General features: G+C 40.6%; 6 protein-coding genes and 2 long non-coding RNA genes across 14 annotated transcripts; 5 read left to right on the forward strand and 3 right to left on the reverse strand.

The window, feature by feature from the left end:
- Positions 1-2,462: 2,462 nt before the first annotated feature.
- On the reverse strand, positions 2,463-10,049 carry LOC105353765. Of its 3 annotated transcripts, none has more exons than XR_002875264.1 (3): positions 9,505-10,049; positions 3,389-3,443; positions 2,463-2,726 (listed from the first exon to the last, which is right to left on the reverse strand). It is a non-coding gene; the product is annotated as an uncharacterized LOC105353765 (long non-coding RNA). The 3 variants fall into 3 exon arrangements; XR_002875265.1 differs by lacking the exon at positions 9,505-10,049 and adding an exon at positions 4,098-4,150; XR_002875263.1 differs by lacking the exon at positions 9,505-10,049 and adding an exon at positions 4,037-4,144.
- A 7,034-nt stretch (positions 10,050-17,083) lies between these two features.
- LOC105358671 lies at positions 17,084-19,742 on the forward strand. Its single transcript, XM_011494329.2, has 6 exons — positions 17,084-17,409; positions 17,497-17,589; positions 17,678-17,713; positions 18,209-18,311; positions 18,384-18,434; positions 18,957-19,742. Exons 1-6 carry the CDS (start codon positions 17,094-17,096, stop codon positions 19,132-19,134), a joined length of 777 nt encoding a protein of 258 aa, XP_011492631.1. The 5' UTR covers positions 17,084-17,093; the 3' UTR covers positions 19,135-19,742.
- A 4,518-nt stretch (positions 19,743-24,260) lies between these two features.
- On the reverse strand, positions 24,261-80,703 carry LOC111949253 (myelin-oligodendrocyte glycoprotein-like). 3 transcript variants are annotated; one of them, XM_023965988.1, is made up of 4 exons: positions 80,601-80,703; positions 70,722-71,057; positions 28,484-28,671; positions 24,261-24,368 (listed from the first exon to the last, which is right to left on the reverse strand). In XM_023965988.1, the coding sequence occupies exons 1-4, from the start codon at positions 80,689-80,691 to the stop codon at positions 24,345-24,347; spliced, it is 639 nt and encodes a 212-aa protein (XP_023821756.1). In that variant the 5' UTR covers positions 80,692-80,703; the 3' UTR covers positions 24,261-24,344. The 3 variants fall into 3 exon arrangements, 2 of the variants coding, with proteins under 2 accessions (XP_023821756.1, XP_023821757.1); XM_023965989.1 differs by lacking the exon at positions 24,261-24,368 and adding an exon at positions 26,668-27,392; XR_002875261.1 differs by lacking the exons at positions 70,722-71,057; positions 80,601-80,703 and adding an exon at positions 28,758-28,889 and having other exon boundaries at positions 24,262-24,368.
- LOC101160533 (myelin-oligodendrocyte glycoprotein-like) lies at positions 30,909-36,771 on the forward strand. The gene is made up of 4 exons (XM_004085577.4): positions 30,909-31,060; positions 35,731-36,045; positions 36,132-36,319; positions 36,398-36,771. Exons 1-4 carry the CDS (start codon positions 31,006-31,008, stop codon positions 36,476-36,478), a joined length of 639 nt encoding a protein of 212 aa, XP_004085625.2. The 5' UTR covers positions 30,909-31,005; the 3' UTR covers positions 36,479-36,771.
- Positions 63,744-69,914, forward strand: LOC111949251 (myelin-oligodendrocyte glycoprotein-like). Of its 2 annotated transcripts, none has more exons than XM_023965984.1 (4): positions 63,744-63,916; positions 68,590-68,904; positions 68,991-69,178; positions 69,257-69,914. In XM_023965984.1, the coding sequence occupies exons 1-4, from the start codon at positions 63,811-63,813 to the stop codon at positions 69,290-69,292; spliced, it is 645 nt and encodes a 214-aa protein (XP_023821752.1). In that variant the 5' UTR covers positions 63,744-63,810; the 3' UTR covers positions 69,293-69,914. The 2 variants fall into 2 exon arrangements, with proteins under 2 accessions (XP_023821752.1, XP_023821753.1); XM_023965985.1 differs by lacking the exon at positions 63,744-63,916 and adding an exon at positions 64,125-64,321.
- Positions 80,704-89,944: 9,241 nt separating the features above from the next.
- LOC111949252 (myelin-oligodendrocyte glycoprotein-like) lies at positions 89,945-94,246 on the forward strand. Its single transcript, XM_023965986.1, has 4 exons — positions 89,945-90,054; positions 91,759-92,094; positions 92,181-92,368; positions 92,447-94,246. Exons 1-4 carry the CDS (start codon positions 89,964-89,966, stop codon positions 92,468-92,470), a joined length of 639 nt encoding a protein of 212 aa, XP_023821754.1. The 5' UTR covers positions 89,945-89,963; the 3' UTR covers positions 92,471-94,246.
- LOC111949258 lies at positions 93,044-96,144 on the reverse strand. 2 transcript variants are annotated; one of them, XR_002875267.1, is made up of 3 exons: positions 96,092-96,144; positions 95,381-95,435; positions 93,044-95,101 (listed from the first exon to the last, which is right to left on the reverse strand). It is a non-coding gene; the product is annotated as an uncharacterized LOC111949258 (long non-coding RNA). The 2 variants fall into 2 exon arrangements; XR_002875266.1 differs by lacking the exon at positions 96,092-96,144 and having other exon boundaries at positions 95,381-95,989.
- Positions 96,145-96,904: 760 nt separating this feature from the next.
- Positions 96,905-97,737, forward strand: LOC111946339 (the record flags this gene model as incomplete). Its single annotated transcript, XM_023948980.1, is given in 2 exon segments — positions 96,905-97,475; positions 97,478-97,737. Coding segments are annotated over 2 exon segments (831 nt in total), but the record flags the coding sequence as incomplete, so codon positions are not given.
- Positions 97,738-102,143: the final 4,406 nt, after the last annotated feature.

Below are 102,143 nucleotides of genomic sequence, written 5' to 3' on the forward strand. Positions count from 1 at the left end.
CCATGTCCTTTGGTCTGATATCTATGTGGACAGAAATACTTTGGATCTTTTAGAAGCAGAAATCAAACATTGAGAAGACATTTTCACTTGGAGGTAAAGACTCAGATTTAGAAAAGTTTCTTCCTGTTTTCTTTGTTTCCAGGTGAACCAATCATTGCTGCTCCTGGTGATGATGTCATCTCTTTGTTTCAGAGTCAAACGGAGTCAGAGCTCCAACCATGGAAACATCCCAGGTTGACATCATCTCCACTCCAGATCCAGGAGGAGACCGGATCTGGATCAGTCGCTCCAGACCGGCTCTCTGGATCCTTCTTGGACTTTTTCCCTCAGTGATCCTCTCTGCTGTTTGTGTTTGTGTCTGTCAGAGGAAACAACCAGAAGTGAGTCCTGAATTCTCTGATTTCTGCAGGAATCTTCAGTTTCTAACATCCTTTGTTTTCTTCATGTAGGGTCAGAAACCTCCTCTGGTCTGAAGACATCCCATCTCTCCAAAGCTGCTTTGCTCGTCTTCAAGGATTGAAGAGACTTTCTGAAGCTGCAGCCACATGGAGACGCTACACGCCCGTCACCGCTGTGTTACCGTGGATGGAAACTGGTCCATGAAGACGTGACGATGCTCTGGTTCTGACCCGTTTCTGCCTGATGGTTGGAACTCCTTCATTTATCTGGAGAACCTTCTGGAGCTGTTTCTGCGGTTCTCAACTCCTGAACTCTGAAGGTGTGCTGGATCACCGTAAAGTCTGAAGGTCTGAGGTTTTGGACGATGTTTGTGGATCTCAGTGGTTTGAAGTGTTGATCCAGGTTGATCTGAAGTGTTGAGAGTTTGGTTCATGTTCTCCTTCAGGAACCGACCCACAGCAGGTCTGTTCAGGTTCCTGTGGTTCTTGGTGTTCTTCTAGACAACATCAAAGGTGTCTGTGAGCTAAAATGTTGGAAGTTCTACCAGAACAAAGTGAAATGAACACAGACAGACAGTTGAAACCTGAGAGTCTCAGGGTTTTTTCAAACTGAAAGTGACCTCAAGAGGTCGTGTCATAAAGGGGAGATATTGTGTTGTCTGAAAGAATAACCCGTTCCTGGTATTTATTATAATAGGAAGGATTTTGCTCACTTAGCTGTGATTTTTTTGGTGATATTTTCCTGAAGCTGCTCTGATATCTAGACTCTTATTACCTCTGCAACAAATAAATGCAAACCGCACAGTTCAAAACTTTCACATTTATGTATTTAATCAATGAGTTGTGGGCCATCAGGGCCTTCAAAACCTTCTCTGAAGGCCTAACAAATAACTGAATCATGTTGTCAGTGTTCTGACTTTTCCCTAACAAAGAGAAGAACCACACAGGAGATGAGAATTTTTGCTAGACTTTGCAGAAGGAGGAGTTTGTCTGTCACAGAGGAGTTCTGGCTTCCCACGTCATTGTTTTCTTACTCAAAGATAGAATTGAGACCATAATATTACTGTGATTAGCGTGTAAGAAAACGATAATTACGTAACCCTAACACATGTAGTAATAATATTTTGTCCATGCATACTCATTCAATCATCCCAAATGGTCCGTCCATTCCCTTTTATTGTGTTTATGATGGTTATGCTGCTTCCAGACAGACGTATTTTCACATTGGACTATTTAACCAATCGCATTTCAGCTGTACTTTTTTGCCAGGCAGGGTAAGGGCCTTCACTCTCTGTTCTGAAGGTCCTGTGATGCGAAATCAATGTCGGTCATTCATTCTTTCAACCAATCAGATTTTGAGATGGTGTCAGCAGGGCCTTCTAGCAGGCCAAGGCAATGTCCCACTTTTCAAACCTTCTGATTGGACAGAAGTTTCAGGAAGTCACATGCAGCCTCGTCCAGTTTGACACAGATCCACAGAGAACTTCTGGATCGGTTAAACAGACTGACTGTGATGTACTCCATGGAGGATTTAGTTAGGTTTAAGGTGAAAACCCAAGTGAAGACATTTATTATGATAAATACCATAATAAATAATATTCATAATGTATGTGATTGTTTTCAATGTGTTTGTGCTGGCTGTAGTTGCATGGTGAGATTTCTTTACAGTTTTGTTTATACAGTTTATTTAGAGAAATAAAGATGGTTCATGAGGGGTTAAATGATTCAGACGTAGGTTTACTGAAGGCCCAGGTGTGTAATGTACGATCCACCACTGGATTTAAGAAAGAAATGAAACAGCAGAAAAACAACTGTGAAGGTAAAACTGTGAAATCAATAAAAAGATGAACCCTCATGTTTTAATGGTCTGGATCTTTTTTCCTGAGAAGATGCTGCTCTATTTGGTTTACATTTCCTCTGGATGGAGGAGCAGCTGACAGACGTTTCCATGGAAACCACTTCCATCTTCCTGCTTTGATCTTCTGTCAGAAATCCTGTCAGGAAGATGTTGGAGCTTTGATTGGGTCTTCTGGTGTTCCAAAAGAGAACGATGTCACACTGGACACCAGAAAAGTGTCTCCACTTCCATCATTCCAGAGTCCGTCCAGGAAAAACCTTCAGCTTTCATTTCCAGTTGGTTTTCTGGAACCAGCAGCAGGACCTCTGCTGGGATTTGAGCAGAACAGAAACAAAGCTCCTGAAATCCAGGAGACGACTGCAGCAAAGTCAGACGGATCCCAACCGTCAACTTCAACCTGCTGTTTGGAGGAAACTGAGGAGCTGAACATCCAGTGGGCAGATGAAGGAGCTCTCAGGCATGAAGTCCACCTGAAACCCACAAACTTCTGTCCAGAAAAACATGAAGATGTCTGATGATGTCATTTCTGATGGTTCTAGCGTGGAGCTCCATCCCTGTAGGACTCAGTCTGAGAAGATTCTTCCAGCAGCAGCAGCAGGACCTTCAGGAGAAAGGAGGTCAGAAGCTGCAGCTTCAACCTTCAACCTTCAGTCAGAGCTGAGGAAACACCTTCTAAGGTTGGACCAGAACCAGAGGGACGCTTCATTTAAGGAGGAACTCATTCACAGTCCAGAACCACGGAGAAGAAGACCAGGAAGGAGTCCATCCATCAGAGGAACAGATCATGGAGATGTTGGAGATCAATGCAGGGAAGCAGATGGAGACGCTGAGAGGAGGAAGAGTGATGATGCTGCTGAAAGGAGGAAGAGGTTGGAGACACCAGGAAAGAGGAGGAAGACCAAAGAGGAGGTGGATGATGGAGAGAAGGAGGACATGAGGGTGGAGGATGCAGAGGAGAAGGTGGGATGGAGGGGAGATGATGTCACTAAAACCTTGGATTAAATGGAGTCAAAATTCTGGTTTTTCAACAGTCTGACCCTGTTCTGGTCCTCTTTCACAATAAAAGTCCAGATTTATTTTCCTAATGCAGTCTTTAATCAGCTGAGAGTTCTTTATTCAGGTTTCTACTCACAGGTTGTCACAGTAGCAGGTCTCTAGCGCCCCCATGTGGCTGCTTGAACCTTCACCTGTAGAGACGGAGCAGCAGCTCTGATGAGTCAGCATATTTTAATGCTTTCATTAAATGAAAATAAAAACATTCATCTGAACCGGTTTAATGTCAGACAATATTTTCACGGACCGGCCTGTGCCAGGATGAAGTTGGCGTCTGATTTTTGTAGCTTCCAGTTTAACTTTGGAGGCTAAAGTTCATCTTCATCCTCTGTCAAATATCTGCAGATGATTTAAACTTCATTTGTTTTTTATGTTTCATGCAGGAAACATTCAAATGTCATTCAGATTTTTCCTTAAACCCAAAACTGTCAAAGTGGAAGAGAAACAAATCAGACGCCAACTTCAGCCTCGTCCAACTTTAAGAAAGTAGTGGATGGATTTTCAACACAGAACCTCCACAAGCATCAAGAATGACCGGATGTGGAGGAGAGAATCCAGTAGTTTTTCAAAATAAAACTTCCTTCAGAATTTGACTAGAAATACAACAGAAAAAGGAAAGTCTTGTTTTTTTCTCTGCAGATCGATACCAGAACCGGTTTGCTGTCCGGGTTTGGGGACCACTGCATTCCAGCAGGAGAAACTAAATTTTAGTGAATCTGTGACTTACGTTTTCTTTACGTCTCTCATTTTAACGACACAAACAGCAGAGAGGATCAATGAGGTCCAACCTCCAAGAAGGATCCAGAGAGCCGGTCTGGAGCGACTGATCCAGATCTGGTCTCGACTTTGTGTAACCCTTGTGCTAACCTAGGCACTTTACCATTGGGAGTTGGGTCATCTAGACCCACTAGTCAGTGCTCTGAACCTTTTTTCTTCAATGATTTGTGATCTTCACTGGTGTCCATGGATTAAATGAAATCTTTCCACCTTTATCCACCTTTGTCATGGTAGGAGAACATATCAATCTCAGATAGCACAAGGGTTAATCCATAAAAGTCATGAAAAGAGCTTGAAACCCCGCTAGCATTGAGCTAGCAAGCATGGCTAACAAAGGAGAACATTGTTTATAATGAATGGTGATAGTTTTTCATGCAGCGTCTTACTTTCTAACATCTTTTTTCACTAGCAGCTACTGGTGGAGCTCCTCATCTGACTGTGCTGGCGTCCTCTGGTTACATAAAGTACACGTTTGATAGTTTATTATAGTAAAAGATTTGAAAAACATGAATGACTCACCATTTGATACTGGTATTTTGACGTAAGACTTGTAGTGTTACCTGCAGACTGACGAGGGACGTATCAAGGGGGGAGAGATGGCTTCCAAGCATTTTTCATAGTGAAGAAAAACGTTATCTACGAACGTGCAAAATTCAACAAGAGAAAGCAAGAAGAAAATGAGACTGTGGATGCATCTGTTACTGCACTGTATGCATTAGCAGAACACTGTGGCTATGGGACACTTCATGATGAGCTCATACGTGATCGACTGGTGGTCGGTTTGTCAGATAAACGCCTGTCTGAACGCATGCAGCTAGACCCGGATCTTACGCTGGATAAAGCGATTAACATGGCACGACAGAGCGAGGAAGTGAAAAGGCAGCAATCTTCACTGCAAGGTGACACCAGGACACAGCCAGGAGATGCTAAATGTGTTGACAGGGTGCACAAAAGCAGCAGAAAGTTTAAAACCAAATCACATCCAGACGTCAAACAGAGCAAATCGTGGAGGCCTCAACACAGTAGACCAAATGCACAGTGTCATAAGTGCAGCAGTTCATCACCACATCCAAAACGTGAGTGTCCAGCTAATGAAACAGTATGTCATGTATGTGGAAAAAAGGGACATTACATGAGAGTGTGTAAAATAGACACAGGAGCTGATGTCACAGTTTTGCCACTTCAGGTGTTCAAATAGATCTTCAGAGACAGTTGCCCACCCACTCTTCAAAAACCAACCAAGCCTCTGTTTAAGCCGTTGGAAGTCCTCGGTTCACAGAGATGAGACTAAGGAAAGGAGCTAAAGAAGCAAGAGAGGATGTGTACATCCTGAAACACCTGCACACAGCATTGCTGGGAAGACCTGCTATCCACAGGTTGGAGTTAGTTACTGGAATAGACACGCTCAGCATCGAAACACTAAAAGTCAGCTACCCAAAACTGTGCAGCGGTCTTGGTGAAGTGAAGCAGCCATACAACATCAAGTTAAGGCCAGATGCTCAGCCTTTCTCATTAAAGACACCTCGGAGAGTTCCATTGCCGCTCATGGACAAAGTGAAGCAGGAACTGTCCCACATGGAAGACTTAGGTGTGATAAGCAAAATAGAGGAGCCAACAGAATGGTGTTCTGGCATGGTGGTGGTACCCAAAAAGAAAACAGACAAGGTGCGTATTTGTGTTGATCTCACACACCTCAGCCTTTCTGTGTGTCGAGAAAAATACATCCTGCCATCAGTGGAAGAGACATTAGGCAAATTGGCTGGAGCCAGAATTTTCAGCAAATTGGATGCTAATATGGGATTTTGGCAAATTCCCCTTACAGAAGGGTCAGCCAAGTACAACACCTTTATTACACCTTTTGGCCGTTACTATTTTAGGCGGCTACCTTTTGGCATTGCTTCTGCTCCTGCACATTTCCAGAACAGAATGTCAGAAGTCATAAACAGTCTGGAAGGTGTGGTTTGTCACATGGACGATGTGTTGGTTTGGGGCAGAACACAGGAAGAACATGACACTCGCCTACATGTTGTGCTTAAAAGGCTGCAGGAGGCAGGCATTTCACTGAATGTGGAAAAATGTGAGCTGTCAAAGCAGGAAGTGATCTTCTTAGGACATGTCATCTCAACCAATGGCATCAGTCCTGATGAGAAAATGAGAGAACGAACAAATGTTTCTGAACTGAGGAGTTTTCTAGGAACAGTTAATCAGCTTGGAAAGTTCATCCCTCAGCTGGCAGAAAGAGACAAACCTCTGAGAGATCTTCTTTCTAAAAAGAACCACTGGGTGTGGGGGATTGACCAGGCTCAAGCATTTCAAGATTTAAAAGACTCTTTGGCCTCACCTCCAGTGTTGGCCGTGTATGATCCAAATCGGGACAGTAAAGTCTCAGCAGATGCATCGTCGTATGGACTAGGGAGCGTCCTACTCCAAAAATGGGGCAGCGATTGGCGTCCTGTGGCTTATATCTCACGCTCTCTCACGCCAACAGAGCAGAGATACGCACAGATAGAAAAAGAAGCCTCAGCACTCACTTGGGCTTGTGAAAGGTTCAGAAACATCCTGATAGGCAAGCACTTCCAGATGGAGACTGACCACAAACCTCTCCTGAGTTTGTTAGGGTCCAGCAACTGGATGCCCTTCCTCCACGCATTCAACGGTTTAAAATGCGCCTTATGCGTTATTCCTACTCAATATCGCATGTGCCAGGAAAAAGCTTGTGGACGGCAGACATGCTATCACGTGCTCCCCTGTTGAATAATGAAACACCCGATGACAAGGAGTTGCTGGAGGACACAAATATATATGTGGACAGGATAATGGAGAACCTACCAGCAAGCACCTTCTATTTGGATCACCTGAAACAAGAGCTGCAACAGGACAGTGTGTGTGCACATGTGATGCAACTCTGTGAGCAAGGATGGCCGACTCACTACAACGGTGAACCAGCAATCAGACCCTACTGGGCGGAACGAGCATCACTCTCAGTACATGATGGACTGCTGCTCAAGGGAGACAGGCTTGTTATCCCTTCTTCACTGAGATATGGGGTGCTCACAACACTGCATTAAGGTCACCAAGGAGTCGTGAAACGTGCACGGCAGTCGGTGTGGTGGCCTGGATTAAGCCAGCAGATAAATGAGTTAGTTCTCTACTGCCGGATCTGCAGTAAAGAGAGGCATAATCCTGCAGAGCCGTTGTTGCCAACCCAGTATCCAGGAAGACCGTGGCAAAAACTGGGAGCAGATTTGTTCATGCTGGGAGCTAAATCTTACCTGCTAGTAGTGGATTATGCATCCAGATTTGTGGAAATCGCTTTGCTTTCAACCACAAAGTCTGCAAATGTGATTCACCACTTAAAATCTATCTTTGCACGCCACGGCATTCCAGAGCAGCTGGTGACAGACAACGGGCCTCAATTCTCTGGAGCTGTTTTTGCAGAGTTTGCACAATCGTATGGATTCCATTACATCACCAGCAGTCCCAAACATCCTCAGAGTAATGGTGAGGCTGAGAGAGCAGTCAAGACCATAAAAGAACTCCTGAAGAAAGCTGCTGATCCCTATCTTGCACTGCTGGCATACAGAGCTACTCCACTGAACGGATGCAGCCCTGCTCAGCTTCTCATGGGGAGGAGGCTTCGCACCACAGTGCCGACATTTCCAGCTCTTCTACAACCTGCTCTTCCCGACATGGAGGCTGTTTCACATAAGGAGAACAAGAAGAGGATGAAAGATGCACAGCTGTTTAATCAGCGCCATCGAGCACGGAACCTTCACCAACTTGTTCCAGGACGAGAAGTGTGGATACCAGATCTAGGATCAGGTGGAGCTGTGGTGAGCAGACACACAACCCCTCACTCATACATGGTTGAAGGACCTCATGGGACAGTAAGGAGAAATCAACGTCACCTTGTTGCCATGAAGACTTTACCCGAACAGAGCCAGAGCGACACAGAGCAACTGGTTTCAGTTGTGCTCCAGAACAACAACCACCAGAGTCGCTGATCCAGAACTCATCTGATTTGACATCTACCCCCAGAACCAGGTCTGGGGGAGCTGTTATAAAACCAACCAGACTGGATTTATAGATTGTTTAAATAATGAAACATTTTCAGCGATGTTGGACAAAAAGAATGTTTTGTATTATGTTGTTTTTTTTTATAATAGAAAGACTCTCCAACCTCAATGAAGAGTTCTTTGTAAGGGTTGTTAAACAATGACAGTTTAATAATTGTTTGTTCTATTTCAAAAAGGGGAGATGTGGTGTTATGCCATTGTTTAATTGGAAATCTGTTAATTATCCCTTGTGCTATCCTAGGCACTTTACCATTAAGAGGTGGGTCATCTAGACCCACTAGACAGTGCTCTGAACCTTTTTTCTTCAATGATTTGTGATCTTCACTGGTGTCCACGGATTACATGAAATCTTTCCACCTGTATCCACCTTTGTCATGGTAGGGAGAACACGTCAATGGAAGGGGGGGGGGGGGTCATCTAAGATAGCACAAGGGTTACAGAACTACAGGGTCGCATTGTTATGACGTCACGGCTGTGTGAGGGCAGCGGGAAGCGTGGCTAGACCGAGAGACACATGTTGAAGGCTGTCTTAGGAATGTTTGAATAAAGCGCCCTAACAAGCAAACAGTTGGACCCTTATTTGTTTCCCTAAATTTAAATAACACGACAGGGCCATCGCCCGTATTGCCCGTGGCGAAAACCGCTACTGCCTAGAATGCATCATGCTCTCCATCATCTTCCATCTCTAAAGAAGGTACTGAAAAGATGGGAAACATATTTTCTACCATGTTTCCTAACATGAGCATGAACGTTTAGTCTGCCACAGACCTGGGGGACTAGAAGAAGGTTTAAAACAGGAACTGAAGAACTCTGAGTCTGAGCCTCTTTCTTCTTCAGGTACTGCTGGAGCAGGAACATTCTGCTGCCTGAAACCTACTGTTTACTGAGGATACATGATGCATTTCCATCTTCTCTTTTCTCCCAGACATCCCTCCAGGTCTTCTTAGAAACCAGACCAAATCCAACCAGCTGGTTGTTCTCACTACCAAGGTGTCTCCACTGATCTTTCAGCTAAATAGTTTCTCAGATCTCTAATTTTGCATATTCCTGCAATACAAAAAAACCTGCATATATATATAATCCATTAAATGCATAATGAAATACTGTAACCCCTGTTATGCATATTAAAAATAGCATATAAAATGTAATGTTCATCTCCACATTCCCTTTGGTAAAATGAAAAAGGTTTTGAAAACACACACACACTTCTCAACGTTTCTAGTTTGAAGACGTTCTTCTCATCCAGCTGTTATCCTCACTGCTGGAGTTTCATGTTCAACAATGACGGGAAGAGAAATGTCTTCAGATTAGAAACTTTGTCCTGTTATTATTTTTTACTTACATCATACTTTAACTTGTTGTGCTCTTGTGTTTTAACAGCGATCAGATGAACTCTGGCCGCAAGATTGTTGTTGTTTCTCTTCCTGTAAATTCCTCACTACTAAGACGGTGTGGAAAAAAACCTTGCTAGTGGTGAAAGACTGTATTACATCTGAAACTACCATAGAGAATGAAGGGGAAGGGTTAGGTGCTAGGATACTGTAATTTCGCGATTGCGTAAATCTGCGTTGTGATTGGCTACCTGTGTTGCAGCAGAATTGTCATTGGCTGTTACGTGTTACAATCTGCATATCTCTCCTATCAACGGCCACAGCCCCTACCTCCGATGCGATCCTTGCTGATAGGCTGTTTTAACGGAAAGAGACGGCATTTTTCTAACTTTTTCTAACTTTAATTTATAGCAGCAGCTTCGTCTTCCTCCCTAAGTCATGGTTTGGTCACGATGTCTGCAGCAGAGTTCTGTTGTGTTTCTGCTTCTTCTTGTCTGTGGATTTCTACATGTGTGTGGTTCTGGTTCTGTTCACATGTTGAAGGTAAGTTCATGAATGTTCTGTTCTTTAGTTCAAGTTTCTGTTTGATGTTTAGAAACTTCCACCTTTTATGGTGGTGGTTCTTTCTACAGACTATTCAATGAACTAACGTCTGAATTTGGAGAAAGTTTGTTTAGACACAAAATGATGACAATCTGGAAGATTTGACACACAGTTTCTCTGTATGTGGAACTCTAGATTTAATTTAAAAGTAAAAGTCTGCTAAATTTGTACCAAAACTTCTGCTGTGAATCTTTCCAAACCATGTTTTAGTTTGTTTTCCTCAAATGTTCCTCAGAAACTGAGTATTCAGTCAGTGATCAAAGACTTTAAAGTAGAAACTGTTTTGGTAGAAATGAGGTGAAAGACTGAAAACATTTGACTAAATGAATAATCATCAGGAATCATTGATTGAAATGTGTCTTTAGATAGAATTAGAAGAAAAAGTAGAAAAGTTTCTTCCTGTTTTCTTTGTTTCCAGGTGAACCAATCATTGCTGCTCCTGGTGATGATGTCATCCTGCCGTGCCGCCTGGACTCTCAGGAGGATCTGCAGGATCACATCGTGGAGTGGATCAAACGAAACATGAAGCATTTTGCTCCACATTCCATCAGCCCCTGAAGGAGCCAGTTTGCACTTTGATCCGTTCTTGATTTCTGAATCATGAAGATCTTCTATCTGCTGTCTTTCATTCCTTTGGTGGTGGAAGGACTTTCAGGTAAACTTTAAACTTTTTATTTAAACTCATCCTGATTCCTGCAGCAACTGAACTCTGTCATTCTGTGAGTTCCTGCTAATTCTGTGATCATTAGGCTGTTAGAGAATAGTTTTTATCAATGTTAACCTTATATGTTAGACGTTTACTGCTTTATTTTTTGCTGAGAGAAAGGCAGAGCATGGGGGGGGGGGAGTCCTCAGATGCCCAACGAGTCCTTTAAGGACATTTTTGTCCCATTCTGGTGTGTGAAACCTGTCTGTGATACAAATTATTCAATATCATCTAAAGATGAATAATACTTGAGCCAAATAAAATGATGAATTGGAAGATAAAGATCAATCCTCATCTCACGGACAGCCATGTGTTTCTAAGAGTGTAGAGCATTTAGGAGGGGAGGAGTTCGTCCTTTTTACTACAGGGAGACACTGACAGGGCATCATTCCACATCTATTTGATCATTAGCCTTTGGTATAAACAAAATGACAACATGTCATATTACTGTCCAATCCAGTAGAGTTTTGAGTAAAAAGTGGTGTGACTAATCATGGGGGGGTCCTTCTCTGTAAGCTGTGCTACAATAGAGACGTTTTTATAAAAAGCTAAGATAAAGATCTTTTTAACACGATTTTTAAACACAGTTTCTTTGTACTTTTATACATTTATTCATACAATATGTTTATTGTATATATATATATATATATGTTTAATATGTACAATATGTTTCAGGTGTGTGTGTGTGTGTGTGTGTGCATGTGTGTGTGTGTGTGTGGGTGTGTGTGTGTGTGTGTGTGTGTGTGTGTGTGTGTGTGTGTAGATGGTGAATGTTTTTGACTTTACAATCGACTCACCGTCACAGGAAATACACCTTAAAGCTTTCATGGAAGGAGACTTTGGGAGCTTCTTTTAGGGAGATTCCTAACTAAGAACAGCCAAGTTTCAGAAAAACAGTGAGGAAGAGGAGAAATGGATTCAGGAATCAGGTCTGAGGGACACTTCAGGGTCCAATGAGGGATCAGTTGGAGCAGTACTTGTCTGCAGACTGGTCCTACAGCCATTATTGATCTCTTAATATATTTGTTCCTTTTTTAAACAGATATACAATTTACACCTCTGTTTTAAACCTGATCATCACTGCCTCCTCAGTAGTAAAGATGATGAGCCTTTCAGAAATTCATAAATACAACTATTTGGATATATTTTGTTGTTCCATAAAATGTTTCCAAATTTGCTGTTGGTTTGTTACTTCATGTTTCTTGTGTTGTCAAATTCAAACACAAAACAATTGAGGATTATCTGAAGTTTTTATTAGACACAGTGATCCTTTACAGCACATGTCAAACTCAAGGCCCGGGGGCCAAATGTGGCCCTCCATGTCATTTTATGTGGCAGATATTTTCTTAAAATAAATGAAAAATTGGTGTGTATTTATTCATATCTAGGGGGAATCTGACTTAAAATATCGGATTGGACTACTATATATTACATGTATAAGTTCTATACATGTAATATATAGTTGAGGACAGACACTATGCTGATGTGGCCCTCAGTGAAAATGAGTTTGACCCCCCTGCTCTAAAGCAACAAACCAACATCTGGTTGGGGGGATGAGGGGGTCAATTTTACAACTGATATCATATTAGTATCACCCAAAAATCAGGTGAAATATTTTTTTCTCACTCTGAGGCCGTGATTCCAGTGATTTGTAATCAGTCGTCAGAAAGGAATCCCTTCAAGCTGACACCATCAGTGATTAGAATTCTGCACCCACAGTACAGTCATGTGCATTCAGGGGCGTGTCCAGCGGGTCACGTGTTCAGACGTGCCACCCCAGGTGCCCCCCCCCCCCCATGCTGATGCACCAAATCTGGTTTTTCAGCACATGTTAAAGCAGGAGTGGCACACTTTTTTAGTGTGAGCTACTTTTGAAGGGACAAGATCCAAAAGATCTACAGATAGATAGATAGATAGATAGATAGATAGATAGATAGATAGATAGATAGATAGATAGATAGATAGATAGATAGATAGATAGATAGATAGATAGATAGATAGATAGATAGATAGATAGATAGATAGATAGATAGATGTAAAAATAGAGAAGAAGTAAAAGAAAGTGCGCTCAGTTTGGTAAAACACTTATGTATGTCTCAGAGGATGTTTAGTTGGCCATTCTGCATGTCAATCAAGTGACGTATTTCACACTGAGGATGATTCACTGATGGAGTTTTTGTTTGGTTTATTTGTCTGTGATGGCCTGCGATCTACCGTCACATCCATAGAATTAATGAGCACACAAAGATGTATTATTACTGAAACTCATATGTCTGAGCGTGCTTGAACACACCGCTGAGTGCCTCTATCACCTGACCCCCCACCCCCACCCCCACCACCACCATCTGCACCACACACTAGAAAAGGCTGCAAAGACGCTTTGACAGTAGAAACACGTGGATCAAGTCATTAAAATATAATGAAACAAGTCAACTATAAAAACCAATCTGAACCAACAACCAGCATGACAGGCTCTATGAACTCATGGAGCAACTTTAGTTGCTGCTTTGGTTGCAGGGAAAAGTCTCCTTTCACATGTTGGGTATTTCTGTATTCAATGGGTTACTATTGGAGTGAATAGATTTAACTGTAATCAGAAACCGTCGTTAAAGCAGGAAACATCTCAACCCTGAAAGATGGGAGCCTCTGAAGACTAGAATGGATTGGAGGAAGTATTATTTACTGTAAGTAGTGTGTAAATAGTGTGTAAATAGTGTGTAAATAGTGTGTAAGTAGTGTGTAAGTAGTGTGTAAGTAGTGTGTAAATAGTGTGTAAGTAGTGTGTAAATAGTGTGTAAATAGTGTGTAAATAGTGTGTAAATAGTGTGTAAATAGTGTGTAAGTAGTGTGTAAATAGTGTGTAAATAGTGTGTAAATAGTGTGTAAATAGTGTGTAAATAGTGTGTAAGTAGTGTGTAAATAGTGTGTAAGTAGTGTGTAAGTAGTGTGTAAATAGTGTGTAATTAGTGTGTAAATAGTGTGTAAATAGTGTGTAAGTAGTGTGTAAATAGTGTGTAAATAGTGTGTAAATAGTGTGTAAGTAGTGTGTAAATAGTGTGTAAATAGTGTGTAAGTAGTGTGTAAATAGTGTGTAAGTAGTGTGTAAATAGTGTGTAATAGTGTGTAAGTAGTGTGTAAATAGTGTGTAAATAGTGTGTAAATAGTGTGTAAATAGTGTGTAAATAGTGTGTAAGTAGTGTGTAAATAGTGTGTAAATAGTGTGTAAATAGTGTGTAAATAGTGTGTAAATAGTGTGTAAGTAGTGTGTAAATAGTGTGTAAGTAGTGTGTAAGTAGTGTGTAAATAGTGTGTAATTAGTGTGTAAATAGTGTGTAAATAGTGTGTAAGTAGTGTGTAAATAGTGTGTAAATAGTGTGTAAGTAGTGTGTAAATAGTGTGTAAGTAGTGTGTAAGTAGTGTGTAAATAGTGTGTAATTAGTGTGTAAATAGTGTGTAAATAGTGTGTAAGTAGTGTGTAAGTAGTGTGTAAGTAGTGTGTAAATAGTGTGTAAATAGTGTGTAAATAGTGTGTAAATAGTGTGTAAATAGTGTGTAAATAGTGTGTAAATAGTGTGTAAATAGTGTGTAAGTAGTGTGTAAATAGTGTGTAAGTAGTGTGTAAATAGTGTGTAATTAGTGTGTAAATAGTGTGTAAATAGTGTGTAAGTAGTGTGTAAATAGTGTGTAAATAGTGTGTAGGTAGTGTGTAAATAGTGTGTAAGTAGTGTGTAAATAGTGTGTAAATAGTGTGTAAGTAGTGTGTAAATAGTGTGTAAATAGTGTGTAAGTAGTGTGTAAATAGTGTGTAAGTAGTGTGTAAATAGTGTGTAAATAGTGTGTAAATAGTGTGTAAATAGTGTGTAAATAGTGTGTAAGTAGTGTGTAAATAGTGTGTAAATAGTGTGTAAATAGTGTGTAAATAGTGTGTAAATAGTGTGTAAATAGTGTGTAAATAGTGTGTAAATAGTGTGTAAATAGTGTGTAAGTAGTGTGTAAATAGTGTGTAAGTAGTGTGTAAGTAGTGTGTAAGTAGTGTGTAAATAGTGTGTAATTAGTGTGTAAATAGTGTGTAAATAGTGTGTAAATAGTGTGTAAGTAGTGTGTAAATAGTGTGTAAATAGTGTGTAAGTAGTGTGTAAATAGTGTGTAAGTAGTGTGTAAATAGTGTGTAAATAGTGTGTAAGTAGTGTGTAAATAGTGTGTAAATAGTGTGTAAATAGTGTGTAAGTAGTGTGTAAATAGTGTGTAAATAGTGTGTAAATAGTGTGTAAGTAGTGTGTAAGTAGTGTGTAAATAGTGTGTAAGTAGTGTGTAAATAGTGTGTAAGTAGTGTGTAAATAGTGTGTAAGTAGTGTGTAAGTAGTGTGTAAATAGTGTGTAATTAGTGTGTAAATAGTGTGTAAATAGTGTGTAAATAGTGTGTAATAGTGTGTAAGTAGTGTGTAAATAGTGTGTAAATAGTGTGTAAGTAGTGTGTAAATAGTGTGTAAGTAGTGTGTAAATAGTGTGTAAGTAGTGTGTAAATAGTGTGTAAGTAGTGTGTAAATAGTGTGTAAATAGTGTGTAAATAGTGTGTAAGTAGTGTGTAAATAGTGTGTAAATAGTGTGTAAATAGTGTGTAAGTAGTGTGTAAGTAGTGTGTAAATAGTGTGTAAGTAGTGTGTAAATAGTGTGTAAGTAGTGTGTAAATAGTGTGTAAATAGTGTGTAAATAGTGTGTAAATAGTGTGTAAATAGTGTGTAAGTAGTGTGTAAATAGTATGTAAGTAGTGTGTAAGTAGTGTGTAAGTAGTGTGTAAGTAGTGTGTAAATAGTATGTAAATAGTGTGTAAATAGTGTGTAAATAGTGTGTAAATAGTGTGTAAATAGTGTGTAAGTAGTGTGTAAATAGTGTGTAAATAGTGTGTAAATAGTGTGTAAATAGTGTGTAAGTAGTGTGTAAATAGTGTGTAAGTAGTGTGTAAATAGTGTGTAGTATGTCACATAATGTCAATATTGATCAAAGCTAAATAAAGTCTGAATGTGAATCTCAAGCTGTGATTGAAGAGAACTTTGTGGTTCCTTCAATGGCCATGGAGAAAGTTTCAACTCTGCCCTGTCGTGGTTGAACCCTCATCACAGTTGGGGGGGGGGGGGGGGGGGGGGGGAGTTTGGAAAACTCTGTACTTTTTGTGGAAAACAAAAGGATGAGGAGGGTTTGCTGTAACATTTAGATTTTCCTTTGGCTGTTGAAACCACTTAGGTGATGAGAACCACTAACTGTTAGGATTTCGATTAGTTTGGGGTCTTCTACATGTGCCCCCACCCATATAAAAAAGCAAAGTAGCTGCAGCTGTGTGCTTCAGGTGAGCAGATAGAGGATATGTTCAGGTTTCTGCTCCTCCATAGTTAGATGTGTCTCAGACTTTTCATGCAATAATTATTGAGCTGAGGAGAATGAAGTTAAAGAATCTCTAAGCAGCAAAGAGAAGACCAGCATGGAGCAGTTATTTCAGTTTATTCATTACATTTTATTTGAATTCATGTTGTCCAGAGTTAATATAAATATACATTTTCCCCTTTTTTGTCCTTGTCCAGCTACAAGCAACCATGTTTCTGCAACTTTAGAGAACAACAAAGGTATGCAGGTTCTCCAGCTGCAGTCCGGGTCTTTCCTCTGAACACGTCAGACATTTTGGGTTAAACTAGTTTCTCTGCTGAACGTTTTCATGACATCACAGCAGCAGAGGCTGAAGCTGAAGCTGAACCAGTCCCTGACAGCTGCCTCCCTTTTTCAGAGCCACAGATTCATGGAGCTGCTTCAGCTGCTCCTCCATGAGGAGCTTTAAAGAAAACACTTTCCTGCTTTGACAAACGAAAAGATAAGATGAAAAGGCAACCAGACGCCTCCAAGAATATGGGAATTCACCGCAGACAGAGGCACGGTTCCAGGTTGAAATGTTTCTTTAGAGGAGAAACAACAACACACACCACAGAGGGAGCATAAAACCACTGAGGAATAAAGTTCACCTACAAACAGGAAGCTGGTTCCTCAGTAAAAAACATCAACCGGACCTACCAAAAGAACACCTCACTGATGAGTACAGAACTACAGACCATGCAAAATAAAGGAGGAACCTCTACCAGAGGCTCATTGCTGCAGGGAGACTCTGACACAAAAAATAATAAAGATATATGACCAGAAACACAAAGACTCTTTTTTTTTTTGCATGTGCAGACATCTGTGGTTGTTTTCTTTAAACATATAAAATGTTCCACTAAACTTAAACTTTTTTCTTCAGGTTCATCTGAAATGGTTTGCTCTCTATTGTTGGTCCGAGCTCAGTCAAGTCTGAACATGGTTCAGTCATGTGGAGTAAAACCTCCCTTTAACGTGTCGGCTGTCACCTTGGAATGTAAACATGGCTCAAAAAATCTGCACATTCGTCGGAGTCAGGGGGACAACCCTGACGATCAAGACCTGATGTTCAAAGGCCAGACCTCTCTGATCCCCCAGGGGAATAGAACCTTTACCGTCACACTGACCAACGTCACCAAGCAGGATGAAGGGAACTACAGCTGCTGTCTTCCTGAGTATGGAATATGTTCTAACGTCATCCCGATGAAGAGTAAGCTGCTGGTTTAGAGCAGAATGAACTAAACAGTTTTTCTAACCTGAAACCAGCTAAATATGATCTAACACGACTTCTGATCAGTTCCACAGATGAACAAGGAGGATGAAGGAAACTACAACAACTCTCCACATGAGCAGAAGCTGGTCAAAGCTTCAACTGTCACCCCGACAGAGAGTAAGCTGCTGGTTTAGACCAGAATGAAAAAAACACTTTTTTCTAACCCGTAATCAGCTAAATATGATCTAACACGACTTCTGATCAGTTCTACAGACGAACAATGAGACAGACAACCAAACAGGTGAGGAAAACACCTTTTAGTGACACTTCCTGTTTCTCCTTTGAGACTGAGGTTTGTAGAATAATAACAATAATAACACTTTACCTTTCTGGACACCCATGGTCACCTTACACACTGTAAAAAAAACTGTAAAAAAAACGTTGAACTTAAAAACTTTGAATTTACATGGTTTTAATGTGTGCATGTGTACACCAACACAGTTTCTACTTTTTTCAATGGAAGTTTTTTTTTGGTAAAACCAAATCATTTTAATCATGTCTGACACTTTTAAAGATTTGTGTGTGTGGGTGTGTGTGTGCATGTATGTGTGTGTCCGATTAATCATTTTCTGATATGGTGTACTCCTTTCCGTTTTTTTTTTTAGATTTAATATAAATTTTTATAATAGCGAATTATATATTTCATTTTGTGTTTAGGGACATAAAATATGAACTTTAATTTTATTATACTTTCTATTCTTCAGTTCTTTTCATTTTCATCATCTCTGTCCTGTAGGATCTGCTCTGAGCTCTGGTGACATCACTGCCATAGTTCTTGGAGGTGTTCTTCTTGGTGTTGTTGTTGTTGGGGGGATCCTGGCTTTTAGATATTGCAGGAGGTCAGTCATAAATAAATTACCTTTTAATGTTTTTACTGAACAGAACTGTTAACTTCTAATCTCTTTGTTCAGAAACAGAAACAGAACTGATCTCCAACCAGATTCTTCTTCCATCGCTCTGAGGTGAGAAACATGTTCATGTCATTCATTCATTTGTTCAGACAAAATTAAAAAACATAGTTTTCTTTCTTATTTTATCCTCATTTTTAATCAAGTGATGATATTTTGGACTAAATTTATCTTCTAAACTAAACTGTACTGAGATCAAGATTCTGTAGAAAGAGACTGACTGAAAACTTTGGTTCTGCTTTGCTGTCAGAGTTAGTTTAGGTTTTAGATAATTAATTAAAACTAACATCTAGAAAATCAAGAAGAAAACCAGAAAAAAAAGCAAAGTTCATCAGAAAGTCTTGATGCTGTTTTTGTGAAAGCTGCTGTAACAAAAGAAAAACAAACCACTGATGGTTACAAATCTGACTGATCGATACTTTACACCACATTAAGTGGCTCCTTTGTATCACAACTGCTGCTTAATATGTAACTTATATGAAATTATCCATCCATCCATCCATCATTTATCCATGCATCTATCCATCCATCCATCTATCATCCATCCATGTTCTCTACCTGCTTGTTTCTGTTCAGGATCATGGAGGAGGGGGAGTCTTCCCAGCCAGCGTTGGATGGAGGGGGGGCTGACCCTGAACAGGTCTCCAGGCCTTTCATAGATGATCATCTGAATCAAAGTCATGATGGAGATGTTCCAGATCACTACAGTGAAGGAGGAGCAGAAGCAGCAGCTGGAAAAAGAAATGACCTCTGACCTTTTGTATAAGATTCTGCACTGATTTGTACCATAATAACTTATTGAATTGAAACATTTGACATGAATTAGAAGAAATGTTTTTGAACGTTATGGATTCTCAGTTCAGAAATGAATAAATAAATATTGGCTTTATTTTCAACAATGAACAAAGCTTCTGATCTTTTGTTATAGAAACAGCGTTTAATGCGACTGATACATTTCTATAGAATATGGTGTTATTGTGCCACTTCTTCTGAACAGAAACACAAACAGATGTGAGCTGAGCCTGAGATCAGGCCAACACCACCAGCATAGCAGCTGAAACACTGGACTGATATTTTTAGTTCATTTTCTTCTAGTTTCTCTGTTGAAATGATTTTTATTTATTTGTTTGTTTATTTCCAAGTGTTAAACTAAAAACAATAAATGACAGTAAATAACTCAGTGAGGCTTCAATGGGATTGTTGCTGTCATGGTTCAGAACTGAAAACATTAAGAAAATCATCCAAAAATGTTTTTTCTTCTAAAAACTACAAATCCCAGTTTTTTTCTGGTTGAAGCTGCAGCCACTGAAGGTTAAAAACTCCTGTTTGGTGAGATCAATAAAGTTTGATTGTGGTTGATGATCTTTGTGTTTATGTCTTCTGTTTATGGCAGAAGAATTTCAATGGAGTTGAAGTTCCAGAGAACCTTTGAGCAAACCTGTATGGATGGTTCCCCTCCCGGACAGCAGGTGGCAGACGTGAGCAGGACGCTCAAACCCACATTTCTCTTTTTTATATTTATGTACAAACATTTGAAATACGCAGACAACGATAACTATAATGAAAAATAGGTAAATAAATCATAAATATGAATAATTCTGATGAACAATTTTCCTCCTTGAACACGAACAAAAACAGAAATATGATAAACCATGAAAGGACGTTTGCTTTGATGTGTAGAAAAGAGAAACTAAAGAATTGAAGCTGTAAGAAACTGATCCTTCCTGCAGAAAGATGAGATCCTGAGAGAATTCAGGACTCACTTTTTGTTGTCTCCTCTGAAAGACACAGTTGGAAAAACCTTCCAGAAGGATCCAGAACAGAGACCCAATACATCCATTGATTGATTGATTTGGTTTAGTTCTAGACAATACAAGAAAAAACACACAGATTTATCAAACTCCTTACAGAAATAATCAAATGCTTTGATTAGAAACAAACAAAGACTCACTTCAGTCACATTAGATTGATGACATAGAGATGATTCACTAAAGTCAAGATGTTGATTTCTTGCTGGAAAAGGAGAGAAAGAAGAGAATTTCTAGAATCCACCCCTACTGAGTTCATTCATTTGAAAGTTCTGCAGAGTTTCCAGAATCCAGTTCTGATCAGATCAATGCAGATCAGTTTTAGGAACCAAATGGAGATCTTCTTGATGATTGATCATCTTCAGAAAACATTCCTTGATGGTTTCAGGAAACAGTGACATGAATCACACACCATGGAACAGATCCTGGAGGAAATCCTCATGGATGATCCAGAATCATCTGACTTCAGCTGCAATCCAAGTGTGGCTAGATAACAGGACATCCAACAGAAATCAACCACAACATCCAGATGTGTATTTGGTCAATGGCTGTCAGCCAATCGTCATCCTCACCGTCAAACACTTGGGCCGATGGAACATCCTGTGACATCACTGCACACGCGTGTTCCCACTGAACTGAGCGCCACACTCCGCTAGCATCAGAAAGATGTGAGCGTTCAGCGTTAGAGTCCTAGCTAGGTCTGCAGCGGATCCCAGACTCACTGATGGGATGGAGTCACGCTTTCAGAGTCACGCTTCAGATCAGTTTAAGGTCAGGAAGAAGGAAAAAACAGGACAAAACTACCAGATTAAAGCTCACAGAGGATTTATTTCATGTTTCAAACACATAGTTCATACAAAAATACATCAAGTATTTACAAACACACACAGACCAGAAATCACTGCAATCATTTTCTCACTGAGGACGATTTCTAAAAACACTAAAGACATTTCTGAACTCAAGATATTCTTAGAAAAATACCAAGACGTCCAGATAAACAAAAGTGCATTCTGGTGCATTTTATTCTGAAAAACACAAACAGATGATTACTAGATGATGAACGCCACTGGGTGGGGTTCTCCAGTTCACGTGTGCTGAACCGTGGCTTCTGATGGATCCCGGTTCATCTGTCAACCGTTGCCCCCTTACTGCTAACCGTGGGGGCAGATGCTAATGTGACTTATTGTTTTCCTGGATGGACCGAGGTCGGTGACTTTAAGTTCTCCAGGTGAGTAATCAGGAGATGTCCCATCAGTGCCCTACCCGCCAATTTTAACTGCACCCCCCTTAGTACACACACCCTTGCCCCCTCAAAATATACACTCCAACATAAAACACATGCGCACACACACACCCTCACAAACACACATACACGCACACACATTTTGCAAGGAAGGTGGGACCTAGGACCATCTGTCCCCTACCCCTTCCCTGGTGGGGGGTACGGGTCCCTTGGCAACGGCTGCCGTGTCCCCTGGGTGCCGGTCTCCTGGGCCCGGCGGTGCTCTTTCCGCTCGGGGGGGGGGGGGGGGGGTCACATTACACCTGAGCCGGGGGGTGTCCGTGTCCCTGTGGGTGGGTTCTGGTCCTTGCCCCTGGGCGCTGGGCCCCGCCAAACTTCCAACAGTGGCCGAGCCCGGTCGGGCCATGTTTACAACACCCCTTGTGGGCCCCCCTTTTTCCCCGGGGTGCTCCCCTCCGGGGTGGGGGTGGCTGGCCCCTGCCTTGCTCCTCCTTGGACCAACCGTGGGTCGGGTGGGTGGCTGCCTGGAGTGCGGAGTGGGTTTCCCTTGGGGGGTCCTGGCTCGTATCTGGGGTTGGGGCGGGGGGATGCCTGGAACTCCTGGGTGGTGATGGGGTGCTCGTCTGGGGCTGTGGGTGCCCTTCTCGGGTGGGACCCTGCGTTGGGCTCTTCCGGCGCGGCGGGGTGGGCTGCTCTCCTGGTCGGGCTGGGGCGCCGCTCTCTTTACCCTGTGCTTCCCTGCTCTCTGGCTCTGGGGGCCTCGCAGCGGTCCTGCTGGTCCTGGCCTGGGTGGCGGGTTTGTCGCCCGGGGGGCGGTTGTCCCCTGCCTGCTGCCGTGTGGCGTTGGGGGCTTCCGGCTGCCGCTGCTGCTGCGGCGGGGGTCTGGGTGTGGGGGTGGCTGGGCGCTCCTCCTCCTTTTCACATTCCAACATCCATTTTAGAAGAACATAAACACTCACCTGAGCACAGGTGTTAGCTCACCTTTGCACTAATAGTTTGCATGATTGAATGAATATAAGATTTCACACTAGTTGGTTTAAAGGCATAGGTATGCGTTCGTGAACACTATCTGTTTTGTGTACATGTTGACAGGTGGACATTTTTGCAGCTAGCAGGTGTGTTGATAACATTTCAGTGTGTGTGTGGACAGGCCCCTCCCTTTTTGTACTACATTTGAACCTTACCGTAATGATAAACAACCAGTAAACCTGTCTGCTCTATGCTGCTTTATGGTCCTACCCCCCCCCCCCCCCCCCCTCTCTAAATCCCTCTCTCTTCTTCCCTTCTTTCCTTTTCCGTCCGGTCCAACACCAAAGATTTTCAAACATGATTGAAATTAATAAAGTTTGGCCTCAATTCCAAAAGGGGTTTATTCAGACATACCTCTGGTTTGTCTGAAGATTAATAACCCCTCTTGTTAAAATAAAATATGTCCAACAAAAGAGGCCATCAGTTCTCATCTGTCTGCCCAGCTGTTGGACAGGTCAAGTTAGAAAAAAAAAAAAAAAGTTCTCCAGGTAGAACTTTAGAATAGAATAGAATAGAATAGAAAAGGTCTTTAATAATCCCTGGGGAAATTTAATAATGGCCATCTGCTCACACTCATAAAACACATACACATATTAAAAACAATAAAAATGGTAAAAATAGCAAAAGACTAAAAAGATTAACAGATAAAAAGATTAATAATTTAAAAAACAGTGGGTAAGAAAATGAAATTAAATAAATAAATAAAAACAAGAATTACAAGAAATTGCTTCTAAGATGTCCTGCCAGAGGATTGTATTGCCCGATGGCACGAGGAACAAACAATTTCTTCAGTCTTTCTGTGGAGCAGCGCTGGGACAGCAGTCTGTTGCTGAATGTATTCCTCCTGCTGGTGAAGGCCTCATGTAGGGGATGTGAGGGATTCCTCATGATGGCCCTGAACCTGCTCAGACTTTTCTGTTCTGCCACCTCCTCCACAAGATCCAGCTTCAGTCCCACCACAGAGCTTTCCCTCTTGATGATCTTGTTGAGCCTGGAGATGTTCTTCTTGCTGGTATTGCACCAGTACACAGCAGCATAGAGGAGAGCACTTTCCCCCACTGACTGATAAAACATGTGGAGCAGTTTAGTGCAGATGTTAAAGAAGCGCAGCCTCCAGAGAAAGTACAGCCTGGACTGGGTCTTCTTGTAGAGCTGGTCCGTGTTGGTAGTCCAGTCCAGCTTGTGGTCCAACACAACCCCCAGGTACTTGTAAGTCTGTACCATCTCCACACTTACTCCCTTTATCTCTATCTGCACGGGCTGAGGAGTTCAGGCTTTCCTTCTGAAATCCAGAACCATCTCCTTGGTCTTCTGGATGTTCAGCTGCAGCTTATTCTCCCCACACCAGGCCACAAAGTCCTCCACCAGCCGCCTGTACTCCCCCTCCTCTTCTCCTTTAATGTAAGCCACTTTAGCTGTATCGTCTTAGAACTTCTGCATGTGGCAGGTTGAGGTGTTATAGCGGAAGTCGGACGTATACAGCGAGAAAAGAAGAGGAGACAGCACTGTCCCCTGTGGGGCCCCTACACTGCAGCTGAGGGTACTGGAGACAGACCCCCCCATGCGGACATACTGCTCCCTGTTGGTCAAAAAGTCCATGATCCAGGACACCAAGAATGGTTGCACAGTCATCCTGGTGAGCTTCTGCTGCAGCAGGTGAGGATGGATGGTGTTAAAGGCACAGGAGAAGTCAAAGAAAAGCATTCTCACAGCGTCACCTCCTTCATCCAGGTGAGAATAGGTGCAGTGTAGCAAGTAGAGGATTGTGTCCTCCACCCCTACTCTCTCCCTGTATGCGAACTGCAGTGGATCCTGATCTTTATTCTGAAAAGTCTCTTCAATCCTTGAAGACGAGCAAAGCAGAATTGGAGAGATGGGATGTCTTCAGACCAGAGGAGGTTTCTGACCCTACATGAAGAAAACAAAGGATGTTAGAAACTGAACAGAACCAGAACCACAAACATGCAGAAATCCACAGAAAAGAAGCAGAAACACAACAGAACTCTGCTGCAGACATCATGAACCGAGACTGAGACAGGAGAGTAGAAGTCTGTTCTGCTGCTGTTACTCCTTTAGGTGACATTCCCCACAGATTTGCTGTAACCTGATCAGTCATTGTAGTGTCATGATCGTCCACTAGGGGTCCCACGGAGCAGGAACTTTTCCCCCCATAACATCCACAGGACTGGATCTCTGAAAGACTCAGAGTCAATGACCAAAATCAGACATGAACAGCAGCTTTTCTGACGTGAATAAGGCAGTTATTGGTGCACCATAGGTGTGACCATGTTAATCACTTCAATGAAACTTGATTTTCACTTTGCCATCATAGGAAGAGTTCAACACTTATGGGTTTTTTCCAAAATAAGAGACAACTTTTTAAACCTGGACTTTTATTGTGAAAGAGGACCAGAACAGGGTCAGACTGTTGAAAAAACAGAATTTTGACTCCATTTAATCCAACGTTTTAGTGACATCATCTCACCTCCATCCCACCTTCTCCTCTGCATCCTCCACCCTCATGTCCTCCTTCTCTCCATCATCCACCTCCTCTTTGGTCTTCCTCCTCTTTCCTGGTGTCTCCAACCTCTTCCTCCTTTCAGCAGCATCATCACTCTTCCTCCTCTCAGCGTCTCCATCTGCTTCCCTGCATTGATCTCCAACATCTCCATGATCTGTTCCTCTGATGGATGGACTCCTTCCTGGTCTTCTTCTCCCTGGTTCTGGACTGTGAATGACTTCCTCCTTAAATGAAGCGTCCCTCTGGTTCTGGTCCAACCTTAGAAGGTGTTTCCTCAGCTCTGACTGAAGGTTGAAGGTTGAAGCTGCAGCTTCTGACCTCCTTTCTCCTGAAGGTCCTGCTGCTGCTGCTGGAAGAATCTTCTCAGACTGAGTCCTACAGGGATGGAGCTCCACGCTAGAACCATCAGAAATGACATCAGACATCTTCATGTTTTTCTGGACAGAAGTTTGTTGGTTTCAGGTGGACTTCATGCCTGAGAGCTCCTTCATCTGCCCACTGGATGTTCAGCTCCTCAGGTTGAAGTTGACGGTTGGGATCCGTCTGACTTTGCTGCAGTCGTCTCCTGGATTTCAGGAGCTTTGTTTCTGTTCTGCTCAAATCCCAGCAGAGGTCCTGCTGCTGGTTCCAGAAAACCAACTGGAAATGAAAGCTGAAGGTTTTTCCTGGACGGACTCTGGAATGATGGAAGTGGAGACACTTTTCTGGTGTCTAGTGTGACATCGTCCTCTTTTGGAACACCAGAAGACCCAATCAAAGCTCCAACATCTTCCTGACTATTTCTGACAGAAGATCAAAGCAGAAAGAGGGAAGTGGTTTCCATGGAAACGTCTGTCAGCTGCTCCTCCATCCAGAGGAAATGTAAACCAAATAGAGCAGCATCTTCTCAGGAAAAAAGATCCAGACCATAAACATTCGACAAAATATGGACCCTTTTTTTACTTCACAGCATTACTTTATCATAAAAACATATATAAAAATACTAAAAAATAATAAAACAAATGATTAATCAATTATTGAAAATGATTAAATTGATTGACTCTTAATGATATTACTTCACTTGCTCCAAAAAATTGATAAATTGATTCATGATTTTTCCTAATGTAGCATATTTTTGCATATATTATTAACTTTTAAAACTTGATCAAATTTTGCTAATAAAATTCCTGAAACAGTGTTTTGTCTACTTTACTGATATAGTATTATTTTTTTTAATCATACCAATGACTTTTATAAGTAACATAATCTTTATATATTTGGATACTTCATTGTCATGTTGATTTCTAAAAGTTAATTTATACAAAATAATTTAAGTAATTCATATTTGTCATGTGCTTTATTGATACTTCAAGATTCTTAATTCTGTCTGATAAAAGCTAGGAACCGGATATTGATAAATCATGTAATAAAATGGTTACAGTGATTATATAAATTTGCTTCCTTCCACTCCCTTTAAAGCAATATTTATTAATATGTCTAATTATCCTAAGTTTGATTAGTTAGTATTGTTTTTGTGTATTATTCCTATTTGATTGCTTGAAATAAACCATTTCAAATCAAATAAAAATATGAGGGTTCGTCTTTTTATTGATTTGATAGTTTTAACTTCACAGTTGTTTTTCTGCTGTGAAATTTCTCTTTCTTAAATAAAAAAAAATTAATACATAAATAAATGTAAAGTATAGAAATTGTGCAGTTTGCATTTATTTGTTGCAGAAAATAACATTCTGAATATCAGAGCAGCTTCTTAGGAAATCACAGCAAAGCAAGTCATCAAAATCCTTCCTACTATAATAAATATCAGGGACGGGTTCTCTCCCCTTTATGTCACGACCTCTTGAGGTCACTTTCAGTTTGAAAAAACCCTGAGACTCTCAGGTTTCAACTGTCTGTCTGTGTTCATTTCACTTTGTTCTGGTAGAACTTCCAACATTTTAGCTCACAGACACCTTTGATGTTGTCTAGAAGAACACCAAGAACCACAGGAACCTGAACAGACCTGCTGTGGGTCGGTTCCTGAAGGAGAACATGAAACAAACTCTCAACACTTCAGATCAACCTGGATCAACACTTCAAACCACTGAGATCCACAAACATCGTCCTAAACCTCAGACCTTCAGACTTTACGGTGATCCAGCACACCTTCAGAGTTCAGGAGTTGAGAACCGCAGAAACAGCTCCAGAAGGTTCTCCAGATAAATGAAGGAGTTCCAACCATCAGGCAGAAACGGGTCAGAACCAGAGCATCATCACGTCTTCATGGACCAGTTTCCATCCACGGTAACACAGCGGTGACGGGCGTGTAGCGTCTCCATGTGGCTGCAGCTTCAGAAAGTCTCTTCCATCCTTGAAGACGATCAAAGCAGCTTTGGAGAGATGGGATGTCTTCAGACCAGAGGAGGATTCTGACCCTACATCAGTGCTTCTCAATTATTTTTTGCCAGGCCCCCCCTAGGAAAAGAAAATGTTTCGCGCCCCCCCTGACCCCCCCCCCCCATAACCCCCCCCCCCACACACACACACACACACACACAGACACACTCGCGCGGTGACAATACATCAGGTCAGTATCTATAAAATTTGTATACCTAAAATTGTATCTTTTAACACTAACAAAAGAAAAAAGCAAAATAAATCCACTTTCAACAAATATTAACTTTATTTAGCCACAGAAACCCTGTTCTAGTCTAAAACAGAAAAGAAGCTGAAAGTACCTGAAATAAAAAAAATCTGTCATTCCTTATTTAAACTAGAAACATTTTGACCAACTGAACCATTTGATGCTGAAAAAAATAATTCAATCAATAAATAATATTAAATCTAAATTGATCTGAAACATTAACACAGCAGCACCAATATATTTAACGTTTTTAGTCTGAAGAAATAGGTAAAAACGTGCTGATTTTTTTTTCTAAATGACGGATTGTTTATTTCTGATCTCATAAAAGTGCAGCTGTTTTCCTGCATTACCTGCTGTCTTTATGTCTGTCTGACACCAACTAAACCACAGGCAGACAAAGAAAACATGGATGGAAAATAAAGACACGTCATCAAAATGTCTACAATAGTTCATAAAGAATGACATTGTTAGCGTGAGCTTAGGAATCTAAGGGCAGCGGTGATCTTGGGCAACAGGCAGCGGTAGCAGTGGTCCGCGTGCCCCGATTCCCCTGGCAGACAGGGCCCACACCACCCCTCCCCTTTCGTTCTCACTCGCGCAGCCGCGGACAGACAGAACAGACAATAGGAACCGAATAGTGGACCAGATTATTTTCCAAGCACTGAGCCGCTGTCACCGCTGCCCCCACGTTAAATTTGCGCACCGGACAAACCTGTGCCTAAAACCGCCACCACCGCGCGCCCCCCCTGGCATCGCTTCGTGCCCCCCCCTGGGGGCGCGCCCCACTATTTGAGAAGCACTGCCCTACATGAAGAAAACAAAGGATGTTAGAAACTGAAGATTCCTGCAGAAAGATGAGAGATCAGAGAATTCAGGACTCACTTCTGGTTGTTTCCTCTGACAGACACAAACACAAACAGCAGAGAGGATCACTGAGGGAAAAAGTCCAAGAAGGATCCAGAGAGCCGGTCTGGAGCGACTGATCCAGATCCGGTCTCCTCCTGGATCTGGAGTGGAGATGATGTCAACCTGGGATGTTTCCATGGTTGGAGCTCTGACTCCGTTTGGCTCTGAAACAAAGAGATGACATCATTTCCTGCCTGCTGTTCAGGACAAATGTTCTTCATGTGAGGGAGAACCTGCAGAGCAAACTCACCAACAACCAGCTGAACCGTCTCCCTGAAGTTCTTCCCAGGAATGAAGCAGCTGTACCTACCCTCAAAGAACCGCCACCATAAAAGGTGGAAGTTTCTAAACATCAAACAGAAACTTGAACTAAAGAACAGAACATTCATGAACGTACCTTCAACATGTGAACAGAACCAGAACCACACACAGAATGCAGAAATCCACACACAAGAAGAAACAGAAACACAAAAACGAGAGTGAAACAGGAGGACGAAGCTGCAGCTGTGTGAACATTACAGTGAGGCTGCTCACTAACCAGAACCACAGACAAATAGAAGCACAGACAAGAACCAGAATCACAAAAGAACTCTGCTGGAAACATGACTGAAACGAGAATAAAACAGGATGTTCGAGCTGCAGCTGTGTAAACATTACAGTGAGGTTGCTCACTAACCAGGCCACATATCTGACTGAATCATCCTCATCTGTCATCCTAGTGAGAGCCACTGACAGCAACTAAACCGGTTCTGCTGCTTCAAGAGATCCACTGCAATGAAAACATTGCATTTTTCTCAAACACCAAAAAGCCACAGTGGAGGAATCATGGAGCAGAGAGTTGTTGACCTCTGAACTAAAGATATTTACAACAGAAAGTGTAAAGGGGGGGGGGGGCAGACAAGGGTTTTTCTTCTATCTACTCCTTTTATAGCACTTTGTTTTATTTGTCCATTTTTAACTTTTGTGTTTTTCATTTGTGTTTGAATTAAAATAAAAAACAAAAACAAAATATTTTCCAGAAAAAAGGGGAAAGTTTAGACCAAAAATAATTTTCCTCCTTCTAAAATCTCATGTTGGTTCTGCAGAACCTCCCAGCAGTAGATTCTAGTTCAGAGACCGGATGGATCAGACTGATGTGTCCAACGCTCTGAAAAAGGCTGATAACATGGCGATGAGTGGTGAAATCCATATTTACTTCCAAGTGTGAGAAAGTGGAGCTGCAGCTGCAAAGCAAAATGTAAATAAAGCACCTTTGCCACATTAAAGCATCTCCTTCATCCTGTCATACTAACTCATCATCACACTTTATTTATTATCACACCTGACCATTTTCTCCACCCATTCCAACCTGCCTGCACTCTCTTCTTTACTTGTTTTTCACTCTCTCCATTCCTCTGGACTGTCAACACTAGATCCTTCAAATCCTCCTCCTTCTTCATCTCTTCTCCCTGTAACCTCACTCTTCCTCTTGGGTTCCTCTCATTCACACACATGTTCTCCGTCTTACTGCAGCAAACCTTCATTCCTCTCCTTTCCAGGACAAACCTCCACCTCTCTAGCTTCTCCTCCACCTGTTCTCTGCTCTCACTACAAATCACAATATCGTCTGCAAACATCAGAATCCATGCTGATTCCTGTCTAACCTCATCTGTCAGTCTGTCCATCAACATTAAAACAGGAAGGGGCTCAGAGCTGATCCCAGATGTAATCCCACCTCCACCTTGACCTCCTCTGTTCACCCCTACAGCCCTCCTCACCACTGTCTTACAGTCCTCATCCATGTCCTGCACTGCTCTAACATACTTCTGTCACTCCAGACTTCCTCATCCCAAACCACAGTTCCTCTCTGTTCCTCTCTGTCCTAAACCTTCTCCAGATCTACAGAGACAGTCTCTCTCTGACCTTCTCTGTACGTCTCTATCAACATTCTCAAAGTAAAGACTGCATGTAGTGTTCTTCTAAGATTACATCTCAATGTTAAAGAAATGTGTTTTATCTAAATAATGTTTGCTTGGAAAAAGCATTGAATGGACTCATTTGTAACCCACTGACTAGAGGGTCTTCTGGTTTTTCTTTCATTTGTTAAATTGTACTAAAGAAACCAAAACATGGAAATAATGGAACAGAACAGAGGATCAAGAAAAATGGAGAAATATTTTCCATTTTTCTTCCCCCTCCCTTTCTGTCCCTTTTTTGACTTTCTTGTTTATTATTTTTGAGTTCTTCTGTTCTTCCTCCTGGACAATAGTTTTCTTTGGTTTTCTTTTCCCTTTTTTCCCCCCACCACCGATATAATTAGGCTTCATAGTCTGTTGTGCAACAAGCTGCTTGTCAGGGACTCTACCTGTTCTGACCCCACCCAACTTTGACGCATAGTTTCAGACTCTGCCTCTCCCACTGTGACATTGCTACTAGCTGACAACCGTTCAGGAGCTCCACATTCCATCAGTCCCTGAAGGAACCAGTTTGCTGTTTGGTCTGTTCTTGATTTCTGAATCATGAAGATCTTCTTTCTGCTGGCTCTAATTCCTTTGGAGGGGAAAGGAATTTCAGGTAAACTTTAAACTTTTTATTTAGACACATCCTGATTCATGCAGCAAACTGAACTCTGTCATTCTATGAGTTCCTGCTAATTCTGTGATCATTAGGCTGTTAGAGAATGTTTTTATCAATGTTAACCTTATATGTTAGACGTTTACTGCTTTAGTGATTGTTGAGAAAGAGACAGAGCATGGGGGGGGGATCCTCAGATGCCCAAATAGTCCTTTAAAGCCATTTTTGTGTGTGAAATCTGTCTGTGATAGAAAAAAAATAATCAATATAATCTAAAAATTAATAATATTTGAGCTAAATAAAATGATCAATTGGAAGTTAATGATAAATCCTCATCTCACGGACAGCAATGAGTTTCTAAGAGTGTAGTGTATTTAGGAGTGGAGGAGTTTGACTGCACAGCAGCTGGAAAGTTGCTGTACTTGTTCAGCTTGTTAGCCTCACTACAGCTAGTCAGCAGCAGGAAACATTTCATGGTTATTTGCCTTTTGTATAAACAAAAGTACGACAAGTTATATTACTGTCTGGCAGAGTTTGGAGTTGAAAGTAGTGTGACCAATCATTTCTCTGTAAGCTGTGCTACAATAGAGACGTTTTTATATAAAGGAAAGACAAAGATCTTTTTTAACACATTTTTTAAACACAGTTTATGAACTTTTATATATTTATTCATACAGCAAAACCGTTCATTTTCATTTGTTGCCTCAAGGTAAAACTCTGCAGTTAGTACCTGTGTTTCAGGTAACACCATGTGTGTGTGTGTGTGTGGGTGTGTGTGTGCGTGTGTGTGTGTGTGTGTGTGGGTGTGTGTGTGTGTGTGTCTGTGTGTGTGTGTAGATGTGTGGGTGGGTGTGTGTGTGTGTGTGTGTGTGTGTGTGTGTGTGTGTGTGTGTGTAGATGGTGAATGTTTTTGACTTCACAATCGACTCACCGTCACAGGAAATAGACCTTAAAGCTTTCATGGAAGGAGACTTTGGGAGCTTCATATAGGGAGATTCCTAACTAAGAACAGCCAAGTTTCAGAAAAAACAGTGAGGAAGAGGAGAAATGGATTCAGGAATCAGGTCTGAGGGACACTTCAGGGTCCAATGAGGGATCAGTTGGAGCAGTACTTGTCTGCAGACTGGTCCTACAGCCATTATTGATCTCTTAATATATTTGTTCCTTTTTTAAACAGAAATACAATTTACACCTCTGTTGTAACCCTTGTGTTATCCTAGGCACTTTAACATTGGGAGTTGGGTCATCTAGACCCACTAGACCAGGGGTGTCAAACTCATTTTGGTCCGGGGGCCACATTTAACCCGTCTGATCTCAAGTGGGCCGGACCAGTAACATAAAAGCAAAATAACAGCTTTGTTTTAGTTTTTTACTCAGTTGGAAAAATGCCTCAATCAACATAGTAGCCTAATCACTTAGGGACAATGGGTCTCAAATAAAAGTAATTTCAATTAAAGAAAAGTTTGTCTATTCATAATTAATAAAGACTAAATATTTTACATCTGACACTGAAGCAATCCAGAAACTTTTCTTTATGGTAAGGCTCTTAGTGGTGCTGAATGTTATATTCTTTGAGCACTGCGATGTTGATGAGATACAAAGCATTTGGTTGCATTCAGCTTCGTGAAAGAAAGAAAAAACTCTGTCCATTTCTTCACTCCACTTCACGTTTGACAACATTTTGGTCAATAGGGTGTCGCTAATGATCATCCTTATAGCAAGATAACAGCGGTGAGGCTCATAGGGAACCAAGGTGCATCCTACCCAGACGGACTCAGAGCTGTTATGTTTCGCTTTTGGCACATGCACATATGCTGTTTCAACTGTTTTTCCTTTCCTTTGCTCCTACTAGTGGTGGAATTGCGCATTTCGGTTATTTCTTTAAAAAATCATAACTCGCCACAGGAATGGACTATAAACTTACTTTCTTTTTTAATCATCCTTATGACTTTTACTCTTCATGAGTGGGCCGGAGTAAACCACCTGGCGGGCCGGATAAGGCCCGCGGGCCGTATGTTTGACACCCCTGCACTAGACAGTGCTCTGAACCTTTTTTCTTCAATGATTTGTGATCTTCACTGGTGTCCATGGATTACATGAAATCTTTCCACCTTTATCCACCTTTGTCATGGTAGGGAGAACACCTCAATGGAAGGGGGGGGTCATCTAAGATAACATAGGGATAAACCTAATCATCACTGCCTCCCCAAGTTCCACAGAGTAAAGATGATGAACCTTTCAGATAATCATAAATACAACTATTTGGATATATTTTGTTGTTTTGATGTTCCATGAAATGTTTCCATATCTGCTGTTTGTTTGTTACTTCATGTCTCTTGTGTTGTAAAATTCAAACACAAAACAATTGAGGATTATCTGATGTTTTGTGTTGGCTCTCTTCAATTCAACTCTTCAGTGCTCTTCAATCAATGTGATTGAAGAGCACTTTTTGGTTCCTTCAATGGCCATGGAGAAAGGTTCGACTCTGCCCTGTCGTGGTTGAACCCTCATCACAGTGGGGGTGTTGGAAAACTCTGGGCTTTTTTGTGGAAATCAAAAGGATGAGGAGGGTTTGCTGTAACATTTAGATTTTCCTTTAGCTGTTGAAACCACTTATCAGATGAGAACCACTAACTGTTAGGATTTCATTAGTTTGGGGTCTTCTAAATGTGCCCCCCCCCCCTAATAAAATCAGAGTAGCTGCAGCTGAGTGCTTCAGGTGAGCAGATAGAGGATCTGTTCAGGTTTCTGCTCCTCCATACTTAGATGTCTCAGACTTTACATGTAATAATTATTGAGCTGAGGAGTCAAAAGAATCTCTAAGCAGCAAAGAGAAGACCAGCATGGATCAGTTATTTCAGTTTATTCATTACATACATTGAATACATGTTGTGCAGTTAATATAATTCAGTATTTTTCCTTTTCTAACTTGCCCTGTCAACAGCTGAGCAGACATGAGAGCTGAAGGCCTCTACTGTTGGACAGACTTTACTGTTACAAAGAGGGAAATGAATCTTCTGACACACTAGGAGTATTGGGAAATGGTAAATGGTAAACAGCGTATACTATTAAAGCACTTTTCTACCTTCCTTTGAAGGCCCAAAGCTTTACAGTCACAGTCCCATTCACCCATACACACTCACATTCACACAATATAAACCCCTTTTGGATTTGAGGCTGAATTTATTTATATGAATTATGTTTGTGTGCTTTTTCTGTTGGACCAGAGTGAGGAATGTTAGAGACGCCTGACAGTAATCATCATAACTGTCAGTCAGACTAAAGGGCGGGGCCTGTCCACACTCAAATGTTTCAAATATACCTGCCGGCTCTAAATACCTACACACACACACACACCTTCTCATTCATTGTGTGTCCAAACTTTTGGTCTGTACTGAACCTACTCTATGTAAACAGTCACAGAGAGAGCTCAGCTGACTCCTGTCCTCAGGTGAGGGTTTGTGTTCTACTGTGGTTGATGGAATGTCAACAGAGGAGGAGTGACCTGATGGAATGACCTGATGGAATGACCTGATGGAATGACCTGATCTTTTCTCATTTGTTCTTTTGTCTTTAACTTTTGTTTTGTGTGTCTGGTTAATTTGAGTCAGTTTCCAGTTTAGGTTGACTTGTTCCTGTTTAGTTTTTTTCCCCAACTTTTATTTTCTTCTTTCAGTTAAATAAAACATTTGACTTACATCTAGTTTAGGTTTTAGTTCAGCCGTGGTGATGTAACAGACAAAGAGGTGGTATATGTCTGATGATGTCATCAGTTTGTCTCAGGGGACTGAAGCGTGCCTTTGCTTTGCTAGTCTGTCTTCCTTTCTTTTTGTGATTGTGACTCTCTGATTGTGCAGATTCTGTTTTATTTTGAGACAGTAGCCGTCAAACTTCATAAGGTTGATGGTTCTTTACACAACCTCTGAACATTAAAGTGTCATCAAGGATTGCTGAGTAAAACAGATTTAAGCTAAAAGTTCTTTGTTCTCAGATGGAAAGGAGAAATGAAGCAACCATGTTTCTGCAACCTTGGAGAAGTACTACACATAGGTGGCGGTTCTTTCTAAAGACTATTCAATGAACTAACGTCTGAATTTGTAGAAAGTTTGTTTCAATGAATTCAGACACAAAATGAAGACAATGTGGAAGATTTGACACAGTTACTCTGTACTAGGACTTTTAATTTAATTTGAATTTAAAATTGATTATATGTTAATTTGTACCAAAACGTCTGCTGTGAATGTTTCAAACCATGTTTTAGTTTGTTTTCCTCAAATGTTCCTCAGAAACTGAGTATTCAGTCAGTGATCAAAGACTTTAAAGTAGAAACTGTTTTGGTAGAAATGAGGTGAAAGACTGAAAACATTTGACTAAATGAATAATCATCAGGAATCATTGATTGAAATGTGTCTTTAGATAGAATTAGAAAAGACTATTGCTTTAATCCTCTTTACTCATTTCTGGATTGGATTCTAGTTTGGATTGGACTTTTATTTTGAAAGGATTTGTCTTTGGTCCAATCAAAGTCACATGTCCTTTGGTCTGATATCTATGTGGACAGAAATACTTTGGATCTTTTAGAAGCAGAAATCAAAGATTGAGAAGACATTTTCACTTGGAGGTAAAGACTCAGATTTAGAAAAGTTTCTTCCTGTTTTCTTTGTTTCCAGGTGAACCAATCATTGCTGCTCCTGGTGATGATGTCATCCTGCCGTGCCGCCTGGACTCTCAGGAGGATCTGCAGGATCACAGCGTGGAGTGGACCAAACTGGACATGAAGCGTTTTGTGTTTCTGTACTGGAATGGACAGATCATAACTGAACACATGAGCGAGTCGTTGATCCCGAGAGTGTCTCTGGACCAAGACGGACTAAAACGAGAAGACGGGACGTTAAAGATCAGGAACGTGTGGCTCCAGGATGAGGGGAAGTACAGCTGCTTCATTCCTGGGAAGAACTTCAGGGAGACGGTTCAGCTGGTTGTTGGTGAGTTTGCTCTGCAGGTTCTCCCTCACATGAAGAACATTTGTCCTGAACAGCAGGCAGGAAATGATGTCATCTCTTTGTTTCAGAGCCAAACGGAGTCAGAGCTCCAACCATGGAAACATCCCAGGTTGACATCATCTCCACTCCAGATCCAGGAGGAGACCGGATCTGGATCAGTCGCTCCAGACCGGCTCTCTGGATCCTTCTTGGACTTTTTCCCTCAGTGATCCTCTCTGCTGTTTGTGTTTGTGTCTGTCAGAGGAAACAACCAGAAGTGAGTCCTGAATTCTCTGATCTCTCATCTTTCTGCAGGAATCTTCAGTTTCTAACATCCTTTGTTTTCTTCATGTAGGGTCAGAATCCTCTGTACGCCTTTAACAAACCCTCTCTGGTGGCTGGAAGTGTTCATCAGTGGATCCATCAGTGTGAATGAGACTGAGACTGGAAAACACTGGAGGACAAAGTAAAACAGGAAATGGATTTACTTGGACAACACTTTTACTTCAATGGATCAAAGGGTTTTCCAGTACTGTGTTTGTTTGAAACAAATGCAGTCCTTTAGTTCCAAACAGCTGCAATGCAATTTCTACTTTGCACAATATTTTGATGAAATCACTTTTTTGAGTTGAAGCTAAAATCTTTGTGACCTGCTGTTTGTGAATGAAATCAGATTAGATCAATCTTGTAAATGAAAATGTAAATAAACAGATAAATGAGAACTCTTCATCAGGAGAAATCTGTCATTTTTCTGTAACTTTAGTTCCAAACTGAGTTTCTAGTAAATTACACGTCTCTTTAAATTGAAATGATTCTGTATGGCTCTTCATTTAGGATTTCTTGGAGGCTTTTATTTGACCATAACATTGCAAAAATGTATCTTCAGTGTGTTAAAAAGCCTTTCATGTGTTCCATTTTGTGCATTTATTGTTACAAAAACATTCTTTTAACATTTTGATCAAACATTTTTGTTTTCAGTTGCTTCATCTTGGATGGAACAGATCCGGTTCTTCCCTCTTCTTCATCTGGGATGGACTGATCCGGTTCTTCCCTCTTCTTCATCTTGGATGGACTGATCCGGTTCTTCCCTCTTCTTCATCTTGGATGGAACAGATCCGGTTCTTCCCTCTTCTTCATCTTGGATGGACTGATCCAGTTCTTCCCTCTTCTTCATCTTGGATGGACTGATCCGGTTCTTCCCTCTTCTTCATCTTGGATGGAACAGATCCGGTTCTTCCCTCTTCTTCATCTTGGATGGACTGATCCAGTTCTTCCCTCTTCTTCATCTTGGATGGACTGATCCGGTTCTTCCCTCTTCTTCATCTTGGATGGACTGATCCGGTTCTTCCCTCTTCTTCATCTCAGATGGACTGATCCGGTTCTTCCCTCTTCTTCATCTTGGATGGACTGATCCGGTTCTTCCCTCTTCTTCATCTCAGATGGACTGATCCGGTTCTTCCCTCTTCTTCATCTGGGATGGACTGATCCGGTTCTTCCCTCTTCTTCATCTTGGATGGACTGATCCGGTTCTTCCCTCTTCTTCATCTTGGATGGACTGATTTGGTTCTTCCATCTTCTTCATCTCGGATGGGCTGATCCGGCTCAATTCAACCAAAACAGTTTCTACTTTAAAGTCTTTGATCACTGACTGAATACTCAGTTTCTGAGGAACATTTGAGGAAAACAAACTAAAACATGGTTTGGAAAGATTCACAGCAGAAGTTTTGGTAGAAATGAAACAGACTTTTACTTTAAAGTTCTTACTCCCTTACTGTGTCGTCACCTAGATTTATTCAAACCTATTCCTTTTAGTACAACTCTGTAATATCAATATTAATACTAATATTGATCACTTATGGGATTTATTTATTTAATCCTCCTCTTTTTTTCTTCTTAGGGCTTCATACTGAACACACTAAAGTGACAGACAAATCTGAACTTATTGAATATTAACATCATTAAAAGCAAAATTTGAATCCAGAGTAAATCAAGTTAAACCTTAAATAATGTATAATATTTTACTCTGCATAAAAATATAATCTGTTAAAATTATACAGATATGAAGATGCTGCAGAACAATACAAAAAAAGCCTGGAAATATTAAATTGAAACATCAATTCATTCCGTTTTCTTTGCTCTTTTATCATTTTTTAGAGCTGGACTCCTGCATCATTTTTAGCAATAAGTTTCTTTCTAGTGTGTGACGTCCTGTGTGTCTTTGTGAAAAGGATCAGAGCGATTGGAGTTTTTTACAAACTGCTGCGATGCTGACTGAACCGTGACTGAAAAGGGAGGCGGACGCACTGATAGTAAACCATGTCAGTGAATTCCTAAACAGGACTCTGAATGTGACTCATCTCCAGACACAGCAGACATCCACTGTAGAAGACGCCCCAACCCCAGTACAGCTCAACATGGGCAGAGCCAGGCAGGTCCACCACAAAAGCTGGTATTCAAAAATACAAAGTCTTATCTTTGTGAGGCTTATCTTGATCTCTCAGTTCTCAGATGCAGGTTGGCTGATAATCTGGTTCTGGGTGGAATTGTTTTCTAGCAGACTATAGTGACTTGCAGAAAGTGAAACAGTTTCAGATTTTGCTTCTACTTCCAGTGTCTCCCATTTCTGTTTGTTTTTGAGATGATGGTGCCTCTTCTAGTCTTTATTTGCACCTGCAGCTCTGTTCTAGTCATGAGCTGCAGCTTTGGTTCCACTTCCCCCTCAGCACAAATTAGTGACCAATAATGAACAGCTTGAAGATCAAAGTAAGAAAGAGTGAAGGACGGTTAAAAAAACAGTTTCCACAGTTGTCTCTTGTTGTTTGCTTTTAAATAGCAAAGCGATTCAGTCATCACTTCAGTTCATCTACAATCTAGTTTAGTTCTGATTTTTCTGCAGTTGTGATCGTCTCCAGAGTTTATTTCATTTCTATTTCATTCTAACATGAACGAGATCCTGATTATTGACCTGCTGTTTCTGTGAACTCACTGAGGAAGAGGAGGGTGGTGTGTTCGTCCGCTGAGCAGAAGCAGGAAATACAGAGACAGGAAAAAGTGAATTAGTCTAGTCTAAAGCAAAACATGAGAAACATTTATGAGATAAGAGGTGTTTTCTTCACGACCGACACATCAGTTTAGTTCAGTCTGACTTTGTTCCACAGCTATAAATAAAAGGAGTTTTTTCTAAAAATAAAAACAACTCTTAAGCAGGAGTGTATATAAAATTAAAAGAATGAATATTTTCCTGAATTATAAAAAGTGAACGTGGTGAGCCTTCATTTATACATCTGAGCATAAACTGCAGAATCTGGTAGATTTGGAAACTTAATAAAAGCAAAGAAAAATACGGCGATTGCAGTGAGGAAGAAGAACCAACGTGAAGTCAGGGGGAACTGATCATGGCAGAGATGAAGAACTGTGAAGAAAGGTTTCGGTTTGAGTCAGACAACCCTGTTCTTCATCCCCTCAGTTTGCTATACAGACAGCTTTTTATATTTTTATTATTACTTTTCTATATTTCAATAACATAGGTTTTTGTCGAATTTCAACACTTTTACATTAAAAATAAAGAAATAAAAAGTCCCACAAACAAAGAAAGTGTTTGACAAATCTTCCACATTTTAATCATTAATGTCCGTCTGAACACACAGAAACAAACTTTCAATAATTCTGCAGAGAAGAAGCAGAAACAGACCAGAATTCTGCTGCAATCATGACAGACGGACTTAATTAAAGCAGGTCAGACAGAAATGATCTGTTTAAAGTCAGAGCGAATCTTTTTGTGTGATGTTTTCAGACCAGGAAGTCCCCTGAAAGAAAATCAGTTAGAACACCACTGAGGCGTAGCCAAGCAACCCAGAGGAGCCACAGGTTTGTTCACGTCTCAGTGAGTCCTCAAACCTCAGAGGTGAGAACAGGTCTGGTGAGGACTTATCCACGCCTCAATGTCCTCCCCCATTAGAGAGGAAGTCAGAGTCCCAGCACCACTGAGGCCAACTAGAACCTGTTCTCACATGTTTCTTCCTCAATAATCTCCTCCTCCTGCTGCAGCAGACTGACTGCAATGAAACATGAAAACAAGTCAAATCTATTTTTCTGACTTTATTCATCATTTCTCTGCTTCTACTGTTGAATAGAAACATAACATTGGAGTAGAATCCTTTTGGATAAATCTATTCATGGAAATGTCATTCTGTCCTTCATTACCTGAAACTAATGAACCAAAATTCTAATTGTTTGCATTTTTCTAAGAACACCAAAGAGTCAGAACGGAGGAACAAAGGAGTCTCATGTTGAAGACCCCTGAACTCAGGGGCGGAGCTACAGAAAACTGGAAATATATTTACAAGAAAAAGTGTAAAAAGGGGAGGATATTACAATATATTGTCTTCTACCGACTCCTTTTCCAGCACTTTGTTTTATTTGTCCATTTTTAATTCTTGTGTTTTTCATTTTATGTTTGAAATAAATTAAAACTGAACCGGAATGTATTCCTGGAAGAAAAAAAAGGGCAAAGTTTGGATCAAAAATAATTTTCCTCTTTTTAAAATCTCATATTGCTTCTGCTTAACAGAACTAATACTGAACAGAACCTCCAGAACTATCCTTTAGAATGAACTGATACTGAACAGAACCTCCAGAACAATCCTTTAGAATGAACTGATACTGAACAGAACCTCCAGAACCATCCTTTAGAATGAACTGATACTGAATAGAACCTCCAGAACAATAATTTAGAATGAACTGATACTGAACAGAACCTCCAAAACAATCCTTTAGTATGAACTGATACTGAACAGAACCTCCAGAACCATCCTTTAGATTAAACTGATACTGAACAGAACCTCCAGGACAATCATTTAGTTTGAACTGATACTGAACAGAACCTCCAAAACAATCCTTTAGTATGAACTGATACCGAACAGAACCTCCAGAACCATCCTTTAGAATGAACTGATACTGAACAGAACCTCCAGAACAATCCTTTAGTTTGAACTGATACTGAACAGAACCTCCAGAACAATCATTTAGTTTGAACTGATACTGAACAGAACCTCCAAAACAATCCTTTAGTATGAACTGATACCAAACAGAACCTCCAGAACCATCCTTTAGAATGAACTGATACTGAACAGAACCTCCAGAACAATCCTTTAGTTTGAACTGATACTGAACAGAACCTCCAGAACAATCCTTTAGTTTGAACTGATACTGAACAGAACCTCCAAAACAATCCTTTAGTATGAACTGATACCGAACAGAACCTCCAGAACCATCCTTTAGAATGAACTGATACTGAATAGAACCTCCAGAACAAAAATTTAGAATGAACTGATACTGAACAGAACCTCCAGAACAATCCTTTAGTTTGAACTGATACTGAACAGAACCTCCAGAACAATCCTTTAGTATGAACTGATACTGAACAGAACCTCCAGAACAATCCTTTAGTTTGAACTGATACTGAACAGAACCTCCAGAACAATCCTTTAGTTTGAACTGATACTGAACAGAACCTCCAAAACAATCCTTTAGTATGAACTGATACCGAACAGAACCTCCAGAACCATCCTTTAGAATGAACTGATACTGAATAGAACCTCCAGAACAAAAATTTAGAATGAACTGATACTGAACAGAACCTCCAGAACAATCCTTTAGTATGAACTGATACCGAACAGAACCTCCAGAACCATCCTTTAGAATGAACTGATACTGAACAGAACCTCCAGAACAATCCTTTAGTTTGAACTGATACTGAACAGAACCTCCAGAACAATCCTTTAGTTTGAACTGATACTGAACAGAACCTCCAAAACAATCCTTTAGTATGAACTGATACCGAACAGAACCTCCAGAACCATCCTTTAGAATGAACTGATACTGAATAGAACCTCCAGAACAAAAATTTAGAATGAACTGATACTGAACAGAACCTCCAGAACAATCCTTTAGTTTGAACTGATACTGAACAGAACCTCCAGGACAATCCTTTAGTTTGAATTGATACTGAACAGAACCTCCAAAACAATCCTTTAGTATGAACTGATACCGAACAGAACCTCCAGAACCATCCTTTAGAATGAACTGATACTGAATAGAACCTCCAGAACAATCCTTTAGTTTGAACTGATACTGAACAGAACCTCCAGAACAATCCTTTAGATTAAACTGATACTGAACAGAACCTCCAGGACAATCCTTTAGTTTGAATTGATACTGAACAGAACCTCCAAAACAATCCTTTAGTATGAACTGATACCGAACAGAACCTCCAGAACCATCCTTTAGAATGAACTGATACTGAATAGAACCTCCAGAACAAAAATTTAGAATGAACTGATACTGAACAGAACCTCCAGAACAATCCTTTAGTTTGAACTGATACTGAACAGAACCTCCAGAACAATACTTTAGTTTGAACTGATACTGACCAGAACCTCCAAAACAATCATTTAGTTTGAACTGATACTGAACAGAACCTCCAAAACAATCCTTTAGTATGAACTGATACCGAACAGAACCTCCAGAACCATCCTTTAGAATGAACTGATACTGAACAGAACCTCCAAAACAATCCTTTAGTATGAACTGATACCGAACAGAACCTCCAGAACCATCCTTTAGAATGAACTGATACTGAATAGAACCTCCAGAACAAAAATTTAGAATGAACTGATACTGAACAGAACCTCCAGAACAATCCTTTAGTATGAACTGATACCGAACAGAACCTCCAGAACCATCCTTTAGAATGAACTGATACTGAACAGAACCTCCAGAACAATCCTTTAGTTTGAACTGATACTGAACAGAACCTCCAAAACAATCCTTTAGTATGAACTGATACCGAACAGAACCTCCAGAACCATCCTTTAGTATGAACTGATACCGAACAGAACCTCCAGAACCATCCTTTAGAATGAACTGATACTGAACAGAACCTCCAGAACAATCCTTTAGTTTGAACTGATACTGAACAGAACCTCCAGAACAATCCTTTAGATTAAACTGATACTGAACAGAACCTCCAGGACAATCCTTTAGTTTGAATTGATACTGAACAGAACCTCCAAAACAATCCTTTAGTATGAACTTATACCGAACAGAACCTCCAGAACCATCCTTTAGAATGAACTGATACTGAACAGAACCTCCAGAACAATCCTTTAGATTAAACTGATACTGAACAGAACCTCCAGGACAATCCTTTAGTTTGAATTGATACTGAACAGAACCTCCAAAACAATCCTTTAGTTTGAACTGATACTGAACAGAACCTCCAAAACAATCCTTTAGTATGAACTGATACCGAACAGAACCTCCAGAACCATCCTTTAGAATGAACTGATACTGAATAGAACCTCCAGAACAATCCTTTAGTTTGAACTGATACTGAACAGAACCTCCAGAACAATCCTTTAGATTAAACTGATACTGAACAGAACCTCCAGGACAATCCTTTAGTTTGAATTGATACTGAACAGAACCTCCAAAACAATCCTTTAGTATGAACTGATACCGAACAGAACCTCCAGAACCATCCTTTAGAATGAACTGATACTGAATAGAACCTCCAGAACAATCCTTTAGTTTGAACTGATACTGAACAGAACCTCCAGAACAATCCTTTAGATTAAACTGATACTGAACAGAACCTCCAGGACAATCCTTTAGTTTGAATTGATACTGAACAGAACCTCCAAAACAATCCTTTAGTATGAACTGATACCGAACAGAACCTCCAGAACCATCCTTTAGAATGAACTGATACTGAATAGAACCTCCAGAACAATCCTTTAGTTTGAACTGATACTGAACAGAACCTCCAAAACAATCCTTTAGTATGAACTGATACCGAACAGAACCTCCAGAACCATCCTTTAGAATGAACTGATACTGAATAGAACCTCCAGGACAATCCTTTAGTTTGAACTGATACTGAACAGAACCTCCAGAACCATCCTTTAGAATGAACTGATACTGAATAGAACCTCCAGAACAATAATTTAGAATGAACTGATACTGAACAGAACCTCCAGAACAATCCTTTAGTTTGAACTGATACTGAACAGAACCTCCAGAACAATCCTTTAGATTAAACTGATACTGAACAGAACCTACAGGACAATCCTTTAGTTTGAACTGATACTGAATAGAACCTCCAGAACAATAATTTAGAATGAACTGATACTGAACAGAACCTCCAAAACAATCCTTTAGTATGAACTGATACCGAACAGAACCTCCAGAACAATCATTTAGAATGAACTGATACTGAACAGAACCTCCAAAACAATCCTTTAGAATGAACTGATACTGAACAGAACCTCCAAAACAATCCTTTAGTATGAACTGATACCGAACAGAACCTCCAGAACAATCATTTAGAATGAACTGATACTGAACAGAACCTCCAAAACAATCCTTTAGAATGAACTGATACTGAACAGAACCTCCAGAACAATCCTTTAGATTAAACAGATACTGAACAGAACCTCCAGGACAATCATTTAGTTTGAATTGATACTGAACAGAACCTCCAAAACAATCCTTTAGTATGAACTGATACCGAACAGAACCTCCAGAACCATCCTTTAGAATGAACTGATACTGAATAGAACCTCCAGAACAATAATTTAGAATGAACTGATACTGAACAGAACCTCCAGAACAATCCTTTAGTTTGAACTGATACTGAACAGAACATCCAGAACAATCCTTTAGATTAAACTGATACTGAACAGAACCTCCAGGACAATCATTTAGTTTGAACTGATACTGAACAGAACCTCCAGAACCATCCTTTAGAATGAACTGATACTGAATAGAACCTACAGAACCATCCTTTAGAATGAACTGATACTGAATAGAACCTCCAGAACAAAAATTTAGAATGAACTGATACTGAACAGAACCTCCAGAACAATCCTTTAGTTTGAACTGATACTGAACAGAACCTCCAGAACAATCCTTTAGATTAAACTGATACTGAACAGAACCTCCAGGACAATCCTTTAGTTTGAATTGATACTGAACAGAACCTCCAAAACAATCCTTTAGTATGAACTGATACCGAACAGAACCTCCAGAACCATCCTTTAGAATGAACTGATACTGAATAGAACCTCCAAAACAATCCTTTAGTTTGAACTGATACTGAACAGAACCTCCAGAACAATCCTTTAGTATGAACTGATACCGAACAGAACCTCCAGAACAATCCTTTAGATTAAACTGATACTGAATAGAACCTCCAGAACAATCATTTAGAATGAACTGATACTGAACAGAACCTCCAAAACAATCCTTTAGAATGAACTGATACTGAACAGAACCTCCAGAACAATCCTTTAGTTTGAACTGATACTGAACAGAACCTCCAGAACCATCCTTTAGTATGAACTGATACCGAACAGAACCTCCAGAACAATCATTTAGAATGAACTGATACTGAACAGAACCTCCAAAACAATCCTTTAGAATGAACTGATACTGAACAGAACCTCCAGAACAATCCTTTAGTTTGAACTGATACTGAACAGAACCTCCAGAACGATCCTTTAGATTAAACTGATACTGAACAGAACCTCCAGAACAATCCTTTAGTATGAACTGATACCGAACAGAACCTCCAGAACCATCCTTTAGAATGAACTGATACTGAATAGAACCTCCAGAACAATCATTTAGAATGAACTGATACTGAATAGAACCTCCAGAACAAAAATTTAGAATGAACTGATACTGAACAGAACCTCCAGAACAATCCTTTAGTTTGAACTGATACTGAACAGAACCTCCAGAACAATCCTTTAGATTAAACTGATACTGAACAGAACCTCCAGGACAATCCTTTAGTTTGAATTGATACTGAACAGAACCTCCAAAACAATCCTTTAGTATGAACTGATACCGAACAGAACCTCCAGAACCATCCTTTAGAATGAACTGATACTGAATAGAACCTCCAGAACAATCCTTTAGTTTGAACTGATACTGAACAGAACCTCCAGAACAATACTTTAGTTTGAACTGATACTGAACAGAACCTCCAGAACAATCCTTTAGATTAAACTGATACTGAACAGAACCTCCAGGACAATCCTTTAGTTTGAATTGATACTGAACAGAACCTCCAGAACAATAATTTAGAATGAACTGATACTGAACAGAACCTCCAGAACAATCCTTTAGTTTGAACTGATACTGAACAGAACCTCCAGAACAATCCTTTAGTTTGAACTGATACTGAACAGAACCTCCAGAACAATCCTTTAGATTAAACTGATACTGAACAGAACCTCCAGAACGATCCTTTAGATTAAACTGATACTGAACAGAACCTCCAGAACAATCCTTTAGTTTGAATTGATACTGAACAGAACCTCCAAAACAATCCTTTAGTATGAACTGATACCGAACAGAACCTCCAGAACCATCCTTTAGAATGAACTGATACTGAATAGAACCTCCAGAACAATAATTTAGAATGAACTGATACTGAACAGAACCTCCAGAACAATCCTTTAGTTTGAACTGATACTGAACAGAACCTCCAGAACAATCCTTTAGATTAAACTGATACTGAACAGAACCTCCAGAACAATAATTTAGAATGAAGTGATCCTGAACAGAACCTCCAGAACAATCCTTTAGTATGAACTGATACCGAACAGAACCTCCAGAACCATCCTTTAGAATGAACTGATACTGAATAGAACCTCCAGAACAATAATTTAGAATGAACTGATACTGAACAGAACCTCCAGAACAATCCTTTAGTTTGAACTGATACTGAACAGAACCTCCAGAACAATCCTTTAGTTTGAACTGATACTGAATAGAACCTCCAAAACAATAATTTAGAATGAAGTGATCCTGAACAGAACCTCCAGAACAATCCTTTAGTATGAACTGATACCGAACAGAACCTCCAGAACCATCCTTTAGAATGAACTGATACTGAATAGAACCTCCAGAACAATAATTTAGAATGAACTGATACTGAACAGAACCTCCAGAACAATCCTTTAGTTTGAACTGATACTGAACAGAACCTCCAGAACAATCCTTTAGATTAAACTGATACTGAACAGAACCTCCAGAACAATAATTTAGAATGAAGTGATCCTGAACAGAACCTCCAGAACAATCCTTTAGTATGAACTGATACCGAACAGAACCTCCAGAACCATCCTTTAGAATGAACTGATACTGAATAGAACCTCCAGAACAATAATTTAGAATGAACTGATACTGAACAGAACCTCCAGAACAATCCTTTAGTTTGAACTGATACTGAACAGAACCTCCAGAACAATCCTTTAGATTAAACTGATACTGAACAGAACCTCCAGGACAATCATTTAGTTTGAACTGATACTGAACAGAACCTCCAGAACCATCCTTTAGAATGAACTGATACTGAACAGAACCTCCAAAACAATCCTTTAGAATGAACTGATACTGAACAGAACCTCCAAAACAATCCTTTAGAATGAACTGATACTGAACAGAACCTCCAAAACAATCCTTTAGTATGAACTGATACCGAACAGAACCTCCAGAACCATCCTTTAGAATGAACTGATACTGAATAGAACCTCCAGAACAATAATTTAGAATGAACTGATACTGAACAGAACCTCCAGAACAATCCTTTAGTTTGAACTGATACTGAACAGAACCTCCAGAACAATCCTTTAGATTAAACTGATACTGAACAGAACCTCCAGGACAATCATTTAGTTTGAACTGATACTGAACAGAACCTCCAGAACCATCCTTTAGAATGAACTGATACTGAATAGAACCTACAGAACCATCCTTTAGAATGAACTGATACTGAATAGAACCTCCAGAACAAAAATTTAGAATGAACTGATACTGAACAGAACCTCCAGAACAATCCTTTAGTTTGAACTGATACTGAACAGAACCTCCAGAACAATCCTTTAGATTAAACTGATACTGAACAGAACCTCCAGGACAATCCTTTAGTTTGAATTGATACTGAACAGAACCTCCAAAACAATCCTTTAGTATGAACTGATACCGAACAGAACCTCCAGAACCATCCTTTAGAATGAACTGATACTGAATAGAACCTCCAGAACAATAATTTAGAATGAACTGATACTGAACAGAACCTCCAAAACAATCCTTTAGTATGAACTGATACCGAACAGAACCTCCAGAACAATCATTTAGAATGAACTGATACTGAACAGAACCTCCAAAACAATCCTTTAGAATGAACTGATACTGAACAGAACCTCCAGAACAATCCTTTAGTTTGAACTGATACTGAACAGAACCTCCAGAACGATCCTTTAGATTAAACTGATACTGAACAGAACCTCCAGGACAATCCTTTAGTTTGAATTGATACTGAACAGAACCTCCAAAACAATCCTTTAGTATGAACTGATACCGAACAGAACCTCCAGAACCATCCTTTAGAATGAACTGATACTGAATAGAACCTCCAGAACAATCATTTAGAATGAACTGATACTGAACAGAACCTCCAGAACAATCCTTTAGTTTGAACTGATACTGAACAGAACCTCCAGAACAATCCTTTAGATTAAACTGATACTGAACAGAACCTCCAGGACAATCCTTTAGTTTGAACTGATACTGAATAGAACCTCCAGAACAATAATTTAGAATGAAGTGATACTGAACAGAACCTCCAGAACAATCATTTAGAATGAACTGATACTGAACAGAACCTCCAGAACAATCCTTTAGTATGAACTGATACCGAACAGAACCTCCAGAACCATCCTTTAGAATGAACTGATACTGAACAGAACCTCCAGGACAATCCTTTAGTTTGAACTGATACTGACCAGAACCTCCAGAACAATCCTGTAGATTGGACTGATACTGAACTTTGTTTGGTGAGGAGGGTCCTTACTTCCAACAAGAGGCTGCTCCAAGATCATATGCTGCAAGGGTAGCCCGAACTGTAGTGATAGAGCCTGGCCAGGAGTATTTGGTCAAGGGGACTGTAAAGTTTGGAGACGTTGAAAGGGGAGTCATGATGCTCAGCCCCACCAAAGGCTTTGTGGAAAAGCATAAAGTTATTCTCACTAGGGTCCTGGTTGATGCCCCATCCACCAAAGTTGTGCCACTGCGCCTCTTTAACCCTGGTAACAAACCTGTGACTATTAAAGGAGGTGCCATTGAAGGCCTTCTCCAGCCAGCGGAGGCTGTTCCTCCGTCCAGTGACCTCGCAGCTTCTGAAGTCAACCTGCCCACCACTCCTTGTTTGGAAGTGCCTGCAGTCCCAGAGCATCTCCAGGAGATTTATGCCCAAAGTTCCCTCCATCTTGATGACAATGAAAAGGCCCAGCTAACAGACTTGTTATGTGCATATGGAAGTGTTTTTTTCCAGAGGGCCAGATGACTTGGGCCGCACCAGCCTTGTTCAGCATGACATCATGACACGGCCTGGTGCTCCAGTGAAGCAACCTCCTCGTCGGATGGCTGGTGAGAAACAACAGTGTGCAGACCAACAGATCAGTGAGAGTCTACAAAGTGGTCTGGCCACTGTCTAGTTTATCTCAATGATGTCATTGTGCTAGCCCCGGAGTATGTGCAACAAATGCGCCAGCGGCTGGAACTAGCTCATCAAATAACTCGAGAGCCTCTGGGTGAGTCAGTCACGCGTGCAAAAAGACAGTATGACAAAAATGCCTGCCACACACAATACAAAGTTGGAGATGTGGTGTGGTACCTCATAAAAGGGGCACGGCGTGTCCAGAACAAAGTCAAAAAGTTCCTACCCTCCTATGAGGTTCGTTCTCGGACAACTGGATGATCTGGTCTACAGGATTCAGAAGAACCCCAGATCCAAAGCAAAAGTTGTTCATCGTGACCAGCTGAAGCACTATCGCAGTCGTGAACCACTGAACGCTTCGTGGGTTCAGAGTCAGGTGCAACACTGGTCACCTACATAGGTTTCCCCTCCAGCTGTGGAGGGAGATCCAGAGGAACAGGACCTGTTCGACCTGCACGATCTCTTTTCTGCTGTCACCGCCAATGACTCCAGCTGCTCCCAATCGCCGTTTCTGGCTACAGCTGATCCCATGGTGGTCGGGTCTCTTCCATCCCCTCCTTCCCATGTGAAATGTGATCATGGTGAGGGTGGGATTGGGGAGTCACCCCGATTAAGCCTTCAGGAACAGCAACCGAAACGTCAGCACAGGAGTCCTAATTGGTATGGTGACTGGATGACCGAGTGAGCAACATCCTGCAGTTGTGCTGAAAGTAGAGACTTATAGTTACCATTTGTTCTTGGGACTTCAGTACAGTTACAATCTAAAAAGAGTATTTGGGCTGTAGTTGGAAAGATGTAATTTTTTACGTTGCTCTAACTTAATTATTTAGTTTGGTGTAAACAAACCATTTTTTGAGTTCATTCAACTTAAAAACAACAATAGTTGTCTGACATAGTTATTTTACTTTCAATCATGTCATGGTAAGACTATAATTCGGAGTGACCCAGATGCTGTAACCCAGAAGGAGACTCGGACAATAAGGTGAGTTAAGAAGTCTTTATATAGGAAGGTGAGTTTGGCTTATTTCCAACAGAGGCAGGGCGGCTGGCTGGAGGAGAGCAGCTGCAGGATTCCAGAGGTGAGACAGCGTGAAACCAGAGGACTGCGACCAGGTGAGATCCAGAGTAGATATTTTCTGAGGCAAAGACGAGAGGAGTAATAAGTAACACGGAACTTGGTAAACAGAACAAGAACATGAGCAAGCCTGACTATGCACCGTGGGAGGTAAAACGAACTGGCACCGACTGAAGATCCAGGAGATCCTTAAGAAGGCAGCGGTGATGAGGTAAGTGGTGGCAGCTGATCGTGTCCAGAACAGAGCAGATGGGGGAGGGGGAGAGTAGCTGGCAAAGGCACCATGTCAAATCAACTTAATTCAATCAAGTTGGTGTTACTTTGGTGTGAAGCTGTCAATGCATAATGATGTCATAACGCGAGGCAGCGCAAGGAATTATGGGATATCATTTTCTTTGCCTATCTGGGCAGATTGGAGTTTAAGTGTGAGTTTTTGTCCATGCGTTTTGTTGTCCAGCTGTTTTACTCTGTTTGAACTAGTCATTTAATATGTTATGTTTATTTTTTTTGCACCATGAGTTAGATTTTGGTAGAGGATGATGACCAACCCCCATGTGCGGTATAACACCCTAAGTCTCACATGCAAAAGACAGAGTTCCTGATATGAGAGCTCTTGTCTTTCAAAGTGAGACATTACTGGGTCATTCATGTCTTTGATATGAAAATTGCCAGGCCCAGTGGTGGCAACTTTAGAATGTGTCAATTAAAGTTGTATAACTTCTTAAAGTTAAATAAACATTTCAAATTAAGTTGAATAGCCATAAAAAATTAAGTTGAATAAACTTAATTCAATTAGGTGTTACTAATTGAAGTGATTCAATTAGGTTGGATCAACTTTTTCCTTTTTAGAGTGTATAAGTTGCATTTATCCATTAAGGAACAGTGGCGGTTCTACACTAACTTACTCCCTGGGCGAGTAACCCCACCAGCGCCACCTCCCCCCGTACACATACAAAATTTGACAACATCCTGTTGTGTTCCCCATCTTCTATTTAGCCATTTTACACAAAAATGCATGAATTTTCTAGATTCATATTACAGGGGGGTCAAACTCAGACACACAATACTATTTTTAGATCTTATAAAACATTAAAAACTAAATCATAGAACTCATTACTTCTAACATATTTGGCATTTGGGGGGCTCAAAGCCTACCAGAAATAAACTGTTTGTCTGAAATATCAGACAAATCAGACAGATTCTAAAAGTGAGATTTAACACTGAAAGAGTGTTTTGTGTTGTTGAGCAGACATGGAATCAAACAGGAATGAAGAAACTCCACGTAAACAGAACATTTGTCACGTCAACTCTTTCTAAAGTTGCTTCATTTAAGGTGATGTCAAACTTTCACTGGATTATTGTTGGTAATAATGTTCATGATCATCACAGCAGGTTTGAAGAAAAATGACTGTAGAAAAGTAAAGATATTGACATCACAGACTAATTCAGTCCTCCTCACAGTCATAGTATAACATGTGATCCATCCAAGATGGCACTTTATCAAAAGGTGATGTCAAACTTTCACTGGATTATTGTTGGAAATGATGTTCATGGTCATCTGCAATCAGCTGACTGACACCTGTCATCAGTTTTGAGGAGCTGTCAAACTCCTTAAGGCCCTGCCCCCCCCCCCCCCCCCCCCCCGCTGCCGAGGGATCAACTAACCTCTGTGACATGTAATTTAAAGTATTCGGAAATGCCCAACAATAGTCAATAATAACAATGAATCAATAGTATGTCAATAATAATAAATATAAATAATAATAATGAATCAATAACTCAATAAATAATAGTAGTAAATAATGAAACAACAAAAAGTCCAATAGCTAATAATAGATTTACATATAAATCAATAGATTTTCTCTACTGATTCCTGTAGGGATCAATGTAACACTGATGGTGTCGGGTTTCTGCTTTAAGAGGAGATCTGTCATTTCAAGCTATTGCTCCTAGTCTGTGAACCCCCCCCCTCCCCTGTTGTTGCGTCAGATCAACTCTGTTGATGGTTTTAAATCTCAGGTAAAGACGGTTTTAAAAAGGAGAGCTTTTAGTTGATTTAAGTCCTTGTTTTACTACATTTTACTGTGTTTTGTTTTATTATTATTGTTATTGTATTTTATTACTTTTTTTGTGTTTTGATATGATTTTATATTCTTTATAAAGCACTTTGATTTATTCTGGAGAAAGTGCTATAGAAATAAAGACATTCTATTCTAAGTTAGGGCGAACAAACGTTATAAATGCACATACGGAAAAAACAAAACAAATTTAAAAAAGGCAAAGTCAAGGCCCGTCTTTGTTTCTTTGCGTGTAGCAGAGTGACCCGAGGACAGCAGATGCAGCTGAAAGAGGAATGAAGCCTTCACTGCATGTTGTGGCTCCAGGAAATGCAGTGGTGGTGGACACAGTCACACCTGGGTTTAGAATAATGCTCCCCAACCAGCTGCTGACACAGCTGGAATCATTCAGGTACACTGGTGGCAGGTGTGATGAGGCCCTCCATCCTGACAGCAGCAGCAGAATTAGCAGCAGCAGCAAAACTTAAGGCAAAGCCACAGCTGCAGGCACTAGCACCCCAATTGAGTTCTACACCCTTCATCATCCCATCAGGATCCACCTCACAGGTTTTGGTTCCTCCCGTTTTAAACGTCCCCTTCAGTTTTGTCCTGCCTCCTCCTGCCGTGCCGATCATACTCGCTGTGCCGCCATCACCTCAGCCTCTTTCCAGCACGCCATACACGACACAACAATACCGAAAGAGGAAAATGGAAGAAGAAAAAATGGGTATTATGAAAAGGAAATACATCAAAAAACAGAAACCATAACGTGCAGCAAATGCGGTGGAAACAGACAGCCACCATCCCACCGTAAGTACTTTGGGAACTGGTTTTGTGAAGCAACAGAGACTCAGTCATTTGACAATTGGAGGGCTGAGCTACAGAAGCGTGGATATGGGAAAAAAAAGAGAGGAAATGACCCACCACCACCAGCACCACCACCAGCTTAAACACAAAGCAGTCCTTGCACAGAAATACTTGCACATCCAAAGCACCTATGGTTTTATACTGGTTTATATATTTTTAAACATTGTAATGATGACACCATCTTTTATATATTGTTCTATAATATTTTGTTGGTGTTTTCTGTAAGAATTATTGTGTTTTTAAGCTTTTAGTTGTTTTTGTCGTTTAAATTTGCTATTTCAATATTTAAGTATTCGATCAAGATATAATAATTGAATTTTTGGATAGAAATATGGATCATATGGATGCCATTAATGGAGCTCTTTGCATTAAAGAACTTTTACATGAGCACTTGAGTATTTTAATTTGTGTTCATCTTTTAAATCAACAGATTTTAGAAGATTGTCAATAAACTACATCTGTAGTTGTTTTCACACAAATAATTATATTGTTATGCTGCTGTAGTACATTAATTCATTTTCTAGATTCAAAGTAAACTTTATTGTCAATCTCTGATACATACATAGAAATTTAAATTCCTTTTCTCTTCAAATTCCAGTCTAAACGCAGAATCTAACTTCAAATTACAGAATAAAATAAAATAAGACGAACAAATAATAGGGTAACTATAAATATTAAAAAATATTAAAAAGTGAATAAATAATAAAAAAATAAAATAAAAAATTCCACCTGTGTGGAGAGGGACAGCAACAAATTCTGTCAGAGAATCCTGTCAATGTGAACACAGAATTTTACAGACAAAGAAAGAAAGAATTCCATGCATTTCATTCAGTTGCTGACATCCTATCCTCCTCATGAGCCTACCAGGCTTACTGTGCAGTTAATTACATAACATTGTGCTCTCTGACTTGTATTTATAGCAGCAGCTCCGTCTTCCAGTCTCAGTCACGGTTCAGGATGTCTGCAGCAGAGTTCTGTTCTGTTTTTGCTTCTACTTCTTGTGTGTGGATCTCTGCATTCTGTCTGTGGTTCTGGTTCTGTTCACATGTTGAAGGTAAGTTCATGAATGTTCTGTTCTTTAGTTCAAGTTTCTGTTTGATGTTTAGAAACTTCCACCTTTGATGGTGGCGGTTCTTTCTAAAGACTATTCAATGAACTAACGTCTGAATTTGGAGAAAGTTGGTTTCAATGGATTCAGACTCAAAATGATGACAATCTGGAAGATTTGATTTGACACACAGTTACTTTCTAAGTGGAAATTTGGTAATTCTGTTTTGGTAATTTCAAAGTCAAAGTTCGTTAATTTAATCTACGGTGCATAAGTTATTAAAAAAAACTGCTGCAGAACATTAAGGTTAGATCACGGTTAGGTTAGGTCATCAAACGCTTCTTGATAGAAACTGCAGAATAGAACACAAACACTTAGAAATAGAGTAATTATATATTCATAGAAGACTGACTGATAAGACATCGTTCTTCAAAGTCTAGTTGTTTTTAAATTCCAATATCAGTTACAACATGACCATCACTTTCCTAAACAGTTTTCTCCTTCCCTGCCCCCCCCCCCTCCACTCCCTGCTACAAACTAAAAAAGAAAAATGAAAAACTTTCACACCTATTCAGAACATCATCTTCACCAAAGACTCATCTTAGCACTGTTGTCAATTTAAACCATCTCTTTGCTCTTTGGCACTATTTAGATGGCTGTTGTTCTTCTCATTATAACTGTTGTTTTATTTTATTATTTTGTCTATTTACACTGTGGGGGTAGAGGACCATCTGTGCTGCATGTCTACTTTACCACTGTTTGCTTGTTGGTTGACAAAGATCTACTTTGGTTGCAGTTGGATGTCAAGAGTAGAGAATTGGAGTTCAGCTGTGGCTGATGGGATGGATTTAAGGGATGGCCAGACGATGTTTGTCTGTTTTGAATCATTAAAATTATCTTAAACTGGATTTTTCTGTTATTCCTTTGTTTTTCTCCAGTATTGGCCTCCAGTCCAGTGCTGAGTTCCTAAATTTGTTGTCAGCTACCAAAAACTTATTTATTAAATAAATAAACATAAAATCCCACATTTAGCTAAAAGCCTGCAGAAACAAAGAGGTCTTCAGGTGAATCAGTGGAGCATCAGGACTGAGGTGGAGCGTTCCACACTTTAGGAGCATCACCAGAAACGTTTGATCCCCTTCAGTTTTTTATTGTGTTTGAGAAAAAAACATAAAACCAGACCTGATGATCTAAGAGGAGCTGAAGGTTTGAGGAATTCTAAAATATTACAGATCTGATGGTTCTGGAACAAAAAAGAAGCTTCATGTCACAACATCAGAAAAAGGTTCCATCACCTGCCACTAGAGGGCGCCACTTTAACAGCTTTAATGGGACGGTCACCTGGTTGTGGGTCAGTGGATCTAAAACTGACACTAAAATAGCACAAAGGAAGATTTAAACTTTTGGAAAAGTCAGTGGGGTAAAGAATTATGGGGATCTCATGGTTCTAAAAAAATGGCTGATGTTTTGATTCTAGATGATAAATTTCTTGGGGAAATCCTCCATCACTACAGTGACCCTAATGGGCATTTGATCATTATGGTGCTGTTAATCTCCCAGAACGTGGTGATCATTTCTAATGTATATGGCTACAACTCTCCTTTGGAAAACAGTCAGTTATTTGATTTATGGGATGAAAAAAATAGTTTGTGGCTTAAAAAATATCCTGAGGCCTTTTTGATTTTTGGTGGTGATTTCAATGTTGTTAATGACAACACCTTAGATAGACACCCTCCTAAAAAACTAATCCAAACAATACGTATTTAGAAAATTTCATGGATAAATTTGAAATTGTGGATGTTTTTAGAGCATTTTATTCCCTTCGTTAAAATCATTTACTTGGCACACCAAAGATTATTCTAAACAATCTGGGATTGATTACTGGCTGACGTCAAGAAGAATTAATGTCACTAATATTGATGTGAATTCTCACCCAGCTCCTTTTTCTGACCATAAGATAGTCACCCTAAAGTTAACTCTCTCCCCAATGTCCAACATTCATGGCTGTTTGCTGGAAAATAAATAACAGTCTTCTGTCCCACAACTCTGTAATAGAAATGACAAAAAAATAATCCAATCATACTGGGAAGAAGCTACTGAATTAAAAATATTCATCCCTAAATGGGAATTATTAAAGTTTGATATTGGGAAATTTATGAGGTCTTATAGTAGTAACTTAGCAAAACTTAGAAGGAAAGAGGAAAATGAACTTTGCTCTAAAATTGCTGCCTTGTCTAATAAAAGCAGTGAGAACATCCCTGAAAATGAGCTGATAGAACTTGGTGGATATCAGAACAATCTGGAAGAAATGTATAAAAGGAAAACACAAGGTGCATTTATAAGATCTAGAGCAAAGTGGATGGAAGAGGGGGAACAATGTTCTTCCTATTTTTTTGAATAGAAAATTCTAATTTCAGCAATAACTCTCTGGATTCTCTTCAAATTAACAACAAAATTGAAACAGATCATAAAATTCTTGGTTCATTTTGCTCTGACTTTTACAACAAACTTTCCTCCTCTAATTACTCAGAAATGAAAACGCGTGAGCTGCTAGATTCTATTAAACATTGTAAGATTATCAGTGAAACACATAAAAAACTCTGTGATGCCAGTATAACCCTAGAGGAAGTGCGAGATGCTATAATGATTCTAAAAAAGAACAAATCTCCCGTTAATGATGGATTGTCAAGTGAATTTTACAAAAACTTTTCAACAGAATTGATAATAATAATTAATCAATTAGTCCTTTTATCCTGGAGACGCTCACTGAAAGTATTAATCTGGGAAAACTACCCCCTACTCTGACACAAGGTATTATATCACTAATACCCAAACCTAAAAAGAATAAACTTCAAATTGATAACTGGAGACGATCTCGTTACTTAATAATGACTATAAAATATTAGCTCTAATTTTAGCCAAAAGAATTAAACAAAGCTTAACATCTATTATAGACATGAATCCCAATCAGGATTCATGTCTAATAGACACATTACTATTAACATCAGATTAGTTTTAGATTTACTGGATTATTCCAAACTAATAAATAAGAATAGTTTTATTCTGTTTTTGGACTTTTATAAAGCCTTTGATTGCCTAGAACATGAATTCATTTATTGATCTCTAGAAAAATTTGGGTTTGGACCATTTTTTATAAAAGCTATTAAATCTCTCTACAATAATTCTAACAGTACAATAAGACTTAAATATGGTACGTCTCCAAGATTTCAGGTGGGTAGGGGGGTACGCCAAGGCTGTCCAGTCAGCCCTTATTTATTCCTGCTAGCAGCTTTCATCCAGGAAAATAACATCCATGGCATTTCAGTCGCTGAGAAACAAATTCTTATAGGTCAAGTTGCTGACGACACCACTCTTTTTCTGAAAAATTCAGATCGAATTCCCGTTGTTATCAACCTTATTCATAAATTCTCAGAAGCTTCTGGCCTTAAACTTAATATAAATAAATGTGAACTTTGACCTTATTCAGAATGCGATCACTCAGTTTTACATGACATACCTGTAAAATCACAAATTACTTATCTTGGAATTATGATTTCTAAAAACACAGAGGATAGATGCAACTTAAATTTTAATCCCATAATTGAAAAGACCAAAAACAGATTTAACCGCTGGCTTCAGAGGGACGAGTGCCCCCTTCAGAGGGACGAGTGCCCCCTTCAGAGGTCACTTTAAGAGGAAGAACTTTATTATCCAAAGCTGAAGGAATCTCCAGATTAACATATCCAACACTTGCTCTCAATGTTAACGCATCCACATGTAAAACTGTTGATAAAATGCTTTACAAATTTATTTGGAAAAATAAAAATCACTACATTAAAGATAAAGTGCTTTTGAACACAATAGACACAGGAGGACTTAATGTTTTAGATTTCACCTTAAATTTCACCTTTAAGATCAACTGGATTAACAAATTTCTTAGCAACCCAGATTCCTTGTGGAATTTTATTCCAAACTATTTATTTTCTAAACTCGGGGGACTCCCTTTTCTTCTCCAATCTAACTATAACATTCAAAAGTTGCCCATTAAATTAGCAAATTTTCACAAAAAAATGCTTCTGGCCTGGTCTCTAATCTATAAACATGCATTTTCTCCTCACAAGACTGCTCAGGGGGGTGTTAAATGTCATACAATCAATTTTTGACCACCTGTAATATTCCAGTTACAGTACACATGGATGCTGTTCCTAAAGGCGTTATAATGTTATTTAAAGGTCTTGTTCACCCTTTGCCCTCACATTCAGTCTCTTTATTTGAAACAAATATTGGTAAGACCTGCTTTACAAGAACATCTACAAGAAATAAAAAATAAGATCCCTGTTTCAGAAAGATATTGCAGTTGTTTCCCTTGTGACCCACTGTTGGAGAACATTTGCCCCAGATGATGAATGGAAGAAAGTTTGGACTTTGTCCTCCAAATATTTTATTTCAAATAAACCCCGGGATGTTTGTTTTAAACTTCTTCACAGATGCTGCAGCCAAATCCTCATCACATAGACATTGATAAAAACTGCTCCTTCTGTAAATTACACACTGAAACAATTATACATCTTTTCTGGAAATGAACACAAACAGCAACCTTTTGGAAAGACTTTACCTCCTTTGTTCGATGTAAAGTTTATGAGAAATTTGATTTGGTATACAAGGATATATTATTTGGTTTTTATAGTGTTAATAATTCACTAAGAAGGGAATACTATTTGATTAACCTTTTGATAATACTAGCCAAATTCCACATACATAAATGCAAATTTTCTGAAAAAAAGCCCTTATTCAAACTTTTCATGATTGAGTTAAACCAACATATCAAAGCAATAAAATATTCTTCCAACCCCAAAGCTATAAGAACCTTTGACACCCTGGAATTTTTTAAATGTACAGAATAGCAACTTACTGCTTTTTCTGCTCTTGTTTATAATTTTTGTTTTTTTCTCTTTTGTTCTTTATGTTCCCCTGGCACATTTTGTTACTCTTTGTTTTGTCTGTGTACTTAAAATTGACTTGAATTTGTATCCTGTATCTTCAATAAAGTTAAGAAAAAAAAACTTCATTCAGGAAAAAGCACCGGTGAGGCACAAGCCTTGTCAGTCCGTGTCTAAAGCTTGTTTCTTACCTGTGTGAAACTGAGTGGTCCACATTCATCTGTTGAAGAGGCAGCCGGTAAGAAGAGACTTTATCCGAGCGCTATAGCTGCGCGATCACTTGTTTCCTTGTTTGTTTGGTGTGTTGTGGGACCGGAGTGTGCGCTTCGCAAATGTTTGTGTGTACTTCAGGTACCAGTGGGAATTTTCAGCATTGAGGAATTAGATGTTTATTTCGTCGGTGTGCTTTGTAACTTTTGTAAATTTACACAGGGAAGTTCTTTATGAATGTGAATTTTTGCGAAATAATGAGATTTTAAAGTAATTCTTGAATAAATTTGGAATTGATACATTAACTTAAATAACAATGTTATTAAAGTAAATGAGTGATGTTGCTAATTAACTGAGGCACTTTAAATTACATAAATGTTTGTTGTTAATGTGTATGTTGAATTTGTAAATATTTATTACTGTTATTGTGTGTGTTTAAGGTTTTTACCTATTGATTGCTGCCAGATCAAATGGAAATGAATTAAAGTTTGGAAATTGATCTCAAGTGGCAGAATCTGAGTAAATCGATCTTCAACGTTGGACACTCAGCCCTTTTCAAGTGTGGGAAAAGTTCACAAAAAAGTAGAAACACTTGACAACCTTATAAGAAAAAAAAAAAAAAGAATTAAAAAAATGCTTAATCAATTATTGAAGATGGTTAAATTGATTGATTTCTAATGATATTACTTCAGTTGCTCCAAAAATAGAAAAATTGATTCATGATTTTTAGCTAATGTAATTTTGCACATATTTTAACTTTGATACTTTACATTTATTGCTATGAAGATTTTTGAAACAGTGTTATGTCTAGTTTAGCGATATAGTATTTTTTTAATCATATAAATGACTTTTATAAGTAACATAATCTGCATATATTTTGGATAACTGATCTGCATTTGCCATGTTGATTTCTGAAACAGTTATTTTTACAAAATAATTAAGTAATTCATCTTTGTCGTGTGCTTTTTTGATACTTAATGATTCTTAATTCTGTCTGATCAAAGCTAGGAAGCGGATATTGATAAATCCTGTAATAAAATGTTTCACTCAGGATAGATGCTAATACTTTATCCTTAGCTATGATGCTAGAGTCATCCAACACCAGTCTAGATGTTGTTTTTTGTTTTATTTCTCTGAATTAAATTATTATATAATTTTTACTGAGAGATTTTTGTATGTTTAGTCTGTTTTAATGTTATAAAGTTCTTTTTACAAGCTTTATGCTTTGTGTTTGTTTGTGGTAAAAACCGTCCTTACTTTAGTTGAGGTGCTGCAAAACAATTAATAAACTGTTAACTAGGTTTATTAATACATTTGTAAAGCTTATAAGCAGTTTGGTAACATGGATTTAGAAGACAATGGTCTGACTTTAGATGTTAATAAATCTTATTAACACTTTCAGGTATTTGCAAGACATCTATAATGCTAATAAATATCTTACTAGAACCCCAAACAATAATAATACTTCTTAATTTGTTAACAAAGGTTGTTAATAAATCTTATTAAGCTTATTAACACTGACACATTTGTTAGGCACCTATAATGTCAATAGATGCATCATTAGCATCTTAAAAACATCCTAATAATAATGCTTGTAAATGTGTTAATTTAATAAACCTTATTAGACTTATTGTACTAATAAATGTCTTACTTACACCCTATAAATTCATTTGTAATGCTTCTTAATGTGTTAACAAAGCTTGTTAAGGAATCTTAATATAAAGTGTTACCATTTTTTCTTAATGAAAACATAATTTAATATCTTTTTAGGGTCCAGATAACAGACAGCAGCTTCTAGAAACTCCAGGGAGAAAACGATCATCTGTTCTCTGCTGACACATCTGCTGCAGCTTGGAGGTTTACATCAAACACCAAACAGAAACTTTTCTCCAGAGTTGAACTAAAGAACAGAACATTCATGAACTTACCTTCAACATGTGAACAGAACCAGAACCACAAATATGTAGAAATCCACAGACAAGAAGAAGCAGAAACACAACAGATTTTCTTTGAGATCATAACTGAACCTTGACTGAGACAGGAAGACGGGTAGGTAGGTAGGTGTGAAAACATGATAGAGATTGACAATAAAGTTTACTTGAAACAAAATGAATTGTCTAATTAATGTACTACAGCAGCATAACAGTGTTAAATCTCACTTTTGGAATCTGTCTGATTGATTATATTTCAGACAAACAGGTTATTTCTGGTAGGCTTTCAGCCCCCCAAATGCCAAATATGTTTGGAGTAATCCCACTGATGAGTTCTATGATTTAGTTTTTAATGTTTTATAAGACCTAAAAATAGTATTCACAACAAGTTCCCTCTATTAAACATTGATATGTGGACTTCTAAGTTTTGCTTAATCCCTCTGATATGTTTCACAAAGACTCACATGATGTCACACATTAAGAAATTGTTGCTAAAAATGAAGCAGAAGTCCAGCTCTAAAAAATGATAAAAGAGCAAAGAAAACGGAATTATTTGATTTATTTCTTATCATTATTATTTCCAGGCTTTGTTTTGTTCTGCAGCATGTTCATATTTGTATAATTTTGACAGAATATATTTCTATGGAGAGCAAAATATTATAAGTTATTTAAGGTTTAACTTGAGTTATTCTGGATTAATGTTCCTGTTTTTATTCATATTTATGTTCAAAAAGTTCAGTTTAAAAAGTTTAAAAGTTTAGCTTTAGCAGAAAAGGATCTCAGCAAGCTGCTCAACGATCTGAACAAGGAAGGGAGAAAAGATGGCATGAAAATGAACAAAAAGAAAACTAAAATCATGTGCAATGAAATAGCAAGGAAAAGGAGAAGGAAAGGAATAATTGTGGATGGAGAACAACTGGAGGAGGTGGATGAGTATAAGTATTTGGGAAGACTGCTAACACCAGGAAATGAGATGGAGAAAGAAATAGACGAGAGAGTAACATCCGCTTGGAAGAGATTCAGACAGTACAGCACATTTCTGAGAGATCAAAAAATGCCCATGAGCCTCAAGAGGAAGATCATGAACACTGTCATACTGCCATCAATGACGTATGGAGCTGAGACATGGTCACTGACCAACCGCCAAAGAGAGAAACTGGCAATCACCCAGAGGAGCATGGAACGATCAATGCTGGGTGTTAGGAGGAGAGATAAGGTCAGGAAGGAAGACTTAAGATCAAGAACAGGGGTGAAGGATGTCATGGAGAAAGTGGTTGAAGCCAAAGGCAAGTGGGCAGGACATGTAGCCCGAATGAAGAACCACGAATGGGCTAAGAGAACAACAGAATGGACTCCGTGGGACAGGAAGAGAGGAAGGGGAAGACCGAAGAAAAGATGGAGAGATGACATCGAGCAGAAGGCAGGCAGCAGGTGGACCCAGAGTGCCCAAAACCGTGATGAGTGGAGGAAGATGTGGAGGCCACCCGCCAGCAGTGGCGTGACAGGCTGATGATGATGAAAAGTTTAGCTTTAGTGTGTTCAGTAAATGTTTATCTTCTTCGGCCCAAAACCTTAAGCGTGTTTTTAATTTAGGCCCCTGTGTTTGACCCCCCTGTAATATGAATCTAGAAAATTCATGCATTTTTTTGTGTAAAATGGCTAAATAGAAGATAGGGAACACAACAGGATGTTGTCAAATTTTGTATGTGTGCGGGGGGAGGGGAACCTGGTGGGGTTACTCGCCCAAGGAGTAAGTTAGTGTAGAACCTCCACTGGAATGAACAGACATGTAATCTAAATGAATACATTTGTACATCAAATAACAATATAGGGATCAGTAGCTCTCATTGATTTCAGAGTACAGTCCATGTTCATTGATGATGGATAACTGTGACATGATGGCTGATTTTAGCACTTTATACCGTCTATTCAGCTCACTGGGCGTCTGTACCGTAAACTAGAATGGAAACGCGCATGCGCAAAGTCAGTGACGGCTAGTGACACTCAGCGAGACGCACTTACACAGATGTCAGCTCCAGTAAAATGACCTAAACAGTCTTTAGGTGCTCGATGTTCCCGCTTCTTCTACCGCGACGACAGTGGCGTGTTTTCCACGGTGAGGGGGTCCCAGTCGGTGGGAGAGCGGCGCAGGAACGAGGAATTCAAGACAGAAACGGTGGGAAAGTGATGAGAATCCGAAACAATCATTAAAGATGCAGCTTCTGTACCAGCTTGGCGGATGTGGGCGGGAGCAAGCTGCTCAGCGAGAATCAGCTGAGCGCTGATCTGAAGGAACGAACGAAGGGAACAGAACAGAGGGGGGAAGGGATGGCATGCGGTTCTGGGCTGGGGCGGGGCCTTGGCTCTGTCAGTGTAATTTTTCTCACGTCGTGCTTCTGATGTTCACATTCGAGACGAGGGAACATCTATACGAGCATCTCGACCCTATTTAATAGCAGCAGCTCCGTCTTTCTCCCTCACTTATGGTTCACGATGTCTGCAGCAGAGTTCTCGTCTGTTTCTGCTTCTTCTGTGTGGATTTCTACATGTCTGTGGTTCTGGTTCTGTTCACATGTTGAAGGTAAGTCCATGAATGTTCTGTTCTTTAGTTCAAGTTTCTCTTTGATGTTTAGAAACTTCCACCTTTTATGGTGGTGGTTCTTTCTAAAGACTATTCAATGAACTAACGTCTGAATTTGGAGAAAGTTTTTTTCAATGGATTCAGACACAAAATGATGACAATGAGGAAGATTGGACACACGGTTTCTCTGTACGGGTGACTTTATTTTCTAAATTTGAGACTAAAAGTCAATAAAAATAATTAGCCTAACCCTTGAAGCACAGGTTTTGCTCAGAACAGCTGACATTCTCCGTTTTGGGTGCTTTGGGTGTTGTCATTCTCCGTTCTGGGTGGGCGGGTCGGCCTTCCTCTCCCGTTGTGTCTTGGAGGAGTGGCCTCAATTTTGTGACGTCACCTACTGGCTTTAAAAGCAGCGGCTCCGTCTTTCAGTTTCATTCTTGGTTCAGTCATGTTTGCAGCAGAGTTCTGTTGTGTTTCTGCTTCTTCTCAGGAGAATTGTTGAAACTTTGTTTCAATGTATTCAGACGGACAGAAAATGATGAAAATGTGACACACAGTTTATTTGAATGTCGGACTTTTGTTTTCTTTTAAAAGTCAAAAATAATAGTAAAAAATAAATAATAATAATCCCCCCCCCCCCCCCCCCCCCCGGCTTGTTCTTTTCCTGTTATTAAGTTACACTGTTTTGTTTTGGAGCGTTGTGATCAATAAAGTTATTTTAAAGACTTGAATTTGCCGGTTAAGATCAACTGAGTGAGCATGCGCGTTGAGTCTTTCTTTAACTACCATAGAATTGAACTTTTTAAAATGTTATTGATCCTCTGGAGGAGAAATGATCTCGATTCTATAGTTCTGCTAATTCATTTTGTTTTAATATTTTTTTACCGTTACAACAGTCTGCTGCAGTTGTCCTATTAGCTCAGAGTTAGTTTAGTTGTTTTGGTTCGTTATCTTCTTATCATCAGACCATTTTAACAGACCTGCTCCTTTCTTTACTCCTGAATGCAGTGGTTCTTCTCATTCTCCGTTTTGACTGTTTTCCTCCACTTTGGTCTGAAATCTTCTGCTGGTGCATCGTTGATACAATCAGCTGTTGACGCCTGATTGTTGAAACAAACACAGACGTCTTCGTCAACCTGAAGATGCTGGAAAGGAGACAAATAAATGAGAGCACTAGGGCACAGTTTGTAGAAATGATAAACCCTGAAAACGTCTCTGGTGCCAATGTTGATGAAATGCTGAATTCTGTTACTTCTAGCATCTTGAATGTTCTGGATGCCATTGCCCCTATGAAAGTTCAATTGAGAAAACATAGACAGAAAGCTCCCTGGAGGAATGATGATCTAGTCAGGGCACAGAAACAACAGTGCCGCAGAGCCGAGCGAAAGTGGCGCAAGTCAAAACTCCAGGTTCATTATGGAATATATAAGGCGGAGTTGTACGCTTATAACCAGATCTTATGCAGAACAAGGGAAAGGTACTTCTCTGAAATAATTGGAAGTTGCAGCAGCAACTCTCGTATCCTGTTCACAACAGTTAACAGATTAACTAACCCTCCAACCCAGCTACCAATAGAATTGGTTTGTACACCTAAATGTAATGAGTTTGCTGTATTTTTCAATGACAAGGTTCAGGGCATTAAAAAAGCCATCAACTCCACAACACATATAACTATCGAACGGCCACCTACTCACTCTAAGCTGACTCACTTTGTACCTGTCACTGACCAAACTGTCCAAGAGACCATCACCCGTCTGAGCTCGTCTACATGCTGCCTTGATGTGTTACCCACTAGATTTCTAAAGTCTGTCTTGAACAGTGTGTTGCCATCAATTACTCAAATAGTTAACATGTCTCTTCAATCTGGAATATTTCCAGAGGCATTAAAAACTGCAGTCATTAAACCTCTCCTGAAAAAGAGCGGTCTTGATCCCACTGTACTGAATAATTACAGACCTGTCTCTAATCTGCCATTTTTAGGAAAAGTCCTTGAAAAAGTTGTCTACCAACAGCTCACTGACTTTCTCTTATTAAACAATTTGTTTGATGTTTTCCAGTCAGGTTTTAGACCCCATCATAGCACAGAAACTGCTCTTATCAAGGTAACCAATGACATCCGCCTGAACACTGATGATGGAAAAGTCTCTGTCTTAATCCTGCTAGACCTGAGTGCTGCCTTTGATACTGTTGATCATGGGATCCTTTTGCACAGACTCCAAGACTGGGTTGGCATCTCTGGATCTGCCCTAAGTTGGCTCAAGTCTTATCTAGAAGACAGGAAATATTTTGTTGAAATTGGGAGTTGTGTCTTAGACTACATGGGCTTGAATTGTGGTGTGCCCCAGGGATCGATCCTGGGACCCCTTCTGTTCAACCTCTACATGCTGCCACTAGGGCAGTTAATACGCAGTAATAACATATCTTATCACAACTATGCAGATGATACTCAGATCTATGTGTCACTGACAACAGGTGAATATGGGCCGGTGGATTCTCTCAACCACTGCCTCCAACAGATCAGCGCGTGGATGCAGAACAACTTTCTCCAGCTAAACTCAGACAAGACCGAAGTTATTGTTTTTGGCCCACAGAAACAAAGAGAAATTGTCAGCAGCTACCTTCATTCTCTGTCTCTTAAACCCTCAAATCAAGTCAGAAATCTAGGGGTAATCATGGACTCTGACCTGAACTTTAACAGCCATATCAAGTCAGTAACATCAGCGGCATTTTACCACCTGAAAAACATTGCCAAAATCAAAAACATAATCTCAAAGCGAGACCTGGAGATACTTATCCATGCATTTGTCTCCAGTAGGTTAGACTACTGTAACGGCCTGCTCACCGGCCTGTCCAAACGAGCTGTAAAACAGCTTCAGTACATCCAGAATGCTGCTGCTGGAGTCCTGACCAGAACCAGGAAGTATGATCACATTAGTCCTGTGCTCAGGTCTCTGCACTGGCTCCCTGTACCTCAAAGAATAGACTTCCAAGCAGCTCTGCTTGTGTACAAGTCTCTCCATGGCCGAGCACCAAAGTACATCTCTGACATGTTAGTGCCATATGAACCATCTCGTACTCTGAGGACCTCAGGGGCCGGCCTCCTGTTGATTCCCAGAGTCAGAACTAAACAAGGGGAATCAGCGTTTCAATATTCTGCAGCTAAAATCTGGAACAGCCTCCCTGAAGGCGTAAGACAGGCCTCTTCTGTGTTCATGTTCAAATCTAGACTTAAAACATTTCTGTTTAGCCGTGTATATGACTGAAAGGTCCTATCTGCACTTTTCTTTCCTTCCTTTCTTTATAAATCTTTTTTTTTTTTCCTTTTCTTTTAAAGTAAATTTTATGTTGATTATTTCTATGATTTATTGTGATTTTAATGCATTTTTCTGTTTTGTGAAGCACCTTGAATTACTTTGTGTACGAATTGTGCTATACAAATAAACTTGCCTTGCCTTGCCTTGCCTGGAAAGTCGTGGGAGGAATAGCAAGTAGCAAACATTAGACCACTCCCACCCATTAGAGGACTGATCTAGTATCTACTGACAGTTCATCATAGTTTCTGCAGCCGTTTTCCAAGTCTAACATCTCTGCTCTTCACAAACTCTGAACAAGTCTGTGTTTCAGTCTTGGTTCAGTCCTGATGGATGAATTCTGGTCTGTTTCTGCTTCTTCTCTGCAGAATTGTTGAAAGTTGTTTCAATGTATTCAGACAAACAGAAAATGATGAAAATGTGGAAGATTTGACACACAGATTATTTCTACGTGGAACTTTTTATCCTTTTTTGGTTTAAACCAAAGTAAAAGTTTGTTAAATTTCTACCAAAACTTCTGCTGTGAATGTTTCCAAACCATGTTTTAGTTTGTTTTCCTCAAATGTTCCTCAGAAACTGAGTATTCAGTCAGTGATCAAAGACTTTAAAGTAGAAACTGTTTTGGTAGAAATGAGGTGAAAGACTGAAAACATTTGACTAAATGAATAATCATCAGGAATCATTGATTGAAATGTGTCTTTAGATAGAATTAGAAAAGACTATTGCTTTAATCCTCTTTACTCATTTCTGGATTGGATTCTAGTTTGGATTGGACTTTTATTTTGAAAGGATTTGTCTTTGGTCCAATCAAAGTCACATGTCCTTTGGTCTGATATCTATGTGGACAGAAATACTTTGGATCTTTTAGAAGCAGAAATCAAAGATTGAGAAGACATTTTCACTTGGAGGTAAAGACTCAGATTTAGAAAAGTTTCTTCCTGTTTTCTTTGTTTCCAGGTGAACCAATCATTGCTGCTCCTGGTGATGATGTCATCCTGCCGTGCCGCCTGGACTCTCAGGAGGATCTGCAGGATCAGACTGTGGAGTGGATCAAACTGGACATGAAGCATTTTGTGTATCTGTACTGGAGCAGGACGATCATAACTGAACACATGAACGAGTCGTTGATCCCGAGAGTGTCTCTGAACCAAGACGGACTAAAACGAGGAGACGTGACGTTAAAGATCAGGAACGTGTCGCTCCAGGATGAGGGGAAGTACAGCTGCTTCATTCCTGGGAAGAACTTCAGGGAGACGGTTCAGCTGGTTGTTGGTGAGTTTGCTCTGCAGGTTCTCCCTCACATGAAGAACATTTGTCCTGAACAGCAGGCAGGAAATGATGTCATCTCTTTGTTTCAGAGCCAAACGGAGTCAGAGCTCCAACCATGGAAACATCCCAGGTTGACATCATCTCCACTCCAGATCCAGGAGGAGACCGGATCTGGATCAGTCGCTCCAGACCGGCTCTCTGGATCCTTCTTGGACTTTTTACCTCAGTGATCCTCTCTGCTGTTTGTGTTTGTGTCTGTCAGAGGAAACAACCAGAAGTGAGTCCTGAATTCTCTGATCTCTCATCTTTCTGCAGGAATCTTCAGTTTCTAACATCCTTTGTTTTCTTCATGTAGGGTCAGAAACTTATGGAAACCTTTAACAGACCCTGAACCCACACAGCCTCTGGTGGCTGGAAGTGTTCATCAGTGGATCCATCAGTGTGAATGAGACTGAGACTGGAAAACACTGGAGGACAAAGTCAAACAGGAAATGGATTTACTTGAACAACACTTTTACCTCAAAGGACCAAAATGTTTTGGTTCCAAACATCTGCAATACTATTTCTACTTTTTACAATATTTTGATCAAACCACTTTTTGAGTTGAAGCTAAAATGTGTTAAAAAGCTTTTTGACCTGCTGTTTGTGAATGAAATCAGATTTCAGAAATAAGAAGGTCTAAATGAATGGAATGTATTTCCTGTGTGGATTAGAACTGTACACGGTGAAATGTGAGCACAGCTGATGGGGTTGACTTTGACTGGGGACATTGTCTGGTGGTGGAAGGAGAACTTAGAGGATCTCCTCAATCCCACTGACACGCCTTCTTTGGAGGAAGCAGAGAATGAGGACTTTGGGGGGAGGCTGTCCATCACCCAAGCTGAGTGTGAGATTGACAGGTGGATCAGAGCGGCGTCTGTAGTTATGTGGTCGCTGTATCGGTCCGTCGTGGAGAAGAGAGAACTGAGCCAGAAATCAAAGCTCTGAATTTACCGGTTGATCTTTGTTCAACACTCTCCAATGGTCATGACCCAAAGAACCAGGTTCTGAATACAAGTGTCTGAAATTGCTGCTAACCCGGTCCGGGATAAGCGGAGGAAGATGGATGGATGGATGGATGGATGGATGGTGTGAGAAATTTAATAATTATACAATGTTTAAAAGTGAACAGACAATTATAAGAATTGTATTCTTCAATTCTGCTCCTTTCCAATCGTGGAAAAGTTCAATAATGTGCAATAAACATGTAAACAAATGTTTGTGTGTTTGTTTGTGTTGAGTTGACGTTCTAGTTGGTGATGACACAGTTGTTCAGGAGAACATGGAGAATTGAGCCTTCATGTCCTAAACGTTGCTGATGGAAATCCTAGACTTTCATTCTCTGTTCTCTCCTATTGTTTTCATGCCATCATGTTCTTTCTGTCACCAATCAATCCATCCCATAATATCCCCATTGAAAAGAAATAGATGGAAACAAACATCTGTGGAGTTTTCCTGTCCAAACTGGGACTTTGGTTGTCATTTTAGAGCCAATCACATGGATGGGTTGATGTCCATCAGAGAAAAACTGCAACTGAGAGAAATGCTGCGTTCAAGTGCTGCTGGAATGATGGGAAAAATGACTGTCCCACTCTGAAAACACACAGGAAGGTCAGAAAAACAACCCATCTTCCAGCAGCACATGAATGCAGAAGAACTTTCTGCCCCTAAACAAAGGGATTTGTGTGTGTAGTGCGCCATCTATGGGGAGACATCATTTCCTGCCTGCTGTTCAGGACAAATGTTCTTCATGTGAGGGAGAACCTGCAGAGCAAACTCACCAACAACCAGCTGAACCGTCTCCCTGAAGTTCTTCCCAGGAATGAAGCAGCTGTACTTCCCCTCATCCTGGAGCGACACGTTCCTGATCTTTAACGTCACGTCTCCTCGTTTGAGTCCGTCTTGGTCCAGAGACACTCTCAGGATCAACGACGGTATCATGAATTTGGTCATGGTCTGTCCGTTCCAGTACAGATACACAAAAGGGATGCGGCCCTGTGGATCAGGCTTCATGTCCACTTTGATCCACTCCACTGAGAAACCACGCAGATCCTCCTGAGAGTCCAGGCGGCACGGCAGGATGACATCATCACCAGGAGCAGCAATGATTGGTTCACCTGGAAACAAAGAAAACAGGAAGAAACTTTTCTAAATCTGAGTCTTTACCTCCAAGTGAAAATGTCTTCTCAATGTTTGATTTCTGCTTCTAAAAGGTCCAAAGTATTTCTGTCCACATAGATATCAGACCAAAGGACATGGGACTTTGATTGGACCAAAGACAAATCCTTTCAAAATAAAAGTCCAATCCAAACTAGAATCCAATCCAGAAATGAGTAAAGAGGATTAAAGCAATAGTCTTTTCTAATTCTATCTAAAGACACATTTCAATCAATGATTCCTGATGATTATTCATTTAGTCAAATGTTTTCAGTCTTTCACCTCATTTCTACCAAAACAGTTTCTACTTTAAAGTCTTTGATCACTGACTGAATACTCAGTTTCTGAGGAACATTTGAGGAAAACAAACTAAAACATGGTTTGGAAAGATTCACAGCAGAAGTTTTGGTACAAATTTAACAGAATTTTACTTTGGTTTAAACAAAAAAAGGATAAAAGGTTCCACGTACAAACTGTGTCAAATCTTCCACATTTTCAACATTTTCTGTCCATCTGAATACATTCAAACGGACATTAAACAATTTTCCAGAGAAGAAGCAGAAACAAACCAGAATTCTGCTGCAAACTGACTAAACTGTGACTGAAACAAGCAGACGGAGCCGCTGCTGTCAAACTTGGTCTGATCTTTGTCTGATAGGCCACGCCTCTGACCAAATATGATCAAAGACTGAAAGTCAACTGAGTGGCAACAAAATAAAAATCTGAAAATCGGCTGTAGGAGACACGTGATGCTGTAGTATCGCGAGAGCCGACGAGAGGAGTGTGGTGAGTTTACTTGGCGGCGCGTAAGTTGTGAACAAACATTTTTGATTTATTTTATTACACCGCCATATTTAAATAATCCAGAAAGTTAAAAAATTAAAAAATCTGAAAAAGTTTGTCAAGCATTTGCCAGCCTGGATGACCTGGAGGACCTGGAGGATCTGGAGAATTACATCGACGAGTGTTTCAATACCTGCCTCATGAAGAAATCCAACACCGCCACTCCGTCCACCAAACGCAACCGTCCCGAAGACTCCCCGGGGGCTGCCTCCTCCCCAGGCAGCAACATGAGTGACATCCTGGATTCAATTGATAAAAGGCTCTCCAGCCTTGATTGCCGTTTAAATCTGCTGGAGATCCTCCATAAGGAATTCCAAGGTCTGCGAGAGTCTCTGGAGTTCAGCCAACAGCAGGTGCAGGAGCTCGCAGCGGAGAACCAGGCCCTCAGAGAGACCGTGAAGACCTTGGGCCACGACACCGCCCGTCTTTCTGAGGAAAACCGATCCATAAAGGAAACCCTCCTGGATCTTCAGGCGAGGAGCATGAGGGACAATCTAGTGTTCGCAGGGATTCCAGAAGAGGCAGGGGAAGTCCCGGAGAACATTGTTAAGTCCTTTATAGAGGTCCACCTGAAACTCCCCAAGGAAGAAGTCCAGAAGATCTCCTTCCACAGGGTTCACCGGCTCGGAGGGAAGAGGCCGGACAATCAGCGTCCCCGTCCTATTGTTGCTAAATTTGAACATTATAAACAAAAGGAGCAGGTAAAAAGCAGAGGGCGAGAGCTAAAAGGCACACATTATAGCGTGAATGACCAGTTTCCAGGCGAGATCCTCCGCCGGCGGAAAATCCTCTTCCCGCTGAGGAGGAAGCACCTGTCTGCTGGAGCCCGTGCGGTGGTTGCCGTTGATAAACTTTTTGTGAATGGCAAGCTGTTCCGGGACCCCGAGGTAACACCCTGGCTGTGCTGAAGGCTTTCAGAGGCGCACTGACATCTGCGCTGCCCAGAAGAAACCCGCAAACTTATTTAACTAAATAGGAAATAATCGGATCATCAATAATCCACACCTCTCAGGAAAAGTGTTTTTTCTTTCTCTCACATTCATGTTTCTGTTGTTGTTTCGTTGTTTTTGTTTTTTGTTCTTTCTCTTTTCCTCTCTCTTTTCTCTTGTCCCCCCCCCCTTCCCATTTCCTCATATGTGAATCAGGTAAAGTCAACGCAACCACGGTAAGTATTTATTTATGCACGGAACGGGCGCGCGCGCATACTAGCGCGCATAAGAGCATGCACACGCGATCCCGCACACACACGTTGATAAACTACAAAAACCTCACTTAGGCTCACACAGGACGCACGCAACATGCAACTCACAGCCAAGACACGTTCACCCACAACGCACAGCGCTTGTCAGTGTAGCAGAAACGCACAGCGTGCACGCGCACACGCACTATTTAGCCCTGCACTCTCCCGGTTAGAACAGCTATGAACAGTCTTAACATCGTTAGCTGGAATGTGCACGGACTTGGTTCTGGGCCAAAGAGATTGAAAGTGTTAAATCACCTGGATGATCTTAAAGCAGATATAGCTCTGCTGCAGGAGACCCATTTATCTTTATCAGCTGGTCATCTCCTGTGCTGTTCCCAGTATCCAGTTATGTATTCTGCCAGTTTCAACTCCAAACAAAGAGGAGTTGCAGTTTTGATTAATAAAAATGTTACATTTACTCATAAGGATACAGTTACTGACCCAGAAGGCAGATTAGTAATCATTAATATATCCATATAGAATAAGGACTTTTGCATCGCCAGTATCTATGGCCCGAATGTTGACGACTCTTCCTTCTTTCACAGATTCTTCACCTCACTCTCAGCTCACTCTGACTCCACAATCATTATAGGAGGAGACGTCAACCTGGTTTTGGACCCTGAACTTGACAGACTCAGCACAGCAGCAAATCAGCGTACATGGCAGTCTGCAAGTATTCTAAAGCAGTACATGAATGATCTGGGTCTCTGCGACGCGTGGCGCTCATGTCATCCAAGCACTAAGGGGTTCACCTTTTTTTCTCCAGTTCATCATTCACACTCTCGTTTAGATTATTTATTAGTCAGTAACTCCCTTTTGAAAGAAATTAAAAGTTCCAACATTCATCCAATTATTATCAGTGACCATGCACCAGTTTCTGTTACTATTTCAAGGGAAGTACCCACACCCTCGGGTTCAACCTGGAGGTTTAATACGTCTCTGTTAAAAGACCAGGAATTTATTGAATTCTTTAAAAAAGAGTGGGAAACCTTCTTAGAATTCAACAATACTTCTGAAATATCACCAAGTATTCTTTGGGAAGCAGCAAAAGCAGTCATTAGAGGGAAAATCATCTCTTATTCAACGCATAAAAAACGCAAAGAGAAAGCAGATTTATTAGAATTAGAAAATAAAATCAAAACTCTGGAGACTGCTTATGCTGCTTCTGCACAGGAACACATACTGGGGGACCTGAAAAATTTAAAGCTACAGTTAAATGACATCATCAATAAACAAACACAATTCCAGATACAAAGGCTTCAACTGGAAAGATACGAAAACTCAAATAAATCTGGCAAATTTCTAGCTAATCAGCTTAAAATTAATAAAGAAAAATCAACAATCACCTCTATTATGGACCAAACAGGGAATGTCACCCATGACCCGGTAAAAATTAATAATGCGTTTAAAGACTTTTATCAAAACTTATACACTCCACAGATCAATCCATCAGAACAAAGCATCAACTCATTTCTCAACAATATAAACCTGCCCAAGTTAAACGAAGATCAAATCACAAATTTAGACTCTCCGCTCTCGCTGTCTGAGCTTCATGAAGCTCTGTTACTTATGCCTAACAGCAAAGCACCAGGACCCGACGGCTTTCCTGCAGAGTTTTATAAGGAATTCTGGGAACAACTGGCACCAACGTTTTATAAAACGGTAAAATTTATCAATGAAAGCCAATCTCTACCACCTAACATGAACTCTGCCAACATTATCCTTCTTCTAAAACCAGACAAAGACCCCACGAGTCCTTCAAGCTATCGCCCCATTTCTTTAATTAATGCAGATGTAAAAATTATCTGCAAAGCACTAGCACAGAGAATAGAAAAAGTCACTCCTCACATAATTGACTTTGATCAAACTGGATTCATCAAAGGCAGACACTCGGATGATAATGTCCGCAGACTCGTTAACATAATAGACTTTGCCACCATCAAAAACCAGGAAATGACTATACTATCACTGGATGCTGAAAAAGCCTTTGATAGAGTAAACTGGAAGTTCCTCATTGCTGCCCTCCATAAGTTTGGGTTTGGAGAATCATTCATCAATTGGATCAAAATATTATATCACAACCCCAATGCATCAGTTAGAACTAATAAACAGACTTCCAACAGGTTTTTTCTTGGAAGAGGAACTAGACAGGGTTGCCCACTCTCCCCCTCTCTTTTTGCAATATTTATCGAGCCTCTAGCTGCAGCAATAAGACAGAATGAGAGTATTAAAGGAATTAAAACCAAACACAGCCATCATAAAATTAGTCTCTATGCAGATGACATATTACTGTTTTTAAGTAATATACATTCTGTAAATGAAACGGCAACAATCATTAATGAATTCTCTTCTATATCAGACTATTCCATTAATTGGAATAAATCTGTTTTATTACCACTGAACAGTAATGCGGAGCAAGGACTCACAATACCAGTTAAATCAGGCAATATAAAATATCTAGGTATTTATTTTTCCCCCAAAATATCAGAACTGGTGCAGCTAAACTACACCCCATTACTGAAAAACATACAGGACGATCTAACACGCTGGACCAACCTGCCTTTGTCCCTTATGGGCAAGGTAGCCACGGTAAAAATGAAAATCTTACCCAAAGTTAATTATCTCTTCTCAATGATTCCCACACAACCGCCATTAAAATGGTTCAAAACATTAGACTCATCCATATCAAGCTTTCTATGGAACAATAAACCTGCAAGAATTAGTCTAAAAACTTTAAAATCTGCAAAAAGCTGTGGAGGATTAGAATTACCTAACTTCCACAAATACTTTCTTGCAAATAGATTACAATACATCTTAAAATGGTTAAAAAATAATCCAGAAACCAACTCATGGTTAGACTTGGAACAGGCGTTATGTGGAAAGATCAACCTGTCAGATCTTCCATTTATTAGCCAAACAGTTAAAAAACAGGATTGTTTCAAAAGTATTAATACAAACGCCACTTTAACAGCCTGGTGGGAATTTCTCAAAATATCAAAATCATCAATTCAACCGTGCAAAATGACACCCATCTGGAACAACCCAGACATCCTCATAAACAAAAAAATTATCCACTTCCCAGCTTGGCAAGCAGGGGGCATAAAACAACTAGAGCACATAATTATTGATAGAAGATTGATAACTCCCCAGGAACTTCAAGACAAACATGGAATAAATAACTTCTTGGAATATCAGCAACTTAAATCAATTATTACTAAAAAGTTTAAATACAGAGACAACGATTTAAAGCTACCAGATGTAGTTACCACTCTGATCAATTTCTCAATGAATAAAACTCTCTCCAAAATATACAAACTTTTATGCAATTTAGATAACAATATTTCACTTCCGACAACAAAATGGGATGCGGATTTAAGCATCAGCACAGATGAAAGTTTTTGGTCAGAACTTTGTCTAAACACCTTTAAAATGACAAAAAGTCCAAATCTGCAGCTAATCCATTTCAAAACTCTTCACAGAATTTACTACACTGGACAGAGGATGTTCAAGATGGGTCTCAGTAACTCAGACATTTGTCAGCACTGTGACAGTAATCTACCCGACAATTACATGCATGCACTATGGTTCTGCACGCCTGTCCAGGCTCTCTGGCGGCAGGTATGTGCCGATCTATCAGTCTGGCTTAAGGTTTCAATCACAGCTTCACCGTCACTTTGTGTGCTTGGTGACATGAGTGCCATCGATGTAGAAGGAGGATTAGCATCTATCATTTTCATAACTCTTTGCATTGCTAAAAAAACTATTTTAATAAATTGGAAAAGCAAAAAAAATATAAATATAAGTCAACACAGAAATCTGCTGCTTGATCATATCAGCTTGGAAAAAATGTCAGCCCAAAGTTCAAGTAACTTCGAAAGAATTCGGTCTCTCTGGTCTCCCATAGCTAACTCCGTGACTTAGGGGGTGGGGGGGGCCTGGTCGTCGCTGCTCCTTGCCCTTCTGCCGTGGGCCGGGGTGGGGGTCGGGGCCTCCGGTGCCTGGCGGGGGTTGTTGGGGGCTCCGTTGGTCGGGGGATCGGGTCCGGCGCCTGGGTGGGGCGGGCTGGGGCGCTGCGTGGTCCTTTGGGCTTGGGTGTGGGGGTGCGTGGTGGGGGGGTGGGGTGGTGGTCTGGCCTGGCTTGGGGGGGTGGTCCCTTTGCCTGTGCTGGGGGGGGTCGGCGGGGGGCGCTGCTCGGGGGGGGGGGGCCCAGCGGCACTGGATGGGCTTCCCATCTACGCCTGGGGCTGGGATCGGCCCTTCCCTGGCTCTGGGGCGGGACGGGACAACCCTCTTGGGGCCCCCGGTCGCTCTGGGTGTCCTCCGCTTCGGCTGCGGGGTCTGGGGGGGGTGGGGTGGGGGGTCTTGTCGGCCCTGACCTGTGGGGGGGCATTCTGGGGGAGGGGGGGGGTCCACTATTGGTACGGGGCAGGGGGGGTTGACGGGTCGGGGTCTCCGCTGAGGCCATCGGCGGTTTCCCCGGCCGGTTGGCTGCCTCGGTCCCGTCGAGGCCTGACCAGAGCTCTTCTAGGGCCGGCGTTTGGGGGTGGGGGCCTGGGCTTGCTCCGGGGGGGGCCGGCGCTTTCTGGCTCCTCTCTCTCTGTGTGGGGGGGTGGTGCTGGGCCTGGGGTGTCGGCGCCTCCGGGGGTGGGGCCCCTGGGCTGGGTGGGCCTGGCCCCCTTGCTGGGGGGGGGGGGCGGGGGACAGCTGTTTGACCACCGGGGGACAGTTTATCAGCTGTCCCCAACTTACCCCCTTCCTCATATAACCTCATAATAGGGTGAGGGGGTGGGGGGCTTAGCCTGCGATGAGCCTTGGGGGGGGGTTTACTAGGCAGTGGCCCCCCTCCTATGGTTGCCGTATGGAGTGGGCCCCCCCTCTTTCGGTTTTATTTGCACCTTAGACATGTAGGGCCCTTGGTAGGGGGGGTGCTTGGACATCACTGCCAGCAAGCAGCGGATGTCCTCCTAGCACCCTACCCGCCAATTTTAACCGCACCTTGGACATTTAGGGCCCCTTGGTGGGGAGGGTGAGGGGACGTCACTGTGAGTAATCAGGAGACGTCCCCTTAGTGCCCTACCCGCCAATTTTAACCGCACCCCCCTTAGTACACACACCCCTCCCCCCTCAATATATACATCCCAACATAAACACACACACATGCACACACACACCATCTCAAACACACATACACGCACACACAATTTGCAAGGAAGGTGGGACCTGGGTCCATCTGTCCCCTGCCTCTTCCCTGGTGGGGGGTGCGGGCCCCCCTTTGCAACGGCGGCCGTGTCCCCGGGGTGCCGGCTTCCTGGGCCCGGCGGTGCTCTCTCCGCGCGGTGGGGGAGTTCACATTACATCTGAGCCGGGGGTGTCTGGTCCCTGGGGGGTGGGTTCTGGTCCTTGCTCCTGAGTGCTGGGCCCCGCCAAATTTCCAACTGTGGCCGAGCCTGGTCGGGCCATATTTATAACACCCCTTGTGGGCCCTCTTTTTTTCCCCGGGGTTCCCCCTCCTGGGCGGGGGCGGCGGGCCCCCTGCCTCGCTCCTCCCTGGACCAACCGTGGGCCGGGCGGATGGTTGCCTGGAGTGCGGAGCGGGTCTCCCTTGGGGGGTCCTGGCTCGTACCTGGGGTTGGGGCGGGGGGATGCCCGGAACTCCTGGGTGGTGGTGGGGTGCTCGTTTGGGGCTGTGGGCGTCCTTCTCCGGTGGGGCTCTGCGTTGGGTTCTCCCGGCGCGGCGGGGGGGCTGCTCTCCTGGTTGGGCTGGGGCGGCGCTCTCTTTCCCTCCGTGCTTCCCTGGCCTCTGGCTCTGGGGGCCTTGCGGCGGCCCTGCTGGCCCTGGCCTGGGTGGCGGGCTTGGTCGCCCGGGCGGCGGTTGTTCCCTGCCGGTTCCCGTGTGGCGTTGGGGGGATTCCGGCTGCCGCTGCTGCTGCGGTGGGGGTCTTGGGGTGGGGATGGCTGGGCACTCTCCCTCCTTCTTTTCACGTTCCACCATCCATTTTAGAAGAACATAAAACCTCACCTGAGCACAGGTGTTAGCTCACCTTTGCACTAATAGCTTGCAGGACTGAATGACTGAAATATTTCACACTAGTTGGTTATCAGGCATAAGTATACGTGTGAACACTATCTGTTTTGTGTACATGTCGACAGATGGACATTTTTGCAGCTAGCAGGTGTGTTTGTAACATTTGGGTGTGTGTGTGGACAGGCCTCGCCCTTTTTGTACTGCATTTGAACCTTACCATAATGATTAACAACCAGTAAACTTGTTGCTTTATGCTGCTTCATGGTCTTATCCCCCTTCCCCTCCTATTATCACCCTCCTACCCCCCCTCTCTCTAACGTCCCTCTCTCTTCTTCCCCTCTTTCCTTTTCCGTCCGGTCCAACACCAAAGATTTTCAGACATGATTGAAATTAATAAAGTTTGGCCTCAATTACAAAAGGGGTTTATTCAGACATACCTTTGGTTTGTCAGAAGATTAATAACCCCTCTTGTTAAAGTAAAATATGTCCAACACAAGAGGCCCTCAGCTCTCGTCTGTCTGCCCAGCTGTTGGACAGGACAAGTTAAAAAAAAAAAAAAAAAAAAAAAAAAAATCTGAAAATTAACATTCATCTTCTAAAACTTAATCATGTTCTTTTTTCTTAATAAAAGTTATTGCACTTTATGCTATTTTACAGAGATTCACATTGAGGTATACAATAAGAGAACAACTGCAAATATCACATCTACATATATTAAAAACAAGAATAGAATTAGAAATAAGCCAGGGGGTTTATTGTTTACTTGTTTACTTTACAACCAAACATTGAATCTTTCACATACAGACGGTTCTGATCACTTTTTGCTTCTCAGAACTAGAAAACTATTAATGTACAGATTTATTTTAGAAAAGAATACAGTGAAACGTGGTTTTTGACTAGAATATTTAAATTTGTGGATAAGAAATTTGGCCAAAATGAGCTAGAGATTTAAAAGTAAACCAGATTCCTTTGGTATAATATTTGATATTAGACCCAACAAGAGATCATTCCAGAATAAAATAACATAAAGCATCAATTTAGTCATGAATGAAATCACAAACTTCTGCTAAAACACTTCAACTTATAAAGATGGATGACTGTTTCAGGAGAATTGCAGCACCAAAAACCTACATTTCTCTCCATTCACTTCAATCCCTTCACTGTGATTATTTGAACATAGGGGCAGATGTCTCTTCTGCAGTTTTTATTTTTATTTTTACAATATAGTCAGAGCAGATTTTTTGTAGAAATATAACTTTTCCTTTTACTTTCTCCAAATTCAGACGTTAGTTCATTGAATAGTCTTTAGAAAGAACCGCCACCATAAAAGGTGGAAGTTTCTAAACATCAAACAGAAACTTGAACTAAAGAACAGAACATTCATGAACTTACCTTCAACATGTGAACAGAACCAGAACCACACACATGCAGAAATCCACAGAGAAGAAGCAGAAACACAACAGAACTCTGCTGCAGACATCATGAACCATAAATGAGGGAGGAAGATGGAGCCACTGCTATAAATACAAGCCAGAGAGCTACTTAAGGCTCACTGTGTAAAGAGAGTATGACATCTACCTTTGAAACTATGTACAACCTAATGTGAACATTCAGAATGTGTAGAATGTTTGGGAATGAGAATGACATTCTCTGCAACAGCACCACACAACAACAGAATGTGTTGCTGTCCATGACAACCCTTTCCACACAGGTGGATTTTTTTTCATTTTTAGACTTTATTTATTATTATTTATTCACTTATTTTTTAATATTTATGGTTACCCTATTTGTTCGTCTTATTTTATTTTATTCTGTAATTTGAATTTAGATTCTGTGTTTAGACTGGAATTTGAAGAGAAAAGGAATTTAAATTTCTATGTATGTATCAGAGATTGACAATAAAGTTTACTTTGAATCTTGAAACACAATGAATTGTCTAATTAATGTACTACAGCAGCATAACAATATATTTATTTGTGTGAAAACAACTACAGATGTAATGTATTGACAATCTTCTAAAATCTGTTGATTTAAAAGATGAACACACATGAAAATACTCAAGTGCTCATGTAAAATGTTCTTTAATGCAAAGAGCTCCGTAAATGGCATCCATATGACAGTTTCTATCCAAAAATTCAATTATTATATTTTCATCAAATACTTAAATATTGAAATAGCAAATTTAAACGACAAAAACAACTAAAAGCTTAAAAACACAATAATTCTTACAGAAAACACCAACAAAATATTATATAAAAAATATATAAAAGATGGTATCATCATTACAATGTTTAACTTTAGAAAAAACAAAACCTATATAGAAAAGCACAAAAATAAACAAATATAAAACATTAGGTGCTTTGGATGTGCAAATCTTTCTGTGCAAGGACTGCTCTGTGTTTAAAGTGGTCCTGCTGCTGTGCTGGTGCTGCTGGTGCTGGTGGCGGCGGGTCATTTCCTCTCTTTTTTCTCCCATATCCACGCTTCTGTAGCTCAGCCCTCCAAGACTGAGTCTCTGTTGCTTCACAAAACCAGTTCCCAAAGCTCTGACGGTGGGATGGCAGCTGTCTGTTTCCACCGCATTTGCTGCACGTTATGGTTTCTGTTTTTTGATGTATTTCCTTTTCATAATACCCATTTTTTCTTCTTCCATTTTCCTCTTTCGGTATTGTTGTGTCGTGTATGGCGTGCTGGAAAGAGGCTGAGGTGATGGCGGCACAGCGAGTATGATCGGCACGGCAGGAGGAGGAGGCAGGACAAAACTGAAGGGGACATTTTAAACGGGAGGAACCAAAACCTGTGAGGTGGATCCTGATGGGATGATGAAGGGTGTAGAACTCAATTGGGGTGCTAGTGCCTGCAGCTGTGGCTTTGCCTTAAGTTTTGCTGCTGCTGCTAATTCTGCTGCTGCTGTCAGGATGGAGGGCCTCATCACACCTGCCACCAGTGTACCTGAATGATTCCAGCTGTGTCAGCAGCTGGTTGGGGAGCATTATTCTAAACCCAGGTGTGACTGTGTCCACCACCACTGCATTTCCTGGAGCCACAACATGCAGTGAAGGCTTCATTCCTCTTTCAGCTGCATCTAGAATAGAATAGAATAGAATAGAATAGAATGGCTTTATTGTCATTGTGCATAGTACAATGAGATTCAAGCATCACCATCAGTGCAAGAACAGTAAGGAAGGGAAAAGTAGTAAAGAAAACATCGTAATATAATAAAATCAAACAAGCAAACAAACAGTATATACAAGTGTGCAATATAAGCTGTAAATTGTACTGAAGAGTGCCGAGATAATTGTGCAAAAATTGCGTATGAAAAAACTGTGCGTAGACATGTCAAAGTGCAGAGGTGGCAATGAGGTAGATAGATGACACTGTGGACAGACTGTGGACAGAGTAAACAGGAATGTTTTTTTTTTTCTTATCTGTGCATTCGGGAATTGAGGATTGTTATTGCCTTTGGAAAGAAGCTGTTTTTTAGTCTGTTCGTTTTGCTTCTGATGCCTCTGTAGCGCCTCCCAGAGGGCATCAGGTTGAACAGGTCTGAGCCGGGGTGTGAACTGTCCTTGATGATGTTCTGAGCCCTAGTGAGACAGCGCGCGGAGTAGATGTCCGTCAGGGTGGGGAGAGGGCACCCAATGATTTTCTGAGCTGTCTCTACGACTCTGCAGTCTCTTTTTATCCGCGGCCGTGCAGCTGCCGAACCAAACAGTTGTGCAGTATGTGAGCAGGCTCTGGATGGATGACTGGTAGAAGGTCAGCAGCAGGTTGGTGCTGATGTTGTTCTTCCTGAGGACCCTCAGGAAGTGCAGACGCTGCTGAGCCTTCTTGATGATGGCGGTGGTGTTGGCTGTCCAGGAAAGGTCTGCAGAGATGGTGATGCCGAGGAACTTGAAGGTGTGGACCCTCTCCACATGCTCCCCATTAATAAGGAGGGGGGCTGGGTCCACGCCATGTTTCCTGAAGTCAAATATGATCTCCCTGGTTTTGTTGGTGTTCAGGGTGAGGTTGTTCTCTGAGGACCAGGTTGTCAACTTCAGGACCTCCTCTGTGTAGGCAGACTCCTCCCCCCTGGGAATGAGTCCGACCACCGTGGTGTCGTCGGCAAACTTGATGATGCAGTTGTTGTTGTGGGCCGGACTGCAGTCGTAAGTGTATCTGCTGTCCACCTGCTGTCCTCGGGTCACACTGCTACATGCAAAGAACAAAGACGGGCCTTGACTTTGCCTTTTATTTTATTTTATTTTTTTCCGTATGCACATTTATAACGTTTGTTCGTCCTAACTTAGAATAGAATGTCTTTATTTCTATAGCACTTTCCCCAGAACAAATCAAGGTGCTTTACAAAGAGCATAAAATCATATCAAAACACAGAAAAGTAATAAAATACAATAATAATAATAAAACAAAACACAGTAAAATGTAGTAAAACAAGAACTAAAATCAACTAAAAGCTCTCCTATATCAAACCGTCTTTACCGTCTCTTAGATTTAAAACCATCAACGGAGTCAATCTGACGCAACAAGGGGGGGGGGGGGGTGAGGAGGTTCCACAGACGAGGAGCAACAGCTTGAAATGACAGATCTCCTCTTAGAGCAGAAACCCGACACCATCAGTGTTACATTGATCCCTACAGGAATCAGTAGAGAAAATCTATTGATTTAAATGTAAATCTATTGTTAACTTCTGGACTTTTTGTTGTCTCATTATTTACTACTATTATTTATTGACTTATTATTGTTAATTTATTGTTATTATTTATTATTATTGACTTACTATTGGTTCATTATTATTATTATTATTATTGACAATTGTCTGGCATTTCCAAATAATTTAAATTACATGTCACAGAGGTTAGTTGATCCCTCTGCAGCGCGGGGGGGGGGGGGTGACAGCTCCTCAAAACCGATGACAGGTGTCAATCATCTGATCGAAGGCTCCAGCAAACCTGCTGAGATGATCTTGAACATCATTACCAACAATAATCCAGTGAAAGTTTTACATCACCTTAAATGAAGCAACTTTAAAAAGAGTTGACGTGACAAATGTTCTGTTTACGTGGAGTTTCTTTATTTCTGTTTGGTTCCATGTCTGATCAACAACACAAAACACTCTTTCAGTGTTAAATCTCACTTTTAGAATCTGTCTGATTGATTATATTTCAGACAAACAGATTATTTCTGGTATGCTTTGAGCCCCCCAAATGCCAAATATGTTTGAAGTAATGAGTTCTATGATTTAGTTTTTAATGTTTTATAAGACCTAAAAATATTATTCACAATAATTTATTTTTAGATCTAATCCCTCTGATATGTTTCACAAAGACACACATGATGTCACACATTAAGAAATTATTGCTAAAAATGAAGCAGGAGTCCAGCTCTAAAAAAAATGCTCTAAAAAATGATAAAAGAGCAAAGAAAACGGAATTATTTGATTTATTTCTTATTATTATTATTTCCAGGCTTTCTTTTGTTTTGTTCTGCAGCATGTTCATTTTTGTATAATTTTGACAGAATATATTTCTATGAAGAGCAAAATATTATAAATTATTTAAGGTTTAACTTGAGTTATTCTGGATTAATGTTCCTGTTTTTATTCAAATTTATGTTCAAAAAGTTCAGTTTAAAAGGTTTAAAAGTTTAGCTTTAGTGTGTTCAGTAAATGTTTCTCTTCTTCGGCCCAAAACCTTAAGCGTGTTTTTAATTTAGGCCCCTGTGTGAGTTTGACCCCCCTGTAATACGAGTCTAGAACATTCATGCATTTTTTGTGTAAAATGGCTAAATAGAAGATAGGGAACACAAGAGGATGTTGTCAAATTTTGTATGTGTGCGGGGGGGGGGGGGGGGGGGGGGGCGCTGGTGGGGTTACTCGCCCAGGGAGGAGGTTAGTGTAGAACCGCCACTGGAATGAACAGACATGTAATCTGAATGAATACATTTGTACATCAAATAACAATATAGGGCTCAGTAGCTCTCATTGATTTCAGAGTACAGTCCATGTTCATTGATGATGGATAACTGTGACATGATGGCTGATTTTAGCGCTTTATACCGTCTATTCAGCTCACTGGGCGTCTGTACCGTAAACTAGAATGGAAACGCGCATGCGCAAAGTCAGTGACGGCTAGTGAGATCAATGAGTTATATCACTAGAGGAGACACGCCCCCTTTAGAAGCCTGGCCGACGGTGGCGGAGCGCGACGCCATCTTGGTGAGGTCGGCGACGCCCACATGACATTGAGTTCTATTGATTTTAGAGGTGTCTAAGTAGCTTTTATGTACTTTATATATTTTTACATTTATATATATTTATACATATATTTAAATATATTGCATTAATATATATAATATATATATATAGATACATCATTTGTTGTTGTTAAAGAAGAGAAACAGTCAGCCTTAAAAGCTCAGACTTTAACGAAAATGCATTGTTGCAGGACTTCTTACAAACAAAAAAATTATTATAAAGAATAAAAAAAAATAATTTGTAAACATTTAGGAGTTTTAGACCTCTTTGACATGTCATTTAAATTATTTAGAAAAACCCAGCAATAAGTCAATAATAATAATAATAATAATAATAAATCAATATTAAGTCAATACAAACAATAAGTAATAATAATACATAAATAATAAGTCAATAAAAACTAAAAAATAAGTCTATTTATAATAATAATAATATTAATAATAATAATAAAATAAATATTCAAAAGAAGTCCAAAAGTGAACAATAGATTTACCCTAAAACAACAACAACAACAAAGAAAAACAATAGATTTATACTGATTCATGTGAGTGATCCATTGGTGTAACACAGATGTTATGGTGTCGGGTTTCAAGCCAACAGTCTGGCCTCTTATCTAAATGTGTTTCCACAAAATGTTCTGAACATATTCAGACTGTATTGCTAGTTGGTACCACAGTGATCCATCTGGGTTAGCTCTTTTTATTGCTAAGATCCACTTTTTCCCTAAGTCTGAATCCATTGGAAACCTGCAAGAAAAGTTCAGTCTCTGAGTCAGAAATGTATTAATCTATATTACTATAATAGGCTAGTATGCTGTATACAGGTTTAGCAAAATAAAATGTACATTTATGTCAACAGCAAATTATACATACATCCATGGCCGGCCCTCCCTATACGCGAATTACGCAGCCGCGTAGGGCCCCCATCACCACCAGGGCCCCGAAGTGACGAAAAAAATAAAAACAAAGAAAGACCCAAACCTGGCAACCCATGTCATAGAATGTCCGTACCAACGTGCGCTCCGAATGTTGTGCAAAAGAAAGTTGCCTGCACGTTTGTGACCACCCCCCCCCTCAACACACCTGAACCAATCTGGCAACCCAAATAATGACGTTACACCGCTGTTAGCAACGATTGGTCAACATCATTGCATCTGATCCTGGCACAGTGTGCATTTACGAGCGCATTTTATTTCAATAAAGTTGGGAAAAAGAAAAAAAATGAGCACATTTTGTCACGCTGATCAGATGAGTAGGCCCTGGCTGCAGCCTGCAGAATTGGTCTACATAGTGGAATGCTGGAACGCTGAGGAATGTGAACACGCTGTGGAATGTTAACCCCGCCCACATTGAGCCCGTGCATTTGATTCACCTTTAGTTGTGATTGCAGGAAAGGGGAAGAATCAGTGGAGCACATTTTGTGTCATTGTGAATTGTATGAGGAAGAAAGAGAACAGAGGGAGGAAAATTTGAATGGTGCAATTTTTTCATGTAACACAATAAAATTATGTTTGTTTTATTTAAAAATCTTTATTTTAAAAGATTGTATCTACATTTAATTGACCTAACACAAAATGTATTAATAGTTTCCCCTATAGCTCCAGTAATCCAAAATAATTTAGTTCAAGTAAGGGGCATGCTGTTGAATGCTGTTTTCCTGATTCTCTTTATGCTTTTTGCCGTCTCACGGCTACAACTTTTCACCTATTTTAACCATTGAACTATTAAAATGTTCAACTCCTTCGTTTAATGCCTGGTATGACTATTAGTCCTTCAAATCCTTCGACTTTTCAAAAGTGAAAACTTTCGTTCGTTTTTTCCACGTAAAAAACGAAACTGTGGCATGAATCTATTTCATTATACCGGCGGCCTTATATTATCACAGTAGTGTTAGTTAAGTGGATTAGTTAGCGGGTTTAACATACAGAGGTTCTGAAATCAAATTTGGTCTTGAACTTCTGTTGCGTGATCTTTTTCCTTTGCCTTTCTTGATAAAATTTAGTTCGACTAACTCAATTATATTTCGTTACATGGAAGAATTTTCTTTGAGGTGGGGTTACTCATATTTATTGGATGGAAATCCTGCCCACAATTAAATTAAGTTCATCCAATGAGTTATTTTTTTGAGTCTGTGAGGCCAGACAGAATTTATTAACTCCCTAATACATGCACATGGAAACTTGTAAAGGCATAAGAAGACAGGAATCACTGTATAAATTCTCTAATTCAATTAAATATTTTTTTTTATTTAGAGCAATGAAAAACAATGAAAAGGGGATCATGAATACAAAGAATGCATCAGGAAAATACTAAACTTTAACAAAACAGACTAAACTAAACTGATGTCCCTGCCCTTAGACCCCCCCTTCACGGTGAGGAAAAACTCTTTAAAAACCGGTAGGTGGCAATATTGCACATGGAAACTTGTAAAACCAAAGAAGAAGACGGGCTCAATATGGGCGGGGTTAACATTCCTCAGCGTGTTCACATTCCTCAGCGTTCCAGCATTCCACAATGTTGTGCAGTTCTGCAGGCTGCAGCCAGGGGGAGTTGGATCAGATCGACAACAAAGATACTTTATCCATCAGGAGCTGAAAAAAGATGAAGAACTTCAACATCAATCACAAGGTAAGTTTGGAGGATGTTGGGGCTTTATTTTTTACATTATCCAGTATTTCTGTGCAGCTGCGCAATTTACGTAAATACTAATCGATCCGAGGTGAAGATTGCACACAAACGACCCTGTTTGTCGTAATTTCCAATGGAAAACTCGAAAATAATTCTGATACCCAAGTTTCTAAGATGAGGTCAGACACACATAACCTTCCAAAACGGTGGAGAGCAGAGAAAAGTAGATGATGATGATGGTATGGTGAAAAATGTTTAACTCACGTTATCGTATTGGTTAATAATTGTTTTGCTAACACATTTTTAGTGCGATCTGCATTTTCCGGTTTATGTCATTAAAAAACTGCTGTTTATCATAGCAGGTCAGGTAGTCTGACTTTTTCAACATTGAATGTGTATTAAAATCTTGCATTGGCATGAAATATGGAGAATCAAAACTGCCATTATTTGTATTTTGCAGCTTTGGTTCTACATGATGATGATGTTTTGCACAGTTTCATCTCAGCCAGCAGTTTCTTCTGCTCTCAAAAAGTATTGGAGGTGGTGCAGTATCCACATCCCAAGATGTTCCTGAAGATGGAATCTCAGGTCATTTTAATAGCATGTAAAATAATTTAAAAAACAGTGTCTGCATAACCCCTTATGTTCATAAACAGCAGCTGAGGAGTATGGAGTCCCATAATTAAATTAATAAATATGACCGCATCCAAATATACAATCAAACAATAAATCTCTCATAAATATATAAACAGATCATGAATTTGTGAAAAACCTGCACACAGATTTTAAATGAGCCACTAAACTATTAGTAATATTCTGCTATAGATATTTTATTAGCTTTATCAGTGATTATTGTATAATAATAATTCTTGTTTTTTAGCTGCAGAGGAAACTGCTGTCACCAGATCTTCTGTTGAAAGGGAAACATTTGACTCTTTGACTTTTCACTGTTTGCTTTTATTGAAGTTCTGTATCTCATGTTCCAGAGCAGGGTTCACCAACCTTTTTGAGACCGAGGGCTATTTCATGGGCACCAAGTGGTATGAAGGGCGCCACTAAAAACCTCTTAGCCCCCCCCCCCCAAAAAAAACAAAAAAACAACACAATTTGAGGACTTCCTTTTGTGTGCCCTATTTTTATTTGCTCATTTTACACACAAAAACATGCATGAATTTTCTAGACTCGTATTACAGGGGGGGGTCAAACTCAGTTGCAGAGGGAGCCTAATTTCAAAACAGACTTTAGGTTGCAGCCGAACAAGATAAATATTTATTGAACACACTAAAGCTAAACTTTTAAACCTTTAAAACTTAAACTGAATTTTAACTTTTTAAACATAAATGTAAATAAAAACAGACAGGAATACTAATCCTCACATTAATGGATTACTCAACCACCTCAACCTATTCTCAAAATCTTTACATTACATGAATCATAAGAATGTCCAGAAATTGTGTAATTTATTTGATCTATTTAAACTTTTGTAATAGACCCTTACTTTTAGTGATTATTTTTTAAGTTATATTTGTTTACATATTTGGGTTTTCTTTGTCTACCTTTATCTCAGAATTGATATTGTTGTCATTGACAGACATGCCGTGGTTGTTTGTTGAATATTTGCTTCAATAAAAAAAAAAAAAGATTTTTTTTTGGGTGCATTCCCTACACCTGAGGTTCGTTCCAGCCTGCTTTGACTTGGTGGGGAACCCAGAACGACCACGCCCAGATCTGCAAAGCTGGAACAGAAGCTTCAGGGGGATTTACTGCCTTTGCTGCACTTTGGGTCACCTGTTGTGACTTGCTCCTCTTGCTGCTTCTGATCTTCAACTTCCAGGTGCGGGCAGCTCTGTCTTCCAGTCTCAGTCACGGTTCATGATGTCTGCAGCAGAGTTCTTGTCTGTTTCTGGTTCTAGTCTGTGGATTTCTGCATGTGTGTGGTTCTGGTTCTGTTCACATGTTGAAGGTAAGTTCATGAATGTTCTGTTCTTTAGTTCAAGTTTCTGTTTGATGTTTAGAAACTTCCACCTTTTATGGTGGCGGTTCTTTCTAAAGACTATTCAATAAACTAACGTCTGGATTTGTAGAAAGTTTCTTTCAATGGATTCAGACACTTTGGGCATGTTGCACGACTATGTCAGGGCTTTGGGCTGAGGTTTGTGATTGTGGGCGGGTCAGCTTTGCTGGCTCCTCCCGTTGTGCCTTGGAGGAGTGAACTCAAACTTTTCACGTCACTGACTGGCTTTAAAAGCAGCAGCTCCTTCTTTCAGTTTCATTCTTGGTTCAGTCATGTTTGCAGCAACATTCTGTTCTGTTTCTGCTTCTTCTCAGGAGAATTGTTGAAACTTTGTTTCAATGTATTCAGACGGACAGAAAATGAGGAAAATTTGACACACACTTTCTTTGAATGTCGGACTTTTTGTTTTCTTGTTAAAAGTCAAAAATAATAGTAAAAAATAAATAATAATAATAATTTACCTCCCCTGGCTTGTTCTTTTCCTGTTATTAAGTTATACTGTTTTGTCTTGGAGCGTTGTGATCAATAAAGTTATTTTAAAGAATTGAATTTGCCGGTTAAGATCAACTGAGTGAGCATGCGCGATGAGTCTCTTTATTTAACTACCATAGAACTGAACTTTTTAGAATGTTATTGATCCTCTGGAGGAGAAATGATCTTGATTCTATAGTTCTGCTAATTCATTTTGTTTTAATTTTTTTTACCGTTGCAACAGTCTGCTGCAGTTGTCCTATTAGCTCAGAGTTAGTTTAGTTCTTTTGGTTCGTTATCTTCTTATTATCAGACCATTTTAACAGACATGCACCTTTTTTCACTCCGTCTTAATGCAATGTTCTGCTGGTGCATCGTTGATACAATCAGCTGTTGACGCCTGATTGTTGAAATGAACACAGACGTCTTCGTCAACCTGAAGATGCTGGAAAGTCGTGGGAGGAATAGCAAGTAGCAAACATTAGACCACTCCCACCAGTGAGAGGACTGATCTAGTGTGTTCTGACAAGTCTGCGTTTCAGTCTTGGTTCAGTCCTGATGGATGAATTCTGGTCTGTTTCTGCTTCTTCTCTGCAGAAAAGTTGAAAGTTGTTTCAATGTATTCAGACAAATGCAAAATGATTAAAATGTGGAAGATTTGACACACAGTTACATTATACTGGGAACTTTTTATTCTTCTGTTAATTTGAAAGTAAAAGTCTGTTAAATTTCTTCTAAAACTTCTGCTGTGAATATTTCAAACCATGTTTTAGTTTGTTTTCCTCAAATGTTCCTCAGAAACTGAGTATTCAGTCAGTGATCAAAGACTTTAAAGTAGAAACTGTTTTGGTAGAAATGAGGTGAAAGACTGAAAACATTTGACTAAATGAATAATCATCAGGAATCATTGATTGAAATGTGTCTTTAGATAGAATTAGAAAAGACTATTGCTTTAATCCTCTTTACTCATTTCTGGATTGGATTCTAGTTTGGATTGGACTTTTATTTTGAAAGGATTTGTCTTTGGTCCAATCAAAGTCCCATGTCCTTTGGTCTGATATCTATGTGGACAGAAATACTTTGGATCTTTTAGAAGCAGAAATCAAACATTGAGAAGACATTTTCACTTGGAGGTAAAGACTCAGATTTAGAAAAGTTTCTTCCTGTTTTCTTTGTTTCCAGGTGAACCAATCATTGCTGCTCCTGGTGATGATGTCATCCTGCCGTGCCGCCTGGACTCTCAGGAGGATCTGCGTGGTTTCTCAGTGGAGTGGACCAAAGTGGACATGAAGCCTGATCCACAGGGCCGCATCCCTTTTGTGTTTCTGTACTGGGGAAGGACGATCATAACTGAAAACATGAGCGAGTCGTTTATCCTGAGAGTGTCTCTGGACCAAGACGGACTAAAACGAGGAGACGTGACGTTAAAGATCAGGAACGTGTCGCTCCAGGATGAGGGGAAGTACAGCTGCTTCATTCCTGGGAAGAACTTCAGGGAGACGGTTCAGCTGGTTGTTGGTGAGTTTGCTCTGCAGGTTCTCCCTCACATGAAGAACATTTGTCCTGAACAGCAGGCAGGAAATGATGTCATCTCTTTGTTTCAGAGCCAAACGGAGTCAGAGCTCCAACCATGGAAACATCCCAGGTTGACATCATCTCCACTCCAGATCCAGGAGGAGACCGGATCTGGATCAGTCGCTCCAGACCGGCTCTCTGGATCAGTCTTGGACTTTTTCCCTCAGTGATCCTCTCTGCTGTTTGTGTTTGTGTCTGTCAGAGGAAACAACCAGAAGTGAGTCCTGAATTCTCTGATCTCTCATCTTTCTGCAGGAATCTTCAGTTTCTAACATCCTTTCTTTTCTTCATGTAGGGTCAGAAACCTCCTCTGGTCTAAAGACATCCCATCTCTCCAAAGCTGCTTTGATGGTCTTCAAGGATTGAAGAGACTTTCTGAAGCTGCAGCCACATGGAGACGCTACACGCCCGTCACCGCTGTGTTACCGTGGATGGAAACTGGTCCATGAAGACGTGACGATGCTCTGGTTCTGACCCGTTTCTGCCTGATGGTTGGAACTCCTTCATTTATCTGGAGAACCTTCTGGAGCTGTTTCTGCGGTTCTCAACTCCTGAACTCTGAACGTGTGCTGGATCACCGTAAAGTCTGAAGGTCTGAGGTTTAGGACGATGTTTGTGGATCTCAGTGGTTTGAAGTGTTGATCCAGGTTGATCTGAAGTGTTGAGAGTTTGTTTCATGTTCTCCTTCAGGAACCGACCCACAGCAGGTCTGTTCAGGTTCCTGTGGTTCTTGGTGTTCTTCTAGACAACATCAAAGGTGTCTGTGAGCTAAAATGTTGGAAGTTCTACCAGAAGAAAGTGAAATGAACACAGACAGACAGTTGAAACCTGAGAGTCTCAGGGTTTTTTCAAACTGAAAGTGACCTCAAGAGGTCGTGTCATAAAGGGGAGATATTGTGTTGTCTGAAAGAATAACCCGTCCCTGATATTTATTATAATAGGAAGGATTTTGCTCACTTAGCTGTGATTTTTTTGGTGATATTTTCCTGAAGCTGCTCTTATATCTAGACTCTTATTACCTCTGCAACAAATAAATGCAAACCGCACAGTTCAAAACTTTTACATTTATGTATTTAATCAATGTGTTGTGGGCCGTCAGGGCCTTCAAAACCTCTGAAGGCCTAAAAAATAACTGAATCATGTTGTCAGTGTTCTGACTTTTCCCTAACAAAGAGAGGAACCACACAGGAGATGAGAATTTTTGCTAGACTTTGCAGAAGGAGAAGCTTGTCTGTCACAGAGGAGTTCTGGCTTCCCACGTCATTGTTTTCTTACTCAAAGATAGAATTGAGACCATAATATTACTGTGATTAGCGTGTAAGAAAACGATAATTACGTAACCCTAACACATGTAGTAATAATATTTTGTCCATGCATACTCATTCAATCATCCCAAATGGTCCGTCCATTCCCTTTTATTGTGTTTATGACGGTTATGCTGCTTCCAGACAGACGTATTTTTGCATTGGACTATTTAACCAATCGCATTTCAGCTGTACTTTTTTGCCAGGCAGGGTAAGAGCCTTCAATCTCTGTTCTGAAGGTCCTGTGATGCGAAATCAATGTTGGTCATTCATTTCTTTCAACCAATCAGATTTTGAGATGGTGTCAGCAGGGCCTTCTAGCAGGCCAAGGCAATGTCCCACTTTTCAGACCTTCTGATTGGACAGTAGTTTCAGGAAGTCACATGCAGCCTCGTCCAGTTTGACACAGATCCACAGAGAACTTCTGGATCGGTTAAACAGACTGACTGTGATGTACTCCATGGAGGATTTAGTTAGGTTTAAGGTGAAAACCCAAGTGAAGGCATTTATTATGATAAATACCATAATAAATAATATTCATAATGTATGTGATTGTTTTCAATGTGTTTGTGCTGGTTGTAGTTGCATGGTGAGATTTCTTTACAGTTTTGTTAATCCAGTTTATTTAGAGAAATAAAAATGTTTCATGAAGGGTTAAATGATTCGGACGTAGCTCTACTGAAGGCCCAGGTGTGTAATGTACGATCCACCACTGGATTTAAGAGAGAAATGTCACAGCATAAAAACAACTGTGAAGGTAAAACTGTGAAATCAATAAAAAGATGAATCCTCATGTTTTAATGGTCTGGATCTTTTTTCCTGAGAAGATGCTGCTCTATCTGGTTTACATTTCCTCTGGATGGAGGAGCAGCTGACAGACGTTTCCATGGAAACCACTTCCATCTTTCTGCTTTGATCTTCTGTCAGAAATACTGTCAGGAAGATGTTGGAGCTTTGATTGGGTCTTCTGGTGTTCCAAAAGAGGACGATGTCACACTAGACACCAGAAAAGTGTCTCCACTTCCATCATTCCAGAGTCCGTCCTGGAAAAACCTTCAGCTTTCATTTCCAGTTGGTTTTCTGGAACCAGCAGCAGAGCCTCTGCTGGGATTTGAGCAGAACAGAAACAAAGCTCCTGAAATCCAGGAGACGACTGCAGCAAAGTCAGACGGATCCCAACCGTCAACTTCAACCTGCTGTTTGGAGGAAACTGAGGAGCTGAACATCCAGTGGGCAGATGAAGGAGCTCTCAGGCATGAAGTCCAACTGAAACCCACAAACTTCTGTCCAGAAAAACATGAAGATGTCTGATGATGTCATTTCTGATGGTTCTAGCGTGGAGCTCCATCCCTGTAGGACTCAGTCTGAGAAGATTCTTCCAGCAGCAGCAGGACCTTCAGGAGAAAGGAGTTCAGAAGCTGCAGCTTCAACCTTCAACCTTCAGTCAGAGCTGAGGAAACACCTTCTAAGGTTGGACCAGAACCAGAGGGACGCTTCATTTAAGGAGGAACTCATTCACAGTCCAGAACCACGGAGAAGAAGACCAGGAAGGAGTCCATCCATCAGAGGAACAGATCATGGAGATGTTGGAGATCAATGCAGGGAAGCAGATGGAGACGCTGAGAGGAGGAAGAGTGATGATGCTGCTGAAAGGAGGAAGAGGTTGGAGACACCAGGGAAGAGGAGGAAGACCAAAGAGGAGGTGGATGATGGAGAGAAGGAGGACATGAGGGTGGAGGATGCAGAGGAGAAGGTGGGATGGAGGTGAGATGATGTCACTAAAACGTTGGATTAAATGGAGTCAAAATTCTGTTTTTTCAACAGTCTGACCCTGTTCTGGTCCTCTTTCACAATAAAAGTCCAGATTTATTTTCCTAATGCAGTCTTTAAACAGCTGAGAGTTCTTTATTCAGGTTTCTACTCACAGGTTGTCACAGTAGCAGGTCTCTAGCGCCCCCATGTGGCTGCTTGAACCTTCACCTGTAGAGACGGAGCAGCAGCTCTGATGAGTCAGCATATTTTAATGCTTTCATTAAATGAAAATAAAAACATTCATCTGAACCGGTTTAATGTCAGACAATATTTTCACGGACCGGCCTGTGCCAGGATGAAGTTGGCGTCTGATTTTTGTAGCTTCCAGTTTAACTTTGGAGGCTAAAGTTCATCTTCATCCTCTGTCAAATATCTGCAGATGGTTTAAACTTGATTTGTTTTCTATGTTTCATGCAGGAAACATTCAAATGTGATCCAGATTTTTCCTTAAACCCAAAACTGTCAAAGTGGAAGAGAAACAAATCAGACACCAACTTCAGCCTCGTCCAACTTTTTAGAAAGTAGTGGATGGATTTTCAACACAGAACCTCCACAAGCATCAAGAATGACCGGATGTGGAGGAGAGAATCCAGTAGTTTTTCAAAATAAAACTTCCTTCAGAATTTGACTAGAAATACAACAGAAAAAAGGAAAGTCTTGTTTTTTTCTCTGCAGATCGATACCAGAACCGGTTTGCTGTCCGGGTTTGGGGACCACTGCATTCCAGCAGGAGAAACTAAAGTTTAGTGAATTTGTGACTCACGTTTTCTTTACGTCTCTCATTTTAACGACACAAACAGCAGAGAGGATCAATGAGGTCCAACCTCCAAGAAGGATCCAGAGAGCCGGTCTGGAGCGACTGATCCAGATCTGGTCTCGACTTTGTGTAACCCTTGTGCTAACCTAAGCACTTTACCATAGGGAGTTGGGTCATCTAGACCCACTAGACAGTGCTCTGAACCTTTTTTCTTCAATGATTTGTGATCTTCACTGGTGTCCATGGATTACATGAAATCTTTCCACCTTTATCCACCTTTGTCAGGGTAGGAGAACATATCAATCTCAGATAGCACAAGGGTTAATCCATAAAAGTCATGAAAAGAGCTTGAAACCCCGCTAGCATTGAGCTAGCAAGCATGGCTAACAAAGGAGAACATTGTTTATAATGAATGGTGATAGTTTTTCATGCAGCGTCTTACTTTCTAACATCTTTTTTCACTAGCAGCTACTGGTGGAGCTCCTCATCTGACTGTGCTGCCGTCCTCTGGTTACATAAAGTACACGTTTGATAGTTTATTATAGTAAAAGATTTGAAATACATGGGTGAAGGAGTTGTGTTGTGCTAAGTCCTCAAGACAAGTGTTTGAGTTAGACTGTTCCTCTATCACAGGTTTCCTGTGATGTCATTTCCGGGTGAGCTATTCCCAGTGCTAGTCGTGTGTGACTGCTGTCCTCTTGTTTGGCATTAGCCTTACTACTATTGCTTACTCTAAGGGTTATCTGGGTTAATATTCACATCTAGTACCTTTTATTAGCGAATTCACCACTGTTAAACCGCTTGCTGTTCACTTTCTCATTTTGCTTAATAGACCACTTCTCTTTACCTAAACACCGCTAGCCTTAGCTTAAAACCTGGCATGGCCACCACTCCTTCCGCCTCTCCTCCTCTCTCCTGCCCCATGTGCCATATGTTTAGTGATGACCCTGCCTCCTTTAGTGAAGATAGCGGTAGGTGTGTTAAGTGTAGTCTTGTGTTAGACTTGGAGGCCAGGCTGGAGCAGTTAGAACCGCGGCTCCGCACACTGGAAGCTAAGCCGGCTAGCCAGGTCGTTACTCGTAGCGCGGGCCACGCTACCAGGGCTAACTTAGCTAGCACCCTAGCGCCCTCCCAACAGCCGGGAGACAGTCAGGGGTTTGTACCGGTTGGGAGGAAACATAGTGCTAAACGCAAAAACTTAGAGCACCCGAGACTCCACGTTAGTAATAGGTTCTCCCCCCTCAGCGACACACCCGCTGAACACTCAACTCTGGTTATAGGCTCTTCTGAAGTTAGAAACGTGGAGCTCCCAGCGGTTACAGTCAGGTGTTATCCGGGGGCCAGAGTTGGTGACATCGAGGGGAACCTTAGGATGTTAGCTCAGAGTAAGTCCAGGTTCCGTCGAGTCGTGATTCACGCAGGCAGTGATGATGCCCGACGGAGACAATCAGAGGTAAGTTAAACGTAGCTTCAGTGTGAAAACTGGCTAAGACGATGTCCGACACTGTCATTTTCTCTGGTCCCCTGCCGAACTTAGTCAGTGATGAAATGTACAGCCGCTTTTCATCATTTAACCGCTGGCTTTCTAGATGGTGCCCAGAAAACGGCGTTGGTTTTGTGGATAACTGGAGCGCGTTTTGGGGGAAGCCCGGTCTCATGCGGAGAGACGGCGTCCATCCCACCCGGGACGGTGCCGCTCTTCTTTCTAGAAACATTTCTGCTAGCCTTAGTCTGTTAACCTGACAATCCAGAGACGAGACCCGGGCGCAGAGCAGCAGTGTAAAACGCTCCTCTGAGCCTCCCTTAGGGTTAGTGCCGGTGCAAAACCCATGCAGGGAAAGTCAAGCAGGTCCTAGCTTTAGCTTATGTGCTGAAGACAAATGAAAGGAGCGCGTCATAGAAACCTTAAAGTGACAGACAGCAGTTCTCACAAGCAGAATTATGATGTAATTAAATGCGGTTTATTAAACATTAGATCCATTTCCTCCAAGTCCCTCTTAGTCAACGAGTTAATTACTGATAAAAACCTTAGTCTTTTAGCCTTAACAGAAACTTGGCTCCATCAGGATGACTATGTTAGATTGAATGAAGCAACCCCCCCCACTTATGCTAACTATCAGAAATCCAGGATTTCAGGTAAAGGAGGTGGTTTGGCAGTAATATCACAGTCTAGCTTACTTCTCAGCCCTAAAGTTAAAAATGCTTATAATTCATTTGAAAACATCATATTGTCTTTAAGTCACCCAAACAGGAAAACTCCAAAACCTGTTTTACTCATAATTATTTATCGCCCCCCCGGCCCATATTCAGAATTTTTAACTGAGTTTTCCGACTTCCTATCGACTATTGTCTTAGATTCTGATCAAACTATAATATTAGGGGATTTTAATATTCATGTTGATGACCCCAGTGACTGCCTAGGAAAGGCTTTTGCAGCTTTATTAGATGATGTTGGTTTCACCCAAAAGGCCTGTTCACACCGGGACGAATTTCGCCGGCGATTTTCGCCGACGTTTAACGCCTCGTGACTAAACAAAGGGCACCAACGAGAGTGTGCACACCGACGCGAAAAAACGCCACGCGTTAAAGCGTCAAAAAAAAAAAACGCCTCGGGTTCGTTTTTTTTTTTCGACGCGTCGCGTCGAAATCTACTCGACCAATGAGAATGGCGCTTTTGCTCACGTGTCTGGAGCTTCTGAAGTTACAGTAAAACACAACTTGGGGGCGCTCAAAAACAAAACTGCCTTGCTGAGCACACATACCAGCGAAGAAGATAGACGCCAAGTAGCGTCTACACTCCCGCGAAGCAATAATGACGGACATTCTAAAACATCCCCGAACCAAACACCAGTTGGAGCTACTGGTGCTTGAAATATTCATGTTTTCTTTGTTTGATTCTGACAAGCGGGTAAATACTTGCTCTCTTCTTCTGAGTGAAAAGCGACTTTAAGAAGCGTAAAGTTGCGCAACGCCACCTTGTGTACAGGAGTATTTCTGTTTACATTAAGCGCCATCTAATGTCAGGGAATGAAATTGCATGTTCACTCCACTCATCGTCAGCGAAAATCGCCTGGGTGTGAACACAAAAAACGTGGCGAAAAACGCTGGCGAATAACGCCTGGCGAATAACGCCTGGCGAATATTCGTCCCGGTGTGTACGGGCCTAAAGTGTGAATGAACCCACTCACTGTCATAAGCACACCCTGGACCTTGTTCTAACCCATGGTATAGAGATCAGCCAGCTGAGTGTCCTTCCTCTTAACCCCATCATTTCTGATCACTTTCTGATTACCTTCCAGTTTACACTGGAACATCCTTCTGTCCCAGTGAATAAGAAACAGCTTAGAAGAACCTTAACTGACCGTTCTGTGTCTGAGTTTAAACACACAGTTCAGCCAGTACTTAGTGATATTCTGAGAAAATACTCTGAGTCCAGCTCCCATAGCATCAGTCCTAGTATAAATGACCACTTTGTTAATGATGCCTTACAAGCCCTCAGGAGTACACTCGATGTTGTTGCCCCCTTGAAACCTAAGTTCGTCAGACAAAACCGAGTAGCACCGTGGTTTAACGCTGAAACTCGTTCTCTTAAACAAGAAACCCGTAAGTTGGAAAGAGAATGGCGCCGCTCCGGTTCAGAGCAGTCTCTGAATATCTGGAAACATAGCCTTTTAAATTATAAAAAAGCCCTGCGTAGAGCTAGAAGCCAGTACTATTCAACCTTAATATCAGAGAATGGAAATAATCCAAGATTTCTTTTTAGCACTATTGCTAAATTAACTCGCAGTCAGAGCTCAGTAGAACCACATGTTCCTGTTTCTCTCAGCTCTGATGATTTTCTTACATTTTTCGATAGTAAAATCTCAAATATTAGACATAAGTTAAATCAAGTTATTCCTACTATCAGCCCAGAGCAGGCTGAAGCGGTAGAAGTGGAGGCATCCATAGAAACCTCTGTAACATTGGACTGCTTCACTGCTGTGGATCAAGCGGAAATAACATCAATTATTACGTCCTCCAAATCCTCAACGTGTCTGTTAGACCCAATTCCCACTAGACTTTTTAAAGAAACTTTTCCCCTAATTAATGATCCCATATTAACAATGATAAATGCCTCTCTGGAAACGGGTTACGTGCCACAGTCTTTTAAATATGCAGTTGTTAAACCTTTTCTGAAAAAGCCCAGTTTGGATCCTAGCATCTTGGCCAACTATAGACCAATATCAAACCTGCCCTTTATTTCTAAAATCCTAGAAAGAGTTGTAGTTAAGCAGCTTTACTGCCACCTAAAGGACAACAGCCACTTTGAAGACTTTCAGTCGGGGTTTAGACCCCACCACAGTACAGAAACTGCACTAGTTAGAGTCTCTAATGACTTGTTATTGGCCTCAGAAAAGGGACTACTTTCTATTCTGGTCCTGTTGGACCTCAGTGCAGCCTTTGACACTATCGACCACGGTATTTTACTCCATAGATTAGAGCAGGACATAGGGATCAGAGGATCTGCTCTCCAGTGGTTTAAATCCTATCTGTCTGATAGGTATCAGTTCGTTAATGTAAATGGCCATTCCTCTCAGTGCACTCGAGTCAACTATGGAGTCCCACAGGGCTCAGTCTTGGGACCGATCCTGTTTACGCTTTATATGTTACCCCTAGGAAACATAATCAGGAAACACAGCATTAATTTTCATTGTTATGCCGACGATACGCAGTTGTATTTATCCATGAAGCCTGACCAGAATGACCAGATAGAGAAACTGAACGCCTGCATCAGAGACATCAAGACCTGGATGACAATTAATTACCTCCTCTTGAACCCAGAAAAAACTGAGGTCATTATACTTGGACCTAAAAACCTCAGAGATGCTCTGTCTGCTCAGATAGTCTCCCTGGATGGCATAAGTATAGCCCCCAATTCCACAGTTAGAAACCTTGGGGTTTTATTTGACCAGGATTTATCATTTAAGGCTCACATATCTCAGGCGTGTAGAACTGCCTTTTTTCACCTGCGGAATATTGCTAAGATCAGAAATCTACTTTCTAAGAGTGATGCTGAAAAACTCATCCATGCATTTGTTACGTCGAGGCTGGATTACTGTAACTCCTTGTTAGCAGCGTGTCCTAAGAGTTCCTTAAGAAGTCTCCAGCTTGTTCAGAACGCAGCTGCTAGATTGTTAGCAGGAACTAGCAGAAGAGATCACATCACTCCTGTGTTAGTTTCGCTCCATTGGCTCCCAGTTGATTCCAGAATCAAGTTCAAGATCCTCCTGTTAACCTATAAGGCCTTACATGGAATGGCCCCGTCCTATATTAAGGACCTCATAGTCCCTTACCATCCAATGAGAACACTTCGCTCACAAAATGCAGGACTGCTTGTGGTTCCTAGAATTAGTAAAAGTACGGTTGGAGGTAGAGCGTTTAGCCACCAAGCCCCTGTCTTATGGAATAAACTCCCAGCTCATGTAAGAGAGGCCGACTCAGTTTCTACATTCAAAGCTAGACTGAAAACATTCCTCTTTGGACAGGCTTATTGTCAGACTAGTTAGTATTCAGAGATTATTTAACTTAATGTTAATTTGTTTAAATTAAACTTAATAATAACTATTTCTTTTAAAAGGCTGCTAGAAGTTGAAGCTGGGGTAACTATGGTGCACTGGGGTTCTGTCCTCTTTCCTGTTTTTACTTCTACCCTTCCTCTCCTCTATTCTTGATCATAATTTATTATTTAGTTCTCCATGCCTCTGTTTGGTGCAGTGCGATTCATGTATTGTCCCTCTTTTCCTCTCCCCTCCTGGGGAGTGGGAGTGCTTCCAGACTCCAGTTGGCTCATCCGTGCTCCAGTTCCTGACCGAGTACCTCGTCTCTGCTCCTGCTCCTACACCTGGCTGTGGTTCCTGTCTCCGGCTCGACTCGCGCATTTGACTGTCCCCACAACCACGGCTGGATGAAGCTCGTCTGCTGGACTTTTATATATGTAGTAGTAGAGTTAGATAAGTTAATCCTTCTCTAAGATTTCTGGTAAATCGCCTGTCCGTCCTGGGGGAGGATCCCTCCTTCATGTGGGCACCCCTGAGGTTTCTTCGTTTTTTCCGGAATCCGGTTTTTTTGGGAGTTTTTCC

This window comes from Oryzias latipes, chromosome 18 (genome assembly GCF_002234675.1).
Source record: "Oryzias latipes chromosome 18, ASM223467v1".
Classification (NCBI taxonomy): Eukaryota; Metazoa; Chordata; class Actinopteri; order Beloniformes; family Adrianichthyidae; genus Oryzias; species Oryzias latipes.

Excerpts from the sequence above, each read along its gene's own strand:
- LOC101160533 (XM_004085577.4), top strand. The coding sequence starts at position 31,006 with ATGAAGATCTTCTTTCTGCTGGCTCTAATTCCTTTGGAGGGGAAAGGA. Across the intron at positions 36,046-36,131 it reads GACGGTTCAGCTGGTTGTTG|AGCCAAACGGAGTCAGAGCT; the intron begins GTGAGTTTGCTC and ends TCTTTGTTTCAG. Across the intron at positions 36,320-36,397 it reads GTCAGAGGAAACAACCAGAA|GGTCAGAATCCTCTGTACGC; the intron begins GTGAGTCCTGAA and ends TTCTTCATGTAG.
- LOC111949253 (XM_023965988.1), bottom strand. The coding sequence starts at position 80,691 with ATGATGTCTGCAGCAGAGTTCTGTTGTGTTTCTGCTTCTTCTCTGTGG. Across the intron at positions 28,672-70,721 it reads GACGGTTCAGCTGGTTGTTG|AGCCAAACGGAGTCAGAGCT; the intron begins GTGAGTTTGCTC and ends TCTTTGTTTCAG. Across the intron at positions 24,369-28,483 it reads GTCAGAGGAAACAACCAGAA|GGTCAGAAACCTCCTCTGGT; the intron begins GTGAGTCCTGAA and ends TTCTTCATGTAG.
- LOC111949251 (XM_023965984.1), top strand. The coding sequence starts at position 63,811 with ATGTTCCCGCTTCTTCTACCGCGACGACAGTGGCGTGTTTTCCACGGT. Across the intron at positions 63,917-68,589 it reads AGGAATTCAAGACAGAAACG|GTGAACCAATCATTGCTGCT; the intron begins GTGGGAAAGTGA and ends CTTTGTTTCCAG. Across the intron at positions 69,179-69,256 it reads GTCAGAGGAAACAACCAGAA|GGTCAGAAACTTATGGAAAC; the intron begins GTGAGTCCTGAA and ends TTCTTCATGTAG.
- LOC105358671 (XM_011494329.2), top strand. The coding sequence starts at position 17,094 with ATGGTTTGCTCTCTATTGTTGGTCCGAGCTCAGTCAAGTCTGAACATG. Across the intron at positions 17,590-17,677 it reads AACTGTCACCCCGACAGAGA|TTCTACAGACGAACAATGAG; the intron begins GTAAGCTGCTGG and ends ACTTCTGATCAG. Across the intron at positions 18,435-18,956 it reads TCTTCTTCCATCGCTCTGAG|GATCATGGAGGAGGGGGAGT; the intron begins GTGAGAAACATG and ends GTTTCTGTTCAG.
- LOC111949252 (XM_023965986.1), top strand. The coding sequence starts at position 89,964 with ATGATGTCTGCAGCAGAGTTCTTGTCTGTTTCTGGTTCTAGTCTGTGG. Across the intron at positions 92,095-92,180 it reads GACGGTTCAGCTGGTTGTTG|AGCCAAACGGAGTCAGAGCT; the intron begins GTGAGTTTGCTC and ends TCTTTGTTTCAG. Across the intron at positions 92,369-92,446 it reads GTCAGAGGAAACAACCAGAA|GGTCAGAAACCTCCTCTGGT; the intron begins GTGAGTCCTGAA and ends TTCTTCATGTAG.